The 144,179-nt window shown below is 36.4% G+C and overlaps 1 protein-coding gene across 1 annotated transcript; it reads right to left on the reverse strand.

Moving 5' to 3' along the window:
- Nucleotides 1–24,448: 24,448 nt before the first annotated feature.
- Nucleotides 24,449–26,100, reverse strand: LOC149823492 (transcription factor bHLH61-like). The gene is made up of 4 exons (XM_090020062.1): nt 25,946–26,100; nt 25,131–25,256; nt 24,829–25,002; nt 24,449–24,725 (listed from the first exon to the last, which is right to left on the reverse strand). The coding sequence occupies exons 1-4, from the start codon at nt 26,021–26,023 to the stop codon at nt 24,633–24,635; spliced, it is 471 nt and encodes a 156-aa protein (XP_089876188.1). The 5' UTR covers nt 26,024–26,100; the 3' UTR covers nt 24,449–24,632.
- Between the last annotated feature and the right edge of the window lie 118,079 nt (nt 26,101–144,179).

Below are 144,179 nucleotides of genomic sequence, written 5' to 3' on the forward strand. Positions count from 1 at the left end.
CCTACGTCTATCATTTCGGATCGTGATCCCAGATTCACGTCGCGACTGTGGGGACAGTTGCAGTCAGCTTTGAGAACAAAGTTGAAGTTCAATATAGCTTTTCACCCTCAGACGAATGGCCAGTCAGAAAGAACAATACAGATGTTAAAAGATATGTTGCGAGCTTGTATGCTTGATTGGAAGGGTGAATGGGATTCACACTTGTGTTTGATCGAGTTTGCTTACAACAACAATTATCACGCTAGTATTGGGATGGCTCCGTACAAGGATTTGTACGGGAGACCTTGCCAATCACCGTCATATTGAGACGACATCAACGATAGAGCCAGTGAATCGCTGATTGTTCTTCAGCACTACACTCAGCAGATGCAGAAGATTCGAGAGCATCTGAAGGCAGCTCAAGATAGACAGAAGAGTTACGCCGACAAGAGGCGGCGAGAACTTCATTTTGATGTGAACGACATAGTTTTCATGAAAGTGTCACCGACGAAGAGCGTCTTTCATTTCAGAAAGAAAGGAAAGTTGAGTCCGAGATACGTTGGGCCGTTCAAGATTCTTGAGAGAATCGGTGGAGCAGCCTATCGGATTGAGCTACCGCAGCAATATGCTTAAATTCATAATGTTTTTTACGTGTTGATGTTGAGGAAGTACATTCCTGACCCATCACACGCCATTCAATATGAAGATGTAGAAGTACAAGAAGACTTGACCGTAGTCGAGAAGCCTGTCGAGATTGTTGATCATCGTGATCAATTTTTGCATACTAATACCATTCTATTGGTTAAGGTATGGTGACAACACCATGGCATTGAAGAATGCACATGGGAGCTAGAGGCCAATATGAGGGAGAAATACCCTGATCTTTTTGTGGCCTAGTGTTCATGATTTTGCGGATGAAACCCCTTTTTAGGAGGAAAAGATGTAAGACCCACTGTATTTATGAGAAAATTTTATATGTCATATGCTTTAGTGTTGGTAATTTCTTGCTTTAACGCGAGAATTTCTTGAAATTTGTGCTTATATAGCTATACGAGGTTCTGAATCGCGTAATTTTGCTTTACAAGGCAATTCAGAGCAAACCACGATGAATTGAACCTCAATATTTCTAGGGTATATTTATATTATATCTAATTAGACTCACTTCAAATTTGGAACCTAAACAAAAAAATATCTTGTTATTTTATGTAATTTGACAAAAAGGGTATATCAGTAAAGTACGAGTCGTAACGACGTCCAAATTCATCGAAATTGGGGATCTAAATACATAATATGAGAATTTAGGTCTTAATTCATGAAATATAAGTTGAAAATAAAACATTTGGATTATTTAAAACCTATCTATTTAAATGAGAAGCAAATAGGGTTTTAATTAATTAAATTGTAATTTTTACAAAACCTAAAAGAGTTTTTTCAAAAAGTCTTAAAAAGGGAGTTTATTTTGGGCATATTGAGAGGTGGTTAGCATGGTACCCACCTCAGCCCATGCTAATTTAAATTTAAATAAATGGAAATTTAAAAAAAATGCACTTTTGAAAGGTTTTTTGAAAAACATGAAAAATACAAGACTTGGGGTTGGGTTTTGAGCATTTTAAGAAGTAGTTGGCCCAAACCCAACGTCCTCTTGGGATGGAATGGGCGCCCCTTAGGGGGTATACCCTACACCATTTAATGTCATTCAAAAAAAAAGTTTGAAATTCTAAAAAAAGTATCAATTTTTTCTAAGGGAGGTGGCCTTTGACAAGTCAAAAACCAACTCCCCCTAAATCAATGAGTTTTAGGGGGAGTGGTTGGGGGCCAGCCCCTTGACCACCCTTGACCCCATAGGCCCTAGAGGGGGGGGGGGGGGTGAAGATGGAGAACTCTCCATCTTCCCTCCTCTACTCCCCACCTTCCATCTCACCTTCTCCTCCTTGCCCCCTTATAAAAAGAAAAGAAGGAGAGAAGATCGGCTCCTCTCTCTCCTTCTCCTCTCTTCTTCCCCACCATCTCCCCTCTTCCCTTTCTAGTGTGTGTGTGACTTGTGCTGTAGCTCCCTTCCAGCTGAGAGATATACCTCAACCTCCAACTTCTTCAAGGTGAGTCCCTTCTCTACTTTGTCAATTTTGTTGGAAGGTGTTCGGTTTGGGCATGAGCACCCAACCAAACTTGAACACACCATGTACAAGTGATTTGGGGTGTTTGAAACCACAAACATGCTGAAGGGAAACCGAGTGTTTCCCTCTTTCTTTTCTCATTTTTGCTTCATATAACCTATATCATGCTTCCTTTGTTTTGCTTCCAAGAAAGGCTCAATATTTTTTTTTAATTTTCTTGATAGGAACGCCCCCTTGACGGGGCTGTACTTGTTAGCAACTGGAATGGGCTCCATGGCAGCCAGCCCAGACTTAGTCTTGCTTGTTTGGGCCCCCACGAACCCACTTGGGGGCTGCTGCAACCTCTGCAGGAGGCTCCCGAACTTACCAAGGGCCGGTCAATCCTGGCCCCCTACCATGCGCCTTGTGCAATTTTTAGCATATGACTGCAGCAGCCCCAGTTGGGCTGCTGCAGTCTGCGTGATTTGGCTAGGTGGTCTGGGCCACCACAAACCCAGACCTACCCTGGTGGACCCACTCACGTAGTGGGGCAACCATTGGGGGCCATCCCCCACTCGTCTTGCCCATGGCATGGGAGCCGGGTGCCCACCGCACCCGGGTGGTCACCCCTTGGCGCACCCTTGTAGGGGGTGGTCTGGGCTGTGGATGCCACCCTGGTTCGAATCCCTACCAAGTTCAAACCAGGGAGCTTGCAAAGCCTCCCTCTCCTCCTTTGACATTGGACCCAACAGGGTCTAGACCCATAGGGGTCCAGACCATGCTATGAGGTCTGGCGCTGGGGTGTTAGCCGCACCCCTCCCTTGGGTGCACCCACTTGTGGGCGTAGGCTCTGGTCTGGACCCAATCCCTGGGTCAAACCAGGGGTACAGACCCCAGCCTGCGGCTCTCCTCTTTTGACCCAGCACGGTCTAGACCCACTAGGTCCAGACCAGGCGCTTTGGTCAGCACCACCCAACCGGGTGCTGGACCCCTTGGGCACACCTTGGTGCAAGTGCAGGCCCAACCTGCGCCCAGGTCCGAGCCCTTCTCTGGGTCAGACCAGGGGCACCTACTGGGCACACCCTGGTGTGCCCTTGCACGGTTTGGCCCAGCAAGGTCTGGACCCACAGGGTCCAGACCCTGCTAGTTTGTGACCCACCTCTAAGGGGGAAGGGGGTTCCTTTTTGGTTGTCGCTTCCCCTTTGGGGAGTTGGCTGGGCGCGCTACTCTGGTCCGAACCCCATGGGTTCAGACCAAGGTCACGTTTCGTGACCCAGCTGGGTCTGGTCACTGTCGAACCAGACCCTGCTAAATGGTCTTGGCCCAACCCATTTGGGCCTAACCCTGCTAAGCCCACCATGGGGCTCCCCCTTTTTGCTTAGCCGGGTGCTAGTGCACCCGGGTGAGCGGAGCTTTTGACCATTGGGCCAGTGCTGCATCTCAGTAGCACTTGGTCTGCATGAGAGGCACAAACCAAGGTTAACTTGAAACCAGTGGCCCAGTCAAACAGCAGCCCCCCTACGGGCCTTGAATTCCTCTTTGGCGCAAGATTGGCACCGGGTGCTATGGCACCCGATAACCTTGCTGCCGCTAGTGCGGGTCGGTGTTGGACTGCACCCTTTTCCATGGCCCGTGATCGGTTGCAAGTTGGTGGCCATGACCCCGTTGAGCTTCCCACAGAAGCTCACTGGTGGTGGCAACTGCTCATTCATTGCCGTCAACCTACAAAACGGAGAATTAGTGGTTACGCGAGGAATTTCGCTTGTGAGCAACAAGACTGTTGCAACCTTGGGCATCGGATGCTCGTGCCTCGCTGTCCCATCATGGCAGCGAGGTGGTTTAACTTGTAACGTGTGTCACGCTACACACTTGCACATTTTTTCCGCTTTCATTGGACACTTTCGGCAAATAGCATCATTTGTGCCCCGTTTGTACGGGCAAAGTGCGACCACACACTTGGATATACAAATGTATTTCTCATACGAATGGGATTGAGTTAGATCTCGTTGTCAACACTCGTGAATGTTGACTTCGCGAAGATCCTCCGTAGAAGGCTTCGCTACGCGAGATTTGCTGCGATATGATAGCTGGAATACGCGTATTTAGAAAAATATGTATTCCAGGCTCTGGACACTCGTTGCATATACAATAGCTATTGTATATGCATTTTGAGCCTCGTGCCACACAAATGTAGTGATTTGTGCCATTTTAAATATGTATTGATGTATCGTTACTCATTTCACGATACTTGTGCGAATTTGAGACTTTATGATTTTTCTTGTTTTCGCACGTGCACTTTGGCACATCCTGACACATATGTCACTAGTTTGACTTGTCGAGTATTACTTGTTGGCTCACATTCATATATTGATGGATATACGATGCACCAGAAGCGTGCTTCACACTCGATGTGACATACACTTAGAAACTAAAACACCATGAGGGTATAGCACAATTTTACCTATTGAGGTTTGGGACTCGGTTAGAGTCTTTGGGCAATGGCCCCATGTTCGTGAGCGAGAGTGCTCACGTGTTGTGTTACCCTAGGCATAAAATGGAAATGGTGTTGGAATCATCTTCACAGGCGACGTGCTCTTTTGTGGCCGTGTGAGGCTGAGCATGTGGATGGGTAGACTAAGTCCCCGTTTGCGTACCCCGCAGAGACCACGAGCCACAACTACCTCGAGAGGAGGCATGACTTGATGAATGAGTCTAAATAAGATAAACCTACCGCGCCCCATTCACAAAGATGGTTACCCAAGAAGAGGGTGAATGGTACAACCCTGAGTGACATGTCGTTACTACGACCCATTCTTTGAGGACCTGTAGCATCCTTTAACCTTCAGTCACTTGGAGTTAGGGAGGTTGAGGTTACCCTCTTCAGGGACCTCTACTACTGCAGTAGTACAGATTGCAATCCTTTGCCCCTGCGAAAGGTTTCTCCTAGTTGCGCGCTGTCCGCAGGTGGTTGACTCGGTCTGTAGCATCCCCGGTTATCACAATAGAAATTGAATAACAGACGTTGGGTGCATGTCTCACCGAATGCGAGATTTCTTCGGGTACCCGAATGAGTAATAAGAAGAACATGAATACTAACCAAGCAGACTGACATACTATAGTTGTTTACTTGCTTTAGCGCTGCTCATACTTCTGTTTAGTTGTTGTACTTTGCTGCTTAGTTCGCATTCTGTTGCTGTAGTTGTTGCACTTGTTACTTACTTTATTGTTTTATAGTCTTGTAGCACGTGCACCTACGCACTTGTACTTTTATTTCAAATGTTTCTAACTTTTCCATCATGCTAGTTATAGCTTGTTACTTAGCATAATTGTATTATACTGCTTACTGCATGCTTTTCCATAAAAATGATAATGTATGGATGGTTTATCTCACCAGCTCGCAAGAGTACTCACCCCATTTTATGGGGTTACAGGTGATGAGAAGACTCAAAGGCGATGAGACGGCACACACTAGGAGACATGAGACCCACGATCAACAACAGATCTTGGCTCCTTCTGGTTTTGGGGTTTGAGGGGTTTTGCCTCTCCTTTTAAGAGACAACTTCGCTTTGTTGTACCCAGTCTCATTTTGTAATTTTGTAAACAGTATGGTAATGGAATGTACCCTGTTTTGACTTGTGGTTTGCTTTACTTACTGTGGCTCGCTCAGACTTGAGGCCTTTGCTTTACCCTTGTTTTCCTTCTATACTTTCGCTGGATGTTTTCAAACTATATATCTTTCAAAAAAAAAAATTTGCTCAAAAACCAAAGGTTTTACAAGGTGGGTTTGGGGTGTGACACTCCCGCATACTTGAATAAAACTATATGAATGCATGAATGCACGTAAAGACATAAGGAAGCAAAAGAAAGAAAATATACGATCGTATATAAATGCTGGAGATAAAATATCTTGTGCTGCAAAGCTTCATACTGTTCTATTCATGTAACTCATTACAATATGTATGCATGATCTATCATTCATGCACATGACACAAAAAGCAAAAGAAATAAAGCAATAAAGCAATAAAACAACAAAACTACTAATTTACAACACTAGTGTGGGATGCCTCCCACCAAGCGTTATGTTTTATGTCTTCAGCCATACAGATCTCTGGTTTCCCTCCATCATAGATGAGATCACTGCATGGATGGTCATGCTCAATCTAGAGATCTCAGATAAATTGTTTCATCTTTTGCCCTTTCAACCACATTACCACAAACTGGTCTTAAACTCACTCTGTGGTAGACCTTCTTTTGATTTTCAATAATGTCATCATCTACACCTAATTGTAATTTATTATGTAGTGTGTGTGGATGAGTGGTAGAGCTACGAACCATGAATTTTGTCATGCCATTATCTAGTTGTGAATGTATATGATATCTGTGCTGAATGGCATCAAGCAGAGGAAAGTTTTGAATATCCATTATTTAAGCTAATGCTTAGCTTTATCCTTTAGGGAGAATGAAAAAAGTGTCAATTGCAAAGCGTCATCTCTAAATTTATGGATCCGCATAGTGGAGCAAATTTCTAGAAATTCATTGAGGTGACAATATGGGTCCTCATTATTTAGGGCATAGAAGGATGAAAGCATTTGAATAATACTGACCTTTATTTCAAAATTATTTGCTCCTACATTAGGTCTCATAATGCAAGAGGCGGGAGTGTAAATGTTTGGAATGAAATGCTCCCTAAGGGGATGGTTGAGATGTTGATCTTCAACCATCTGGCTAGATCGATGGGCTGGTCTGATTAAGAACCCGGAGTCCTCTATTGGGAACACAAGTTTGGGATCTTTGGACCTATGCCCTTACATACACCCTGATCGAGACCGATGTAGGCAACCATCCTAAATAGGTTTTCTAACGAAACCTAGTGTGCACACGTGATCAAACCACGCAAACCATGAAGCAAGCAGCTACTTGCAAAACTAAAAAGAAAAAAGTGAATAAACACAAACAAACACACTTGCAATCACGTAATTAAATTTTCAAAAATTAAACTAAGTGCAAGGTACCAATCATGCACAACTCACCTAGAAAGGGTTATCCTATTCGGTGGGTCGTGCATGAAAAGTAAACTTGGCACTATGGATTGCAAACAATGTGGATTGAATCCTAATTGTGAAAACAAACTAATAATCCTAATTAAATGTGCAAAGAATTAAACTAACAATCTTAATTATTTTGCAAAAATTAAACTAACAATCCTAATTAAGCGTAAACAAACAAGAAGGCAATAAATGAATACTCCTTTTTCAATCATCGTTTCCCGGCAACGGTGCCAAAAATTTGGTGTACACTTTGGAATGTATTTTTAAAAGGATATTTTTATGAAAAGTATTTATAAAATTTGGCAACCAAATAATAAAAATCCAACTCTCACAAGTAGTGAGAACCAGGTCGAACTCGAGGAACAGGTTGATAAACTTTGTGTTCCACTCAATTCGAATTATTTATTGCCTTAAAAAAAAATTAAAATAATTACAATGTTCAACAATTAAATATTAAAGTGCTTATTACAACCCATTGAATGAAAATAAAATTAATTACAAATCTTTAATGTGGCAAAAAATGCCCTAATTAACTAAAAAAGGAAAATGCTAAAAAATATAAAAATGAAGCTTTTTCGCCTTTCGCTTCTTCACTTGAACTTCAAACTCAGTTCTCTTCAGTACTATAGAATAAAAAAATAGCATCCTCCTATAAAAATAATCAACAAAAATATGAAAATACAAAATGTACACTAATTAAGGTTAGCATACGAAATTACATTTCTACCATTGACTATTACAAGATTTTCTTTCAAGACAAGGTTCTGTAATTTGGTAGAAACGAATATTAATTAGATTCAGATCCTTCTAAAAATTTTCAGATAAAATCTCAACACATATAGAAAGAGAATCCATGTGAAACTCTAGTTATTAATCGATGAACAACAACTTCAAAAAGCAGGAAATTGATATCAAACTTTCTGACAACTTTTGATATCTGACAGATTTGACATAGTAAAAAAGATTAAAACTGAACAAAAATTTCACAGAAAAAACTAGACTCATTCAGAAGTTCAATCTATTTTACGGATTTGGATTCAGAGTTCGGAAGCTTTAGATCTATAAAAAAAAATGCAGAAAAAACACAGAAAATAAAATTATAGAAAAACAGAGTTGCTAGAATATGTCACCGAAAAAGCTTAGAACGGACTATGAAACATAATCCGATCTTGCTAAATTTTATTAGAGAAAAAAAGGATTCAAGCAAGAATCAAATCCAGTTTACGGATCTTGATTTAGATTTCAAAAACTCTATTTATGCTAAAAATAAAAAGCTACAAAAAATTTGTAAAAAATAAATTTTTAGATTTTCAATTTTCACACTTTGATCTATTGAATTAGATCAAAGAATGAATGATTTGGAATTCATGGAATGAGATCTAATTCCTAAATGATCTAATTTCAAAATAAAAGCAAAGAAACAAAAATTAAAATGCAAGAATTGAATCTAAACTATGAGATAAATTGATCTAACACTACAATTGAATTGAGGCTAATTGAGCATAGATCTACATCTTCTTTTTATATTTTTCTCTAAAATAAGAATGAAAATTCAAATTACAGCTAATTGAATTACAGAAATTCTAAAATTGCAGTATTATCAAATCAAAGCAAAGTAAAGAAAAGAAAAAGAAAAACATGCATTTTCATGCATGAATTGGAGAGTGGGATAAAGAAGACTCACCGAATTTGCAAGATCCGATGAATCCGACGATAGTATTGAAAAAGAATGATCTTCAACAAATTATGGATGTGCCACTTTCTTCTAAATTGGTTTCCATGCAGACCTCCATTGCCGGATGAGAAGAAAAGAAGAAGGAGAAGATGAGGAGATTGGGATCAAAAGAGAAAAGCATGGAATTGAAGAAGGGGAAAAGGGAGAAGAAGGGGCTGTCATGAAAGGGGCTGAAGACCCATTTCACATCCCCCTAGATATTCTATTTATAGTTTGAATTGGGTTAAAAAAATACTAATTTACTACCTAGTTTCTTCTTATTTCTAAAATAAGACCTAACTAAAAAAAATTGCAAGAATAAGGATGGCGCCAATTCAAAGGAGGTTTCTAAATTTTTAAAGATCGGATTTGGGTTTTTGATGGTTGATGATCATGTTTGAATTAGATACATGATCCAATTAAGATGATTTGGGCTGAATCAAGGTCTGAATTGCCTTGGGATTCGCTCTAGAACTGTAAAATAGCCATAACTTTCTTATTTTAACTCTGAATCGTATGAAATTTGAACCATGGATTCTTTAACAATGAAACATCATAAGCATGGAATGAAAACCAATAAAATATACTTAAATACATGATGTATGTATTAAAAATGAATGCATTATCATATGTTATCAAATTCTCCCATGCTTATTGTTTGCTAGTCATCGAGCAAACACTACTCCAGACTACAGAGAAAATAAAATCTCTATAATAAAAAAATTACAAAAACTAAAGTAAAAATTGCTAACTTACTTTTGTAGGAATCACAGTTGCATTTAGCATATCTAACAAGCCCTTTAAACCCCTAGGTTACCCCAATGGATGAGTAGGGTCTCGTGAGGGTTTTCAGTGATGATACCCACAGACATCTGTGTCATGCATAACTTTACACTTTTCTAAAATTATTAGGCAAGTAAAAGTTATTTTTAACAAGTATATTTCAAGTATTTATATTTTTTTTCATTTATTGAATCATCCATGCCTCTACAGTAGAAAAATTTCTTTCTGTTTCTTTAGATTTATGGATTAGTTATATTTTATTTTTAGAAACATTTGTTTACTTATGTCATCCTCTATTTATCCTTACACAAATGCTTTCACACTGTTTTGTAAAAATTTTCAAGCAATGTTTTTATTTTCTTTAAGCTCTTATTATTATTTTTTCTTTCCCTAAGCTCTATGTCAATTTTTAGATTTCATGACCCATGTAACGAGCTTTAGGCCAATAACTCCCAGGCCAGACAATCTTAGGGAAACAGACACAGAGTGTCTCTCAGACTTAGTCACTCGAGTCATTACATCTTGAATTTTTATAGTTACATATAGTTTTTCTCTATACTTTAGTAATGTCTCTACTAAACGGGCTTTCAAATGGATCCATGTAGCGAGCTTTGGGTCGATAGCTCCCAAACTAGATGGCTTTAGGGCGCCAGGTGTAGAGCACCCCTTGGGCTTAATTACTCGAATCCAACAGGCCTCATATGATAATTGCACAAAGAGTTTTGATATTCTAGCTGCCTTATTCACCTGAGTACAAACACTTCAACTCGTGACTGGGCCTAATGATTAGGAATTCAATCACATTAGTGCAAGCACTTCAACTTGTGCATGAACCTTGCTTTTAAATGCACTACAACTAGAAGTGTCAAAATACTATTTGTATGCTCTTTCTTTTCTTTCTTTGCTAACATTGCTTATTTTTGAGAAAATTTAGCACATCTATATTTATGTAATTCATAATAGACTTTAACAATTATAAACAAATATTTTCTTCAAATACCACATAAGTAACTTTGTCATCTAAATTGATTTTGGAAAAAAATTAACATGGGGCTTAAAATTCATCTCAAAATTTAAAAGATAAGCAAAAATCATCATATATTGTTAAATTTTTGCTTTAAAAATACCTAATTTTTATGAGTTTTTCAAAAAAATTTATACATAGACAAATTTTTTTGGTAGATCATACCTTCCCCCATGCTTGAATATCACTTTCCTCAGGGACACTCTCCCATGCTTGAATAAAACTATATGAATACACGTAAAGACACAGGGAAGCAAAAGAAAAAAAATATACGACTGTACATAAATGCTGGAGGTAAAATATCTTGTGCTGCAAAGCTTCAGATTGTTCTATTCCTGTAACTCTTTACAATATGTATGCATGATCTGTCATTCATGTTCACGACACAAAAAGCAAAAGAAATAAAGCAATAAAGCAATAAAACAACAAAGCTACTAATTTACAACACTAGTGTGGGATGCCTCCCACCAAGCGCTAAGTTTTATGTCTTCAGCCAGACGGATCTCTGGTTTCCCTCCATCATCTATGAGATCACTAGATAGATGGTCATGCTGAATCTCGAGGTCTCAGATAAATTGTTTCATCTTTTGCCCTTTCAACCACATTACCCCTAACTGGTCTCAGACTCACCCTGTGGTAGCCCTTCTTTTGATTTTCAATAATGTCACCATCTACACCTAATTGTAATTTATTATGTAGTGTGTGTGGATGAGTGGTAGAGCTACGAACCATGAATTTTGTCATGCCATTATCTAGTTGTGAATCTACATGATATCTGTGCTGAATGGCATCAAGCAGAGGAAAGTTTGTATGAGTATGCTCAAAAGTCTCAAGCATTCTCTGCATTTGAAGTTCTTGCTTGTTGAAAATTCTTGGTTTGTATACGGCCTCAAAAAATGGAACTTTTGGTATGCATGAAGGAGGCCTAGAAAAAAAAGGAATCAACTGTTTTTGGATGTTTTCTTGTGGTTCTACAGTCTTTTCCTGAATGGGTGAGTAAAATTCTTTCCCATTTTCAAGGGTTATCACTGAATTGACCTATTCTTAATGAGTCTCTACCACGTGCAGGTCATTATGCATTGGTTCTTTACCCCTTGGGTTACTCACAGGTTGACTTGGCAGTCTCCCTTTGCTTTGAGTACTCAAGGCTTCAATCAATTGTGTCATTTGTCTTTCAAGTTTTGCTATTGAGTGTGTATGGGAATAAAGGTTTGTCTTTATGTCAGAAAAGGCCTCGAGGAGCTTCTTCTAAAAGGATTAACTCGTTGTGGGCTTATAAGGAGAAGGTAGACTCAACTGAGAAGGCTGTTGGAAAATAGATCTTTGATAACTTTATTGAAAGTTACCTGGTCTGACCTGTGGGTGGGACTTATGGATTTCTCCATGAGAAGTTGGGGTGGTTTCGCCAACCTTGGTTATAAGTGGGTGCATATGGGTCATGTGTAGGACTGGCAAAACCTTGGTCAACATTAACCTTTTCCTGAACAAATTCAGGATAGAGTGGTACTATAAGACAATAAAAAACATAGTGTGCAGGGCTAGAACATAGCTCGCACACCACTTTATTTGAAGTTTGGTTGGCTAGCAATTGATCCAATTTTTTAGCCAACTAGTCCACTTTGATATGCAAATCTTGACTGGATGCAACTGTAAATATTCCTCCCTTTCTCGGTCCACTAAGATCAGAGATGGTCTAATCAAATCTAAAAGATGAAGCATGGTGAATAGAATTGTAACTTAATGTTTTAAAAAGTGACCATGCTTCGTCTTTATTTTTTAGCACAAACGTGCCCCCACACATAACATCTACCATTTGATGGTTCTTTTCAGTAAGGCTGTCATAAAAATATTGCACAAGTTGCCATTTTAGAACTTGGTGGTGAAGACATTTCTTGAGTAGGTCTTTCAACCTATCCCAGGTTTCATGAAATTGTTCTCCCTCTATTTGCAGAAAACTAGTTATGGCCTTTCAATATTGATTCGTTTTGCCAATGGAAAAATATTGTTTTAGAAATTTATTTTGCAATTGTTTCCAAGTAGCAATACAAACTGTATTTAAGTATTTAAGCTAGTGCTTCGCTTTATCCTTTAGGGAGAACATGAAAAGAGTTAACTGCATAGCGTCATCTCCAAAATTATGGATCCGCATAGTAGAGCAGATCTCCAGAAATTGATCGAGGTGACAATATGGGTCATCATTATTTAGGGCATAGAAGGATGGAAGCATTTGAATAATACTGGCCTTTATTTCAAAATTATTTGCTCCTACATCAGGTCTCATAATGCAGGAGGCGGGAGTGTAAATGTTTGGAATGAAATGCTCCCTAAGGGGATGGCTGCGATGTTGATTTTCAGCCATCTGGCTAGATCAATGGGCTTGTCTGATTAAGGACTCGGGGTCCTCTATTGGCAACACAAGTTTGGGATCTTTAGACCTATGCCCTTACAAACACCCTGATCGAGACCGGTGTAGGCAACCATCCTAAATGGCTTTTCTACCAAAACCTAGCATGCACACGTGATCAAACCACACAAACTATGAAGCAAACAACTACTTGCAAAACTAAAAAGCAAAAGGTGAATAAACACAAACAAACACGTACTTGCAATCACATAATTAAATTTTCAAAAATTAAACTAAATGCAAGGTACCAATCATGCACAAGTCACCTAGAAAGGGCTATCCTACTCGGTGGGCCGTGCAAGAAAAGTAAACTTAGCACTATGGATTGCAAATAATATGGATCAAATCCTAATTGTGAAAAAAACTAATAAACCTAATTAGATGTGTAATGAATTAAACAAACAATCTTAATTATTTTGCAAAAATTAAACTAACAATCCTAATTAAGCGTAAACAAACAAGAAGGCAATAAATGAATACTCATTTTTCAATCATCGTTTTCCGGCAATGGTGCCAAAAATTTGGTGTACACTTTGGAATGTAATTTTAAAAGGATATTTTTATGAAAAGTATTTATAAAAGTTGGCCACCAAATAATAAAAATCCAACTCTCACAAGTAGTGAGAACCTGGTCAAACTCGAGGAACGGGTTGATAAACTTTGTATTCCACTCAATTCAAATTATTTATTGCCTTAAAAAGAAAAATTAAAATAATTACAATGTTCAACAATTAAATATTAAAGTGCTTATTACAACCCATTGACTGAAAATAAAATTAATTATAAAATTTTAATGTGGCAAAAAAGGCCCTAATTAACTAGAAAAGGAAAATGTGTAAGATATAAAAATGAAGCTTTTTTGTGTTTTGCCGCTTCACTTAAACTCCAAATTCACTTCTCTTCTGTACTATAGAATCAACAAATAGCGTTCTGTAAAAATAATCAACAAAAACACGAAAATACAAAATCTACACTAATTGAGGTTAACATACGAAATTATAGTTCTACCACTGACTATTAGAGAATTTCCTTTCAAGACAGGGTTCTGTAATTTGGTATAAACGAATATTAGTTAGATTCAGATCCTTCTAAAAATTTTCAGATATGATCTCAACATATATAGAAAGAGAATCCATGTGAAACTCCAGTTATTAATCGATAACAACTTCGAAAAGTAGAAAATTTCTGTCAAACTTTCTGACAGCTTCTGATATCTGACAAATTTGACATAGTAAAAAAGATTAAAACTGAACAAAAAATTCACAAAAGAAACTAGACTCATTTAGAAGTTCAATCTATTTTAGGGATTTGGATTCAGAGTTCGAAAGCTTTAGATCTATAAAAAAAATGTAGAAAAAACATAGGAAATAAAATTATAGAAAAACAAAGTTGCTAGAATGTGTCACCAGAAAAGCTCAGAACGGACTATGAAACAAAATCCGATCTTACTAAATTTTTTCAGAGAGAAAGAAGATTCAAGCAAGAATCAGATCCAGTTTACGGATCTTGATTTGGATTTTGAAAACTCTATTTATGCTAAAAACAAAAGGCTACAAAAAATATGCAAAAAATTAATTTTCAGAATTTCGATTTTCATACTTTGATCTATTGAATTAGATCAAAGAATGAATGATTTGGAATTCATGGAATGAGATCTAATTCCTAAATGATCTAATTGCAAAATAAAAGCAAATAAATAGAAATTAAAATGCAAGATTTGAATCTATACTATGAGATAAATTGATCTAATGCTACAATTGAATTGAGGCCAATTGAGCATAGATCTACATCTTTTTATATTTTTCTCTAAAATAAGAATGAAAATTCATATTACAACTAATTGAATTACATATATTCTAAAATTGCAGTATGATAAAATCAAAGCAAAGTAAAGAAAAAAATAAGAAAAACACACATTTTCATGCCTGAATTGGAGAGTGGGATAAAGAAGACTCACCAAATTTGCAAGATCCGATGAATACGATGATTGGATTGAGAGAGAATGATCTTAAATGAATTATGGATGTGTCACCCTCTTTCGAATTGGTTTCCATGCAGATCTCCATTGCCGTATGAGAAGAAGAAGAAGAAGAAGAAGAAGAAGAGGAGGAGACTGGGATCAAAAGAGAGAAAAACATGGAATTGAAGAAGGGGAAAATGGAGAAGAAGGGGCTGTTGTGAAAGGGGCTGAAGACCCGTTTCACACCCCCTAGGTATTGTATTTATAGTTTGAATTAGGTTAAAAAAATTACTAATTAACTACCAACTTTCTTCTTATTTCTAAAATAAGACCTAACTAAAGAAAAATTGCAACAATAAGGTTGGTGCCAATTCAAAGGAGGTTATTAAATTTTTAAAGATTGGATTTTGGTTTTGGATGCTTGCTGATCATGTTTAAATTGGATACATGATCTAATTAACATGATTTGGGCTGAATCAAGGTTCAAATTGCCTTGGAATTTGCTCCAAAACTGAAAAATGGCCATAACTTTCTCATTTTAACTCTGAATCATATGAAATTCGAACCATGGCTTCTTTAACAATGAAATATCATAATCATGGAATGAAAATCAATAAAATATACTTAAATACATGATGTATCTAGTAAAAATGAATGCATTATCATATATTATCAAATTCTCCCATGCTTATTGTTTGCTAGTCCTCGAGCAAACACTACTCCAGACTATAAAGAAAATAAAAGCTCCATAATAAAAAAAATTGCAAAAACTAAAGTAAAAATTTCTAACTTACTTTTGTAGGAATCACGGTTGCATTGAGCATATCCAACAAGCCGTTTAAACCCCTAGGTTACCCTAGTGGACGAGTAGGGTCTCGTGAGGGTTTCCAGTGATGATACCCACAAACATCTGTGTCATGCATAACTTTACACTTTTCTAAAATTATTAGGCATGTAAAAATTATTTTTGACAAGTATAGTTCAAGTATTCATATTTTTTTTCATTTATTGAATCATCCATGCCTCTACAATAGAAAAATTTCTTTCTATTTCTTTAGATTTCTGGATTAGTTATGTTTTATTTTAGAAACATTTGTTTACTTATGTCATCCTCTATTTATCCTTACAGAAATGCTTTTGCACTGTTTTGTAAAAAATTTCAAGCAATATTTTTCTTTTCTTTAAGCTCTTATTATTAATATTTTTTCTTTCGCTAAGAACTATGTCAATTTTCAGATTTCATGACCCATGTAACGAGCTTTAGGCCAATAACTCCCAAGCCAGACAATCTTAGGGCAACAAACATAGAGTGTCCCTCAGACTTAGTCACTCGAGTCATTACATCTTGAATTTTTATAGTTACATATAGTTTTTCTCTGTACTTTAGTAATGTCTCTAGTAAACAGGCTTTCAAATGGATTCATGTAGCAAGCTTTAGGCCAATAGCTCCCAAACCAGATGGCTTTAGGGCACCATATGTAGAGCACCTCTTGGGTTTAATTACTCGAATTCAAGAGGCCTCATGTGATAATTTCACAAAGAGTTTTGATATTCTAGCTGCCCTATTCACTTGAGTACAAACACTTCAACTCGTGACTGGGCCCAATGATTAGGAATTCAATCACATTAGTGTAAGCACTTCAACTTGTGCCCGAACCTTGCTTTTAAATGCACTACAACTAGAAGTGTCAAAATACTATTTGTATGCTCTTTCTTTTCTTTCTTTGCTAACATTGCTTATTTTTGAAAAAATTCAACACATCTATATTTATGTAATTCATAATAGACTTTAATAATTATAAACAAATATTTTCTTCAAATGCCACATAAGTAACCTTTTTATCTAAATTGATTTTGAAAAAAATTTCACATGGGGCTTAAAATTTATCTCAAAATTTAAAAGATAAGCAAAAATCATCATATATTGTTAAATTTTTGCTTTAAAAATGCCCAATTTTTATGAGTTTTTTTTAAAAAATTATACATGGACAAAATTTTTTTGGTAGATCATACCTTCCCCCATGCTTAAATGTCACTTTCCTCAGTGACACTCCCCCATGCTTGAATAAAACTATATGAATGCACGTAAAGACATAGGGAAGCAAAATAAAGAAAATATATGACCATATATAAATGATGGAGATAAAATATTGTGTGCTGCAAAGATTCATACTCTCCTATTCCTGTAACTTATTACAATATGTATGCATGATCTATCATTCATATTCATGACACAAAAAGCAAAAGAAATAAAGCAATAAAGAAATAAAACAACAAAACTACTAATTTACAACACTAGTGTGGGATGCCTCCCACCAAGTGCTAAGTTTTATGTCTTCAGCCAGACGGATCTCTGGTTTCCCTCCATCATCTATGAGATCACTGGATAGATGGTCATGCTGAATCTAGAGGTCTCAGATAAATTGTTTCATCTTTTGCCCTTTCAACCACATTACCCCTAACTGGTCTCAGACTCACCCTGTGGTAGCCCTTCTTTTGACTTTCAATAATGTCATCATCTACACCTAATTGTAATTTAGTGTGTAGTGTGTGGATGAGTGGTAGAGCTACAAACAATGAATTTTGTCATGCCAATATCTAGTTGTGAATCTACATGATATCTGTGCTGAATGACATCAAGCAGGGGAAAGTTTGTATGAGTATGCTCAAAAGTCTCAAGCATTCTCTGCATTTGAACTTCTTGCTTGTTGAAAATTCTTGGTTTATATATGGCCTCAGGAAATGGAGCTTTTAGTATGCATGAAGAAGGCCTAGAAAAGAAGGAATCAACTATTTTTGGATGTTTTCTTGTGGTTCTATAGTTTTTTCCTGAATGGGTGAGTAATATTTTTTTTCATTTTCAAGAGTTATCACTGAATTGACCTATTCTTGATGAGTCTCTACCATGTGTAGGTCATTATGCATTGGTTCTTTACCCCTTGGGTTACTCACAGGTTGACTTGGCAGTCTCTCTTTGCTTCGCGTACTCATGGCTTCAGTCAACTGTGCCATTTGTGTTTCAAGTTTTGCTATTCAGTGTGTATGGGAACAAAGGTTGGCCTTTATGTCAGAAAAGGCCTCGAGGAGCTTCTTCTGAAAGGATTAACTCGTTGTGGGCTTCTAAGGAGAAGGTAGACTCAACTGAAAAGGCTGTTGGAAAATGGATCTTTGATAACTTTGTTGAAAGTTACCTGGTCTGACCTGTGGGTGGGACTTATGGATTTCTCCATGAGAAGTTGGGGTGGTTTCGCCAACCTTGGTTATAAGTGGGTGCATATGGGTCATGTGTAGAACTGGAAAAACCTTGGTCAACATTAACCTTTTTCTGAACAAATTCAGGATAGAGTGGTACTACAAGACAATAAAAAACATAGTGTGCAGGGCTAGAACATAGCTCGCACATCACTTTATTTGAAGTTTGGTTGGCTAGCAATTGATCCAATTTTTTAGCCAACTAGTCCACTTTGATATGCAAATCTTTACTGGAACCAACTTTAAATATTTCTCCCTTTTTAGGACCACCAAGATCAGAGGTGGTCCTATCGAATCTAGAAGATGAAGCATGGTGTATAGAATTGTCACTTAATGTTTCGAAAAGTGACCATGCTTCATCTTTATTTTTTAGCACAAACGTGCCCCTGCAAGTAGCATCCACCATTTGACGATTCTTTTCAGTAAGACTGTCATAAAAATATTGCACAAGTTGCCATTTTAGAACTTGGTGGTGGGGACATTTCTTGAGTATGTCTTTCAACCTATCCCAAGTTTCATGAAATTGTTCTCCCTCTATTTGCATAAAACTAGTTATGGCCTTTTGATATTGATTTATTTTTCCAATGAGATTTTTTTTTTAAAAATTTCTTTTGCAATTATTTTCAAGTAGCAATACAAACTGTATCTAAGTATTTAAGCTATTTCTTAGCTGTATCCTTTAGGGAGAATGGAAAAAGTGTCAATTGCAAAGCGTCATCTCCAAAATTATGGATCCACATAGTAGAGCAGATCTCCAAAAATTCATTGAGGTGACAATATGGGTCCTCATTATTTAGGGCATAGAAGGATAGAAGTGTTTGAATAATACTGGCCTTTATTTCAAAATTATTTGCTTCTACATCAGGTCTCATAATGCAGAAGGTGGGAGTGTAAATGTTTGCAATGAAATGCTCCATAAGGGGATGGTTGAGATATTGATATTCAGCCATTTGGCTAGATCGATGGGCTTATCTGATTGAGGACTCGGGGTCCTCTATTGGCAACACAAGTTTAGGATCTTTGGACCTATGCCCTTACATACACCTTGATCGAGACCGATGTAGGCAACCATCCTAAATGGGTTTTCTAACGAAACCTAGTGTGCACACGTGATTAAACCACGCAAACCATGAAGCAAGCAGCTACTTGCAAAACTAAAAAGCAAAAAGTGAATAAACACAAACAAACACACTTGCAATCACGCAATTAAATTTTCAATAATTAAACTAAGTGCAAGGTACCAATCATGCACAAGTCACCTAGAAAGGGTTATCCTATTCGGTGGGTCGTGCAATAAAAGTAAACTTGGCCCTATGGATTGCAAACAATGTGGATCAAATCCTAATTGTGAAAACAAACTAATAATCCTAATTAAATGTGCAAAGAATTAAACTAACAATCTTAATTATTTTGCAAAAATTAAACTAACAATCCTAATTAAGCGTAAACAAACAAGAAGGCAATAAATGAATACTCCTTTTTCAATCATCGTTTCCCGGCAACGGTGCCAAAAATTTGGTGTACACTTTGGAATGTATTTTTAAAAGGATATTTTTATGAAAAGTATTTATAAAATTTGGCCACCAAATAATAAAAATCCAACTCTCACAAGTAGTGAGAACCAGGTCGAACTCGAGGAATGGGTTGATAAACTTTGTATTCCACTCAATTCAAATTATTTATTGCCTTAAAAAGAAAAATTAAAATAATTACAATGTTCAACAATTAAATATTAAAGTGCTTATTACAACCCATTTACTGAAAATAAAATTAATTACAAATCTTTAATGTGGCAAAAAAGGCCTTAATTAACTAGAAAAGGAAAATGCTAAAAAATATAAAAGTAAAGCTTTTTCGCCTTTCACTTCTTCACTTAAACTTCAAATTCACTTATCTTCAGTACTATATAATAAAAAAACAGCATCCTTCTGTAAAAATAATAAAAAAAAATATGAAAATACAAAATCTACACTAATTGAGGTTAGCATACGAAATTACATTTCTACAATTGACTATTACAGAATTTTCTTTCAAGACATGGTTCTATAATTTGGTAGAAACAAATATTAATTAGATTCAGATCCTTCTAAAAATTTTCAGATAAAATCTCAACACATATAGAAAGAGAATCCATGTGAAACTCTAGTTATTAATCGATGGACAACAACTTCAAAAAAGTAGAAAATTGCTGTCAAACTTTCTGACAGATTTGACATAGTAAAAAAGATTAAAACTAAACAAAAATTTCATGAAAGAAACTAGACTCATTCAGAAGTTCAATCTATTTTACGGATTTGGATTAAGAGTTCGGAAGCTTTAGATCTATAAAAAAAAATGCAGAAAAAACACAGGAAATAAAATTATAGAAAAACAGAGTTGCTAGAATATGTCATTAGAAAAGCTCAGAACAGACTATGAAACAGAATCCGATCTTGGTAAATTTTTGCACAGAGAAAGAAGATTCAAGCAAGAATCAGATCTAGTTTACGGATCTTGATTTAGATTTCAAAAACTCTTTTTATGCTAAAAATAAAAAGCTACAAAAAAATTGTAAAAAATGAATTTTTAGATTTTCGATTTTCACACTTTGATCTATTGAATTAGATCAAAGAATGAATGATTTGGAATTCATGGAATGAGATCTAATTCCTAAATGATCTAATTGCAAAATAAAAGCAAAGAAACAGAAATTAAAATGCAAGAATTGAATCTAAGCTGTGAGATAAATTGATCTATCACTACAATTGAATTGAGGCCAATTGAGCATAGATCTACATCTTCTTTTTATATTTTTCTCTAAAATAACAATGAAAATTCAAATTACAGCTAATTAAATTACAGAAATTCTAAAATTGAAGTTTGATCAAATCAAAGCTAAGTAAAGAAAAGAAAAAGAAAAACACGCATTTTCATGCATGAATTGGAGAGTGGGATAAAGAAGACTCACCGAATTTGCAAGATCCGATGATAGGATTGAGAGAGAATGATCTTCAACAAATTATGGATGTGCCACCCTCTTTCAAATTGGTTTCCATGCAGATCTCCATTGTCGGATGAGAAGAAAAGAAGAAGGAGAAGAAGAAAAGATTGGGAGCAAAAGAGAGAAAAGCATAGAATTGAAGAAGGGGAAAAGAGAGAAGAAGGGGCTCCCTAGGTGTTCTTTTTATAGTTTGAATTAGATTAAAAAAAAAGAATTACTAATTAACTACCTACTTTTTTCTTATTTTCAAAATAAAACCTAACTAAAGAAAATTTGCAGGAATAAGGTTGGTGCCATATTAAATGAGGTTTCTAAATTTTTAAAGATTGCATTTGGGTTTTGGATATTTGCTGGTCATGTTTGAATTGGATTCATGATCCAATTAACATGATTTGGACTGGATCAAGGTCCAAATTGCCTTGAGATTCACTTCAAAACCGTAAAACAGTCATAACTTTCTTGTTTTTACTTCAAATTGTACGAAATTCAAACCATGGCTTCTTTAACCCTAAAACATCATAAGCATGGAATGAAAACCAATAAAAGATGCTTAAATGCATGATGTATGTATAAAAAATGAATGCATTTTCAGATGCATTGAGTATAAATGTCTAGGAATTCAATGGAGAGTTTGGGTGGAGAAAATACTAAGATCAGCATTAATGGCAGTGACCAATTGCAAAATTGGAGAATTCACCCAAGCGTGGTCTATGAGAGGGGATCCACTCTCACCACTCCTATTTATATTTGCAATGGACTGTCATGCATGTTAGATTCAAGTACCGCCTTGCAACTTTTCTTTGCGGATGATATTTTGATAGTCAGTGAAGCAACAGAATCAAACTTGTGGGCCTCATGGACAATCTTAGAGTGCTTTTCTGAGGTCTTTGGCCTACAAATGAATGGAAAGCAAGTCAGGTGATAATGCTCAATGATGATACAAAGGAGCTTCAAAGTATTGCCACCGCCATCTTCGGATGTGAGGCCGGAGCTCTTCCATTGCACTACTTGGGTTTACCACTTCACTTGTGGGCTTTGTATAAGTCCTCTTCTAGGAATGGATGGAACTCATGCAGTTAATATCCAGTGTAGCTACTCGAGTTGGTGGTGACATGGTAATGTGGAAGTTCACGAACAATGGGGAATTTATGTTGGCCTCTGCATACAGTTCTCTTTGCAAGCCTTCAATGGAATGGCTTACAAAACATTCATTGTGGGGGAGGGGGTACGGGGGAAGGGTGGGGGGTGTGGTTTGCCTCTCAGGGGATTCAGGATGGGTGGGCTTATTTTATTGGACAGAGTGACGATGGAGTCGCGACTAAGGAAGATGGGATATCACTTGGCTACTAGGTGCATCTTGTGTCAGCACGAGGTGGAGACGACACATCACCTATTTTGGGAGTGTGAACTCATACAGAATTTGATGAAAGAGGCTTGGGGGGATCAGCATCTTGATTGTGGGCTTCAGGCTTCTTTTCAGGAGCTTCTCATTGCAAGGCAATTAAATGGGAGAGGAACTAAATGAAAATTCTTATGGAGGTGCTGGTTGCTTATAGCATGGAGAGCAGTTTGGTTTGAAAGAAATAAACGTATCTTCAGAAACAGATCAAACCTCATGGGGATTATTCACTCAAAGATCTGATGAGGACTGAGGTCCAGGGTTGAATTAAAATGGGCGAACTTAGATTCGTCTTGGATTGGGAGGAATAAGACAGGTTAGAATTCACATACTTTTTTCTTCTTATCCCTCTTATGCTTTTCTTACTCCATTGGGCTGACGTCTCATCACCCCTTGTATCTAAGCCTTTCTAACGAATTATTTACTTTCATTCAAAAATAAAAAAACTTAGAGGCATGTGCAAGATGCACACACACAAAACACGATCCCCCATCCCCCCCCCCCACCCCCCACACGAAAAAAAAAAACAAGCACACCCACCCATAAATAAGGTTTATACGTGCACATGCGCACGTGCATGTTTGCATGCTGTGCAACATTGGATGCAATATTAATTCCAATTACAACTACGATATTAGTGAACTATCATCCAAGTATGAAAATTGGAATTGATTTATTTGAATCCATAACTTTGGTTCTTCACCAAATGGTTGTCACCTAGTGCTGAAGGCCTTTGTCATTTAGGATCTCTGACAAAATTTGTTTTCTAAAATGAGTGGACAGAATGAATTATTAGATATTAGAATCACACGCAATTTATGTGAAAACGTACACCCCTACTATTCACAGGAATTGCATATTTAATAATGAAACAAAAGATTGGGCTTTCATTAGGCAAACTCAGAAAATAGTCATCTTTTGGATGCCGTAGTTTATTTATTCATTTACATTGTGTTAGATGCAAAAGGGCATGTGCCTGGACATGCACAGCCGCCAACACCCCCCCCCACCCCCACCCCACCCACACACACACACACACACACACACATATATATTGCGCGTATGTAGATGATTCGTTATCTTGTAATGAATGAAACATGCTTCATTCTCTCAGTTGACAACAATAAAAATCTATGATATTCCAAGAAAATTTAATTTTTTCATTCTCAAATGTAAGATTTCCAGCAATAATACAACTAATAACCATTCCTCTCTCTCTCTCTCTCCCCTTTGTTCTGTTTACTCACGAATGATACTTTTTTTGGGGTGCAAGGTTGATCCACAAGCTCAAACAAAAGAATACTCGTGCGATGCTACTGCCAGCTCTTAAAAGACGATGACACATGAACATTAATTTTGTTGTTTTTTCTAGTGGCCTCGTGAAGCTTTGCAGTTCACAAGCCCTTTAGTTTTGGAGCGCTCGGTACGTCTGCCGTTGGCACCTAGCGAGATGACAACAAGATGGAGTCGAATCGTGGCTTTGGATCCACGATATCAATTTGTTATTCCCTATGTGGATATTACTTATCTAATATTGTACTTCGCCTGTAATCATGTGACTCCCTACCGTATGCCACTAGTAATTCCACTCCCACTTTTTCTTTTGTTCCTTAGTTAAGATACCTTGCCAATATTAACGTGCTGCATGAACCTGCAAGGCCTCTTTTTATTGTAATGGGTGCAGTTCTTTTACTGCCATTTGTGGATTATTTCATCAGAGTTTCCCCACAAGACTACAAACTATCATTGTCCTCTTTGAGCCTTGTTACTATTTACAGATCATAACTTCCAAAATTGATGACACGTTTATCCTTTTCATTAATAGCAAAACCAGGCGATAATTTATTCCCTTTGAAACATAATCCTTAGGCTCTCAACTAAAATTCTTTCTCACCAAACCTTTAAGATCATCCACTCCAACGAAAGAAGGAAAAAGAAAGCAAGCATAAAATAATGGAAACGAAAAACACATCCATCCACACAACCTGCAGTGTTGCTAGTCTTCACTGTTTTCACTGCAGTTCTTGAGAGCTTGGAGCACTGCTTGTTTAACCGCATGGGCGTCAATGTTCTCCACTAGTTCCTGTTTCTGCAAGATGAGCCAAAACAATTACGTTAGCTTAATCCCGTTTGTTTCTCTCGGAACTGATCACGCAAAAAACATGAATGAAAAAAAAGAAGAGAAGGCTTACTTCTCCTCCCACAGCTTCCAATCTGAAGGTGTCCGTACAAGAAACCCTAGCCTGCAACACGTTGAGGCCCAATTCCTCGAAAGCTTCGAGTATGGAAACCAGCAAACCAGGGCAGCTTTTCTCAGAGAAGACAGTGATCAGAAAGCCTTTTTCAAGGGTTTCAACCTTCACCTGCTGAAGTATATAACCCCAAAAAAACAAAGATAACGATAAGATAGCGATACGAGCTAGCTAGGCAGCTTGGTTGGTAGCCAAAGAAATCAAAACTGAAAATTAAAAATTGTCGATCGATCGATACTCACAAAAGGCAAGGCGTCTTGGGCATCTGGCTGTTGCTCATCCGCGATGTCTTGATTCAAACTCTCCACTTTCTCTTTCAGTTCTTCAATATACTTGGAAGCATCCACGACAATTGAGGTTTTGCTTATCTGCCAAGAAGAGACGTAAATATTAAACGGAGAAGAATAAATATGAGAATCCTTTTTTATTTTTTTCTTTTCTTTTGGGATCTTGGGGATTACCCCCATGGGGTTCGAACCCGAGACCCCTCGGTTGTGATAGTGCGAACATGAGATTGTTAGTAAGATGTAGCCTATAATTGCACCATGAACATTTCAACCTTCTTGAAAGATGAAGAAGCTACACGTATGCTATGTCTGATCTCAAAATCTAAAGGCTAGCTACGTGAAAAACAAAAGCAATTTCTCTCAAAGATATATAACCAAATTAACAAAAACTTCAAGCTCTTTGGAGACTCATCGAACTATAAGTGGAAGGAAGCATTCACGTTAATTTTCTAGCAATCCACGCTATATTGGCGAATGAGTTTTTGAGATTAGGAAATAAGAAGAAAAAAAAAAGAATGTACAGCATGAGAATATGGTTATGACTTAAACCATGAGATGGGTTGCGATTATCCTATCTTGCATGGCATAAAGACATTTCCTATGTCATAGGTGGCCCTCGAAAATGAAAAAGAGGCAGGAAATTAATGGAAGTTGAAGGGAAAGAGATGTATGAGACCATGTAGTGCTACGAAAACTTGTGCTTATAATTGAAGAGAAGGTGAACAATAGCGAAAAGAATTAAATAGTCAGCGGGGAAAGAGAATTCATACTGCATGAGAGTTGGTGACCGAGCGAAGGAGCTGAAGTTTCTCATGCAAGGATGCCTTCTTTCTCTCCCTTGGAACCATGGCGGCTCAGATTTTTTTTTTCACCCCCCTCCGAAAATTCCTGCTTTTTATCTTTTTCTGTTTTCTGGTGCGTTTAGTGGCGGAGCACCCAAATCTGTATTATGAGCCTGATTCGGATGGGCATACATTTGCGCGTAACCAATATAATACTCACTAATACAATATTACAGTTGCACCCTTTACCTTGTTCCGACCCTACACCAACTGCCATTATTCAGAAATCATAGAGGTACAACCATGCAATATGCCTCAACTCCCATAATTATTCATAATGATCCGTAGCCCCTGTGGGAGGTCCGTGTGCGTCAGAGAGAGAGAGAGAGAGTGTGTGTAACTGTATCGTTCATTTAACTAAAAGAGTTGAAGTGTGGACAAGAGTTGGCACCGTCTTACTAATTAATGAACAAAAAACATTGGATGTCCCTAACCAATTTGGGTATGGAGCGACAAGAACCATGCACTTGATAGCTGCAGGTCCTTTTCGCTTAATTTGATTGAATAATTAATGTGTACTTGTTTACTAGAAAACATGTTTGGATAAAACTTTTTCGTGATAAAACGTTTGGATCAAACTGGTTCAACAAAAAACCTTTTTTTTTTTCATTGCAAATTTTTGGTTCTATACAGGCCTTCGAATTTTAGTTTCTTTTAGAACTTTTCCTAGCATAAGAAATCCTTCCTTCATTTAATCGATGCATTTTGCTACTTAAACTGCATAGGCTCTATACTCGAATTGACTCCGAATCTAAATGCGGATATAGAGCATAACAAGCAAGGTGAACGAGCATAATATATATATATAAGAGAAACCTGAAGAATCCGTAGGGAGAAAACTTCTCATATAATGCCATTATATTGGCCCATACTATGCCTCATCCACGGCAAAAAGATTATGGAAAGGCTACGAAGAGATGGACAAAATTAAGAGAGATGCAGGCAGACAACAGATCAAGTATAGGAGCTGATGTGTCATACATATATACACGATGTCATTGTTGTAATATAATGGGAAAGTGGGGAAGATACGTGGGAAGCGAGGGCATTTGGGAGGAATCTGCGCGTGATCAGGCACCATCGATAGCAGCGTAGGATGAGTCAAAGGATGTTGTGCATGGGGCCAAAGCCCCTCACGGGGGTCTTGCCTTGTGACTTTTGTCTTGGCCTGCGCTGCCCAACTTTAAGCCCACCGCACTCCCTTGTGCCTTCAAGTAGATACGTTGTTGGCCCTTCCTTCCCACTCCTCGCCCCCACGTCATTCTCTTCCCCACCCTAACTCCATGTACACGCACAACCCCCCCCCCCCCCCCCCCCTCCTCGAACCAAATTTACCTATTTCTCCCCGACGCGTTTAACGTTTACCAGCCCAATTTGCCGTCCACCGTCCTGTGAATAGGTGGTCAATCCATTGATCCTGCGGACCCCTATGCGTCCAGACCCTTCACTTGCCCAATGCTCCCTTCTGACAGGGCTACCCTACGCGGGTTGGGTAGGAAGGATACAAAGCCCACTTGATCCTTAATTGAACCACAACAACCTCTAGACATAGGGACATATATAAAATTAAACGAGAGATACCTACCGATGGGGCTTTAATTCCTTGACATTGCACGCATATACCTTTTTGAGGAAAAGAAAAGAAAAGAAAAGAAAAGAAAAACGGTGATTTACTAGACTAAATTGGATATGGATCTTGACTAACATGTTCCTATTCCTAATGCCCTGAATGTGAAAGTGGCTACATAAGGTCTTGTCCGGTCAAAGACTGGTCCCGTAAGAGAACAACCAACACCTAGGCGGCTAGGCCGGCCCAGTTTGGTCCGACCCATTTTACTCCATAGATAAGTGTCTTAAGAAAGATTTACACCACTGAACGCGATTGGTCGAAACTTAGACGCCGGGCCCACCCAACCTACGTATATGTGCAACTCTTTTTCCTCTAGTCGAGAGCACTAGCTGCACAGGTAACCAAGTAGAGGTGGCTGCTTGCAAATTATGTCGCAGGCCCTTTCATCGTCTAGCTATGGGGAAGAATATGGCGTCTAGCCTATCATGGACAAGGGCAATACTGTCATTTCATTAAAATATATGCGGGAAACTGCTTTTCGGGAATCAGCATTGTAAATTAAGTGAACCCATTGATGCCGAGTATGTTTACGTCTAGCTGAACTAACCTATGTTAAGATCAAGAATGTGGTCAGATCTTCCTTGGAAAAAAATATATATATTAGTGAGTATCTTTATCTTTTGTGTTTACGTAAGCATAAATATCCCGATGGGGGTTCCAAAGGAATTAAGACCCCCCTCAAATTTTACTTTTATCAAAGATATATATATGCCTGTAGAGCGCTAGCTGAACCTAGCTAGCAGCTGCACACTTAAAGCAACATAGACTGCCTACCGAGCCAACGCTAGCTGTTGCAGTTAACAAGGAGCGATATTAATGCTACTCAATAATGCAGTTTTTTTTAACAAACGGGGGCTCTGCTTGTCTGGCATGAGCTGTTAGTGCACGTCACCTTGTGTTGGGACGTTGCAAGTTCTAATCCGAATGGTATATGATTGTATAACTGGTAGGGGTCTGCCTAATCCCAGTTTTCTCTGTCGAAAAGAAAATAAAATAAAATAATGCAGCGACCTATATTGCCCATAATGAAAGATGGGGATGCAGAAAATCTGCAAGAGTAAAATGCCACAGCAAATAACCATTGGTCCAATGTTTTTCCGATTGGCTCCCGGTTTTCATGCAGCCTTTGCCCCTTGGTGCACCATGGAAGCCTACCCATCACCCATCTCTCTCTCTCTCTCTCTCTCTCTCTCTCTCTCTCTCTGCCCCTTGGGAGGGAATTGTCTCCATTGCTCAAGGACAAAGCATGTGGTCATGAACTCTCATCTTGTTCACATGACTGCCCTTAAATCATTAGAACAAAACATCAAACCCATATACATCCAAGCTTCAGCTGCCAGGGTGTTTTGAGGTTGGCAGTCCTGGATTTTTTTGTTCTCTCTCTAGATGTGAAGTTGATTGGTTCACATTTCACAATTTTTTTCGATAAGCCCTTCTCTTCATGCAAATTTTCGCGTTGCCACAGAAAAAGGAAATGGAATTGTTACTGGGGACCTCTCCACCATCACCATCAAGATATTTTCCAACTGGCGCTGGGCAGTTGCTGCAGCTGTCTTTTGAGTGATGAGAACGTGAACGGAAACACTGTCTCACACTCACAATTAGGGGTGGGCATCGGGCAGGCAGCTCCCACGGGATGGCCCGGCCTGACCTGCCACGGTCCAGGCTTGGGCATATAAATTTGTCTCAAGCTTAGCCTATATATATAAAAGTTATTATGTATAAAATATAATTTATATATTATATATAAGATTTATGTTAAGCAGGCCGAAGGCTCATAGGCCTAACAGGCAGGCTGTGGGTCGAGGTTTTCCGAATGAGCTGGCCCAAACCTGGCAGTTGGCCAGGCTCGTCAATTAATGGGTCAAGCTTTGACCAGGTTGGCACGTTGCCCACCCCTAGCTACTCACAAAATGCCCCCGTAAAAGTTCATTTAAAGAATGGCTGAGGAACCATGTACCATAGTGTTATGGTCCAAAATCAGGCCCAATTTATTTTGGTGTTCTTTTGATTTTTGCTAGATTTGACGTTTCTGGTTCTTTCTCTAATGGAGCAAGTGTAGCAGGTCTTTGAATTTGGTTGATAGTATTTGTTTCATTTATTTTTAAAGAAATGGGTCGGGTATGTATGGGTCAATATCCAGTAGATGTTCTTGACCCAAATCCAGTTAGAGTTCTAAACTCAAGGGAGGTCCAGATCCAATGTTGCTAAGCTAGTACCTTATTTCACATGAGGGTTTTTCTTTGAACTCAGTATTGTGAGCGAGAAATCTTGCTAAATGAGGTGAAACGAAGATGAAAGAAGTGTCTTGTCGTTTAAAAATGCATAAAAAATAACTGACAATTAACAAAGACTTATTCTTAAAAAGACAAAGACATATACAAGCTTTTTGGAGCAAAAGCATCAAAAGGACTAATAAGCTTTTGACTTTTTTTTACGGGGTGGAATAGAGTGAAGCAGAATGAAATGGCACCAATTTTTGAAAATACACATTTAAGACAAAGACTGAGTTTAGGATGATTTATGCGCTCATCAGATGGATTATCAGATTGTTCCATAAATCTATGTGACTTCCTAAAGACCATGTCCATGTATCTACATTATGATCCTAAGATAAAATTGGTTAGGTATTTTTTAATAGGATATGGGACAATTGAGTTTCTAAGAGCTATGTCAGCTGCAAAAAAATTTACTAACATGCAAAAATATGCATATGACATAACATGATGGTGCATAATAAAATGCATTGATTTGATCCATTTTGATCAAGGTGATCCTGAAGCAAGTTTTCAAGACAAACTTTTTTTTATACATAAAAGATCAATTTTTTTAGAACATAATGTAGAAGACACTTGGCATTAGCTCGCTTGAAGTTGATATTGCTATCTTTGACGAAAAATAACTATGTTAACAAAATGCATTTTCAGACGTTCCTCACTCCCTGACTTGATGACTATCCATTTAAGGTGGGAGGGTCTTGATGAAGACCAACCATCAGTCTCAAGAAAAAAAAGGAACCTTGTTTCACATGAGGGTCTCCTTAGTGTAATGAATAGCTATGCAAAGTAGGAAGTCTTGCTGATGACCAACCATCGGTCTTAAGACAAAACAAGCAAGATAAAATGCAGTCAGACAAAGACGTTTTTAAAAGATTGACTCAAAATAACACTTCTTGCAAAAGCTATGACAATAATTCATGCATTATGAAAAACCAAATTTGGATAAAATTAACAAAGATTGCAGATTTTTTTTGTCAATATAATCTTATTGCAGGATTAATTTTTAGACCTTTATGGATCAAATGAGATGAAATGAATGAATGACTACAACATAAATTCTATTGATGAGATAATCAAACCATGATGTTAAAAAACTTTATAATAAGCAAATGATAAGAGAAAGATCACATTTATAACTAATAATGGTGCATTATATTGTGCTAACTGCCATGGTGAGACTTGAAGAAATACAATATGCATAATGACCTAAGTCTTAAAATGATGTTTTATTTTTTATTTTTAAAAAAGAACTACCCTTTGTTAAATTTTTTGAAAATGAACATTTTTATCTGACTGGATACTTGCCATGAAAAGTGTTGTAGACATGAGAAGAGTGCAGAAGTGAGTGTGTGCAACTTGCATTACTCAATAGCAGTTTGATTCTTTGCCAATGTAGATCTAGTTTTACTTTTCAAAATTTTCCCCTAATTAAAGTTATCATAAAATAAATAAGTTTGCTCTTCTTCACTAGAATAAATCTTTTGTTTAACTCTCATCTTTTAAAGCAACTAGTCATACCAACGCATGTATAAGCTTATGCTTCAATGGATGCCACTCTAATTTCACAAATATTGAGACTCTAGAAACTTCTAAATGATCAAGACTCCTTGGTCATGTAGGCCTGAAAATATGTGCTTCATGTGCATAAAAGTCTGAGAATTTCTAATTGGGTGCACTTTAACCTCCTCACTTCAAGACTTACATCAAATTGATCCATATTGAATATTTTCAAGTAGCCAATCATTTTTCAAAGACATTAAAGGAATCAAATAGGACACAAATTATTGCACTTTGGGAATGGTAATGACTATTTTTTTATTTTTGTTCAACTTTGGGTTTCACGAGGCTCAAAAGGGTTAACAAAGAAGCTTGAACAAGACATTCTTGTTGGGTTCTTGACTCGAATCAATGGATATAGCAAAAATCTAAAATTTGGCTGAGAATGTTTCATAACTTACCCATCTCTGGAGAGGATGTCTGACTCTATGCGACTTTCTGAGCTGATTTGGTTGAGCAATGTCAGCAGTGACATCCACGTTTTGAGAGAGGGATTCCTCTGGGATAGAAGGATGGCCATCACTGATCATTGGTTCAATTACTATGAGTTGTTTGCATCTATGATAAACCTTGGGATAATATTCAAATGCACCTTTTGTCGACTCTGGATCAACAATTGAATCTTATTTGCATGAAGTATTGTGTTCCTTAATAGTGTCAACCCTCTCTCTCAATAATTTTGGGTTGATCGTGCATTGAAACAACATTATTGGCTGCTAAACTAGATGGCCAAAAGGATGATGGTTGTTTCATGTCTATGCTTCTGTTGGAATCATTGTAGTCATCAAATTCATCCCGATGGAATGTGACATGTCCTGATACAATCAATTTTCCTGTAGTTAGAGTGTAACAACAGTATCCTTATGTGTAAAGAATTAGGTTTAGAAATGCTGTCAAATTCAATGGTTTTGCATGAATTAAATTAACAGTTGCATTGATTTTGTTATTAGCATGATTAATGTAGCGTATTAACACTGTTAAGCCTGTTGTATAATTCTGAAATTTGATTACGTCTTGAAAATTTTGCTGCACACTGAGTGTTTAGTGAAATGCCTATGTGAGACCGAATTCCAGTTTTGGAATGTGGTTTTCTAACAAGGTTTCAAAAATATCTTCAAAAGTCAAACATACATGTTTGAAACTTAGTTTCGAAGTGGGTTTGTATATGTTGTAAATATGCTTTTGATTTTGTAGTTTGCATCATGAACATGCACTTAAGACTCTGTGAATGTGCATAGTTAACCATGTCAACCGTACCCTCTAGTGCAGTCTTCGTGTGTGCACATGCATGGTTTATGTTCGCAAAAAGAATATACTTAAATGTAATTATCAATTTAGTTGTAATAGCATAAATGTTTAGAGTTATATATATTGCATTGTACTAATTGATTTGCAAATATGAAAAATAAAAATATATGATATTTATTGTTAAGTATCGCTTGCGGCTAGAAAAGCCATGTGCATTGAATGCAAGGCATAAAAAAGTAAATTGGGTAAATACCCATGATAAGTATGTGGTGCAAATGTATCACACAATAAATTTATTTTATTGTATGCAATACTTTCATGCTCACACATGCCACTTAGTTGTGGATATCTAGGACTATTGTGACTGTAGTTCAGAGATCATGCTGAGCATGATTTTAATGTATAGGAATAAAAGTGCTTTTCTTGTTATAGTTCGGGAGATCATGCTCATCATGATTTTAGATAGTAGAATATTGAGTGTGTTTGTTGTAGGTGTATGTTTGAGTATACATTATGTGAAATGAATGTTGCATGATTGATGTGATTGACATAGCTATTATAAATGCTTATATGAAATAATAAATTTATAAAGCATGTCATGTATGTAAAGTATATAACATGAGTGTATGCTTTAAAATGAATGAATCATGTATATGAACATGAATACGTTCTAACATGTATCATGTTTGTGTTGAATTATGACATGACATGTATTATGCAGGAGAAATTGAATTATCTATGACACGTATATGCATAAAAACATATATGGTATATGATCATGCATATATTTTAGGGTTATTTCATATAAAAAATATGCATGATTTCATAAAAAATTGATTTAAAAGCCAATTTTATGCTGGTTTTGAGTGAATGAGCTAAAATGAATTAAAAAGAGAAAATGCTTGAAAATTAGTGTTATTTTGCAATTTAATGAATATTTTAATGTTTGTCATTGTGAGTTCCTAAAAAATAAAATAAAAATTAGAGTTGAGAATATAGTTAGTTAGTTTTAAAAAAAAAAAAATTTATTATAAATGAGGTTTAGTGTAAATATTTTTAAGAAGTAGTCTTTAGTTTAGTTGAGTTTTGAGGTTTTTAGCAAATAAAATTCTTTAAAACAGTTTTTAGATTTTTTGAGAATAATAAAACAAACTGGTTTACACGGTTTGAGTGTTTTGAAGAAATTGTTACAAACCGGTTTGTGATTTTGAAAACTAAGAAAAAATCTGTTGCAAACCGGTTGAACCGGTTTGGAGTTTTTTTTAAAATTGAAAAACAAACAGCAACAAACCGGTTCAAACCGGGTTGCTTGCTGTTAAAAACCCAACGGAGGGGAAAATTTTCCCCCGTCTTCACTCATTCACGCCAAAGCTTCTCCCGTTTCCCCTCTTTTCCCTCCACCACTTCTTACCTCCTTCTTCTCCTTCTCCCTACTTCTCTCTTCTCTTTCCGGTGGAGGTGGCTACTCAATCCGGCGACGGCGTTGATGGTGGAGGCCAACTTCTCTAATCCCTCAGGTTCACGGTGAGTGCTGAGTAATCTTCTTCTTCTCCTTCAAATCTTCTTCTTCTTCTTCCTCTTATCCTTCAGTTCTTCTTTTTCTTCAGCCGATATATTTTTTCTTTTTGATTTCATCTTCTTCCGATTTCTGTCGCCACTTTTTCTTTTGATTTCTTCAGTTCCTCTTCTTCTTCATGCTCTGCATCTTCTGCAGCTTCTTCCTCTTCTACTTCTTCAGATCTTCTTCTTCTTCCAATTTCTGCAGTTTCTTCTTCTTCTTCCTCCGATTTTTCTTCATCCGATCCTCTTCTTCTTCTTCTATTTTTTCCTCCTCTTCATTTTATTGTAATTCTTCATCTTCTTCTTCTTCTTTGTTTTTTTTTCTGTTTTCTTTTTCAATCGATCATCTGTGTGTTTATGTTTTGTTTTAGAAAAATAAATAAAAAAAAAATAAGAAAGAAAAATAAAAAAACTGGTAAATAGAACTTTGATCTTAGCATCAGCTCTTCATCCCTGTTTTTAATCTTGTTCAATTTTAGATTCGTTTTGTTTGATTTCCAATTCTGGTTCATCATAATTTTTTCATTCATCATAGGATTTCCTGTTTTAGTTTCATCGTTTTTCAATTGTAATGATAGTTAGTTTGTTTTGTGTTTCTGATTGCTTTCTGAATTAGATTTCAGTTTCATTGTTTTTCAATTGTAATGTTAGTTATTTTTAGCCGATTTCTGATTGTTTTTCTGATTTCATCGATTATTGTGTTTTCTGAAATTTCTCATGTCTTCATTTACATTTAGTTTTTCTTGAATTTTTTTAGTAATTCCTTGTTTTTCATTTCCTGAATTCAATTTTTTTAGGTTTTCTGTCTTTCATTACATGTAATTCCTGTTTTTAAAAATGTTTTTTACCAAATATCTGTTTTTACAATTCCTTTTTATGATATTTTCAGTTTACTAGTCTTCTTGTTTCATATCAAGTTCTTGATTCAATTCCTTAATCGTGTATTTTTCATGTTTTGTTGAGGAAATGTTAGTAGTTGATTGTCTTCACTATTAGTTAATTGAAATAGTTAGATTTCATGTAGTTAAGTATTAGTGAGTTGAAATTTGGTTAAGTGTCAATTATTAAATATAGTTTTAATTGTCATTAGAATTCTTTCATATTTTTAAGCAATTAATTAGTATAATTTGCTTAATATAGTTTTTACTTCTCTTTGTTGTACTGCTCGTGTTCATCTGAATTGTACAGGATAGCACAAGACTGGAGCGGAAGCGATTACGTGACACGAAGTACGAAGAATAAAGTTTTTTTTTTACTTTTTAGTTTAGAATTAGGAATTTGATTGGGTTTGTAAATATTGCACTTTGCGCCCTCTGCGAAGGGTATTCATTTGTTGTAATAGTTAGTGATTTTACATTTCTTGAACATTTTTACATTTCAAATAATTCGGCAATAAAGATTAGTTTAGATTTGTGTGTTTGAATACAACATATTCCCGTTCCCTGAGTTCGACCCGGTCTCATCCACTAGTGAGAACCGGTTTTTATTATTTGATGTCTGGTTTTCACATGTTTTTCATATAAAAATCTTTTCAAAATTTACAACGATTTAAAAGAAGACATCAAATTTTTGGCGCCGTTGCCGGGGAACGGCGTAATATTAGTATTCACTTTATTGCCTAGTGTTGGTGTTGCATTTAGGTTTAGAACCACGTATGTGCATATCTTAGAGACGAGCTTACTTTTCTGCACAACCCACCTATTAGGATCCCCTTAGAGGTGACTGTGTACGATTGGTACCGTACACAGATTTCATATTTCTTATGCATAATCTTTGTTATGTGTAACTGCGTGGTGTTTGTTTAGTTTTTGTTGTTTTTAGTTTACTCGCTTTGTGGTTTGCGTGGTTTGGCCGCTTAGTGCGTTAGTTAGGTAGAAAACCCAAAGTTAGGACGTGAGCTACACCGATCTACTACGAGGTGTATGCAAGGGCGACGCTCACTTGACCCTGAGTTGGTAGAGCCGATTGAGGACCCCGAGTCCCTTATTAGGAGAGCCCAGAGATCTGCAACCATGGCTGAGAATCAGCAGATTACTCGTCCTCTGAGGGAGTATTTCATGCCCAACACTTACACTCCCGCCTCCTGCATCACAAGACGTGATGTAGGAGCAAACCATTTTGAGATAAAGGCCAGTGTGATCCAAATGTTACCCTCGTTTTATGGCCTTAGTAATGAAGACCCATATCGTCATCTAGATGAATTTTTAGAGATTTGCTCGACAGTGCGAATCAACAACTTTGGAGATGACGCGATGAGGTTGACTTTGTTCCCCTTCTCTCTGAAGGACAAAGCGAAGAGTTGGTTAAAATCATTAGATACTGTTCGAATTACCACTTGGGAACATATGCAAAGAGAATTTTTAAAGAAATATTTCCCAATTGGTAAAACGAACCAGTTTCGTAAAGCGATAACCAGTTTTTCCCAAATTGAAGGAGAACAGTTTCATGAGTCATGGGAGAGATTGAAAGATCTACTCCGCAAGTGTCCCCACCACCAGGTGCCTCGCTGGCAATTGGTGCAATATTTCTATGACGGTCTTACTGAAAAGAACCGTCAAATGGTGGATGCCGCGTGTGGGGGCACATTTATGCTCAAAAGTGAGGATGAAGCATGGTCGCTTTTTGAGACATTGAGTGAGAATTCGATGCACCATGCGACAGCCTCACGGTTCGATAGGGCTGCACCTGCACAAGATAACATTAAGAAGACAGGTATTTTCGAGTTAGGGATGAACCTTGAGTTGAGCAACAAGGTAGACCAACTGTCACAAAAATTAGATCAGTTTTTGTTGGGTCCCTCCCCTGCCATGCAGGTGTGCGCGTTGTGTGCGAGTCCTGCACACCATGTCTTCAAGTGCCCAGTTGCGCCACAATATCCTGAGTTTGTCCAAGAGCAAGCTCAGATGGCTCAAAACTTTGCTAGGCCCGTACCTAATCCATTTTCCAACACTTATAACCCGGGCTGGCGAAATCATCCCAATTTCTCATGGCGCAACTCACAGATCCAACCCCCCAACCCTTCCCATAGTCAACCAAGTCAAGGTGGTTATGCACCTGGATTTCAAAGATCCAGTTATCCCCCAGTCCAACCTATTTATACTCAACCCCAGTCTCATGAGCCTTTGCATAGTCAATCTTTTGAGGATAAGATTTTGCAAGCTTTGAGCTCACATACCCAGTCTATTGCAAAATTAGAGACTCAAATGGGGCAGCTTGCCGAAGCACTCAGCAGGCGAAGTGAGGGGACATTACCTAGCCAGCCTATTGTCAACCCTAAGGGAAAGGAACCCATGCGTAGCTTGCATATGACTGATGCACATAAAGAGCAAGCTCAAGCAGTAACCCTTAGGAGTGGGAAGCAGTACCAAGCGAGGGAGATTGCAGAAGAAAGAGAGAACATAAGCGAAAAGCAGTCTGTCCCTAATAACTTACCTCAGGAAAGCGAGAAGGTTCTTCTATCTGAGCCTTCACCATCCTACATTCCCAAAGCCCCCTTTCCTGAGGCGTTAGAAAGGCCGAGAGCATTAGGTAAGTCCGGAGTGAACATGCAAGAGATGCTTGAGATATTCAAGCACGTTCAGATAAACCTCCCCTTACTAGATGCTATTCAACAGGTCCCTGCATATGCAAAGTTCCTCAAAGAACTTTGTACGCAGAAAAGGAAGTCGAAGTCCCATGTGCAGAAAAAGATTTATTTAACCGGGCAGGTGAGCGCAGTATTGCAACATCAAACCCCACCTAAGCTCAAGGACTCAGGGACTCCTATCATCTCTTGCGTCATAGGAAACATCACTGTTGGGCGTGCATTGCTCGACCTTGGGGCAAGTGTTAGCATCTTGCCGGGTTTCTTTTATGACCAATTTGGATTGAAAGAGATGAAACCTACACCTATCACTCTTCAGCTCGCAGATAGATCTATCAAGATCCCAAGAGGGATACTTGAAGATGTTTTAGTCAAGGTGGAGGATTGTTATTTCCCTGTCGACTTCGTGATATTAGATATGGAGGGAATTGATAGTCCACAACAGACTCCTATTATTCTCGGTCGCCCCTTCCTAGCTATCGCCAATGCGTGCATCGATTGCCGCACTGGTGCGATGGATGTGTCATTCAGAAATAGGAAGATACGGCTAAACATTTTTCGTGCTGCTATGGGGCCTACTGTTGAGGAGGCTTCTTTCGAGGTTGATGTCATTCAAAACCTCGTAGAAGCAGAATATGCTTGGTTATTGAGTGATCCACCTCATGATGAGGATAAGGAATCATTAGATGAAGATCATTTAGAATTACGTGAAAATCAGATAGGTGAGTTAAGTTGGATCGAGCACTTTGAGCCATTTAGAGGTAGACAGGACGAGAACATAGTGCGCAGTGTCACTGATGACACTATTTTTCATAGAGAGCCCGATTGAGTCTGACTTCATGTCCATTGATCTCATGGACGATGAAGGATTTTTCCAGGGATCCGTCTGGCTGGGGACGTGAAACTTAGCGCTTTATGGGAGGCAACCCATATTCTGTACAGTTTTACATTTGTTAGGATTTGTAGATTTTATTTGGTTTTATTTTCCATTTTTTTTCATGAGTTTCATGTTTTGTCATGTATACATTGCATTCATTACATATATAGAACGTGTATTTTTAATTCATGTCAGGTTATTCTACTCTTTTCCCTCATTTATTTCCTCTCATGTGCATTCACTTAGTTTCATTCAAGCATGGGGGAGTGCCACTGGGACAGTGCCATTCAAGCATGGGGGAGGGTGTAGAGTGCACACCTTGATATTTCTGTTTACGTTCTTGCACATGTTTACACATATCTCATGAAAAGTAGATTTTTAAAGAAAGAGTTTGAACTTATATGAATGTTATTTCAAATCTGATGTTTTTAGAGGATTTTTTAAGCCCCACGAAACATTTTTCTGACATAAATCTAAAAATTATGGTTGTTTATGCGGATTTCGAGGAAATGATGATAGATACATGTTAAAGTTTATTTTGAATCATAAATATGAATATGCACAGTTGTATTTTTGAAAAACTAAGCAAATTTAACAAAAGCATAAAAATAAGCTCAAAAAGTGAGAAAAAGCATGCGTTAGGTTGTTTGGATAATTCCACAATCCTTAGTAGATGGAACTTAGATGTAAGTTGAAACTTTTAGTTCCATTTCGAAAAAGAGAGTGGAAAACTTCGTGAACCTAAGTAACTGAGAACAGATACAAGTTGAAATATTTGACTCTCATGTTATAAAGGTGAATGAAGGAAGTCACTTTTATGTCTTAGTTGATATCTTTTGGTATGCATTGAAAAAAAGTATAGAAGATATTGACATTGCACAAGGCATAAAAGCAGACCACACGCAAGCTATAAGAGAAAAATAAGTGCGCAAAAAAAAAAAGCGTGAAAAGAAAAAAAAAAGCGGAAAGAGCTTAAAAAGAAAGAAAAGTTCAATGCTTAGAAGTGTGATTGAGAAAACCTGTGTAGAAAACATATGAGTGAGGATAAGTAAATAATAATATGTTTTTATTGGATTTTCTAAGAATAAAACATAAATAACTGTGATATTTAGAAAAGTGAAAGAAATTCTTTTTCTATGGTGGTACATAAAAAACTCTAATTATATTGTGATTTTGAAATAATAGGAAATATTTGTGAAAACAAAGTCTTTGATTACCTACTGATTGTGAGGATGTGTAATATTATGCATACATGACAGAGATGTTTGTGGGTAGCATCACTGCAAACCCTCACGAGACCTTACTCGTCCACTGGGGTAACCCAAGGGTTGAAAGGGCTTGTTGCATGAGCTAAATGCAACCGTGATTCCTACGAAAGTGAGTTAGGTGATAGTTTGATTTCTTGTATTTTTTCTAGTTTGCTTGAGGACTAGCAAAACATAAGCATGGGGGTATTTGATCATGCATATATTTTAGGGTTATTTCATATCAAAAATATGCATGATTTCATAAAAAATTGATTTAAAACCCAATTTTATGCTGGTTTTGAGTGAATGAGCTAAAATGAATTAAAAAGAGAAAATGCTTGAAAATTAGTGTTATTTTGCAATTTAATGAATATTTTAATGTTTGTCATTGTGAGTTCCTAAAAAATAAAATAAAAATTAGAGTTGAGAATATAGTTAGTTAGTTTTAAAAAAAAAAATTTATTATAAATGAGGTTTAGTGTAAATATTTTTAAGAAGTAGTCTTTAGTTTAGTTGAGTTTTGAGGTTTTTAGCAAATAAAATTCTTTAAAACAGTTTTTAGATTTTTTGAGAATAATAAAACAAATTGGTTTACACGGTTTGAGTGTTTTGAAGAAATTGTTACAAACCGGTTTGTGATTTTGAAAACTAAGAAAAAATCTGTTGCAAACCGGTTGAACCGGTTTGGAGTTTTTTTTTAAATTGAAAAACAAACAGCAACAAACCGGTTCAAACCGGGTTGCTTGCTGTTAAAAACCCAACGGAGGGGAAAATTTCCCCCCGTCTTCACTCATTCACGCCAAAGCTTCTCCCGTTTCCCCTCTTTTCCCTCCACCACTTCTTACCTCCTTCTTCTCCTTCTCCCTACTTCTCTCTTCTCTTTCCGGTGGAGGTGGCTACTCAATCCGGCGACGGCGTTGATGGTGGAGGCCAACTTCTCTAATCCCTCAGGTTCACAGTGAGTGCTGAGTAATCTTCTTCTTCTCCTTCAAATCTTCTTCTTCTTCTTCCTCTTATCCTTCAGTTCTTCTTTTTCTTTAGCCGATATATTTTTTCTTTTTGATTTTATCTTCTTCCTATTTCTGTCGCCACTTTTTCTTCCGATTTCTTCAGTTCCTCTTCTTCTTCATGTTCTGCATCTTCTGCAGCTTCTTCCTCTTCTACTTCTTCAGATCTTCTTCTTCTTCCAATTTCTGCAGTTTCTTCTTCTTCTTCCTCCGATTTTTCTTCATCCGATCCTCTTCTTCTTCTTCTATTTCTTCCTCCTCTTCATTTTATTCTAATTCTTCATCTTCTTCTTCTTCTTTGTTTTTTTTTCTGTTTTCTTTTTCAATCGATCATCTGTGTGTTTATGTTTTGTTTTAGAAAAAAAAAAACAAGAAAGAAAAATAAAAAAACTGGTAAATAGAACTTTGATCTTAGCATCAGCTCTTCATCCCTGTTTTTAATCTTGTTCAATTTTAGATTCGTTTTGTTTGATTTCCAATTCTGGTTCATCATAATTTTTTCATTCATCATAGGATTTCCTGTTTTAGTTTCATTGTTTTTCAATTGTAATGATAGTTAGTTTGTTTTGTGTTTCTGATTGCTTTCTGAATTAGATTTCAGTTTCATTGTTTTTCAATTGTAATGTTAGTTATTTTTAGCCGATTTCTGATTGTTTTTCTGATTTCATCGATTATTGTGTTTTCTGAAATTTCTCATGTCTTCATTTACATTTAGTTTTTCTTGAATTTTTTTAGTAATTCCTTGTTTTTCATTTCCTGAATTCAATTTTTTTAGGTTTTCTGTCTTTCATTACATGTAATTCCTGTTTTTAAAAATGTTTTTTACCAAATATCTGTTTTTACAATTCCTTTTTATGATATTTTCAGTTTACTAGTCTTCTTGTTTCATATCAAGTCCTTGATTCAATTCCTTAATCGTGTATTTTTCATGTTTTGTTGAGGAAATGTTAGTAGTTAATTGTCTTCACTATTAGTTAATTGAAATAGTTAGATTTCATGTAGTTAAGTATTAGTGAGTTGAAATTTGGTTAAGTGTCAATTATTAAATATAGTTTTAATTGTCATTAGAATTCTTTCATGTTTTTAAGCAATTAATTAGTATAATTTGCTTAATATAGTTTTTACTTCTCTCTGTTGTACTGCTCGTGTTCATCTGAATTGTACAGGATAGCACAAGACTGGAGCGGAAGCGATTACGTGACACGAAGTACGAAGAATAAAGTTTTTTTTTACTTTTTAGTTTAGAATTAGGAATTTGATTGGGTTTGTAAATATTGCACTTTACGCCCTCTGCGAAGGGTATTCATTTGTTGTAATAGTTAGTGATTTTACATTTCTTGAACATTTTTACATTTCAAATAATTCGGCAATAAAGATTAGTTTAGATTTGTGTGTTTGAATACAACATATTCCCGTTCCTTGAGTTTGACCCGGTCTCATCCACTAGTGAGAACCGGTTTTTATTATTTGATGTCTGGTTTTCACATGTTTTTTATATAAAAATCTTTTCAAAATTTACAACGATTTAAAAGAAGACATCAGTATAATCATGCATAAGGTATATAGTAATTGAATCATACATGAAAGCATGTTGTAAATGGATCCTGCATGAAAGCAAGTGTAAATGAATCATGTCATGATAGGATCATACATGAAAGCGAATATTAGCATGTCATGTAGTATGCATGAAGGTATGGTTACAAGATGACATATAGCATGCATAAGAGCATGTAAGTTTAAGTCATGCATATGATATAGACTATTTAGTCATGCGTGAGGGCATGAATAATTGATATAATATATGAGGAAATGAGAGAGTTATCTTGTGAAATAATGATACTCGACTGTGACCTATGACTTAATAATAAAGATAACCCTGAACCATCGGTCCATTTGAGGCACTGGTGAAGCTAGACTTTCTAAGATGGATGGGTCTATCTTGATCTCTTTGTCCTTTCGAGAGAGGGAAGAAAAGTATAAGCCTCGTGGGATATAGAGTTTTTGAGGGTTGAAGGTGCCTCTTGTCCCCATCCCACAGAGGTTATGTATCAGGTCTACCAATGAGTCCTAGGTGGTAGTACCACAACTCTGCACGGTTGCATGACCAATTTTTCACAGAAAATTTTGGTTTGGCATACGCCCAAACTTGGGACCATGAGACTGTTCTCCCAACCACTGCATTGCAGGGTTGAATCGCTCGTGAAAGAACTAGTTAACTGATAGGAGAACAAATAAAATACATAAAATAATAAATACTCTTATGATTATTTTTGGATATTTATACCCACTTTTGTACCAAATATGTCAGAATAACAAGAGAAATAATGAATTAGATTTTTAGAATCATTGCTATCATATGCATAAACATATAGATGTAAACATGTAGGGACTACTAAGGTTTGCATATGTCATTGCATATGAATTTCACATGTGAAGGAAAATGACATGTTTAAGGTCATGTGATTGACCTATTGATACAAGTCATAAACTTGTTTGTTGCACGTGAAGTGCTTGTGTATGAGATACACAGGAAAGGTCGAAGTAAGGCTTGTTCCTTATATATCTTAATACAAGGGTGCATTAATGTTCTAAGAATGAATATGAGAATTTGATAACTTAATGAATGCATATCATAGTCATGAGTTGAACATGAGTATGCTCTTTTGAGAAAAAAGAATATGAAATTTTACATTTTTATAGACTGTTATGTTTTATTGCACTTGAAAGCATGCACGTATCAAGTACGCTGAGATGGTTGAATGAGATTTTGACCTATTGGTTATATGCATTCTTTTAGAAGAATATGCTATGTTTGTGAGGGACTCTGATGTCCTGAATTGTTTGTAAAGCATGTGCGTGTGTTTCATGCTGGACACGATTAAATGAGATTTGACCTATTATGTTTATGCAAATGTTTATGCAAATGTTTATGAATTACGTATTATCATTTATTTATGCGAATACCTGTCCTGGATATGAAAGAATGCAATGTTTATTTTCATTAATGAGAATGAATGTTATTTTGAATGTTATGGATGCAACTTACACAATTATGAATGCCATGAAATGAATAGTTATAAATGTGATTAAATGTTATGAGAATGTTTGGATGTGGATTCTCTTAACCCTCATTTTTTATAAAATGATGAAAATTACACTCTGATTGTACTATTGCAAACTTGATATGTGTTCTTCAAGTTTAGTTTTGGGTTTCCTACGGGCAAGTGGTTGATACCCTACAACATTACAGATAACTTCGCGGAGGACTAAAGTGAAGTGCGGGTTGTTGTGCAGCTGAAGGCTCAACTCTTACCTATTATGATCTCTGAAGAATCCATACAGTTTTGATGGTTATAAACTTGTAACAATTTAACTCTGTTATTTCTACATCTTTATGTTTAAAGACATGTAATATTTTAGAAAAATAATATTTGTAAATTTTGTCTTTCTATTTATGCAATGGTTGTACGTATGATTTTTAAAATTTAAATCTTTCCGTAACTCTTCAATTATCTTAAACCTTAAAGAAATTTTGTCTTCCATATTTTCCTACGTGTGAGGATCCTTAAAGTAATAACCTCAATCAAGTTTTATTTATGAATGGTTCTGTATTGAATTTGATATTGGGCGGTGTTATCATACAAAATTTTACTTTTGCAAGTCAACTGACCTTTTGAAAAAGTTTTAGAAAAACTCGCCTCTATTTTAAAAAATATGAGAAAATTTGAGAGAATGAGACTCGCCTGTCGGTATGAGGTTTAATTGTTCCTGGTGCCATTACCGGGGGTAATCGAACCAAGGATTGAATGATATGCCTTGTTTTGTTTAAATGTCTAAGATATTATTCTGAATCCTAGAATATAGAAATAAGGAAATTAACACCCATACAACATGATTTGGAAAAGTGGTTTGTGGAAAACATGATGCATGTCTGAAATTCTTAGAATTGCTTTGAAAATGCTTTGAAAGGAGATATTTTGAGAAAATTGATTTTTGAAGAAGAAAAATCCAGATAATTTGGCGTGTAGCCCTATAATGCCTCCTTATTCTAAGAGATGCATGAATGCAATTTATCAAAATTCTTTTTGAAAAAAGATTTGAGAGAAATCATTGAGAAATCCCCTTTGTTTTAGAAATTTGTTTTGTGCAAAAAAGAGAAAGGGTTTTTTTTTGTGCCTTATAGATTCGAACAAGATAAATTCACCACATATACCTGACTATGACCACAAATATGTATTGAATATAACCCCATTGAATCATAACAGAAGGGTTTTGAAATATGGAAAATCGTTGGAAATATGCAATGATTTCTGAAGATGACCTAAGAGTGTAGGCCATTTGTAACTTAAAAAAAATTAATAAATCTGTGTTTCATTTGTATTCTGACTATGGCCACAAATATGAACTCCACTAAGTTTATCGACTTCTTAGAAGAAGGTGCATGTGCCATTCGTGTTGACCATTGTAGAATTTAAAATATGCATATGCATGACAAACCATAGCAATTAATATTAAAAATAAACTATATACAAATGCAACCCTCAGAAAAAGAAATTTCCACTATTTTTGATATTTGATTACAATTTACATTGAATAATTGCATAATGAAATAAGGAAAGAAAAAAAGGAAAAATAAAGAAAATACAATCTTGAGCTTTCCTGCAAAATCAACAAACAAGTCAGTAAAAAAGTGTAGGCTTTTCGGGATTTATCCAATAATATCTAGAAATTGAGAGATATTTGTCAATAATAAGTCTTTTTCCCATGTATTCAATAAAATAGAAATTCTAAATAAAAGAAAGGATGATGTATGGCTCAGTAAGATATGAAACAAAACTAATTATCAAATTGGAAATTCAGAATTGAGGGTAAAATGACCAAAATACCCCTACAAATTGATATTAATTACAAATCAGGGTTAAAAATCAGGGTTTTCAGAAAACAATTTTGAAATATGCTTAATCCAAAGACCAAACGAATTTGAATCGATGTCAAATCGGGTGGAGAGCACCTTGACATGATCTAGAAAATAATCAGAATATAAAAATATAAAACTTTTCATGAAAGAGATGAAATAATAGAAAAATATCAATTTTTGCTCGTATTTTCGCAAAAAAGGGTTGCTGCGGGAATCAGTTTTTGCAAAACTGTAAGATGGAATATCAAATGAACTTAAAAAGTCATGGAAATTGACATGGACACTGTTGATAACCTCAAAAACAACGTATAATCAAAAAATAAATTTTATGAATATGCTGAAACAAATATTAAATTGAAAAAGCAACAAATAGGCTGAATAATAGGCTATTTGGTACCTATCACAATGTCAGACCAAAATAAAATATCAAGCAGAGATGGAAATTTATGAATTTTTATAAATATAAACTAGACATAATGATAAAGAGACTCTATTTTATGGATCAGAAAAATCATCTCTGATTAGGGAGATATGATTTTGGCAAAATGCACTTGATTTTGACCAATGTCTGATGATTCAAGAAAAGTAGATTCTAGTTTTGGGTTAAAAGAAAATAGCAAACGACTGTCAAAAATCACTAAAATCACACGATAGAAAGTAGACATACAAACATAGAGATTACTTTTTACAGATCAGAGAGACCATCTTTGGTTAGAGAGATATCTCTCTAGCAAGATAAACCTGGGTCTGAACTGTGCCTGACAATTCAAGAAAACCAGACTCTAATCTTGGAATAAAATAAAATAGTAAAAGACCATCAAAAATCACAAAAATCATAGAGAATAAACAAGATATATAGACAAAGACACTAATTTTTATTAATATAAAATACGATCTTTGGTTAGGGTGATATGACTCTAGCAAGTTGCTCCACATTATGCATAACGTTTTGATGATGCAGAAAATAGGTTTCGGTTCTTGAATTTATAAACGGGTCATCAGATGCCCAAAAATCATAAAATTTTGCCAGATTCATGCAAACGTATAGATAAAACCCTCATAAAAATTCAAATAAAAATGATGAAAAAAATACACATGAAATAACGCTGCTAATGCGAGGTCATAATCAAGATTCATGTAGGATTGTCAAACAAGATTCAAGAACTTGATCTAACATGCATAAAATGAAAAGGAAACTATAGATGCAATATTTATTCATTTTTATGGATGAAATAATGTAAATTTAAATCTACTATGCTCATAAAATAAAATAAAATACAGAAAACAAAAACAACATGGGATTTTGCTTTGATGTAGCCGATCAAAAGAGGGATTCGATCTATGGAAGATCGAATCTCCTTTTTATTGTGGCTGTAAAGAAAGATAATATGCAAAAAATAATCAATAAAAGTAGTAAAGAAAATAAAATAAAAGAGAGAAGAAAATATACATGCGGTGTCCTTCACTGCAACTGAAAAGGAAGAAGAAAGGCTAGAGAAGAAGGGGGCGATAGCTAGGGAAGAGGAAGAAGGGAGGAAAGAAGAAAGAAGTTTAAGAAGAAGGGCTGAGAGTGCTGCTGGGCATTAGATGGCTGGAATAGATGGATGCTCAGGTGAACTAAAAAGACACTGACTCAACTAGATTCTTAGACCAGGTGATCGAAAACAAACATAATTCTCAGTGAAATGATGAGAATTTCACTATAGAGTGAAGTGAGTGACGAGAATGTACTAAGTTTGAACTAAAATGACACTCAACTATACTAAGATAAACTAAATCTGGAGCTTAAACACTGTCTAGGTTGACTGGGGTTAGCTCAATTTTAGTTGAAATGAGTTGAAATCGACTTCAACAATGTGAAAAACAACTTTAAACTGGAACTGAACCACTCAAACTCCTGATGAGCTCAAGTTAGATACATGAGAATATGATCTACTAGAATTGACTGACCCTGAGACAATTGGATAGACTTCGAGCAAGAAATGAGCTCATTTCTCATGAAATGAACCAAATTTAGCTGAAATGAAATGACACTACTCATCGTGAGCTCAAGTGAGCTAGAAATGATTGACATTCTAATTCTTCTGAACTTAAAATGAGCTTGGTTGTGCCTAACTGAAAAGGGTATAAGGTGACCTAGGGGTAAAATGGTAATTTTTTGACAAAATGGGGGTAAAATGACATCTAAACTGAAATGAACTTGAGGGTTAGACTCCTACACTGTACTACAGGGGGTCAACATCTTTAAAAGAGGTGTCCATGGATAAACCTGAAAAATGTGCGGTGTTTACAGATGCCCCTCTTTGCTACTAAGCCAGTTGAATGCTAAGCTTAGTGGCAAAGAAAAACACACCAAATTTTGAAAACAAAATGCCTCAGTTAGAAGATCTGAACTGAGTATGAAAGAATTGATTTTTTAAAAGCCCTGATAAATGAGGTTCAAGTTTAATCCGTTAACCTGAACGGGAAGAAAAGTTACCTCATGGAATAAGGCTTAGGCTTAACCCTCAACCTAAAGGGGAAAAAGATTCACCTCATGGAATGAGGCAGGCTTAACCCTTAACCTGAATGGGAAGAAGATTCACCTAATGAAATGAGGCGCATGCTTAACCCTTAACCTAAACAGGAAGAAGATTCACCTCATAGAATGAGGCTCAGGCTTAACCCTTAACCTGAATGGGAAGAAGATTCAACTCATGGAATGAGGCCCAGGCTTAACCCTTAACCTGAATGGGAAGAAGATTCACCTCATAGAATGAAGCTCATGCTTAACCCTTAACCTGAACAGGAAGAAGATTCACCTAATGGAATGAGGCTCAAGCTTAACCCTTAACCTGAACGGAAAGAAGATTTACCTCATAGAATGAGGCTCAGGCTTAACCCTTAACCTGAACGGGAAGAAGATTCACCTCATAAAATGAGGCTCATGCTTAACCCTTTAACCTGAATGAGAAGAAGATTCACCTCATAGGATGAGACTCAGGCTTAACCCTTAACTTGAATGAGAAGAATTTTCACCTCATAGAATGAGGCTTAGGCTTAACCCTTAACTTGAACGGGAAGAAGATATGGAATCCTTGAATGAAGAAACCATGATAGAACCTCCGGATTTCGCACCAAATCCGAAAGGAGTTGCAAAATGTGAGAAAAAATGGGGTCCCTAAAGCTTTGAAAAGAAAAGTTTGTAAAAAGGGTCTCATGACTAAGATAAAATAAGCTTTTAAAATAACCTTTTGCGGAGATTCAGGTCAACCTTAACCTGAGCAGGAACTGTCTATGACAGAACAATGCAGAAAAATAGGGAAGTGTGCGGATCTGAGAACCCAGGCACTCAAATCAAAAAAGAAGGGAAGGATCTTGAAAACCCAAGTTATTAAGTCCTAAAAAGGGATAAGGCACCAGGATACATCAAAAGACATCAAGTTCTTACTTCATGTTAGAATAGCCAGAAGATGTTGCCAGTAAGATAGAAATTATAATTAATCAAAATGATTGGAAATGTGCACGCACATGCGAAAGATATTCCATCTTCTACCTAGAGTATTTCCTCTAATAAGGTTAACTCCATAGAATCAAGGATCAAATTCAAGTTATTGTTGTTGGATTTCTTCAAGGAAGCTATCAATTTCCTTGGTATGAAAAGAGAGGAAACATTCTCAGATTCATTAAAGCAAGCAGATGAAAAAATATTAACAAAAAAATTTCACATTGGTAAAGATGATTCCTGGAAATTTGGCAGTTTGATATTAGGGGTTTACCCATCATGATCTCTTTGTACTCTTTGACATATAAAATTGAGCTCTTTTGGGGTTTGGTAGGAAGTCCATCACATCAGCCTTCAACTTGGAGATGTTCTGATATTCCCTAAAAGAACATGTCACATCCTCCTTCAACTCAGAGATGATCGAGGTCTTCTTTGTCCCCAGGGATTAAATTCTTGTCATGAAATTGTATCTTTAGTTGAAAATCTTTTTCTGATAGCATCAAGTAAATACCTTTAGGGTTTGTCGAGAAATTCGACACATCAACCTTCAACTTGGTGATGATCTGAACTTTCCCTAGAAGCATACGTCACATCTTCCTTCAACTTGGAGATGATCCGAGTCTTCTTTGTCCCCAGATATCTAAACTCGCCTATCAACCTTCAACTTGGTGATAATTGAGAGATCTCTTTGCGGGTAATACATTGAGCTTGAATAATTGAGGAAATTGAGTGGATTCTTTATCATGTGGGATATTTTCACTGCCTTATTGCTAGAAGAATTGCCTTTAAGAATGTGCCATTGCTATAATAAATATCAATTCACTTCTGGCTTATCATCACTATTGAATTTTCCTCTGCCAGTCATACCGCAGAGTTTTCCTTCATCCTTTTGGTTGACCAACAGAAAAAGCCATGAATTTTCTTCCTTTCTCATAAAAGCTTCACCCTTTTGGGATGAATACTGGAGGTAGTTTGAAGTGAACACTTACACATAATTTTTTTGAAATCAATGAATAATTCTAGTAGCAAATTGGCAAAATCCTATAATCCTTTATGAAAGAATTGCTTGACATCGAATTGATGGAATCCTTGGCTGAAAATTCACCTCTCTCTTCTCCGAGAGAGGCTCAGGCTTAACCCTTACCTGGTCTGGTTTGAAAAAATACTCCTCTCTTCCCTAAAGAGAAGGTGTTTGCAAAATAGAACTTTCGAAGAGAAATTAAGTTGTCATTAAAACTCTCTAATCTTAGGCTTCTCTTATTGAAAGGCGGCCAAAAGTAAAAGGTCGGAAGATATCATAGAGAAGCGAGTCCATCACACTCTCCCTGTAAAAAAAAAGGTCCTCTATGATGGGGGAATCCAAAGAAATTGGGTCACAAAGAAAGCAAGCTTCCGTCAAAACTCTCCCTGTAAGAAAGGGTTCTTTGTGTAAGGCAAGGTTGTTTTGCAAATGGCTTCGCAAAGAAACGAGTCCCTTCAAACTCTCCTTATAAAAAAAAAAGTTCTTGCGAAAAAGAAAATTTGGTTGCAAAAGAAACGAAGTTCCTCAAACTCTCCCTGTAAGAAAGGGTCCTTTGCAAAAGAAATCGATAATTGAGATATTGGGCCAATTTGAAAATTGGTTCAACCTGAAGGTTGGATCTTGAAGAGACTGTCATTGACAAAAATTGCAACCCGAAGGTTTGATTGTAAAATAAAAAATGGCATTTAGCAAACTTATAATCCGAAGATTGGATTTGGTAAAAGGATCAACTCGAGAGTTGGATTTTGATTGATTGAGCAGTACGATCACTGGATTTTGAAAGAAGACCAGTACATGCACTATATTTTGAAAGAAGACCGATGGGAAAACCCATTTTTTGATAAAATACTCAACCCGAGGGTTGTATTTGGAAAAAACTAATTTTGATAAAAAGAGAATAAACCCGAAGGTTGAATTTAAAAAAGACCGATTTTGATATAAGAGGATAAACCCAAGGGTCGAATTTGAAAAAGACCAATTTTGATAAAAAATGAGGACTGATTTGAAAAGACCGACACAAAGCTAGTTTTGACAAGAGAATCTCGACCCAAAGGTCAAATTTTGAAAAAGAGGCTGGTGAAAACTAGTTTTTGAAAAAGAAAGCTCACCCTGTAGGTTGGTTTTAGAAAAGGCCGATAAAACTATTTGATAAAAAAAAGTTCAACCCTGAAGGTCAAATTTGAAGAAGGACCAATTCAAACTAATTTTGATAAAAGACTGAACCCGAGGGTTGATTTTAAAAAAGACCGATGAAACTAGTTTTTAATGAAAATAAACTTAACCTGAGGGTTGATTTTGAAAAGACCGTTGCAAACTAGTTTTTGTAAAAAAAAGAAAGTTCAACCTGAGAGTTGAAATGGACAAGACTAGTTTTTTAAATGAAAGGTCAACCCGAGGGTTGATTTTGAAAAAGACCGGTACTGACTAGTCTTTGATAAAAAGAAAGAGGCTCAACCCGAAGGTTGGTTTTGAAAGAGACCGGCTAAGAACTGGTTTTTTATAACAAGAAGCTCGACTCAAAGGTTAATTTTGAAAAGACTGGTATTTTGAAAGTTCTCGATGATCATGATGGGGATTTTGTAAAAATTTTCAAAAAGGTTCATGATTTTGGACAAACCCCTATAGGTAGTCCTATCGTTCCTATGGATAGTCTCAGGATTGTCCCTTATCCTAAATGGGTAGAAAAAGAGGAATTGATCAAGACATGATGCTGCCTCGAGAGTTGATGATAAAAAAATCTTTCGATCCTGCCACGTACACAAGATGTTCTGGGTGAAAATAAAGTTTCATAATAAAATATGCCCTAGTGTAGTAGCGGAAAGGAATGTTGGACCAAAGAAAGAAGGATAAGTAGTCATCGCCAAGAAAACCTTTTGAAAATTTTTGAAGGAAAAACAATGAATAAGAGTTTAGACAATGTTCACATAGACAAAACAGAGAGACAAATAACAAAAGTCAGGTTGACAATTAGAAAAGATATCTCATTACCAGAGACTGGGTCATTACTGAAGTTGTAACAATTGCGTTATTACTCCTATGAAGGAAGTAAACAACTAAAAGATGCCTTGTTACCCAGGCAAGGTCATCAACCATGATGGAAATGTCATTGTTCTCTGGATTATAACAAAAAGGGATGGTTAAACAAATGGAAGTTTTGAATTTTTTTTTACAGAAAAGACAATGAATAGGTAAGAAAATAGAAGGACAATGAACAAGAGTCGGGTTGACAATTAAAAGGATATCCCATTACCAGGGACTGGGTTGCCACTGAAATTGTGACAATTGCGTCGTTATTCCGTGAGAGAAAGTAAACAACTAAAGGATGCCTTATTACCTAGACGAGGTCGTCAACCACAGAGTGAAGATGCCACATGGATAGAATGGAGGAACGAAGAAACAATTGACAAAAATTAGGTTGGCAATTAAGCAAGGGTGTTCCATTACCAAGATTTGGGTCGTCACTGAAATTGTGACAATTCCGTTGTTATTCTGTGAGAGGAAATAAACAACTAAAGGATGCCTTGTTACCTAGGTGAGGTCGTCAACCATGATGAAAATGTCAAAGTTTTGAAAAGGGAATGCCTTTTGACAAACGCTCTATATGAGAAAATAAGAAAACTTTATTGAATATCACAGACAAAAGGAAGGTGGGCAGACAATTTTCCACCACTCTAGATAGTCAGAAGACACATTGGGTCCAAGAAATATAGAAGAAATGACAAAAAAGCTCCATTTATTGAAGATAAAATATGGTAGGATCGATATTTGATTGAAGAATCGAGATCCAAGATAAAAGGAGGAAAAAATACACACCTATAGTTTTTGGAAAATAGAGGAAAATTTTAGAAAGACCTCTAGGGTTTGAGAAAATTATTCTGAAAGAATGCAAGAAAATATGGAAAATAAGTAAGAAACTGTACAAACAAGGATGTGCATACAACACTCCCTAAAGGCTGACTCTATCATGCAAAATTTTTGAAAAAGGTTCATAGGACCCTAACCTGACTCTAAGGGTTTAGATCATCTGTGTCCAATCATGTTATGCCTATATACTCGAGCCGAGGCTCAATTTACGTGGCATAAAAATATCTCCAGGGTTCTAAGGGTATGACTCTTCCAACATCCTTGAGCGTCTGCCATTATACTTTGGACTATGGTCCTCGGTACGTGACACAGGGGTATTAGCCCAGATAAGTGTCCAAGTTGTGAGGCTTTGTCTTAAACTATGGTTCAGGAAAAAAGCCCAACAACGTGGTGGCTGGGACAACATAGGTAAGGGATGTTTTGTAAATATGATTTAATCATGCACAAAATTAGAGGACTCTAATGCAATTTGATCTAAGATGGAGGTTTAAATAATAAAAGAGTATACACTTTCATACAAGGTTTGCATTCAACACCTAGATTGAGGAGGGTTGCATTTGACCTAGGTCTAAGTGAGCATGAATAAATCTCCTCAATCAGTCCTACCAAACCATGCCTAAGCCTACATGCACCATGTCAGTTGGGTTAGATTCCAGGCTCCTATGTTCACAAATAAAGGCTGACATTGTAGAATAATAACTTAGAGAATTAAACAAGACAAGGCATAAGTTCAATCGTTTGAAGGAAGACAGGTCCTATCTCGGTCACCAAACTTGTTATCAGACATAATTTTACTTTCGCAAGTCAACTGACCTTTTGAAAAAGTTTCAGAAAAACTCACATCCGTTTTGAAAAACATGAAAAAATTTGAGAGAATGAGACTGGCCTGTCAGTACGAGGTTCAACTGTTCCTGGTGCCTTTACTAGAGGTAATTAAACCAAGGATTGAACAATATGCCTTATTTTGTTTAAATGTCTAAGATATTATTCTGAATCCTAGAATATAGAAATAAGGAAATAAACACCCATATGACATGATTTGGAAAAGTGGGTTGTGAAAAACATGATGCATGCCTGGAATTCTTGGAATTGCTTTGAAAATGCTTTGAAAGGAGATATTTTGAGAAAATCAATTTTTGAAGAAGGAAAATCCAGATAATTGGGTATGTGGCCCTATGATGCCTCCTTATTCTAAGAGATGCATGAATGCAATTTATCAAAATTCTTTTTGAAAAAAAGATTTGAGAGAAATCATTGAGAAATCCCCTTTGTTTTAGAAATTTGTTTTATGCAAAAAAGAGAAAGGTTTTTTTTGTGCCTTATAGAATTCGAACAAGAGAAATTCACCACATATACCTGACTATGACCACAAATATGTATTGAATATACCCGATTGAATCATAATAGGAGGGTTTTGAAATATGGAAAATCATTGGAAATATACACTGATTTCTGAAGATGACCTAAGAGTGTAGGTCGTTTGTAACTTAAAAGAAATTAATAAATCTGAGTTTCATTCGTATTCTAACTATGGCCACAAATATGAAATCCACTGAGTTTATTGACTTCTTAGAAGAAGGTGCACATGCCATTCGTGTTGACCATTATAGAATTTAAAATATGCAAATACATGACAAACCATAGCAATTAATATTGAAAATAAACTATATACAAATGCAACCCTAATCTATGTAGAAAAGGAAATTTCTACTATTTTAAATATTTGATTATAATTTACATTGAATAATTATATAATAAAATAAGGAAAAATAAAGGAAAAATAAAGAAAATACAATCTTGAGCTTTCCTGCAAAATCAACAAACAAGTCAGTAAAAAAGTGTAGGCTTTTCAGGATTTATCCAATAATATCTAGAAATTGAGGGATATTTGTCAGTAATAAGTCCTTTTCCCATGCATTCAATAAAATAGAAATTCTAAATAAAAGAAAGGATGATGTATGACTTAGTAAGATATGACACAAAACTGATTATCAAATTAGAAATTCAGAATTGAGGGCAAAATGACCAAAATACCCATAAAATTTGATATTAATTGTAAAACAGGGTTAAAAATTAGGGTTGTCAAAAAAAGGTTTTGAAATATGCTTAATCCAAAGACCAAACAAATTCGAATCGATGTCAAATCGGGTGGAGAGCACCCTCACATGATCAAGAAAATAATCAGAATATAAAAATATACAACTTTTCATGAAAGAGATGAAATAATAGAAAAATATCAATTTTTGCCCATATTTCCGCAAAAAAGCGTTGCTACGGGAATCAATTTCTGCAAAACCGTAAGATGGAATATCAAATGAACTTAAAAATCATGAAAATCGACATGGAAACTGTTGACAACTTCAGAAATAGCATTTAATTGAAAAATAAATTTTATGAATATGCTGAAACAAATATTAAATTAAAAAAAGTAAAAAATAGGCTGAATAACAGGCTATTCGTTACCTATCACAATGTCAGACCAGAATAAAATATCAAATAGATATAAAAATTTATTAATTTTGATAAAGATAAACTAGACATAACGACAGAGAGACTCCTTTTTATGAATAAAAAAAATCATCTTCGGTTAGGGAGATATGATTCTAGCAAGATGCACTTGATTATGACCAATACTTGATGATTCAAGAAAAGTAGATTCTAGTTTTAGGTTAAACAAAAATAGCAAATGATGGTAAAAAATCACCAAAATCGCATGATAGAAAGTAGACATATGGACAAAGAGATCACTTTTTACGGATCAGAGAGATCATCTCCAGTTAGAGAGATAGCACTCCGGAAAGATGAACCTGAGTCTGAACCGTGCCTGACAATTCAAGAAACACAGACTTTGATTTCAGGATAAAATAAAATAGTAAACAACTGTAAAAAATCACACAAAATAAATTTGATATGCAGACAAAAATGCTACTTTTTATAGATTTGAAATACGATCTTCGGTTAGGGAGATATGACTCCGACAAGTTGCTTCTGATTTTGCACAACATTTTGATGGTGTAAAAAATAGCTTTTGGACTTTGAATTTATAAATGGGTCATCAAATGCCCAAAAATCATATAAGTTTTCCAGATTCATGCAAACATATAGATATAACCCTCATAAAAAATTCAGATCAAAACGATGAAAAAACACACATGAAATAATGCTCCTAATGCAAGGTCAGAATCAAGATTCATGTAGGATTGTCAAACAAGATTCAAGAATTTGATATAACATGCATAAAACAAAAAGGAAACTATAGATGCAATATTTTTTTATTTTTTATGGATAAAATAATATAAATTTACATCTACTTTGCTCATAAAATAAAATAAAATAAAATACAGAAAACAAAAACAACATGGGATTTTTCTTTGATGTAGCCGATCAAAAGTGGGATTCGATCTATGAAAGATCTAATCTCCTTTTCATGGTGGCTGTAAAGAAAGATAATATGCAACGAATAATCAATAAAAGCAGTAAAGAAAATAAAATAAAAGATAGAAGAAAATATATCTACGGTGTCCTTCGCTGCAACCGAAAAGGAAGAAGAAAGGTTAGAGAAGAAGGGGGCGACAACTAAGTAAGAGGAAGAAGGGAGGAAAGAAGAAAGAAGTTTAAGAAGAAGAAGGGTTGAGAGGGCTGCTGGGCATTAGATGGCTGGAATAGATGGATGCTCAGATGAACTAAAAAGACACTGACTCAACTAGATTCCTAGACCAGGTGATAAAAAATAGACATAATTCTTAGTGAAATGATGAGAATTTTACTGTAGAGTGAAGTGAGTGACGAGAATGTACTAACTTTGAACTAAAATGACACTCAACTATATTAAGGTGAACTAAATCTAGAGCTTAAACACTAGCTAGGTTGACGAAGGTTAGCTCAATTTTAGCTGAAATGAGCTGAAATAGACTCCAACAATGTGAAAAACAACTTTGAACTGAAACCAAACTACTCAAACTACTGATGAGCTCAAGTTAGATACATGGGAATAGAATCTACTGGAATTTATTGACTCTGAGACAATTGGCTAGACTTCGAGCTAGAAATGAGCTCATTTCTCATGAAATGAACCAAATTTAGCTGAAATGAAATGACACTACTCATCGTGAGCTCAGGCGAGCTAGAAATGATTGTCATTCTAATTCTTCTGAACTTAAAGTGAGCTTGATTGAGCCTAACTGACAAGGGTCTAAGGTGACCTAGGGGTAAAATGGTATTTTTTTTGACAAAAATGGGGGTGAAATGACATCTAAACTAAAATGGACCTGAGGGTTAGACTCCTACACTGTACTATAGAGGGTTGGCATCTCTGAAAGGGGGTGTCCAGGGATGAACCTGAAAAATTTAAGGTGTTTACAGGAGGCTAATATATACTCATGCTTATGCTCAAGTATGTCGTCCAATATTTGGAATGGTTGAAATATGGTCATAGATGAACTCGTTGACATATTACTTTTGTGAATCATACAAAACTTTATAACAAATAAAAAAGTTTTAAAATTTTCTTAAAATTTTGGGTTTGGAAAGTTTTAAAAAGGTTGGACTTTTTAAGGACGTTATAATATGTGTACAAACTATCTTCATAGTGCAAATCAACCATGAGACATAAGAAACGCATGTCCTTGTTCAATCAAAACAAACCCTGGACAAGTACAATTGTTCTTATTCTTGGCAGAACATGTATTCTATTTATGCTGGACAAGTATCCTATCCAAGCTTTGACAAGCAATCAAATAGACCCTTAGAAACCCAAATTATAATTTTTTTTATTAAATTCAATTTTTAGCACATAAACAGTAAGTCTAGAGCCCAGCAAGAGCTAAAAAAAATTACAAAAAACTTCATTAAATAATACCACTTGCATATTGAGTTAATCATTCAGGCATTTAAAACAAGTACCCTGCAATAACAATTTTCAAATAAGATAGAATAAGTATGAATGCATGAACTAATGCAGAACAGTAAAGATGCATGATTCAATGCATATGCATGAATAACTTATTAAGTTATTATCAGAGTTTCTTTTGTATGCATGTCACTATTAAATACACACAATTTAAGTTTCACTTCTAATTAAACATGCAGATACTTCAAACAGGCACAACAAATCTCAAAATCCAAGTTAGGTTCTCAGTTGTAGCTTAACACATAATTTATAATTTATTACTGGGTTTCACACTTGTTCCTCAATATATATATATCAGGAATCACCACCATCCACCGAAACATTAGAAATCAATATCTAATGTTGGGACATCAGAGAAATCAGCATCTACTAACACCACTTTCTTGGTATACCAATAACAATAGTTGTGTCAACAACAACACCCCCAGGCAAAGTGATTGAAATCTCCCTAAAATCATGGTCGAGAGATGAACAACCACATCGGGTTCAAAGGCACAATCACACAGAGTTTTAGTATCCTCACAGTTTTTCTAAAACTGCCATCCAAGATTCCCACACTATAGAACGAACATCGATGAAGAAAAGTAATTACACTATTTGTCTATTTTATCTTTTTAAAAAAATTCAAGTTCTTAATACAAGAACCATTTTGCAAATCAACATGCAAAATCCAACTCGAACCCTGACTCACTACCATTTTTAATAGTGCAATTAAATTGGAAAGCCAATAATTCTAGAATGAATTTTGCAATGAATAAGAACAAATTTTGGATCAACATATGTTTTAGGCCCATATGGTCAGTAGTGGTTCACATCTGACCACAAAAGCATTTCAAGTGATATATACATCTTATGCAAAATTCTCAATGAATATGCACATACTTGATCAAAACATGTCCATAATGCACATTCAATAACATGCAACAAGAATACACATAAAATAATTTGCATACCCATGCAACAAATGCTTGCAACATACATTAACATGATCCAATTTTATGCATAAGCTCTCAAACATGCATATGATCATATTTATGCAAACATCAAAATAAATTTTTGAATTTTCAATATGTATGACATGAGCACTTGCAACATGATAATTAAATGGATAACATACACAATTAATATTCAAAATATGTGAACACATTTTATGTCATCCAGCACCATGACATGCGATCGACCGCATGTCGTTGTTGTGCTAAGGCAAGCAACAACATGCTGCCCGCAACATATTGTGATGCCAAATTGCACATCAAGGTGTTGTGAACAACACTATGTGTCTACACACAGGGTGCAACATTGTTGTCCCTAACTGCTTGCCAAAAGCAATTGAAAACAGGTCACATCCAACAACATAAACAAAATAGATTTTTGGGTATGCATAATATCAAAACAGTTAATATGCAAAATTTGTAAAATAGTTGATAAGCGTAACAACCAAACTTTATGATATGCAATATATAAAACATATTTGCTATAACTAACAGCAAAACCAATTTTTTCATGCATGACAACAATTTGATAATAAAAAATAGTCAAACAGTATAATGTGAAATCTTCCAAAACAGATTTGTTATATATAGCAGCAAAATTGTTTGCATGCAATCTGCAAAAACAAATTTTCTATGCATCCTAGCAAACCTGTTTTGCTTTGCATAACAACACAAAAGATTTTTATAAAGGCAAAAAAAATTTAAATACATAACATCAGTAAAACAATTTAACAAGCAAACAACATATCAACTCTTGATATACATAACAACAAAAAATGTTTTTAATATACATAATCAGTAAAAGATTTACATCTACCACATAATGCTAATCGGATTAGCATAGTGGCATGTCACATTTTTGTCATGACAATCATATAATATTGTCAAAACCGAGTTTCATAAAGTAAGGCTCAGTTGATGATAGTCGGCCAAACTAAATCAATTTAATAACAGTCCATGATATGGTTAACCAAATCTGAATTTCAGACTAGAAAATTAACCTTCATGATAGTCTATATATAGGTGTTAAAAAAAATTTTATAACCAGAAATCATATTGATAACAGTCGTCCAACCATCGGCCACAAACATGACCAAAAGAAATATGCTCATGCATTTTAAATGCTCAATACAGTCCATGGCAAGGCATGTAAAAATCTAATTATCAGTCCAACCTTAATGAATTTAATGGCAGTCCAACAAGTAGCATGTTAAAATCTGATTTTCTTTTTTAGTTCATCAAATTGAACTCAATAACAACCCATAAAACAATATGTTAAATCTGATCACCAATCCTTCAGATTGAACTCGATGACAGTCCATAAAACAATATGTTAAATATGATCACCAATCCATAAGATTGAACTCATTAATAATCAATAAAACATGCTAATTCTGATTACCAGTTAGAAAAGAAAGAATGTGTGTACTTTAACAGTCCACCTGAAAATCGACAAGGCATCTCATATATATATATATATATATATATATATATATATAATGTATACGAAGCAATGAATACACTCGGTAATGACTGATTTAATACATATCTACATGAATATAAACAAAATATCAAAAGGTATATCTACATGCTTCCTTTATTAAAAATTTCAAATGAAACAAATTAAAATCATGAGTGTCGACAAATCTGAAAATATATTTACATATATTTCCATATTTGTGAACATAGAGAAATCGATTCATATATGAAAAATGATACGAATACATTAATTTTCTAAAATTGACAATACATATACCTAAATATATGTTGTTTCACAACCAGATTTTTCCTTTTCTCACAAACCCATACATGAATAAGATTTTTACCTATTCCTTCCAGTAAAAACTTAGAGATAAACCTATACCTTGGTCTGGAAACAAAAATAGATCGGAAAATTGTCGGATATAGGGTGAAGATAATAGATCAATTTCTCCTTCCTCTTCTTCTTCTTCTTCTTCTTCGTTCCTCTCTTTCTTTTCCTTTTTTCCTTCTCTCTCTAGAAAATGAGATCTGGAGAGAAAGACGAGTTAGACCCTTATAATTTTTTTTTCTTATCTCTAAAAGGCTCTTCTAGAGGGTAATGTCCTCGCTAAATAGGAGGATAGAGTTCTACCAAATATAGAACTCTATCTCTCTCTAACCTCTCCTTATTAGCTTATCTTTTTTTATTAGAGTTTTATCTAGACGATGATGCCCCCTCTAGAAGATCTATCTAAGTACAATTCTACTCCATGTAGAACTCCAACTTTTACAATAAATAAAATTTCAAAATTTAATTAATTAATAATTTTTATTAATTATTAATTATTAATTATTTAATTATTAAATAATTAATTTTTAGAATATTCCAGAGGGTGTTTGCCCCCTCTGAAAGTCCTCTCATAGCATAATTCTTACTCAAATCAACCTTTAAATTGATTTTAAAGTTTTAAATTGGTTATATTTGGATGTCGGGTCTGGATCTAGATTCAAGATCCAAATCCATATTAAAAAATCCATATAGATCCCAATCTGGACTAGATCCTAGTGAATATGGGTCTTGGACTAGGTCCAGATCCATATCAACTTGGATCAAATGGATCAAATTTGATCTAATCCAATCTAGAAAATAGTAAAAATAGAGGTAGGTCATTTTTGAAAAACGCAATTTTTGAGCCAACCATAACCCAATTTCAGAAAAACAAAATATCAATGTTCTCAAAATTCTGAGACGCATCTAACAGTGTACTTACCTAATTTTTGCCTCTAAATTTTGCCGAAATTTTACTTAATTTTTTCTTGATTTTAAAGGTTAAAAATAAAAAAAATCTTAAATATTATTCATCTCATTTTAGTCTTGTCAGTGGGCCCTGAGGCATGCCCAGACCCAACTGATGTAATCTATATTAGAGGATATTTTCCATGATTTTAATTATATTCAGCAAAGTACTTTGCCAAAATTTTAGAATTTTAAAATTTAAAACTCAGAGAAAATCACACGATATTATATCCCTACCCCCTTAAAAGAATTTTGTCTGCAAAATTAAAATGTACCAAATAAATGTAGGTAGTGGTCACGCATATCAGCCTCGGGCTCCCAAGTGCACTAATCCAGTCTGTGATACTGACAACGCATCTTCACGAATGAGATCGTCCTACTACGCAATGTTCTCTCTCGACGATCCATAATCTCTATCAGTCTCTCCTCTGTCATTAGGTCAGGTTGTACCTCAATCGCCTCATAGTGGATTACATGTGAGGGGTCAGGCACATATTTTCTCAATATTGAGACATGAAAGATGTGAATCTAGGAAAATTGAGGAGGAAGGGCCATACAGTAAGTTGACTCGCCAACATGCTCAAGGATCTCAAAAGGTCCAACATACCGAGGGCTCAACTTTTGCTTCTTCTCGAGCTGGAACACACTCTTCGTAGGCGATATCCAAAAGAAAACATGATCGCTCATGGCAAAACTGAGCTTCCTATGCTGCTGATCGGTGTAGCTCTTCTATCTGCTGTGCACCGCAAACAACCTCTGTCGGATCAACCGCACCTGGTCCGAGTAGTGCTGGATGGCCTCTGGATACTTCACTGCTCGCACTCCAACCTCATCCCAGCATAACAGAGATCCGTATGGTCTGCCTTACAGAGCTTTGTATGGTTCTATACCAATACTAGCATGGTAGCTTCACATGCCTATCCCACTCTCCTGCCCAATCCAACGCGCATGCTCTAAGCATATTCTCAAGCGTTTGCATCGTGTGCTTCATCTACCCGTCAATCTGTGGGTGAAACATCGTGCTGAACTTTAATGTGGACCCAAGGGCCTTTTGCAACTAGCACTAGAAACAAGATGTAAAGCTAGGGTCTCTATCTGACATGATCGAACATGACACCCCATGAAGTCGGACAATCTCATCCACATACAGATCTACTAAGTTCTCTAAACTCTGACTGACCCTGATCTACAAAAAATGGACACTCTTCATCAACTGTCTACAACCACCCAGATGACATTGTGCTGACGATGGGTCCTTAATAAACCCATGATAACATCCATTAAAATGTTGTCGCATTTCCACTCTAGAATGTTCAATGGTTGAAGAAGTCCATTCGGTCTCTGATGCTCGATCTTCACCTCCTGGCAGGTAAGACATCGAGACACAAACTCTACAATATCCTGCTTTATCCCGTTCCACCATGTTATCCCTGCAAAATTTTCCCTTAGAGAGGGATCCTTTCACATTTCAAACATTTTCTCTTTTTGAAAATTAACTCGCCTCTATTTTTGAAAAAAGATGGAAAATAAGGACTCGCTCGTTGGTACGAGGTTCAACCGTTCCAGGCACCTTTAGCAGGGGTAATTGAACCAATGATCAAATTCATGCCTTTTGCTTTGCCTAAATTTGTCTAAGGGATTATTCTAAAATCCTAAATGCACATGGAATCATGCTTGTGCTGTGATATATGTTTTTGAAAATATTTCAGAAATCTGGGTTTTCCAAGTGATTTTGAAATAGGTTTGAAAATATCTCAGTGATCCGGAAATTGAACTTGATTTGGAAATTTGAATTTTTGAATCTAAACTTTGAAATTTGAACTTGTAATTGAAATGGACTTTTGAGATCAGAAAATGAAATCAGGAATTTAAGAGAAAAGAATTGAAATTGCAACTGGAATAGAAATGTTGAGATTTTAAGGATTTGGAAATTCAAAATCTGAATAAAAAATAAAATTTTGAAATTTAAAAAAAGAATGATATTGGAAATCAAAAGACTGAGTTTGGAATTTTGAGATTGATAAATAAAGTTTGTTTCTAAAATGAATTTTGAAATCGAATCGAGATTTGAAATTGAGACTCTGAAGTAATTCTAAAATTTGATTTGATGTTTAAAATCAGAATTGAATTTAGAAATGGAATTGGGAATTTGAAATGAATTTCAGAATTTGATTTAGAATTTAAATGGAAAATTGAAATAAAATTTAGAATCTTTGAAATTAAACTTGAAGTGAAAATAGAATTCGAAGTTGGGAATTTTGAAGAGGACTAAAGAATTTTGAACTTAATATCTGAAATTGAAATGGAATTCCAAGTTAAATATAAGAAATTCAAAATGGAAAGTTTTAGAAATAAGAATCGAAATTGGAATTTGAAACAAGGTTTAAATTTGAAGGAAATTGAAAATGAAATAAAAAGAAAATGAAGAAAAATCTGAATTTATAAATGAAAATAAAAAATGGCTTTTGAATTTAAAAGTGAAGATTATTTTTGTTTTTGAAAGTTTATTTCGAAAATCACTTGGAATTTCTGGAAATAATTTTGAAATAACTTGAAAAAGCTGAAAAACAATGATGTAATTCTATACAAAAGGTTTTATTTGAATTTGGAATTTAAGAGCGAATTTCATTCTTTAATAGAATTAAAATAAAATTAAATTGTAATACATTCAAGACTATGGTCACAAACATATTCTAATCTAATTTTTATTTGAATTCTAACAAAGAATAAATAAATTTTTTTGCCTTTATAGGGTATAAAACAAAATTAATTTTTAATATATTCATGACTATGGCCATAAATACATCTCAAATAAATTTATATCTTAAATTCTGATAGAGGAAGAAAAAAAAATTTGTTTTAGAAAAATATGATGATTTTCAAAAGGGACCTAAAGTGGAGGTCAAATTTTATTCCATAAAAGATAAAAATCCTAAGTATTGTTCGCATTTAGACTATGGCCATAAATGCGAATCATTTACTTAGGGTTATTTATATCTTATTAGAATGGTGCACGTGCCATTCGTGTTATACCATAGTGCTCTTTGAAGAATAAAATAAAATGAAATGCCACAATAAATTATGAGAACTTACAGTGCAACTATATGCTCATACATTCTAATCCAAACAGAAAAGTAGAATTTCTCATTAATATGAAATTATTATAATCTCAAATTGAAACTGAATATTGAAATTCCCTAATCCAGGAAAAGAAATTAGGGTCTTCCAGGCTTCCATGCAAATATGAGATAGCACAAGGCTCCCTGCAATTATGAGATAGCACATGGCAACTAATCATGCATATATTTTACATTTTATTAATTATTATTTATGCATGATCCATGGTAAAATTGCCTTAAAAACCCATTTTTATTGTTAGTTTTGAGAAACTACATTGAATTGAATTTTATCAGAAAATCATGTTTTTCAAAGCCTTCCCTGCATTTTTAGTGCTTTTATTAGATTTAGAATTTCTTAATTGTAGTTTAGTTAGCTTAGGTTTGTATTAGCTAATTTTGAATTAATTTAAGAAGTTTGATTTTCAGAAAATAAAACATGTTTTTCTAAATAGGGTTTTTTTGGAAATTATTGAAAACTTTTGGACTTGTTTTGAAAAATCTGTTTTAACCTAATATTATATTATAAACAGTATAGTCAGCAAAGAGGAGACATTTTTTCAGCCTAGGAAAACATGCCCCTTCTATCTTTCCTCTTTCCTCTCTCTCTCTTGCTCTCACTCTCTTAAAGATGATTTCTCCTTCTTCTCCCTCCTTTTCATCAAGCTTCGGATCCTCTCTTCATCGGCAGCCTCTTCTTCTTCATCGGGATCATGTGCACGTAGCTGGAATCACCACCCTCTTGTTTCCAATCCCTCCATCAGAAGCAAATCACGGTTTGTCTCTTTTTCTCTCTCCATCGTAGCTAGATTGCATTGCATTCCATCATCATATTTTTTTTGCAACTCGCATATTGCATCTGGATCTGCATGTTAGATTAGTTTTATCATCTGAAAATGAATTTTTTTTTAGAGAAAATAAAAAAAAGAGAAAAAAAGATATGTTGTTTTGATAGTTTAGCCGATTAGCAAGTTGAATAGCGTCTTCTCATTTTTATTGCTTTATTGATTGTAGAACAACGTTTTAATTTCTTTTTATTAGTCCAGTTTAGATTCAACATAGTATAGATGATTCATGTTTTATTAGTCAATGTTCGTTTTAGATTAATTTAAGAAATAGTTTTTAGCCGATGTGCCTGCATTGATCTCATTATCATTTTTTTTCTAGAATAACCTAGATTTCATTCTGTGTAGTTTCTGTTATCAGTCACATAGTTAATTTCTTTTGTTCAAATTTTTTTCCGTCAGTAGATTAAACGATAGGCATATTATTTCTAGAATTAGTTGTTTGCGCTTAGTTCAAATCGTTGAGTCATTTTTTTTTGTTTTCAGCATACGTCTTTTTCATTCACTGCATTCTAAATTTTGTTTAGTCGGTTGACCTTTAGCCAAGCTACGTGTTATTCTCTATATCCGTTTTCCTTCCAGTTGGTTCATCCTGTTTCTTTTTAATCTTTAGTGATAGTGACATGTAGTTCTATTCGGTTCTTAATACATTAGCGTTATTTGATTCTGTTGCTGGGTATACATTAGTTGGGTTGTTTTTGTTTATTGTATTAACGTAGCTGCATTAATTAGTCATTGTTTAAATGTTGCATCAGTTGTTTAGTAGATTCATTATATTGATTCAACATCCAATTAGCTCCTTAGTAGTTAATGGCATTAGTATTTATTAGTTACATTGCTTCATCCTATTGTATTAGACGTTAATGTGATCAGTTACTAGCTATTTCGTTTATTTCATTAGACATTTAGTTATTTTATTAGTTGCTGATTGTCTTAGTTGTTTATTTCATTAATTATAAGCTTGAGTTATTTTAGTTCATTAGTCATAAGCCATATGAGGTAGTTTAATTTAGAATAGTCACATAGCCTACGTAGTGTATGCACATCTTTTCTTAATTACCATTAGATTACTTGTAAATTTAGTATTAGTATTTTATAGTTAGTTTATGCCTTTATTTCAATATGTTGTGTTTTTCTTCATATTTTTGTTAATTTTCTTGTAGATTTCTTGTTTTTGCTGCGTGTTTTGTGACGCCCCAGAATTCCCGACTTGGAAAATCCTTTAGATTTTCAGGGTAATTTTTTTTCTTTTGAAAATATTGTGCGAAGCGGAAAAAAACCGAAAGGGAAAAACAAGTGGAAACTCTGAGCGGGTTACAGAGAACAACAGGATGAAACATTTTATTAATATTGTTTACAAAATGATACAATCCTTCCCTTTACAAAAACACTGCCAAGATCTTCGACGTTCTAGAAGTGTGGGTTCATGTCTTCCGCCGTGCATCAAGCTCCATCGCACCACGAGAAGTCAAAACACCTGTATCCCCATAAAATGAGATCAGTACTCTTGCGAGCAGGCGAGAAATGAACCACGACAATCCATTATGCAGTTAATAGCATTTATAATAGGATATGCATCACAGAACATAAACAACCAATGTAACAACTCAAGAGAATATATCATGCAGAACAAATAAATTACTGTGAATTGTGCATAGATACAAATGGACATATATGTGCATGTTGTGACAAGTATGAGAACTAGTAATGAACAATACAGAACAATGTGCATAAGGATGAGACAGTTAGAAACATTTCGCCAAGGTAAAACAACTCAAACAGTGTATGCATACATGTATATGCATTGCAATGATACAATTTAGTTTATTTAAAGAGAGTAACCAAGCATAACTGTGATAGCCTTTAACAGCAATAAGGAGCACTTCGTCAACTGATCATCTAAGGCAAGCCCCTCTCTAGAACATACATCGTACGAGGTGCACTTAGCAAGAAATGTGTGAATAACATCACGTTGTTATCTCTAGTGAGCTTGTCTCACTGGGTGGGTCTATTGCCCAAACCGAACTCGCCATGGAGTTCTATGACATGGTTACATAAATTATTGACTTATCTAACACATACTCAATCATAGTCACATGCTTTTCCCCCAAAGCTATCTTTCAAATTCGAGAATCATCATAAATCACGCAATCCAAAGATGTGTGTCGAGAAACGTGCAAGTGATAAGTAGCATGGATACTTATTGAGAAACATAATGCTCAGCTTATTGAACCAAAGCCTTCAAATAAATCCACTTAAGTACGAAAGCATTAGACACGTGATTTGCTTGTTTTTCCTTGAGTCATAACATTGCATATTCTATCAGTTTACTTTATGTATTTCACAAAACCCTTTATTGCTTAAAGAGCTAACTCTATGCACGTAAATAACCTAAGTGAAATGTCACCATACATATGTATATATATATCTATACATATACATGTTCGTTACCTCGGTGCCAAAAGGAACTCTTGCCAAAAGGTGTTATGGCATCGATCATCATGCTTTTAAGAGGTACGGCTAACCCAAACGGCCATCGAAGCTGTGATATGTGGAAAACCACGAAAAAGCGAGAATGGGGCCCAACAACAAGCTGCCCCTATCTGCTACAACAAACTCATATACGAGGTTGCACCAAGGTCTTGCTACGGTCGCGAAATCGTCACACGCTGCTGTCAAACCGCTGCAGCCGCACAACTCGAGAGCGATGCTTCCCAACCCACTAGCGTAGGGTGCTGCCGACACGCGGAGCTAAGCAGCCCACTAGTCTGGACAGAAGTCCAGACCCACGCAGCTGGACCATGGGGTCCCTGAAAACTCGGTGGCAAGTCTGGACATTCGGTCCAAACTTGCCCAAACTGGCATTCGCAACGCTCCAACCGAAGTCACCATTCACTAACCACGCTGGGTACTGCTGCCCTGCAGGCCACGCAGCCCACTAGTCTGGACAGAGGTCCAGACCCACGCCATTGGACCAGGTGGTCCCCAGAAAGCCGACAACAAGTCTGGACATTCGGTCTAGACTTGCCTGCAACTAACACATGGAAAGCGCCACATGAACCGGGCTCGGTTCGTGTGCAGCAACACTTGCCCCAGGTCTGGTATAGACCGGAGCCTTCGCTCGGGCCCTAAGCACGGGTCTGGATCGTGATGTTCAGACCAGCGAAGGTGCAGGTCACACCAAACGAACAAGGGGCAGGACGCTGCAACCAGCGCCTGTCACAAGGTGCCGACATCACATGGCCAACCGAGTGCATGCCTAGCACTCAGTTCTGGCCACAACACTAAGAAGGCCACTCTGTTCTCAGTCTGAGCCGTGCACTCAGACCAAGGTACCCCTGGTCCAGTCTAAACCATACTCGGTTCAGACCAAGATAGGTCGGGAGAGGCCAAAGCAAAGCAAGGCTGAAAGAGGGGTGTCGGGTTTGGGCTATGTGCGAGCCCAAACCGTCACACAAACATGCCAAATGGAGAAAGAAAAGGGTCGGGTTGCTGCCAGCACTTCCACCATGAGGGGTGGCTGCAACCCAGCAAACCACACCCATGGCGCCAAACCCTCGACGGGAAAAAGAAGAATATGAAACTCCAAAACGCAGCAACCGAAATAAAATGAGCATGTCACCCACACATGCAAAGGATAAACCGAGTTCATCAAGGGCTACCGAGAACCCCCTTGCACTCCACGAGATGGAGGAAGGTAGTTCGATGCTCAAGCTTATAAAACCCATCAACACACCCATACCCAAAAAGGAACGGTGAAAGTAAGCATGAGAAAGCATTGCCAAATTCTAAAACAAATATGCAATATCTAATCCATCGAAAACCTCTATGCATATCATATAATGCATAATAGGGAATTCAGTTTCATGCCATTATGAGGGAAAGAACAACATATACATCTTTTTAAAGGAAAACAAAAAGGTATGCAAATGGAAAATAGTTGAAACCTCACCTCCAAAGGCTTTCAAATAATGAAGAGGAGCTTCCACGGGAATGGTGCCTAGCACCCACACCTCTCACGGTTGGGAGATTAGAGAGAAGAGAGTGAAGAGAGGAGAGGCAGAGACTCCAAGAAAATCGCCCAAAATGGGTTTCTCTCTCTTTCTTGAAGGTATAAATACCTAGGTTAAACAAATGGGTGGCTAGGATTAGCCTAGAGAAGATGGAGGGCTAGGGTGTTCCACGCCCCCCATAGCCGCCCACTCCTCCTATCGAAATCCATTATTCAAAACTTTAAAAAGGGTCTTTCAAAAATGCCACTCCTTGAGGATTTAAAATGCCATTAAAACTTTTGAGAAATTACAGGGGATATCCTAGGGTTGCCGCCCCCTACAACCAATGCATGTGCACCCTTTTGGCTGCACTAAAATCTTTTCAAAACTGCCATGGGTTGCCGCCCACTTGGCCAACCCATGGCTGGGATTCAAAAGGAAGTTGGGGTTTTTACACCCCTGCCACCGCCCAGCTGGTTAGCCATTGACCAGCTGGTCCTCATGGCCATAAACGTCTACCTATAGGGGCGCAAAAAGAGTCTGGGTCGTCCATGGATCTGAGCCATCTCCAGATCCAAAAACGATAATTAATTATTATAAACGAAAATGCTCATTTAATGCTTTTAAAATGAAATTTGACTTCATCATAATATATATTCATTTCCAAATTCCCAAACACCATATAATTTTAAAAGCTTTATAGAGAATTTTTCCATCGTTTGCGAGAAATGCTCTTGTTATGACTCACGTACTATCGATAAGTAAATTCAGTAATTCACATGCACTGACGAAGTTTTTTCGTCGTTTAGGTCCTGAATTCGAGGATAAACTAAATACATATATTATGAACTTACCCTTAAATTTTTAGAAGTTAATTCGTCCGGAATTGTGCTCTTCTAACTCATATATTGTACTTACGCGATTTCGGGTCTCGCTCATTATGAGCCAAAATACAAAGCATAATCAAATTATATTTAATTACGTGCTACAACCTCATAAACATACGAAAGTATACACCTCAACTCTATGCAAACAGTGAATTCTTCAGAAAAATTTGTGGGTCTTACATGTTTTGTTTTTGTGTTTTGCAGGGAAGCGTTTGGATGTGCCGGAGAACCCTTTTCATGCTCTCAAAGTACCCCTTGAAGTCCCCTTAAGCCCTCAGAAGTACCCTCAGGGAGCCCTCAGAGGGATCACAAAGTGATACGCAAATAAGAAAAGCAGAAGAGGGGAACACACGGGAACAAGGACTCAAGCACTGAAGACACCTTTCTTTTAGTTTTAGATTAGGTTTTCATTTTTAATTCAATTCAATTATTGGGTCTGTAATAAAACCATTTAATTATTATGTTTAAGCCCTCTGCATAGGGCCCTACTCCCTTAGTTAGTTAATTATTGAATTAATTCTTTTTATTTTGGCAATAAAGAGTAGTTTAGCTTGTGTGTTTGAATACAAGTCTTTCCCGTTCCCTAAGATTGACCCGGACTCCACCACTCGTGCGAGCCGGTTTTTATTATTTGGTGTCTGACTTTCACTTAGTTTTCATTAAAAATATTGGTTTAAAAATTATTTTTTAAAACTTACACCAAATTTTGGCGCCATTGCCGAGGAACGGCGAAATACGAGTATTCACTTTATTGCCAAGTGTTTGCTTTTCACATTTAGGTTTAGAACCACGTGTGTGCATACCGTAGAGACGAGCTTACTTTTCTGCACAGCCCACCCAGTAGGATCCCCTTAGAGGTGACTGTGTACGATTGGTACCGTGCACATAGATTTCATTTTTTTTGCATAATCCCTGTTGTGTGCAACTACGTGGTGTTTGTCTATTTCTCATTTTTTTGTTTACTCATTTTGTGGTTTGCGTGGTTTGGCCGCTAGCACGTTAGTTTGGTAGAAAAAGCCAAATTTAGGATGTGTACTGCACCGGTCTACGTCGAGGAGCATGCAAGGGCGACACTCGTTTGACCCCGAGCTGGTAGAGCCGATTGAGGATCCAGAGTCCCTTATTAGGAGAGCCCAAAGATCTGCAACTATGGCTGAGTAGCAGCATATGCTTCATCCTCTTAGGGAGTACTTCATGCCCAACACCTATACTCCTGCCTCTTGCATCGCAAGACCTGATGTAGGAGCAAACCATTTTAAGATAAAGGCCAGTGTAATCCAGATGCTACCTTCGTTTTATGGCCTTAGCAAAGAAGACCCATATCGTCATCTCGACAAATTCCTTGAGATTTGCTCGACAGTGCAAATCAACAATTTTGGAGACGACGCTATGAGGTTAACCTTGTTTCCCTTCTCTCTGAAGGATAAATCCAAGTATTGGCTGAAGGTGTTAGACACAGTTCGAATTACCACATGGGAACATATGCAAAGGGAGTTTTTAAAAAAATATTTCCCAATTGGTAAGACGAACCAATATCGAAAGGCCATCACTAGCTTTTCACAAATAGAGGGGGAAATGTTTCACGAGACTTGGGAGAGGATGAAGGATCTTCTCCGCAAGTGTCCCCACTACCAGGTGCCTCGCTGGCAATTGGTGCAATATTTCTATGACGATCTTACTAAGAAGAACCGTCAAATGGTTGTTTCATTGTGTGGGGGCACTTTCATGCTCAAGAGTGAGGATGAGGCTTGGTCTTTATTTGAGACCTTGAGTGTAACGCCCCGGATTTCCAAAACAAAGCTAAGTTAAATTTTTCATGATTTTTTTTTTCTTTGCAGCGGAACTTAGAAAAACTTTTAGCAGCGGAATAAGACGATAATGAGTCGTCGGTTTTAGAAAACTCCGAGCACGTTGCAGGTATGTGGCCAAGCAACTCATTGACCACCAAAGTATTCCATTTTATCAAAAACCACATGTTTATTACAACACTACTGCCTAGAAAAGCAGTGTAGGTTCAATAAAAGGAACCAGTACAACTCTGTCTAGAGAAACTCTGAAACTCGATGCCGCCTTGCTCCACATATCGCCACGCAGGTCCAACACCTGAAATCCCCATTAAACGGGGTCAGAACCACTGATGGTCTGGTAAGCATGCAGTCATACATCCATTCAACTCAAATACAATAATGACCACTCAGGGTCGCAATGCGCAATAACGACGCTCAAGCCTTCAAGACTTAGCGTATATCGCAAGAGCCTCCTCAGGGCTATGAGTTGAGCATCCGCTCAAGTCCTCATGACTTAGAGCAAGCCTTTTCAGGGCTGTGATTTGAATAACCGCTTAAGTCTCCACGACTTAGCCATGACCTCTTTCGGGTCTCAAAGTGATGTTACTCAAGTCTTCATACTTGGCACATCCGTATCCCACGCATCTAAGGACAACTCCTCGAGCTTCGCTTAGTCGTGCGGATACAACACGGGTCTTTGCCCAGTCGGTCCAGTAGTATACCGAACATGACACCTTCACAAAGGTTATGCAGGACTGACTCAACAACGGCCATCCACGCATACATTCAAGCATCGCTGAACCTAAGCTAATGCATTGTTTCGATAATTAACCGCTCCCGCCTTTGGTACGCAGGTAGAGCTATTGTCCGGGCATCAACGTGACGTTCTGAGGGTTGATTATTCTATGTATTTTAGATACCCCAGAGGCTTGTTGACCCTATCCATAGTAGGGCAGTGTGTTTCAACTGGGAGAATCCTACTAGGCCCATATTTGGATGCATCCTCTACTTGCAGTAGTTGAGTTCAATCCTTAGATCTTAAGGATAACCACGACCCCAAAACCCATGAGTGACTGAGGCCATCGTGGACTCTATCCGGTCCAAAGTAAAATACGTGTCACTCAAGGCTGTACCATCACTGTCATTCCACAGTGAGCATAATTCCTGAAGGGGTCTGCCAGTCTTACAATTACTTGGACAAAATCTGCATGCCATTTAGGCAGCCCGTGCTTTCAGCACTATGGGAGTATGTACCCGACCCCATTCAGTCCGCCCCAACACAGTCATTACTGAGGGGGTACCCCTAACACGATTTTCAACCGCGGGGTATGTGCGACCTTAAGTCTTATTCATATGCATGCAGAACACCGCTCTTGGCACTTCGGCCACCGCGAGCATCACACCTCTTTGGGTGGAAACAACACACTCTGGCTCTTCGGCCCTTACGAGTCTGGTTGCGTAACCGTTCTCAATGAGCATGCATATGACTCGATCTAAATAGATCGGCTACTCGGCGTATTTTTACGCAACGAGTCCAAACCTAGCCAAGGCGCAACATCTACTCCGGCTCAGCGGCCCTTACGAGCAAGGTGCCCTTGCAGGCACAAGGATACGAGCCGATCTAGCATCGTTCCATCAACGGACATCATTATGTCGTTCCATTGGTTTCGGCAGCTCTTCTGCCGACCATTTCGTCAGCACCTTCCCTGCTCTACTGGCAGTGGTGCGACGAACCCTTCTACGTTGTAGAGGGCAAACCATGAACTGGGTAGCACTCTGCTATATGTCAGAGTATCCTGCTATGTTCTTTCTGAGCTATTCTTAGCTTCTTCAGAAATTTCAGCAGTACTTCCTCTCTTTTACGGAGAAAGCGTGTGTTTCTTTTATCCATTTCAACGGCATCTCCCCTCTTTGATAGGAAATCACCACGCTTAATTCGGGAAATGGATGCGCACCGTTGTGCGTACTTTGCATCCATCAAGGTTGCAGGAACCCTTGGCCATAGCCAGGCCATACGTAATTGAATTAGTCTTTACGTAAAGAGCATTTTGCCAAAAAGCGAAGCCTTTCCAATAGGGGCTTCATTCGTCAAGCAGAATCTTGAACGAGGAGCGGTCAGGGAATCGCATGGGCGATTTGGAGTTTGATCTCCATTTGAACGCTCATTTACGCGCTATATATGTAGTATAAGCAGAAGCCTGTGCTTTATACAGCGGCGGCGTAAAGAAATGCATATACTATTGTTCAGGGTGTGTAACTGAACGAAATATTCTACATATATAACAAAACAGAAGCCTTGGCATCGTTCGACGCGACGGCGTAAGTAAATACATTGCATAATCGGAAGTGCAATAATCGGAAATGCAGAAAACAGGGAGCCTTGGCATCATACGACGCGACGGCAAAGGTAAATTACATAACCTGTGCGATATAAGACGCGTCGGCAGAATCAACAGATATACACCTAGATCTGTATCCAACGATAGTTACGAGGCGAGCGAGTGAACACCAAAGTGTCCTAGAGGGCTCAACCAGGAACTAGGGCGAGATACTATTTTTGAAGAACGCATATACTGCGCATTCAAACATATATATCCGATGATAGTTACGAGGCGAGCGCGTGAACACCGAAGCGTCCTAGAGGGCTCAACCAAGAACTAAAGCAAGATACTACTTCAGAAAGTATATGCTATATACAAACAATCAAATACTTGAGAGAGATGGTTTAATGAAGCGAACTTACTTCAATTTGAGGAAGAAACGACTCTGATTGCTTCAAACGCTTCGAACGAGGCTCGATTTGGAAAAAGGATCAACTTCGAACTTCGGACGAAAAAGGACTTGGACCTTGACTTTGAACCAAACCAGGTTCAAGTCAAGTCAACTGGGTTCAAACTTAGGTCAAGTAGGTTCAGACCTAGGTCAGGTGGGTTAGGACCAGGTCAGGCAGACTCAGACCAGGTCAAGTAGGCTCAGGCTAAGTCAGGCAGGCTCAGGCTAAGTCAGGCAGACTCAGACCAGGTCAGGTGGGCTCAGGTGGGCTAGGCTAGGTAGGGGAGGTTTGGAAAAGGAGGAGAGAGAGAGGGGTTGGCGATTTTCTAAAGGAGGGGGGGTCCTCTATTTATAGGTTCTGAAACTTGGGCCCCAAGTTTCAGAATCCCCTCTTTACCCTTGGGCTTTTCTGAGAATCCCTTCCATGGAAGGTGCTGGATCATGCTGGAAGGCTCTAGAAGGTGCTGGAATATTCTAGAATATTCTAAAATATTTTCTGAGAAATATTTCAGTGGGTCCCACCAATATTTTCGTGGGTCCCGCAAGAATTTCGGGTTTTCGGCGATTTTTTTCCGAAAAATTTTGAGTACGCCATTCCCTTCGTATTGACGTAACTAAGAAAGTTGGCTCCTAGGAATCCTTTGATTTCGTTCAGGTAGGAAGTTATGGCTTCCAGAGTGTTTGAGCATATATTCGCGATTCAACGAATATCCTAAGTATAACTGGCTCGCAGGAATTGATTCGTTTCGCATTCTGAGAAAAAATGCTATTTTTACTGGTAAATGCCTCATGAATTTTATTCAGATATTTTCTGAAAAATTGCGGGTCTTACATTGAGTGAGAACAAGATGCATCATGCTTTGTCTTCATGGCTCGATAGGACTACATTTGTGCCTAGTGGTCCTAGGAAAGTTGAGATTTTTGAAGTAAGGTCTGAGTTAGATTTGCAAACCAAGGTCAACCTATTGACTATAAAATTAGATCAATTCCTAACAAATTCTTCACGAAGTCCAGTAGAAAGAGTGTGCGAGCTATGTGCTAGCCCTGCACACTGTGTTTATGAGTGCCCGACAGCACCGCTATATCCTGAATTTGTTCAGGAGTAGGTGAATGCTGCCCAAGGTTTCGCTAGGCCTGTGCACGATTCATTTGCACCCACTTATAACCCGGGATGGCGAAACCACCCCCTCAGTCCACCCCATCAGCCCTCCCAGACACAACATAGACAAAGTAACTTTTTACAAAGTTACTCGCGTCCCATTCTTTCACAAATCCACCCCCAGTATAGTCTGCCTTCTCCTCAGGAACCCACACTGCGCATATCAATTCAGAAGAAGATGTTAGAAGCCTTTTCTGACATCAAGACCACTCTTTGTTTCCACACACAGTCAATAGCCAAGCTAGAGACTCAAATTGGACAGTTGGCTGAGATCTTCAGCAGGCAAAGTGAGAGAAGCCTATCTAGTCATTTTGTTGTCATCCCCAAGGGAGCAAATTATTTGACATTTGGCCTGCACCCCACAGATTCACACTCTACGCAGATCAAATCTGTTACATCCCTTCAGAATGGGAAGGCGTGTCACCCCATTCAGGAATCGACTCAGGAGCCCATTGTCATACCTATTGACCAGTCGATCTCCTTCACTGAGCCCCAAGATAAGGGGCAAGGCCCACAACTTGTATCTTCATCATATATTTCTCGAGCCCCTGTTTTCCAGGACTTAGGGCAACTGATTGCTTTTAGCAAGCAAGAGACACACATTCACAAGATGCTTGACCTAGTCAAGCAGGATCACATCCATCCCTTACTTGATGTTTCATGCATTAATAGTCGATCGGTTCTTGACTCTCCATTTGACCAAAGTCTCCTCAAGGAGACAAACCCCTTACCTTCCAGTGTAGAGAGTCATGATATCACTTTTAGGGGTAGAGTGGGCAGAAATATAGTACGCAGTGTCACAGATGACACTCTTTTTCTCAAAGAGCTCGATTGAGCATGACTTCACGTCCATTGATCTCATAGACGATGAAGGGTTTCAAGAGATCCGTCTGGCTGAGGACGTAAAACTTAGCGCTTTATGGGAGGCAACCCATATTTGTGATGTACCATTAATAGCTTTAGTATTTTTTTGTTTTTAGGTAGTTTTTCTTCATAAGCGTCAAACCTAGATCATGTATGCATTGCATTCTTTTGCATATTTCTATGAGTTGTAAGATGTGAGATAGGTGAAACCTATGCAGAGCCATTCACATGTCGTATCAGGTAAGGTTCCACAGTGTGGATCAGGTGATCTCTACCCTTTTCTCTTATTCATTTCGTTCTCATATGCATTTACTTAGTTTCATGCAAGCATGGGAGAGTGCCACTAAGGACATTGTCATTCAAGCATGGGGGAGGGTGTAGTTGGTAGACCCATTTTTTTTCTGTTTTAGTACTTGCACTTTTGATGATAACTCATAAAAAATGGGCTTTTAAGGAACGAGTTTGAACTTATATGACTGCTTTGCAAAATCTAATGTTTTTAGAGAATTTTTAAGCCTCACGAAAAAAAATTCTGACACGGATCTAGAAAACCATGGTTGTTTATGTAGATTTCAAAGAAATGATGATAGATGCATGCTAGAGTTTATTTTGAATCACAAGTATGAATATACACGATTTTATTTTTGTAAAACTAAGCAAATGAACAATATTGCATTTATAAGCTCAAAAGGGGAAAAAAAGCATACGTTTAGTTGTTTGATATCTTCATACTCTCTAGTAGCTGGGCTTAGACACAAGTTGAAGTGTTTGAGTTCCATGTTGAAAAAGATAATGAAGGAAGTCAATTCTTTGTCTACGTTGATATTTGTGGCCTAATTTGTTCGAGCAAGTAAAGCCTGAGGGGTGTTTACACCTGGTGCCCTAAAGCCATCTGGTTTGGAAGCCACCGGCCCGAAAGCCCGTAACATGAACTTTATAGAGAGCCTAATAGATATTGACATTGCATATGATAGAGAAATAGACTATACGTAAACTATAAAAAATTGAAGGTCTAGTGACTCAAGCAATTAAGTCTGAGGGATACTTTGTATCTGGTGCCCTAAGGTCGTCTGGCTTGGGAGTCACCAACCCAAAGCTCGCTACACGGGTCATGAAAACTGAAAATTTGGTATAGTGCTCAATAAAAAAGAAAGAAAGAAAAAAATGTGTGAAAAATTAAAAATCAAGAAAAATAAAAAGAAAAGAGCAAAAAAAAGGGTTCACTGCTTCGAAGCTAATATTGAGAAAACCTGTGCAAAAAATATATGAGTGAGGAAACATAAATAATAACATGCATATATTCGATTTTCTGAGAATAAAACATAAATGATTATGCTATTTAGAAAAGTTTAAGAAAATGTTTTATTCTGTGGTGGCAGGTAGAAGACTGTAATCATATTTTGATAATGCAAAGGCATAAAATATTTGTGAAAACAAACTCCTTAATTGTCTAATGCTTTGTGTTTAAATTTTTTTATGCATACATGACAGAGATGTTTGTAGGTAGCATCACTGCAAACCCTCACGAGACCTTACTCGTCCACTGGGGTAACCCAATGGTTGAAAGGGCTTGTTGCATACGCTAAATGCAATCGTGATTCCTACGAAAGTGAGTTACGTTTTTATTGTGTCTAGTTTAGAATTTTTGTTTTTGCTTCAGTTTGCTCGAGGACTAGCAAACGATAAGCACAAAGGTATTTGATCATGCATATATTTTACATTTTATTAATCATTATTTATGCATGATCCATGGTAAAATTGTCTTAAAAACTCATTTTTATCATTAGTTTTGAGAAACTGCATTGAATTGAATTTTATCAGAAAATCATGTTTTTTAAAGCTTTCCCAGCATTTTTAGTGTTTTTATTAGATTTAGAATTTCTTAATTGTAGTGTAGTTAGCTTAGGTTTGTATTAGCTATTTTTTAATTAGTTTAGGAAGTTTGATTTTCAGAAAATAAAACATGTTTTTCTAAATAGGTTTTTTTTGGAAATTATTGAAAACTTTTGGACTTATTTTGAAAAAATTGTTTTAACCTAATATTATATTATAAACAGTATAGTCAGCAAAGAGGAGACATTTTTCCAGCCTAGGAAAACATGCCCCCTCCATCTTGCCTCTCTTTTCTCTCTCTCTCTCTCATGCCCTCACTCTCTGAAAGTCGATTTCTCCTTCTCATTTCTTCTTCTTCTTCTTCTCCCTCTCTTCATTGGCAACCTCTTCTTCTTCATCGGGATCGTGTGCACGTAGCTGGAATCACCACCCTCTTGTTCCCAATCCCTCCATTGAAAGCAAATCACGGTTTGACTCTTTTTCTCTTCTTCTCTCCATCGTAGCTAGATTGCAATGCATTCCATCATCATATTTATTTTGCAACTCGCATATTGCATCTGGATCTGCATGTTAGATTAGTTTTATCATCTGAAAATGAAAAAAAATTAGAGAAAATAAAAAAAAATTAGAGAAAATAAAAAAAAAGAGAAAAAAAGATATGTTGTTTTGATAGTTTAGCCGATTAACAAGTTGAATAGCGTCTTCTCGTTTTTATTGCTTTATTGATTGTAGAACAACGTTTTAATTTCTTTTTATTAGTCCAGTTTAGATTCGGCATAGTATAGATGATTCATGTTTTATTAGTCAATGTTCATTTTAGATTAATTTAAGAAATAGTTTTTAGCCGATGTGCCTGCATTGATCTCATTATCATTTTTTTTCTAGAATAATCTTGATTTCATTCTGGGTAGTTTCTGTTATCAGTCACATAGTTAATTTCTTTTGTTCAAAATTTTTTCCGTCAGTAGATTAAACGATAGGCATATTATTTCTAGAATTAGTTGTTTGCGCTTAATTCAAATCGTTGAGTCATTTTTTTTTCTGTTTTCAGCATACAACGTCTTTTTCATTCACTGCATTCTAAATTTTGTTTAGTCGGTTGACCTTTAGCCAAGCTGCGTGTTATTCTCTGTCTTCAACAATCCTTGGAAGTTTGATCATGTTCTTCGTGAGTATATATCCAAGAATTTCCTCGATCGACTGACCTAAAGGAGTAAACTCGCGATCATAACCCCAACCATCATGCTTTATCTTATTCAGATTGCTTGATTTCTGTTGAGTGCTGACTTCTTTCTGGGAACTGGACTGAGCCTGCTTGGTTAGGGCTATTGGATGTTCTTCTTCTCTGTCTTCAACAAAGAGGTTCTTATCAATGTAGTCTTGCACAATGTTTTTGAAGACGAAACAATGATCAGTGTCATGCCCCATTGCTCGATGAAATTTGCAGAACTGGTTCATGAATCTTCCCATGATGGTGGGAGGATCCGTGGCTTTTGGGAGCCTGACTAATCCCTTGATCAACATGTATTCAAGAACTTTGTCAAGTGACTCGTCTGAAGGAGTGAAATCTCGACGATTGCTCCAGTTTTCGCGCTGTGGTTTTTCTTGATTTTTTTCCTATTGCTGAGGGCTGGATTGAAAAGGTCTATCCTGGATTTTGGAATACTTTCCTTTCCGACCCTTAGACTCTTATAAATTGCTGCTTCGATTGCCTCTGTTTTTGTTGTTGCGAGGTTTATAACTTTTTGCGCTGCTGTGGTAGCCAATGATGCTCATAGGGATGGTGATAGATGCCTCTTCTTTAACAGGAACTTTTCTGAAATTGGCCTCAGCTTGCTCAAATAATATCTCGATCATCATTTTTTTGAACAACCGATATATAGCGGGATCGATCTCATCCTTGCTGGTCTGAGCTCCCTCTTTGGCAGACTTTATGGAATCCATTTCTCACTCACTGTTTGTGACTAATATGTTGGAGTGGCGTGGTCTTTGATCTCGTCTGGATCACACAACCATGCCAATGCCCTTTGCATGACAAAATGGGATGTTTAGCATGATGGAGAAAGAATTTTGAAGGCAACAATCTTGAGAGAGAAAAAAATGATGAGATCATGTTGACAACCTTGTAAGGAGATGACAAACTAAATTTTTGAATAAAATTTTGGAAGATATGCTAGAAGATATGAAAAAGTTTTTGAAGATAGACGACAAAATTTGAAATTTCAATTTTTTGTAAAAAAAATAAAAAAATGAAAATTAAAGAGAAGAATTTATAAATTTGGGCCACATCAGGGTGGGCCCTGCATGGAATCAAAATTGAATAAGAAAAGGAAAATCAAGTGTGATGCCACCTCAGGGTGGGTCCCACATCATTTCTTTATAGCAAAACCATAGTAAAAATATAAATAAATAAAACTCTTTTTGGATTTTTTTTTTAAGACTAGACTAATTAGAAAAAATCAAAATTTGGTTTAATTGCAAAAATTTAGAAGAAAGATGGCCCCTTAGGGCAAAGTAGTAAAAATGTAGAGATTTTGTAAGAAAATTTAAAGTCTTTCTGCAAAAGTTGAAATAAAATCTCTAAATTTAAAGCTTCGTCCCCTTCTTTCCAACTGACTGTAAACACCCCAAATTTTCATCCTCATCCAGTGCTTATATTTCATGTGTCATTGCATATCATTGCATGCATTTGGCATACCATTTCATTGCATTGAATGGCATTGCATGTCATTACATCTCATTTTTGAGATTAAACACTCTTGTTTTCAAAATATTTAATCCAGATTTGGGTTTTAAAACTTTTCTTTCAAAATCAATGTTAAAACCAGGGTTTTTAATCAGCATTTTGTCATTTGCCAACCCCCCAGGACCATATATTTTGAAGTATTTTCTCAAAAAACAATCTAGATTCATTTCAAACTCAATTTCAATTGATTTCAATTCTCAGATGAGGCCCATTTAGGTGGTGTCGCTTCTGGATTCCTTTATTTATCAAAAATCTCAAAACTTTTAGAGTCCTAGTTGGATCAGGACTCTGTATTTTCATCTTTTTTGAACCTCTTAAAAGAACACCATTCATATCCCTTTTCCATTTCCTCCATTTTGGACAAAATCTTAGAGTCCTAGTTGGATCAGGATTCTTTTTCCAAAGTCCTAGTCGGATCAAAACTCTACTTTTCACTACCTTTTTACCTGTTTTTGGAGAAAACCTTTCAAAATCTTCTCTTTTGGCCAAAATTTCAGAGTCTTAGTTGGATCAGGACTCTTCTTCAAGAGTCCAGTCGGATTAGGACTCTTCTTTAGAGTTTTAATCGGATTAGGACTCTAATCTTTTACAACTATTTTATCTATTTTCAATCAAATCTTTCAAAATCTTTCAAAATGAGTCAGAAACTCAGAGTTTTAGTCAAAACAAGACTCTGTTCAGAGTTTTAGTCAAAACAGGAATCTTTCAAAAATATTTCCATCCATCAAAATTGTTACACTTTTATCAAAGAATTTCAAAATTCTGAGGTTTTATCCCAGAGTCCAGATCAAATCAGGACTCTACCCCAGAGTCCTGATCGAATCAGGACTCTATCCAAAGTTGGTTTTCATACTTCATTTTCACTGGTTTTCAAAAGCTTTGCTTAAATTTCATCATTTACTTATTAGAAAACCAAAAACTCTTAGAGTTCTGATCGAATTAGGACTCTTTCTCAGAGTCCTAATCAGGTCAGGACTCTGAACCAAAACTTCAATTTTATCCTGTTTTTCAAAATTCTCTGATTTGTTTTCTCAGAAAATCCAAAAATCTGAGAGTCCTAGTTCAATTAGGACTCTGTCCTCAGAGTCTCAGTTGAATCAGAATTCTGTTTTATTTCAATATTTGTTATTGTTTTCACTATTTTCACAAGTTCTTTCATCTGTTTTTCAAAAAAATACCAAAAAATCTAGAGTTTTAGTCTGATCAGGACTCTATCCTAGAGTCCTATTCTAGTCAGGAGTCTATTTTGAAGTCTGTTGTTACTTCCATTTTCATTTATTTTCATTTGTTTTCAAAAAATTAGGTCATTTTGTAGAGTCCAGTAGATCCAGGACTCTATTTCAGAGTTCTGATTGAGTTAGTAGTCTAACCCTGACTGTATTTTCTGACTCGTTTCACCATTTCTGATAAAATCTTTTCAAAAACTCCTTCATTTGGCCTTTAAAACCCAAAATCTCAGAGTCCTCAAAATCCAGGACTCTAACCCAGAGTTTCAATTTGCTTGAGACTCTAGTTTCAAAATTCTGAATTTCAATTACTGATTTTAACCTCTTTTCAAGGCTATTTTCAAAGTTTATTTTAGATTTTTCAAAACCTGATGTGGGCCCACTCAGTTGGTGCCATATCCAGAGAAGTTCTGACCCAGTTGGAACTCTATGCCATTTCAAAACTTTTAATTTCAAGTTTACTTTTGAAAATCTTTTGAAAATTCTCTCAATTTCAAGCTTTAAAATCGTTTTTGAAAACTCAAGTGGGGTCCACTCGAGGTGGTGCCACATTTGAGAAAGTCATAGCTAGACTAGGGTTAGTCAATGTCTTGGTTAGTTTTGGAAGTTTAAAAGAGTCAAAATCCATTTTGAAAACCCATTTTGAAAGTTGTTTTTTAAACTATTGTTTTTAAAAGTTTTAGTTAAAACTTTAAAAACCCAATGTGGGAAAACACCAAGTGGCGCCACATTTGGGGATTTTTTAGGTTTAGCTAGGGGCTAATTAAGACTTAATTAGGATAATCTAGGCTAGGGGTAATTAGGTAACTCCACCCAAAAATCGCCCCCCCTTAGAGAGTCCAAAATTTTCAAAAGTGTTAATTTTAAAACCTAATTTTTTATTATAAATAGAGGCATAAAGAGGGTCGATTTTTACATCTCTCTCCTATTGGATTATTGGAGCTTCTATCTCCTCTCCAGCCCTTCCTCCATTGCTGCAACTCCAAGGTAATTATTTTTTAATTTCTTTAGTTTATTTAATGCTTTTATTGATTTAAAACATCAATTTAGCCATTGGCGCCTACCCTTGCATGGATTAAACCATGGATTCAAGTTCAAGAACCTTAAGAACGGTTCAAGAAAGTGATCCAACTCTGTTTCATTGTGTTTACAGGGATTCTAATCTGTTAGAATCGAGTATTGCATCGATTTTCATGTTATTAACCAATAAAACATGAGATTTACCCTTTTAATGTGTTAAATCCATGGTTTTAAAGGTAAAATCGAATTCCAGCCAGTGATTCCCTGTGTTTATTTATTTTTTTTACTTATTTATGTTTATTACATGTGTTTTAGCATAGAAATTAATTTGTTTTACTGTTTAGTAATTTTTATTATTATTTTCATTAGTTAAAGCATGATTTATTAGGTTTTATCAAATTTCTGTGTGTTTTAAGCTTGAATCAACAAAGAACATGTTATTTAGTATTAAAGTACTCACTGTAAATTTCTGATTTTTTAATATGTGATACATGGATATGTCAGTAAACTACTGTAAACATTTAGGATGTTTTGGGATTCAGGAATCCTATCAAAAAAATAAAAGATTAAACCGTGATTTTCAGTCGTTTAGAATCGATATTGAAATTCATCGGTAACTTGCATTTGTTATATTTCTCTCATCTGATATCCGATTCAAGATCCGTAACATGCAGTGGATTTATATTGATGTGAACTATTTACTGTGAAATTTTGATGATTTTTAGTATCAATTTAGTATTTTTACTCTGTCATAAAATCAGATTTAAAATTTAAAACTCGTTAGGGTTTACCAAAACCCTAATCTGACTTGTGTTGATCATAGATCTCAGACCGTAGATCCGATCCAGGATCTGTAAAAAAGGAAGTTCATTATGGTTTTGTCTACTGTTCAATTCTAAAATTTCAAAGATTTTTGATTAAGTTTGCTATTTATTTATGTGTTTTTAACCCGAAGTATCTGTTTTAGCCCCTGTTAGATTCGTTGTATTTTAGCTCAGATTGCCGGAAGGATTTCTCCCTAACCAGAGATGATTTTTCCGATTTGTAAAATAGGAAGTTTCTGTTTTTCTATATAGTTTACCTCTGTGAAATTTCAGAAATTTTCATGGTGATTTGGCCCCTGATTCTGGTCTAACATTGGAACTGATCTACGAATATAGGTAAAAATAGCTTATTTTAGAGTTTTTATGCATTGTTTGAATTAAAATAATGTCAAAATATGTTTTTATGATTCCAACCTGATTTTAGGGTGATAATAAGTGTAGGTGTCGATTTTTAGTAAATTTGAAATTCATTTGATGCCAAAATAGATCAAATTGCAAAACAGGGTCCCTGAAAGATAAAAAAAACACTGCCAAAATTGTGATATTGGTGATATTTCTTAATTTTCGTGTATAATTTCATGTTTTTAGGGTTTGTTCATGTTTAGAATCATGCTAGGATGTTTCATGTTTGATTTTTTGTTTATTTCCATCATAAATCCCAAGTTTTTACCAAAATTTATTTCAGAAAACCCTGATTTCAAGGCCATAGTCTTGCTATCAGGGGTAATTTGGTCATTTGACCTAAATTTCGAAATTCTGAACCCTAATTTTCACATTTTTAATCATGTCATATCATATTTGAGTTAATTTATCATTATTTGTATTTCAAAACTTGCATTTTTACAAAATATCTTTCTAAAAACCCTGATTTCAAAGCCATAGTCTTGCTATCAGGGGTATTTTAGTCATTTTGATCCCAATTTCGAAATTCCAAATTCCATTTTCATATTTATTCCATCTTATTTCATATTTTATTAAGTTTATATAAGGGAATCATATGGAAAATGGCTTATATCTAGCAAAATCCAGTAATTTCCAGATATTATTGGATAAATCTAGAAAAGCCAACATATCTTCACTAACCAGTTTTCTAGTTTTGCAAGAAAATTGAAGACTTTAATTTTTAGTCATTTAAATTCAATTAGTGATGTAAGTTGTAATTAATTTTGGAATAAGAATTTCAATTCCTGCATAGAATAGGATGTATTGCATATAGTTTTAAATTTTGATATATAACTGCCATGTATGTCAATTCATGCACATTTTTTTATAAATCCACTATGGTCTACACGAATGGCACATGCACTAGCTCTTATGGAGTTGAAAAACTTGGTGGAATTTGTATTTATGGCCATAGGCAAAATACGAATGAGACCCAGATTTGTAATCTTTGTATTAGCCACATTCAACCTACACTCTTAGGCTAACTTCAAAAATGCACTGCATTTCTCAAAAATACAAAAAGGATTTCCTCAATTCCTCAAAATCAAGTCTTTAAAATCCATATTTATTCATTTCATTCATTTACAAATTCCAATTCCAACCCAGAGAAATCAATTTTCTCAAAATTTCTAAGTCTTATTCTAAAATCGTTTTCTTAAAAATCTGAGTTTTCAAATGATATTTCAAGTATTTTTCAAAGTTCAAAATTCAATTTTCCAAGTTATAGCTTCAATTTCCAAGTTCTAATTCAAAGAAATCAAGTTTTTTAAAGATATTTGAAATTTCTCAGAAATCGATTTTCACAAAACCTCTAAATTCCTCAGAAATCGATTTTCATTTTCCTCAAAAATATTCTCTCACCATGGTTCACGATTTTCCAAGTGTTATCTTTTCCAAAAATTTCCAAGTATTTCAAATCTCAAGGCAAACATCATGGTTTCAATATGCATTTTCAGAAAGCCATAACACATACCTGATTCTTTGTGCATTTAGGAAATAGAACATGATTTAGGCAAGTTGAGCAAAGCTAAGCACATAATTGATCCTTGGTTTAATTACCCCTGGTAAAGGCGTTAGGAACAGTTGAACCTCATACCGACAAGCGAGTCCCATTCTTCGAAATTATCTCACATTTTAAAACAGAGGCGAGTTATTTTCAAAATCTTTTTCAAAGGTCAGTTTGACTTGCAAAAGTAAAATTTTGCGATGATAACAAGTTTGGCGACCGTGATGGGACCTGTCTTCGCCTGATCAATTGTGTGCTTAACTTAGTTCAAATTGTCAAAATCGTGTTCCATGGAATGTCAGCTTTTATTTCATGATATCATGTGAACCTAGGAGCCTAGACTTGAACCCAGCTGACATGGATTGCATGTAAACTAGGCATGGTTTGATAGGACCATATTAAGGAGAATTATTCATGCTCACATAGACTTAGGTCTAATACAACACTCCTCAATCTAGGATTTGTATGAAAACAATGTTTACTTCTTCAAATATTTCAAAATTCTATCTCTTTAGGTTTTAGAGCCTTCTGTTTGCTTGCATATGCTCATGTTTTAAAAAACCACCCCACCTATCTTTACCCGGTCTTCACGTTGCTAGGCTTTTTTCCAGAACCATAGTTCGGGACAAAGCCTCACAACTGGGCCACCTATTTGGGTGAAAACCCCCCTGTCACGTACCAAGGGCCATAGTCCAACGTATATCGGCAGGTGCTCAAGGATGTTGGAAAACTTGAACCTAGAACCAGAGAAATTGATTTTATGCCACATACATCGAGCCTCGGCTTGAGTATATAGGCATAGCATGATTGGACACAGATGATTTGAACCTTAGAGTTACGATTAAGGTCCTACAGCTATTTCAAAACTTGTGCATCTAGAGTCAGCTTTTAGAGAATGTTGTATGCGCATACTTATTTATACAAGATGTGATTAAATGTCAGTTTCTTTTATTACATTTTTCTAAAATACTGAAAGATTTTAAAAAATCTCTAATTTTTCCATCTGTTTCCATATACTATCTAAAGATCCTGTTTTATTCAAACCCTGGACGATTTTTCAAATCCTCCTTTATTTTCCTCAAAACTCCAGGTGATTTTCCATCCTTTCGTTCTTTTGGATCTCGAATGTCCTGCTTCATTTTTATCCTGCCTGCATTATTTTCAAAATTCCTGTATTTTCCCAAGCCTTATTCCAAAATTTCTATGTTTTTCAGTCTAATGGCATCCAGTTAACTTGATTCAGTCTTTCCTGAGGGTCACATCTCCTACGAGGTGCGACAAGGTCTCCATGAACATCGAGTCCTCAGCACCAGATCCTTCCTTCCCCGGTGGTATTATTCATGGCTCAAGAACTTTTCTCATATGTTTCCGGACCATTTGGACGATTGTGGATTGGAACTGGCATCCGTAATGGGAAAGCAGACAGTTAACGACAATTTGATCCACGCACTGGCAGAACGGTGGAATCCGAGCACTAGTACCTTCTGGTTCCCATAGGGGAAAATGACTTTGTTGATAGACGAATTCTCAGAGATTATGGGATTTCCCGAGCCAGTTGGTCAGCCTGAAGATCCATTGGAGAAACCGTTTTTGATCAATGTCAAAGGTCTGGATCCCCGAGATGCTTTAGCCCGCATGACAGGATGCAAGTCTTGGCCATTGATCGAGGAGGATGGAAACAAATATGTGAACCTGCTTGAAATCTACAAACAGTATGGGGCATTTGTGGAAGTCAGTTCTTTATCTCGAACAACTCGAGAAAGAATTCAACATACGATGGTCTTATGCATTGTGGGATTAGCTCTCTTTCCCGATGGACAGAATTACATGGATATCATGATAGTTCAACTTCTGCGAAGGTGGGGAAGTCGACAGACCAGACGCCTCTCCATAGCCATGGCTGCACTTGCTTTTCTATATTGAGGGTTGACCCGTTTCACACTCGGAGAATCAATTCTAGTCAAAGGGTGCACCTACGCATTACAATCTTGGTTCCTCCAGCATGTGCCTGCCCGAGCCAGTTCATTCAGATACAATGGTGAAAAGCTTCTCCCAGTTGCGCGATACTGGTTCTTGATCGATAACCTTCAAGAGGAAGAGATTGTGTGAGACTACTTTGATCGTCAGGAATCAACCCCAGATATACTTATGCATATGGCAAGCGATTCAGGCTACTTGGCCCATTCTTCTGCGCATACTACCATCCAGAGCGGTGTGTCAGGCAGTTCTCTCAGAGACAGAACCGCATAGAAATTCGCCCACTATCAGGGATCTTGCCAGAATTCGATCTCACATCAGATCAGTGGTCCAGAGCATACCATTCTGCTAGACATGGCTAAGATTCTTTTGTTACTCTCACTACTTTTTTTGGTCCTCGAGTGTCCTCTGATTATCAGGAGTGGTGGAAAATTGTTCGACCCCTCCCCTTTGTCAAGTTTATTATTAATAAAATCATGTTTTTCCTTCAATAAAATTCCTTTAAATTTTCATCCTATCTTGGTTTGATGACCTCGCCTAGGTAACAAGGCACGTTTTTCAGTTGTTTATTTTTGCAAAAGAATGACAACGCAATTGTCGTAATCCCAGCGATGACTCAATCCCTAGTAATGGGATACTCTTTCAATTGTCTACCAAAATTCACAGTAAATATTTTCCTCCAATCAAAATTTCTTTCAAAAGCCTAACCATCAATTCTGCCCTGCAGAGAGCGTTAGCAACCTCCAGAGAGTTTTCGTGGCATTCAATGGTTCAAACAAGGTCCGGAAAGAAAACCGCACCAGTCGAAGGCATGACACATTCAACAACTTAAGAAGAAGAGATGGGTTCCCCGCATTCCAGCAGAAATCAAGGGCAGCAGGTTGAGGATGACATTGATCCTCAAATGTATGCCATGTTCAAGAAAATGATGACTAAAATGCTGGCAGAGCAAGCTGAAGCCAGTGCAGAGCAGATCCAAGTTAAGCAAAAGGCAAAAGGTCGGGCAATGAAGGAGGTCTCGAAGGCAGCCAAGAAGTCCATTCAGTATGCTGATTCGACCGATGAAGAAGAATCAGCGAAAGATTCAGATGAAGAGTTCGAGACTCATCAGACATGCTGCAAAACTACACAGAGGCAGGGGTCAGCCCATAGATTCAAAGATCAGTCTATTAGTGACTCTGACCAGCAACAATTCAAAGATGTGGTCAGAATAGTTCGAGATCTGCAGGCCCGCGACAAAGGGAAGAAGGTCTTCACTAGCGAAGACTTCTACAACGATTTGGAGGGAGACGACAATCTGGATAATTTCCCTAAGAAGTTCATCAAATTCGATGGTTCTGGTGATCCCAAGGCACACCTCGCCATGTTATTCGCTGAATGCTCCAGATTCAAGCGAGACAATTGGGCACTTTTTCTTTGTTTCCTTGCAGTCTGGAGGGAACAACAACTAAATGGTACTCGAAGCATGTTAACCCAATTGAACTAAAAGAATTTGATAAGGTGGTAAACATGTTCATTGAGCGTTTTCTCTTTAATGCTGAGGCGCTTCCCACCCTCAGTCATCTCTGTGGCCTCAAGCAGAGAGAAAATGAAAAGGCTAGAGATTTCATTCATCGCTGGAGGTCAGCTTGCAATAAGATGAGAGACCCCATATCAGAGGGGCATGCTTTGTCCTTGATTCTAAGTAATTTCTCACAACCTTTAAAAGGCCTCATCTCCACCGCACCATCCAGAACATTTATTGAGTTAACAAAGCGAGCCGAATGACTCAAGTTAAGTATGGAAAACGGTTTCTATGAAGGCTTCACTTTCACTAAGAACAGCAGCCAGAACGAGCAGAAGAAGAAGACTCATTTCACTCACTCTGCCAGAAATGATAAATGGAATCATCGCAAGGGGCAGAACGGAGATTTTTATTATGGGGCCGTAAGTTCAAACAAGAATGAGCAGAAAGGGAAGTCGATCTCGTAATTCAACAAGCCACTTCAGTTAGAACAGGGACCGAAACCCTGGGAAAAAGTAAAACATGAAGGATGGAGCTATGATAGGAAGTTCACTCCACTGAATCAATCACTCGAGACTGTTCTCGTGTACATGTTGACCAAAGAAATGGTCAAATTGCCTAGACTGGTCGATCCCCCTGTGCCCATGGGAAAATTCAAGGATCAATTTTGCAAATTTCACAGAACAGTGGGGCATAATACTGAGAACTGCTTCGTTCTCAAAAATATTGTTCAGGATTTCATTGACAAGAATCTTCTGGTAGAGGGTGCCGAAGATGAAAATATGAATATTCTGAAGAGACCATTTCCCCATCATTCTACAACAATCATCTCTGAACAAGCTTTTCAACCGAAGGAGCATATCAGGCCATGCTCTAAAAAGGATATGCAAGCTCAACATCAGGTCCTTGTACTGCAGCAGGCTCAGTCCAAAGCTTAGAAGATGGATCTTATCTCAGCCTTTGGAAAAATAAAAATATCTGTCAAGCCCGCTGGGGTATCTCCCGAGGTAGCTAAAAGAATGTCGTGGTTCCCCAAACATTTTATTAAGCCCGCCTCAGAAGAAAACGAGACATCTGCTCCAAAACCAATTACAACATTATCTAATGTCTCAATTTTGGATTTAGCCCAAGCTTACGCCAAGCATCAACAAGTATTAGATGATCTGTTGCGAAAAATCAAAGTGAAACCGAGCACAACTCCTGAGAACATGGCCCAGATAGTCAATCAGGCCATGACGAATGCTCCAATTACTTTTTCAGATGAGGATCTCCCAAAGCCGCATGTATTTCACAACAATGCTTTGTATGTTGTGATTCGAACCAGAGGGATGACAGTTCCTCATGTGCTGATAGATGGAGGTAGTAGCCTCAATATATGCCCGGAAATGACGGCTAAAGCTTTGGGCATCAAAGAAGAGGAATACATCCCAGACCCGATCACCATCTACGGGTTCGATAATCATGGCCAAACAGCGAAAGAAAAAATCTTCCTAGAGATTTTCATTGATTACTCAGTCCATTCAGTTCTCTTTCATGTGGTCAATGTGCCGCCTACCTATAATCTGCTTCTCGGGAGACTATGGATTCACAATACGAACGCTGTACCGTCTACTCTTCATCAGTGTGTCAAGTGGTCAAAAGGCGGAATGCTCACAACAGTCTTGGGCGAAGATCCAGAGCAGAGGCTAGCACAACCTATGGTTCCTAGACCCACTTTTACTACTGATATCCCTAGCATTAGGGGTATTGATGAGGTCAGCATCGAAAAAGATTCAGGAATACTGCAGACTGCAGAACATCCAGAGCATATGGTGGCTATGACTCGATGGAGAGGCCCGCAATTCTTTAAAATTGGAGGACGAATTGACTATAGTACATTCAAAGATCATCCTTTGTTCTCTCAGTTTATGAAGGCCAAAAGAGGATTTGATCTATTAATAAAGCATGGTTATCAGCCTTTTCAAGGCCTAGGCAAAAATGGAGATGGTCGTCTCGAGCATGTAGTTCCTCAGCACTATCCTAAGGGAGCCAGATTGGGTTTCACTGGCAGAAGATCTCAAAAGAGCACTATTTTTGTCAAGGGGACACATTAAAAGGATCCGCTTGTCTTTTCATTTCTATTCTTTTGTTGGGATGATATCCCATTTCATTTTCATCATTGTCATTTGATCAATTCAATCTTTCAATAAAGTTGCAAATTTCCTTCATCTGTCTGGATGCCTTTTGTCTCTATACTTCTTATTATCAAATCTTTGCAAAATTACCATTATTTTGCTCTTTTATCTTTCCAATTATTTTTTCAAAAACAATTTGTTTCATGATGGGCGATTTCCCTAAATTAATTTATTCTCCAATTTTCAGAATGTCTTCCCGATCTATCAAGAAGCTCGTTCTTAACCCAAATGCCTTTTCGAAGCCAGCAGTGATTCGTCAGATTAAAATAAGAGCAGAAAGTAGTCAGAATACAAAGCAGTCAGAAGAACCCGTAGAGTTTGATTCAACTCTTCAAGAACTACCGAAATTTGCAGCAATTCAGAAACAAGATGCGCCATCATCCTTAGTTCAAGATCCGACTGAGGATATCAATATCGGATCAGAAGATGATCCTAAGGTTCTCAAGATTGGTAGTAGCTTGAGTCTAGAAGAGAAAAAAAGACTCACCAATTTCCTCAAGCAACATAAAGAAGTGTTTGCATGGATGTATGAAGATATGCCAGGTCTGGATACCAAATTGGTTGAGCATCGCCTCGTCCTAAAACCAGATGTCAAGCCAGTTAAGCAGAAGCTGAGAAAGATGGATCCCCGAGTGGAACAACAAGTTAAGGAAGGTCTGGAAGACCTACTCAAAGCAGGGTTCATTCGAACCATTGACTATCCAGATTGGCTAGCAAATATTGTCGTTGTTCCCAAGAAGAATGGCAAAGTTCGAATTTGCATCGACTTCAGAGATCTCAATAAAGCGACTCCTAAGGATGATTATCCGCTTTCTAATATTGATATTTTGATTGACAGCACGGCGGGCCATGCCATGTTCTCTTTTATGGACGGATATTCTGGATATAATCAGATTAAGTTGGCCGCTCGCGATCAGTCCAAGACATCTTTCACTACTCCTTAGGGCACTTTTGTTATACAGTCATGCCATTTGGGCTTAAAAATGCTGGAGCCACCTATCAGCGTGCTATGACTGTTATTTTCCATGATCAGATGCACAAAATCATGGACGCATATGTCGATGATATTATGGTAAAGTCCAAAGAAGAGGAAGATCACATCGAAGCTCTCAATCAAGTTTTCAAGCAGCTCATTCTTTACAAGCTAAGACTCAATCCACAGAAATGTGTTTTTGGAGTCGAATCTGGCAAGTTGTTAGGCTTTCTAGTCAGCAAAAAGTGGATAGAAGTGGATCCTGCTAAGGCAAAGGCCATCATTGATATGTTATCTTCAACCACTCTTAAAGAATTGCGTAGTCTTCAGAGACGTATGCAATCAATTCAGAGATTCATATCCAATCTCGCCATGAGATGTGAGTCCTTCAATCATTTACTCAAAAAAGGAGTGAAGTTTGAATGGGGACCAAAATGCCAGCAATCGTTTGATCGTATCAAGAAATATCTTCTTAACCCACCCGTTCTGAAGCCACCAGAATTGGGAAAGCCTCTTTTGCTGTATGTTTCAGTTAACCAGGTCGCTTGTGGTGGATTCTTGGCACAATATGAAGAAGGCAGTCTGATAGAGCATGCCATTTACTATGTAAGCAAGACTTTTATTGACTACGAGAAGAAGTACTCTCAGATAGAGAAGACATGTCTAGCACTAGTTTGGATGTGTCAGAAGTTGAGGCATTACTTGTTAGCATCAGAAGTCAAGATTCTCTCAAAACTTAATCATCTTAAGTACATTCTCGAACAACCATTCCTCAGTGGACGGATTGCCAAATGATAAGTCCTATTAATGCAATACGACTTCAAATATGTCTCTCAGCAATCTATCAAAGGCCAAGCAATTGCAGATCAATTGGCAGATTTTCCTCTAGCAGAGGATGTTAAAGCCGAGGATGATTTCCCCGATGAGCGGATCTGCAATATTCAACAATCCCTAATTTGGAATTTATTTTTCGACGGTTCCAAGAATATGGCAGGCATAGGAATTGAGATTCTGCTAATCACACCAGAGAAGGAGATGATCCCCATTTCTCTCAAACTGGATTTTCAGTGCACTCACAATATGTCCGAGTATAAAGCTTTGATACAGGGTCTGAAAATTCTACAGGACTTCAATGTCAAAAGAGTGCATGCTTATGGTGATTCTTTGCTCATCGTAAATCAAGTCCTAGCCGAATGGCAAGTGAAGGATCAGAAATCACTCCCTTATCAGAAGATCGTCTCAGCTTTTGCCAAAAAATTCGAAGAATTCCAACTTTTCCATATCAAGAGAGACTTCAATCAAGTTGCAGACAGTTTAGCTAATCTGGGATCCATCATGTCTTTCAAAAGCGGAGAATCTTGTCGCTCCTTTGAAATTGGTAGACTTGATCAACCTGCTTTCGTCCCAGTAGAGCAAATAAACCAGGCTGAGCAAAAGAAGAAGCCCTGGTACCATGACATCAAGAATTTCATTAAAACTGGCGAATTTCCTCTAGAACTCTCAAAGAAAGAGCAACGAGCAATTCAACGCATGTCTGCTCGATATTTTATTCTTGCCTACATCCTCTATCGTCATGGATTCAGTTCTGAATATTCCAGATGTTTGGACGATGAAGAAGCCAAAGAAGTTGTACAGGAAGCACATGAAGGCATTTGCGGTGGTCATGCTGGCTACCAAACTCTTGTCAAACAAATCATCCGAGGAGGATATTACTGGAGGACCATGCAACAAGATTGCTATCGTTTTGTGAAGAAGTGTGTTCAATGCCAGATGCACACACCTTCTATTCATGCTCCGACAGCATATTTACAATTTGTCGTCTCTCCATGGCCGTTCTCTATGTGGGCCTTCGATGTCGTAGGTCCCATCACTCCATCTGCCTCAAATGGTCACAAGTATTTTCTTACCGCAACAGAATATTTTACTAAATGGGTAGAAGCAGTCACTCTACGCACAATAGAAGGTCGACACGTAGTCTCATTCATCCACAAGAATATCTTATGTCATTTCGGCATACCGCATGATATTGTATCAGATAATGAAAATCATTTCAAGAATGAGAGAATGAGGACATTCTGCTCAAAGTTCAGAATCCATCATCATTTTTTCGCTCCTTATTATCCTCAAGGGAATGGTCAAGCATAGGCCACCAATAAGATTCTGATTCGAATCCTGGAGCGAACCTTGGAAACAGGTCGTGACTGGCATGAAAAGATTCATGATGCGTTGTGGGCGTATAGAACCACCATTCGAACTCCAACTAACTCTACTCCGTTAGAACTTGTCTACGGAACTAAAGTAGTACTGCCTCTACATGTTCAGAAACCTGCCCTAAAATTTGCATCACTTCTAGAATTACCTCTTGATCAGTATCAGCAACAACGGCTAGTACAACTTGATTTGCTAGATGAAAGAAGACTCAGAGTAGCAAAGCACGCTCAATCATATCGCCAAAGGATAGCCAGACAATATGCTAAATCTGTCATTGAAAGAAAGTTTCGAGTCAATGATCTAGTGCTCAGATCAACGACTTATCTCAAACACCGCCCGAGTGGCAAGTGGTCACCCAATTGGGAAGGTCCCTATGTTGTCAAAGAGGCATTACCTCGTAACTCATATCGGCTCATCAATGTCGACGGAGTGAAATCATCAGATCCCATCAATGCTCGACATTTGAAAAAATTCTATACTTAAATCATGTCTTATTCTTTGTAATTCCTCCAAAATTTTCTTCGAATAATGATCAAATTCTCTTTTCCCAGTTATACTAGGGCATTTTAAAATTTTGTTTTTATCTATAAATACCCTGTATGCAGGCAGGATAAACAAATCTCCTATTTTACATGCATGTGCACTCATGTTATATCATTTTCATATCCGCAAACATCTGCATTCATCGGCGTCGGTATTCATTGGCAGACTTTTGCATCAAATTCAATACCCATTCAGGATAAGGGATAATCCTGAGGCCCCGACCAACATTCTCATTATAATTCCCAAATACTTTAAGAGCATAGGTCTCTTTCAAAATTTCAAGTATCAATTTAAAAACAAGGTATGTTTTCAAAATTCAGAGCTCGAGCTGGTATATCTTTCAAAACCCAGTGCTCGAACCAGTATATTTTCAAAATCCAGTGTTTACACATTTTAAAAAAAAACCCAGTATTCATACTGGTATTCTTTCAAAATTGAGCACTTGTGTTAATGTCTCACTGGTTGGCCGTGTCAGTCGACCTCTTGGGTTCAGTTTTCGTACTGATCATTCATCAAAATTCAAAGTTCCAATTACCAATTTCGGCCTTCGGGCCATCCAATTTTCAATTGCGACCTTCGGGTCAATCAAGTTCCAATTTCCAGTTTCAAATTTCAAAATTCAGATTTCAAATTTCAAATTTCTAAATTCAAAATTCCAATTTCCAATTTTCCAATTTCCAATTTTAAATTTCAAATTTCAAATTTCAAATTTCAAATTTCAAATTTCAAATTTCAAATTTCAAATTTCAAATTTCAAATTTTCAATTTCCAATTTCGACCCTTTTTGGTTACTCAATACCAATTTCAATCATTTCTGTTGTGAGAGACCCTTTCCACAAGGAGAGTTCGAGGGAGCTCGTTCTTTTTGCATGCTATCCTTTGTTCACTTAGCTCCTTTTTAGGGAGAGTTTGAAGGGACTCGTGTCTTTGTGAACCGTTTGCAAAACAAAATTCCAATTTCATAGAAGGAACTCTTAATTAAGGGAGAGCTTCGACGGAAGTTCGCTTTCCTTATGATCACAATTTCATACTAAGCCATTTCATCATGAAGGACCCTCCTTTCAGAGAGAGTGTGATGGACTCGTTCCTTCATGACCAATTCACAGACCTCACCATTACCAGCCCCCTTTCCATAAGAGAAGCCCAATGTTAGGAAGTTTTGACGAAAGCTTAATTTCTCTTCGAAAGTTCGTTTTGCAAACACCTCCTCTTTAGGAAAGAGAGGAGTAATTTCTATTTCCAATTTCTGAATCTTCTCCTTTGGGGAAAGGAGAAGAAATTTTCTGTCATAGATGCGTTGCGTTGTGCTTCAAATGCTCGCTTTCACAAAGGATTTCAAGAAAAAATTGCCAATTTGTCATTAAATATTTATTGATTTAAAAATTATTTATTGCACAAAAACATTACTTCGGAACAGCTCCAGTATTACTTCCGAAAGGACAAAGCTTTCGCGAAGAAGGATTCAAAACTCAAGATCTTTCAATTGGCCAACCAAAAGGATGAAAAATAAATCCTCGATATGGCCAGCAAAGGAAATTCAATATTGTTGCAAAGCCATAAGTAATCGATATTGATCACAGTCAATGACACATTTTTAAAGATCAATCTTAGAAAATAAAAGCAGTCGAAATATCCTGGGTGCCACAGAAAAATCCATACAATCTCCATATCTCCTCAATCACCTAAGCTGTAATTAAATATCTGCAAAAAGGATCTCTCAACTGTCGTCAAGATGAAGGCGAATTAGGCGAGTAGACCCCCGGGGCCAAAGAAGATTTGAATCATCTCCAAGATGATAGAGTTTGTGACGGATCCTTCCAGGGAAAGTTTAGAGCACCGTCAAGATGAAGGCGACTGCGATGAGCCTCCTAACAAACCTTAAAAGATATTTAATTTCTGCTATCACCAAAAGATTTCCAACCCATGAGCCAATAACCGTCAACATAATCCCTGAGTGAAAAGAAGGATCTGAACATCTCTGAGATGAAGGAGTTTGTGACGTACCCTTCCAAAAAAAAAGAGAGAAAAGTCAGAACATCTCTAAAATGAAGGACAATGTAATCCCCAAAGATTCAAGAGAGCTCCAATTTTACCAAGAAAAGAAAAGAAAAAGAGTGCAAAAAGATTATCACGAGAAAAGAATCCCAGGATATCAGACTGCCAAATATGCCAAGAATCTTCTTTAATTTTGTGAAATTCTATTATCAATATTTTTTCACCAATGATTTTCGCAATATCAAGAATACTTTCTTTTCTGCTCATATCAAGGAAATTGATAGCTTCCTTGAAAGAAAGCCAATTGCAAGCAATTCGAATTCGAATCCTGATTCTACGAAGTTAAGCCTAGTCGAGGTAATACTTTACGTAGAAAAGAGGGAATATTTTCAAAACAATGTGCATCATTTTCAATTATTTCGAATCAACAATAATTTTCAACATTTTGACAATATTTTCTAGCTATCCTAGCGTGAAGCGAGAGCTTGAGGTTCATCTTCGGCGCATCCAAACATCAGTTGTTATCCCTTTTAGGACTTGATAACGAGAGTTTTCAAGATTCTTTCCCTTCTTTGGTATAATCTGAGCGCCTGGGCTCTCAAATTTGCACTCTTCTCTGTGTCCCCACTGTCCCACCATAGACAGTCTAATTTCGGCTTGAGGTTAAGCCACCAATCATTTTCTCGCAAAAGGTCACCAATTTTAAAAGTTATTTAGTCTCAGTAATGAGACGCCCAAAATCAAACCCCTTTTCAAGTTTTAGGGACCCCAATTTCATCCTTTTGCAAAACTCCTGTCGGATTTATTGTGCAAAATCTGAAGGTTCCATCATGGTCTCTTCTTTCGAGGATTCCGTTCATTTTCCGCCCAATCAGGTTAAGGGTATAAACTTGAGCCTCATTTGATGAGGTATTTCATTTCCGCCCAATCAGGTTAAGGGTATAAACTTGAGCCTCATTTGATGAGGTATTTCATTTCCGCCCAATCAGGTTAAGGGTACAAGTCTGAGCCTCATTTTGATGAGGTACTTCATTTCTCGGTCAGGTTAAGGGTCAAACCTGAGCTTTGTTTCTACACGAGGTATTTCCCATTCCATCCAAGATAAAGGCAAAATTTGAACTCCAATCTCACAGAATGAATCTTTCTTCTTTATTCTCTATTCCATATCTACCATCATCTGAATTAATTCTTCCACACCCAGCCAGATTTTTCTAACTGGGGCATTTTTATAGTCCAAATTTGGTGTGTTTTCTTTGCCACTAAGCTCGGCTTACAACCGACTTAGTAGCAAAGAGGGCATCTGTAAACACCCCAAATTTTTATCCTCATCCAGTGCTTATATTTCATGTGTCATTGCATGCATTCGACATACCATTTCATTAAATTGCATGGCATTGCATGTCATTGCATGGCATTGCATGTCATTGCATGGCATTGCATGGCATTACATCTCATTTTCAAGATCCAACACTCTTGTTTTCAAAATATTTAATCCAGATTCAGGTTTTAAAACTTTTCTTTCAAAATCAATGTTAAAACCTGGGTTTTTAATTAGCATTCTGTCATTTGCCAACCCCCCAAGACCTTATATTTTAAAGTATTTTCTCAGAAAACAATCTGGATTCATTTCAAACTCAATTTTAATTCTCAGATGAGGCCCATTTAGGTGGTGTTGCTTCTGGATTCCTTTATTTATCAAAAATCTCAAAAATTTTAGAGTCTTAGTTGGATCAGGACTCTGTATTTTCATCTTTTTGAACCTCTTAAAAAAACACCATTCTGATTTTAAACCAGTTTTGGTCATATTCCTTTTCCATTTCCTCCATTTTGGACAAAATCTTAGAGTCCTAGTTGGATCAAGACTCTTTTTCCAGAGTCCTAGTCGGATCAAAACTCTACTTTTCACTACCTTTTTACCTGTTTTTGGAGAAAACCTTTCAAAATCTTCTGTTTTGGCCAAAATTTCAGAGTCTTAGTTGAATCAGGACTCTTCTTCAAGAGTCCAGTCGCATCATGACTCTTTTTCAGAGTTTTAATCGGATTAAGACTCTAATCTTTTACAGCTATTTTATCTATTTTCAATCAAATCTTTCAAAATGGTTCAAAAACTTAGAGTTTTAGTCAAAACAGGACTCTGTTCAGAGAGTCCTAGTTGGATCAGGACTTTGATCCTGATTTCAATTTTGAAGGAATCTTTCAAAAATCTTTCCATTTATCAAAATTGTTACACTTTTATCAAAGAATTTCACAATTCTGAGGTTTTATCCCAGAGTCCTGATCGAATCAGGACTCTATCCAAAGTTGGTTTTCATACTTCATTTTCACTGGTTTTCAAAAGCTTTGCTTAAATTTCATCATTTACTTATTAGAAAACCAAAAACTCTTAGAGTTCTGATCGAATCAGGACTCTTTCTCAGAGTCCTAATCAGGTCAGGACTCTGAACCAAAACTTCAATTTTATCCTATTTTTCAAATTTCTCTCATTTGTTTTCTCAAGAAATCCAAAAATCTGAGAGTCCTAGTTCAATTAGGACTCTGTCCCCAGAGTCTCAGTTGAATCAGAATTCTATTTTATTTCAATATTTGTTATTGTTTTCACTATTTTCACAAGTTCTTTCTTCTGTTTTTCAAAAAAATACCAAAAAATCTAGAGTTTTAGTCCGATCAGGACTCTGTCCTGGAGTCCTAGTCCAGTCAGGAGTCTGTTTTGAAGTCTGTTGTTACTTCCATTTTCATTTATTTTCATTTGTTTTAAAAAAATTAGGTCATTTTGTAGAGTCCAGTTGATCCAGGACTCTATTTCAGAGTTCTGATTGAGTTAGTAGTCTAACCCTGACTGTATTTTCTGACTCGTTTCACCATTTCTGATAAAATCTTTTCAAAAACTCCTTCATTTGGCCTTTAAAACCCAAAATCTCAGAGTCCTCAAAATCCAGGACTCTAACCCAGAGTTTCAGTTCGCTTAAGACTCTAGTTTCAAAATTCTGAATTTCAATTACTGATTTTAACCTCTTTTCAAGGCTATTTTCAAAGTTTATTTTAGATTTTTCAAAACCTGATGTGGGCCCACTTAGTTGGTGCCATATCCAGAGAAGTTTTGACCCAGTTGGAACCCTATGCCATTTCAAAACTTTTAATTTCAAGTTTACTTTTGAAAATCTTTTGAAAATTCTCTCAATTTCAAGCTTTAAAATCGTTTTTGAAAACTCAAGTGGGGTCCACTCGAGGTGGTGCCACATTTGAGAAAGTCAGGGCTAGACTAGGGTTAGTCAATGTCTTGGTTAGTTTTGGAAGTTTAAAAGAGTCAAAATCCATTTTGAAAACCCATTTTGAAAGTTGTTTTTTAAACTATTGTTTTTAAAAGTTTTAGTTAAAACTTTAAAAACCCAATGTGGGAAAACACCAAGTGGCGCCACATTTGGGGATTTTTTAGGTTTAGCTAGGGGCTAATTAAGACTTAATTAGGATAATCTAGGCTAGGGGTAATTAGGTAACTCCACCCAAAAATCGCCCCCCCTTAGAGAGTCCAAAATTTTCAAAAGTGTTAATTTTAAAACCTAATTTTTTATTATAAATAGAGGCATAAAAAGGGTCGATTTTTACATCTCTCTCCTATTGGATTATTGGAGCTTCTATCTCCTCTCCAGCCCTTCCTCCATTGCTGCAACTCCAAGGTAATTATTTTTTAATTTCTTTAGTTTATTTAATGCTTTTATTGATTTAAAACATCAATTTAGCCATTGGCGCCTACCCTTGCATGGATTAAACCATGGATTCAAGTTCAAGAACCTCAAGAACGGTTCAAGAAAGTGATCTAACTCTGTTTCATTGTGTTTACAGGGATTCTAATCTGTTAGAATCGAGTATTGCATCGATTTTCATGTTATTAACCAATAAAACATGAGATTTGCCGTTTTAATGGGTTAAATCCATGGTTTTAAAGATAAAATCGAATTCCAGCCAATGATTCCCTGTGTTTATTTTTTTTTTACTGATTTATGTTTATTACATGTGTTTTAGCATAGAAAGTAATTTTGTTTTACTGTTTAGTAATTTTTTTTATTATTTTCATTAGTTAAAGCATGATTTATTAGGTTTTATCAAATTTCTGTGTGTTTTAAGCTTGAATCAGCAAAGAACATGTTATTTCGTATTGAAGTACTCACTGTAACTTTTTGATTTTTTAATATGTGATACATGAATATGTCAGAGAACTACTGTAAAAATGTCGAATGTTTTGGGATTCGGGAACTCTGTCAAAAAAATAAAAGATTAAACCGTAATTTTCAGTCATTTAGAATCGATATTGAAATTCATAGGTAACTTGCAGTTGTGATATTTCTCTCATATGATATCCGATTTGAGATCCATAAAATGCAGTGAATTTTTATTGATGTGAACTATTTACTGTGATTTTTTTATGATTTTTAGCCTCTGTTTAGTATTTTTACTCTGTCAGAAAATCAGATTTAAAATTTAAAACGCGTTAGGGTTTACCAAAACCCTAATCTGACTTGTGTTGATCATAGATCTCAGACCGTAGATCCGATCCAGAATTTGTAAAAAAAGAAGTTCATTATTTTTTTGTATACTGTTCAATTATGAAATTTCATAAATTTTTATTTAAGTTTGTTATTTATTTCTGTATTTTTAACCCGAAGTATCTGTTTTAGACCCTGTTAAATTTGTTGTATTTTAGCTCAGATTTCCGGAAAGGTTTCTCCCTAACCAGAGATGTTTTTTCCAATCTGTAAATAAGGAAGTTTTTGTTTTTCTGTCTTTTTTACCTTTGTGAAATTTTAGAAATTTTCATGGTGATTTGACCCCTGATTCGGGTCTAACATTGAAACTGGTTTGTGAACATAGATAAAAATAGCTTATTTTAGGGTTTTTATGCAATGTTTGAATTAAAATAATGTCAAAAATATGTTTTTATGATTCCAACCTGATTTTAGAGTGATAATAAGTGTAGGTGTTGATTTTTAATAAATTTGGAATTCATTTGATGCCAGAATAGATCAAATTGCAAAATAGGGTCCCTGAAAGATCCAAAAACACTGCCAAAATTGTGATATTGGTGATATTTCTTGATTTTCGTGTATAATTTCATGTTTTTAGGGTTTTTTCATGTTTAGAATCATGTTAGGATGTTTCATGTTTGATTTTATGTTTATTTCCATCATAAATCCCAAGTTTTTACCAAAATTTATTTCAGAAACCGTGATTTCAAGGCCATAGTCTTGCTATCAGGGGTAATTTGGTCATTTTGACCTACATTTCGAAATTCTAAACCCTAATTTTCACATTTTTAATCATGTCATATCATATTTGAGTTAATTTATCATTATTTGTATTTCAAAACTTGCATTTTTATAAAATATCTTTCTAAAAACCCTGATTTCAAGGCCATAGTCTTACTATCAGGGGTATTTTAGTCATTTTGACCCCAATTTCAAAATTCCAAATTTCATTTTCATATTTATTCCATCTTATTTTATATTTTATCAAGTTTATATAAGGAAATCATATGGAAAATGACTTATATCTAGCAAAATCCAGTAATTTCTAGATATTACTGGATAAATCTAGAAAAACCAACATATCTTCACTAACCAGTTTTCTAGTTTTGCAAGAACATTGAAGACTTTAATTTTCAGTCATTTAAATTCAATTACTGATGTAAATTGTAATTAATTTTGGAATAAGAATTTCAATTCCTGCATAGAATAGGATGCATTGCATATAGATTTAAATTTTGATATATAACTGCCATGTATGCCAATTCATGCATATTTTTTTATAAATTGACTATGGTCTACACGAATGGCACGTGTACTAGCTCTTATGGAGTTGACAAACTTGGTGGAATTTGTATTTATGGCCATAGTCAGAATACGAATAAGACCCAGATTTGTAATATTCGTATTAGCCATATTCATCCTACACTCTTAGGCTAACTTAAAAAATGCATTGCATTTCTCAAAAATACAAAAAGGATTTCCTCAATTCCTCAAAATCAAGTTTTTCAAATCCATATTCATTCATTTCATTCATTTACAAATTCCAATTCCAACCCAGAGAAATCAATTTTCTCAAAATTTCTAAGTCTTATTCTAAAATCAATTTTCTCAAAACTCTGAGTTTTCAAATGATATTTTAAGTATTTTTCAAAGTTCAAAATTCGATTTTCCATGTTATAGCTTCAATTTCTAAGTTCTAATTCAAAGAAATCAAGTTTTGTAAAGATATTTGAAATTTCTCAGAAATCAATTTTCTCAAAACCTCTAAATTCCTCAGAAATCGATTTTCATTTTCCTCAGAAATATTCTCTGACCATGGTTCACGATTTTCCAAGTGTTATCTTTTCCAAAAATTTCCAAGTATTTCAAATCTCAAAGCAAACATCATGTTTTCAATCTGCATTTTCAGAAAGCCATAGCACATACCTGATTCTTTGTGCATTTAGGAAATAGAACATGATTTAGGCAAGTTGAGCAAAGCTAAGAACATAATTGATCCTTGGTTTAATTACCTCTGGCAAAGGCATCAGGAACGGTTGAACATCGTACCGACAGGCGAGTCCCATTCTTCGGAATTATCCCGCATTTTAAAACGGAGGCGAGTTATTTTCAAAATGTTTTTCAAAGGTCAGTTTGACTTGCAAAAGTAAAATTTTGCGATGAAAACACTGACGACATTTTAAAAAATCAATATTAAAAACTATCCAGATTGTTTTCCTGAGAAAACTTTTGTAATTCGGGGTCTTGGGGGTTAAAATGAGAGAAATTGACAAATTTGAAAACCCAGGGATTTGAAATCAATTTTGAAAGAGTTTAAATTTGAATCTGGATTGATAGTTTTGAAAATCAAGAGTTCTAGATCTCGAAATGACATCCTATGCCGTGAAGTGATATGAAATACTCATGCGATGATATGCAAAGACATGTCTTAGGCACTGCAATTCTGAACCAGGAATTGGAGAGTCCAGTCCCCTATCAAGAGTAAGGCTTTAAATATTTGGGATTTGAAGATGTTCCTGAGCCTAAATGGAGAAATTTTGAGAATTGAGAATGAATTTAGGACTTTCTGCAAGGTCCATTCTCAGGAAATGACCATTTTTTCCTCCAGTGATCTCGAAGAACCCATTGTAATGATTGATGGAAGTGCTAGGGAGGTGAGTGAAAATTTGGGGTGTTTACAGATGCCCGTCTTTGCTACTAAGCTGGCTTGTGGCCGAGCTTAGTGGCAAAAAAAAACACACCAAATTTGGGCTATATAAAATGCTCCAGTTAGAAGGATCTGACCGGGTATGAAAAAACTGGCCCTTTTGAAGATGGTAGTTATGAAATAGAGAATGAGGAAGAAAGATTCACTTTGCGAGAGTGAAGTTCAGGTTTTGCCCTTATTCTGGATGGGACGAAAATACCTCGTATGGAACGAAGTTGAGGTTTTAACCCTTGACCTGATTGGGGAATGAAATACCTCATTAAAATGAGGCCCAGGTTTATACCCTTAACATAATCGGGCGGAAATGAAATACCTTATCAGAATGAGGCTCATGTTTGTACCCTTAACCTGATTGGGTGAAAATGAAATACCTCATCAGAATGAGGCTTAGGTTTGTACCCTTAACCTGATCGGGCAGAAATGAAATACCTCATCAGAATAAGGCTCAGGTTTGTACCCTTAACCTTATTGGGCGGAAAATGAATGGAATCCTCGAAAGAAGAGACCATGATGGAACCTTCGGATTTCGCACAATAAATTCGACAGGGGTTTTTGCAAAAGGAAGGAAAATGGGGTCCCTAAAGCTTGAAAAGGGATTGATCTTGAGCATCTCATTTCTGAGACTAAATCAACTTTTGAAATTGCCTTTTGCGATAAAATGATTGGGGGTTCGACTTCAAACCGAAATTGAACTGTTTATGGTGGGACAGTGGGGACACAAGGAAGGGTGAAAATCTGAGAACCCAGGCACTCAGATTATAAAAAGAAGGACAGGAAAGAAAGGATTAATATTATGAAAGAAATTGGTGAAAGAGTATTGCTAATAGAATTTCACAAAATCAAAGAAGATTCTTGGCAGATTCGGCAGTTTGATATCCTGGGATGTTTCTCTCATGATGATCTTTCTGCACTTTTTTGAACTCTCTTGGGTTTCGGGGGAGTTTATTACATCATCCTTTATTTTGGAGATGTCCTGACTTTTCTCTCTTTATTTTTCCTCTCTCTCTTTTTTTTTGAAAGGGTACGTCACAAACTCCTTCAACTTGGAGATGTTTCGATCCTTCTTTGCCTTAGGGATTATATTGACGATATTGGCTCATTGGTTGAAGATCTCTGGATGATAGCAGAAATTAAATATCTTTTAGAGATTGTCAGGAGGTTCATCGCATTTACCTTCATCTTGACGATGCTTTGGACTTTCCCTAGAAGGATCCGTCAGAAACCCCTTCATCTCAAAGATGATCCCAATCTTCTTTGGCCCCGGGGATCTAACTCGCCTAATTCGTCTTCATCTTGATGACAATTGAGAGATCCCTTTTGCAGATATTTAATTGCAGCTTAGGTGATTTCATGAGACATAGATTGGGTGAATTCTCTCTTTTACTAGCGCTCACGATATTTCCACTGCCTCATTTTTACAAGAATGGTCTTTAAAGACGTGCCACAACTATGACCAATATTAATTGCTCATGGCTTTGCAATAATATTGAATCTTCTTTGCAGGCCATATCGAGGATTTATCCTTCATCCTTTTGGTTGGCCAATAGAAAGAATTTGAATTTTGAATCCTTCTTCGCAAAAGCTTCGCTCTTTTGGAAGTAATGCTGAAGGTAAATCGAGATAAAGATTTGTGCAATAAAGATTTTGAAATCAACAAGTAATTGATTGACAAATTGGCAAAATGTTCTGGAAATCCTTGGTGACAGAGAAAATTTGAAGTCCGGCTTAATGCGTCCGTGACAAAAATTATCTTCTCCTTTCCCCAAAGGAGAAGACTCAGGCTTAGCCCTTACTCGAATGGCAAATGAGGAAATCGCGATGGGACTTTAGATGAATATCCCAAAATGGTGAAAATAGGAATTTTGATCAGGTCTCATGGCCGAGACAAGATAAGCTCTTTGGGATGATTTGGGTTTAGCCCTTAACCTGAATGGGACGAAGATATCTCAAGATGAATTTTCAGATTTTACCCTTACCTAAATATGGAAGGAATACATGAAGACCTGATGTGACATTTTTGAAAAACGCCTCATAGGACGAGGCTCATGTACAATCCTTAACTGAATGGAAATTATGGAGATTTAGATTTTTGGAAATCTCGACCAGTAAAACTGGATTTTGAAAGACTGACCAACGAAAGCTGGAACTTTTAATTTACTGACCAGTGAAGAAAATTGGAACCTTTTATTTAATGACCAATGAAAGTTGAGACTTTTGATTTGATGACCAGTGAAAACTGAGACTTTTGATTTACTGACCAGTGAAGAAAATTGAAACCTTTTATTTAATGACCAACGAAAGTTGGGACTTTTGATTTGATGACCAGTGAAAATTGGGACTTTTGATTTAATGACCAGCGAGAAGGCTGGAACCTTTGATTTAATGACAATTGACAAACTGGAACCTTTTGACTTGCTGACTAGTGACAAACTCGAACCTTTGATTTAACGACTAGTGACAAACTGGGACCTTTGATTTAACGACCAGCGACAAACTGGAACCATTGATTTACCGACCAGAGAAAGCTGGAACCTTTGATTTACCGACCAATGACAAATTGGAACCTTTGATTTAACGACCAATAACAAACTGGGACCTTTGATTTATCGACCAGCGAAAGCTGAAACTTTTGATTTATCGACCAGTGACAAACTGGAACCTTTGATTTACCAACCAGTGACAAACTAGATCCTTTGATTGAACTTGGGAAGGAATAATATGAAAATTAGATTTTGAAAATTCTGACTAGTTATAAGAAACTGGATTTTGAAATCCCTATCATGATGGGACTGGAAGAAATACCTTGTCAGAACGAGGCGACTCCCTTTGAAAATGTAAACAATGCTAGGTTGTATCAAAAATAGATATTGAATATTTATTTCATTCTTAGATAACCAGAAATTTTTGCCAATAAGATGAAATTTGTAGTTGATTCAAATGCTTGAAAATGTGCACGTATGTGCAAAAGATATTCTCTCTTTTACCTAGAGTATTTTCTCTAATGAGGTTAACTCCCCAGATTCCACAGTCAAATTCAAATTTTAATGCTGTTGAGTTTCTTCAAGGAAGCTATCCATTTCCTTGATATGAACAGAGAAAAAATATTCTTAATTTCATAAAAGCAAGTAATGAAAAAATATTGATAAAAGAATTTTGCATAAGAAAAGATGATTTCTGGCAATTTTAGCAGTTTGATATTTGGGGGTTTTCCCATGATGATCATTTTGCACTCTTTTTAAGACATTGACCTTTCTAGGGTTTTTGGCGAGAAGTTTATTATATCATCCTTCATTTTGGAGAAGTCCTGACTTTTCTTTTTTTTTGAGAAGGATACGTCACAAACTCCTTCAACTTAGAGATGCTCTGATTCTTCTTTGTCTCAGGAATTATACTGACAATATTGTCTCTTTGGTTGGAAATCTCTTGATCATAGCAGAAATCAAATATCTTTTAGGGTTTGTTGGGACGTTCGTCACATCTGCCTTCAACTTGGCAGTGATCTGAACTTTCCTCGGAAGGATCCGTTACAAACTCCTTCATCTCGGAGATTATCCAAATCTTCTTTGACCCCGAGGACCTAACTCATCCACCAGTCTTCAACTTGACGATGATTGAGAGATCCCTTTGCAGATATTTAATTACAGCTTAAATGAATGAGGAGATATGGACCGAGTAGATTCTTTTTATCGCTCAGGATATTTCCATTGCCTGATTGCCAGAAAATCATCTTTAAACATGCGCCATAACTATGATGAACATCAATTTGCTTCTAGCTTTTCAACATCATTGAATATTTCTTTCGCTAATCATACCAAGGATATTTCTTACGTTCTTTTGTTGGAACAACAGAAAAAAGATTTGAATTTTATCCTTTTTCGTAAAAAGCATCACCTTTTTGGAAAGAATACTAGAGGTAATTTGAGGTGATTCGTTTGTGCAGTAAAATGTTGAAATAAAAAAATGTTTTTAAGCAAATTAGCAAAGTTTTCGAGAATCCTTTGTGAAATAATCAATTTTGATAGGACCTTGGGTTGAAACATAGATTTTGGAAATCTCGACCAGTAAAGCTGGATTTTGAAAGACTGGCCAGCGAAAGCTGAAACTTTTGATTTACTGACCAGTGAAAAATTGGAACCTTTTATTTAACGGCCAGAGAAAACTAGAACCTTTGACTTAAGGACCAGTGATAAACTGAACCCTTTAATTTAACGACCAGTGACAAAATGGAACCTTTGATTCAACGACCAGTGACAAACTGGAACCTTTGATTTAACGACCAGCGAAGGAGTTGGCACCTTTGATTTAATGACCAGTGAAAAACTGAAACCTTTGATTTAACGACCAGTGACAAACTGAAACCTTTGATTTAAAGACCAATGACAAACTGAAAACTTTAATTTAACGACCAGTGACAAACTGGAACCTTTGATTTAATGACTAACAAAATTTAGAACCTTTAATTTACTGACCAACGAAAGAGCTGGGACCTTTGATTTAACGATCAGTGACAAACTGAAACCTTTGATTTAACGACCAGTGACAAACTGGGACCTTTGATTTAACGACCAGTGAAAAACTGAAATCTTTGATTTAACGACCAGTGACAAACCGGAACCCTTGATTTATTGACCAGTGTAGGAGCTGGGACCTTTGATTTAACGACTAGTGAAAAAATGAAACCTTTGATTTAACGACCAGTGACAAACTGAAACCCTTGACTTAACGACCAGTGACAAACAAAAACATTTGACTTAATGACCAGTGACAAACATGAACATTTGATTTAACGACCAGTGACAAATTGGAACCTTTGATTTAACGACCAGTGACAAACTGAAACCTTTGATTTAATGACTAGTGACAAACTAGAACCTCTGATTTAACGACCAGTGACAAACTAGAAGCATTGACTTAAGGACTAGTGACAAACTGGAACCTTTGATTTAACGACCAATGACAAACTGAAACCTTTGATTTAACGACGAGTGACAAACTGGACCCTTTGATTTAATGACCAGTGACAAACTGGAACCTTTGATTTAAAGACCAGGGACAAAGTGAAACCTTTGATTTAACGACCAACGACAAACTGAAAACTTTGATTTAAAGACCAGTGACAAATTGGAAGCTTTGATTTAACGACCAGTGAAAGCTGAAACCTTTGATTTAACGACCAGAGAAAACTGGAACCTTTGATTTAACAACCAGGGACAAACTGGAACCGTTGATTTAACAACCAGTGACAATCTGGAACCTTTGATTTAACGATTAGTGACAAACTGGAAACTTTGATTTAACGACTAATGACAAACTGAAACCTTTGATTTAAGGACCAGTGACAAACTGGAACCTTTGATATAACAACTCGTGAAAACTGAAACCTTTTAATTAACGACCAGAGAAAATTGAACCTTTGATTTAACGACCAATGACAAGCTGTAAACTTTGATTTAACGAGTAGTGACAAACTAGAACCTTTGATTTAACGACCAATGACAAACTAGAATCTTTGATTTAAAGACCAGTGACAAACTGGAACCTTTGATTTAACGACCACTAACAAACTGGAACCTTTGATTTAACGACCAGTGACAAACTGGAAGCTTTGATTTGACGACTAACAACAAACTGAAACCTTTGATTTAAGGACTAGTGATAAACTCGAACCTCTGATTTAACGACCAATGACAAACTCAAACCTTTCATTTAACGACCAGTGAAAATTGGAACCTTTGATTTAACAACCAGAGACAAACTGGAACCATTGATTCAACAACCAGTGACAATCTAGAACCTTTGATTTAACGATTAGTGACAAACCAGAATCTTCGATTTAACGACTAGTGAAAAACTAGAACCTTTGATTTAAGGACCAGTGACAAACTAGAACCTTTGATATAACAACTCATGAAAACTGAAACCTTTTAATTAACGAACAGTGAAAATTGGAACGTTTGATTTAACGACTAGTGACAAACTAGAACCTTTGATTTAACGACCAGTGATAAACTAGAACCTTTCATTTAACGACCAGTGACAAACTAGAACCTGTGATTTAACGTCCAATGACAAACTGGAACCTTTGATTTGACAACTATCAACAAACTCAAACCTTTGATTTAAGGACTAGTGATAAGCTGGAACCTTTGATTTAACGACCAGTGACAAACTGAAACCTTTGATTTAACGACCAACAAAAACTGGAACCTTTGATTTAACGATCAGGGAAAACAGAAACCTTTGATTTAACGACCATTGTGAAACTTGAACCTTTGATATAACGACCAGTGACAAACTGAAACCTTTGATTCAACGACCAGTGAAAACTAGAACCATTGATTTAACGACTAGTGAAAACAGGAACCTTTGATTTAACGACCAGTGACAAACTGGAACCTTTGATTTAACGACCAGAGACAAACAATAACCTTTTATTTAACGACCAGTGACAAACTGGAACCTTTGATTTAACGACGAGTGACAAACTGGAACCTTTGTATTAACAACCAATGACAAACTCAAACCTTTGATTTAATGACCAGTGACAAACTGGAACCTTTGGTTTAATTACTAGTGACAAACTGAAACCTTTGATTTAACAACACGTGAAACCTTGAACCATTGATTTAATGACCAGTGAAAAACTGGAACCTTTGATTTAACGACCAATGACCAACTCAAACCTTTGATTTAACAACAAGTGACAAACTAGAGCGTTTGATATAATGACCAGTGATGGAGCTGGGACCCTTGATTTAACGACTAGTGAAAAACTAGAACCTTCGATTTAACGACCATTGACAAACTGGAACCTTTGATTTAATGACCAGTGACAAACTTGAACCTTTGATTTAATGACCAGTGACAAACTAGAAACTTTGATTTAACCACCAGCGACAAACTTGAACCGTTGATTTAAGGACGAGTGAAAAACTGAAATGTTTGATTTAACGACTAGTGACCAACTGGAACTTTGATTTAACGACTAGTGACAAACTGAAACTTTGATTTAACGACCAGTGACAAACTGAAAACTTTGATTTAACGACTAGTGACAAACTGGAACTTTGATTTAACGATTAATGACAAACAGAAACTTTGATTTAACGACTAGTGACAAACTGGAACCTTTGTTTTAACGACCAGTGACAAACTGGAACCTCTGATTTAACGACCAGGGAAAACTGAAACCTTTGATTTAACAACCAGTGACAAACTGGAACCTTTGATTTAACGACCAGTGACAAACTGGAACCTCTGATTTAACGACCAATAATAAACTGGAACCTTTGATTAATAGACCAGTGACAAACTGAAACCTTTGATTTGACGACCCGTGAAAACTGAAACCTTTGATTTAACCATCAGTGAAATCGGGAACGTTTGATTTAACGACCAGTGAAAAATGGAACCTTTGATTTAACGACCAGTGACAAAGTAGAACCTTTGATTTAACAAACATTGACAAACCGGAACCTTTGATTTAACGATGAGTGACAAACTGGAACCTTTGATTTAACAACCAACGACAAACTGGAACCTTTGATTTAACGACCAGTGATAAACTGAAACCTTTGATTTTACGACGAATGACAAACTGGAACCTTTGATTTAACGACCAGTGAAACCTGGAACCTTTGATTTAATGACCAGTGAAAACTGGAACCTTTGATTTAACAACCAGTGACAAACTTTAACCTTGGATTTAACAACCTGTGACAAACTAGAGCCTTTGATTTAATCACCAGTGAAGGAGTTGGGACCTTTGATTTAACGACTAGTGGCAAACTAGAACCTTTGATTTAATGACCTGTGACAAATTGGAACATTTGATTTTACGACCAGTGACAAACTGGAACATTTGATTTAACGATCAGTGACAAACTGGAACCTTTGATTTAAAAAAAAGTGACAAATTGGAACCTTTGATTTAACGATCAGTGACAAGCATGAACCTTTGATTTAACGACCATTGAAAACTGAAACCTTTGATTTAACGACCAATGACAAACTGAAACCATTGATTTAACAACCAGTGACAATCTGGAACCTTTGATTTACCGATCAGTGAGAAACTGGTACCTTCAATTTAACAACTTGTGAGAAACTGGAACCTTTGATTTAAGGACCAGTGACAAACTGGAACCTTTGATATAACAACTCTTGAAAATTGAAACCTTTTATTTAACGACCCGTGAAAACTGGAACCTTTGATTTAACGACCAATGATAAACTCGAACCTTTGATTTAGCGACTAGTGACAAACTGGAACCTTTGATTTAATGACCAATGACAAACTGAAACCTTTGAATTAAGGACCAGTGACAAACTGGAACCTTTGATTTAACGACCAGAGACAAACTGTAACCTTTGATATAACGACCATTCACAAACTGTAACCTTTGATTTAACGACTAGCAACAAACTAAAACCCTTGATTTGAGGACTAGTGATAAACTGGAACCTTTGATTTAATGACCAGTGACAAACTGGAACCTTTGATTTAACGACCAGTGAAACTTGGAACCTTTGATTTAATGACGAGTAAAAAACTCCAACCTTTGATTTAACGACCAATGACAAACTCAAACCTTTGATTTAAGAAACAAGTGACAAGCTAGCACCTTTGATTTAATGACCAGTGAAGGAGCTGGGACCTTTGATTTAACGACTAGTGAAAAACTAGAACCTTTGATTTAACGACCAGTGACAAACTTGAACCTTTGATTTAACGACCATTGACAAACTTGAACTTTTGATTTAATGACCAATGCCAAACTAGAAACTTTGATTTAACCACCAGTGACAAACTGGAACCGTTGATTTAAGAACCAGTGAAAAACTTGAACCTTTGATTTAACAACTAGTGAAAAATTGAAAGCTTTGATTTAACGACCAGTGACAAACAAGAACCTTTAAATTAATGACCAGGGAAAAACTGGAACCTTTGATTTAAAAACCAGTGACAAACTGAAACCATTGATTTAACGACCAACGATAAACTAGAACCTTTGATTTAACGACTAGTGACAAACTGAAACTTTGATTTAACGACCAGTGACAAACTGGAACCTTTGATTTAACCACCAGTGACAAACTGGAACCTTTGATTTTACGACCAGAGAAAACGGAAACTTTTGATTTAACAACCAGTGACAAGCTGGAACATCTCATTTAACGACCAGTGACAAACTAGAACCTTTGATTTAACGACCAATGATAAAGTGGAACCTTTGATTTGAGGACCAACGACAAACTGAAGCCTTTGATTTGAGGACCCGTGAAAGCTGAAACCTTTGATTTAACCACCAGTGAAAACTGGAACGTTTGATTTTACGATCAGTGAAAAATGGAATCTTTGATTTAACGACCTGCGACAAACTAGAACCTTTGATTTAACGACTAGTGACAAACGGGAACCTTTGATTGAACGATGAGTGACAAACTAGAACCTTTGATTTAACAACCGACGACAAACTGGAAACTTTGATTTAACGACCAATGCTAAACTTGAACCTTTGATTCAATGACCAGTGAAAAACCGAAACCTTTGATTTAACGACCAATGACAAACTGTAACCTTTGATTTAACAACCTGTGACAAACTAGAGTTTTTGATTAAATGACCAGTGAAGGAGTTGGGAGGTTTGATTTAGCGACTAGTGACAAACTAGAACCTTTGATTTAATGACTAGTGACAAATTGGAACATTTGATTTAACGACTAGTGACAAACAAAAACCTTTGATTTAACGACCAGTGATAAATTGGAACATTTGATTTAATGACCAGTGACAAGCAGAAACCTTTGATTTAATGACAAGTGAAAGCTGAAACCTTTGATTTAACGACCATTGAAAACTGGAACCTTTGATTTAACGACATGTGACAAACTGGAACCATTGATTTAACAACCAGTGACAATCTGGAACCTTTGATTTAACGACCAATGACAAACTGAAACCTTTTATTTAATGACCACTGACAAACTGAAACCTTTGATTTGATGACCGGTGACAAACTGAAACCTTTGATTTTACGATGAGTGACAAACTGAAACCTTTGATTTAACAACCAACGACAAACTAGAACGTTTGATTTAACGTCCAGTGATAAACTAAAACCTTTGATTTAACGACCAGTGACAAACTGAAACCTTTGATTTAACGACCAATGACAAACTGGAACCTTTGATTTAACGACCAGTGAAACCTGCAACCTTTAATTTAATGACCAATGAAAAACTGGAACCTTTGATTTAACGACCAGTGACAAACTCGAACCCTTGATTTAATAACAAGTAACAAACTGGAGTCTTTGATTTAATGACCAGTGAAGGAGCTGGGACCTTTGATTTAATGACTAGTGACAAACAAGAACCTTTGATTTAACGACCAGTGACAAACTGGAACATTTGATTTAACGACCAGTGACAAACTGGAACCTTTGATTTAACGACTAGTGTCAAACTTGAACCTTTGATTTAATGACCAGTGACAAACAGGAACCTTTGATTTAATGACTGGTGACAAATTGAAACTTTTGATTTAACTATCAGTGACAAACTGGAATCTTCAATTTAACGACTAGTGACAAACTCAAACCTTTGATTGAAAAACCAGTGACAAACTGGAGCCTTTGATATAACAACTCATGAAAACTGAAACCTTTTATTTAACGACCAGTGAAAACTGAAACCTTTGATTTAACGACCAAAGACAAACTGAAACCTTTGATTTAACGACTAGTGACAAACTGAAACCTTTGATTTAATGACCAATGACACACTGGAACCTTTGATTTAACGACCAGTGACAAACTGTAACCTTTGATTTAACGACCACTGACAAACTGTAACCTTTGATTTAACGACTAGCAACAAACTGAAACCTTTGATTTAAGGACTAGTGATAAACCGGAACCTTTGATTTAACGACCAGTGAAAACTAGAACCTTTGAATTAACGACCAGTGACAAACTGAAACCTTTGATTTAATGACCAGTGACAAACCAAAACCTTTTATTTAACGACCAGTAAAAAACTGGAACCTTTGATTTAACGATGAGTGACAAACTAGAACCTTTGATTGAACAACCAACGACAAACTAGAACCTTTGATTTAACGACCAGTGATAAACTCGAACCTTTGATTTAATGACCAGTGAAAAACTGGAACCTTTGATTTAACGACCAGTGACAAACTGTAACCTTTGATTTAAGAACCTGTGACAAACTAGAGCCTTTGATTTAATGACCAGTGAAGGAGTTGGGACCTTTGATTTAACGACTAGTGACAGACTGGAACCTTTCAATTAATGACCTGTGACAAATTGGAACATTTGATTTAACGACCAGTGACAAACTGGAACATTTGATTTAACGACCAGTGACAAACTCGAAGCTTTGATTTAACAACAAGTGACAAATTGGAAGCTTTTATTTAATGACCAGTGACAAGCAGGAACCTTTGATATAACGACTAGTGAAAGCTGAAACCTTTGATTTAACGACCATTGAACACTGAAACCTTTGATTTAACGACCAGTGACAAACTAGAACCGTTGATTTAACAACCAGTGATAATCTAGAACCTTTGATTTATCGATCAGTGACAAACAAGAACCTTCAATTTAACGACTAGTGACAAACTGGAACCTTTGATTTAAGGACCAATGACAAACTAGAACCTTTGATATAACAACTCGTGAAAACTGAAACATTTTATTTAACGACCAGTGAAAACTGGAACCTTTGATTTAACGACTAGTGACAAACCGGAACCTTTGATTTAATTATTAATGACAAACTGGAATGATTGATTTAACGACCAGTGACAAACTGGAACCTTTGATTTAACGACCAGTGACAAACTGTAACCTTTGATTTAACGACCAGTGACAAACTGGAACCTTTGATTTAACGACCAGTGACAAACTGTAACCTTTGATTTAACGACCAGTGACAAACTGTAACCTTTGATTTAACGACTAGCAACAAACTGAAACCCTTGATTTAAGGACTAGTGATAAACTGGAACCTTTGATTTAACGACCAGCGAAACCTGGAACCTTTGATTTTGTGACCAGTGAAAAACTAAAACTTTGATTCAATGACCAATGACAAACTCGAACCTTTGATTTAACAAGTGACAAACTAGACCCATTGATTTAATGACCAGTGAAGGAGCTGGGACCTTTGATTTAACAAGTGAAAAACTAGAACCTTTAATTTAACGACCAGTGACAAACTTGAACCATTGATTTAACGACCAGTGACAAACTTGAACCATTGATTTAACGACCAGTGACAAACTTGAACCTTTGATTTAATGACCAATGACAAACTAGAAACTTTGATTTTACCACCAGTGACAAACTAGAAACTTTGATTTTACCACCAGTGACAAACTGGAACCGTTGATTTAAGAACCAGTGAAAAACTTGAACCTTTGATTTAACGACTAGTGAAAAAGTGGAAGCTTTGATTTATCTACCAGTGACAAACAAGAACCTTTGAATTAATAACCAGTGACAAACTGGAACCGTTGATTTACCGACCAATGAAAAACTGGAACCATTGATTTAACGACTAGTGACCTACTAGAACTTTGATTTAAAGACCAGTGACAAACTAGAACCATTGATTTAACGACCAATGACAAACTGAAACCTTTGATTTTACGACCATGGAAAACTGAAACCTTTGATTTAACAACCAGCGACAAGCTGGAACCTTTGATTTAACGACTAGTGACAAATTTCAACCTTTGATTTAACGACCAATGAGAAACTGGAACCTTTGATTTAAGGACCGGTGACAAAATAGAACCTTTGATTTGAGGACCCGTGAAAACTGAAACCTTTGATTTAACCACCAGCGAAAGCTGGAATGTTTGATTTCGCGACCAGTGAAAAATGAAACCTTTGATTTAACGACCAATGACAAACTAGAACCTTTCATTTAATGACTAGTGCAAACGGGAACCTTTGATTGAACGATGAGTGACAAACTGGAATGTTTGATTTAACAACCAATGACAAACTGAAACCTTTGATTTAACAACCTCTGACAAACTTGAGCCTTTGATTTAATGACCAGTGAAGGAGTTTGGACCTTTGATTTAACGACTAGTGGCAAACTAAAACCTTTGATTTAATGACTAGTGACAAATTGGAACATTTGATTTAACGACCAGTGACAAACTGGAACATTTGATTTAAGGACCAGTGACAAACTGGAACCTTTGATTTAACAACCAGTGACAAATTGGAACCTTTGATTTAATCACCGACGACAAGCAGAAACCTTTGATTTAACGACCAGTGAAAGCTGAAACCTTTGATTTAACGACCATTGAAAACTGAAACCTTTGATTTAACGACCAATGACAAACTGAAACCATTGATTTAACAACCAGTGACAATCTGGAACCTTTGATTTAGCGATCAGTGATTAACTGAAACCTTCAATTTAACGACTAGTGACAAACTGGAAGCTTTGATTTAAGGACCGGTGAGAAACTGGAACCTTTGATATAACAACTCGTGACAAACTGGAGCCTTTGATTTAACTACTAGTGACAAACTGGAACCTTTGATTTAAGGACCGGTGAGAAACTGGAACCTTTGATATAACAACTCGTGACAAACTGGAACCTTTGATTTAACAACTAGTGACAAACTAGAACCTTTGATTTAACAACTAGTGACAAACTAGAACCTTTAATTTAAGGACCGGTGAGAAACTAGAACCTTTGATATAACAACTCGTGAAAACTTAAACCTTTTTTTTAACGACCCGTGTAAACTGGAACCTTTGATTTAGCGACCAATGATAAACTGGAACCTTTGATTTAATGACTAGTGACAAACTGAAACCTTTGATTTAATGACCAATGGCAAACTGGAACCTTTGATTTAAGGAACAGTGACAAACTGTAACCTTTGATTTAATGACCAGTGACAAACTGTAACCTTTGATTTAACGACTAGCAACAAACTGAAACCCTTGATTCAAGGACTAGTGATAAACTGGAACCTTTGATTTAATGACCAGTGACAAACTGGAAAATTTGATTTAACGACCAGTGAAACCTGAAACCTTTTATTTAATGACCAGTGAAAAACTGCAACCTTTTATTCAATGACCAATGACAAACTCGAACCTATGATTTAACAATAAGTGACAAGCTAAAGCCTTTTATTTAATGACCAGTGAAGGAATTGGGACCTTTGATTTAACGACCAATGACAAACTTGAACCTTTGATTTAATGACCAGTGACAAACTTGAACCTTTGATTTAATGACCAATGACAAACTAGAAACTTTGATTTAACCACCTGTGACAAACTGGAACCGTTGATTTAAGAACCAGTGAAAAACTTGAACCTTTGATTTAACGAGTAGTGAAAAACTGGAAGCTTTGATTTAACGACCTGTGACAAACAGGAACCTTTGAATTAATGACGAGGGACAAACTCGAACCTTTGATTTAAAACCAGTGACAAACTGGAATCGTTGATTTAACGACCAACGACAAACTGGAACCTTTGATTTAACGACTAGTGACAAACTAGAACTTTGATTTAACGACTAGTGACAAACTGGAACCTTTGATTTAATGACCAATGACAAACTGAAACCTTTGATTTTACGACCAGGGAAAATTGAAACCTTTGATTTAACAACCGGTGACAAGCTGGAACCTTTGATTTAACGACCAGTGACAACCGGAACCTTTGATTTAACGACCAATGATAAACTGGAACCTTTGCTTTAATTACCAGTGACAAACTGAAACCTTTAATTTGAGGACCTGTGAAAACTGAAACCTTTGATTAACCACCAGTGAAAACTGGAACGTTTGATTTTAGGACCAGTGAAAAATGGAACCTTTGATTTAACGACCAGTGACAAACTAGAACCTTTGATTTAACGACCAGTGACAAACGGGAACCTTTGATTTAACAACCAGTGACAAACTGTGACCTTTGATTTAACAACCTGTGACAAACTAGAGCCTTTGATTAAATGACCAGTGAAGGAGTTGGGAGCTTTTATTTAACGACTAGTGACAAACTAGAACCTTTGATTTAATGACCAGTGACAAATTGGAACATTTGATTTAACGACCAGTGACAAACTGAAACATTGGATTTAACGACCAGTGACAAACTGGAACCTTTGATTTAACGCCCAGTGACAAATTGGAACATTTGATTTAATGACCAGTGACAAGCAGGAACCTTTGATTTAATGACCAGTGAAAGCTGAAACCTTTGATTTAACAACCATTGAAAACTTGAACCGTTGATTTAACGACCAGTGACAAACTGGAACCATTGATTTAACAACCTGTGACAATCTGGAACCTTTGATTTAACGACCAGTGACAAACCGAAACCATTTATTTAATGACCAGTGACAAACTCAAACCTTTGATTTGATGACCGGTGACAAACTGAAACCTTTGATTTAACGACGAGTGACAAATTGAAACCTTTGATTTAACAACCAACGACAAACTAGAACCTTTGATTTAACGACCAGTGATAAACTAAAACCTTTGATTTAACGACCAGTGACAAACTGAAACCTTTGATTTAACGACCAATGACAAACTGAAACCTTTGATTTAACGACCAGTGAAACCTGCAACCGTTGATTTAAAGACCAGTGAAAAACTGGAACCTTTGATTTAACGACCAGTGACAAACTCGAACCCTTGATTTAATAAAAGTAACAAACTGGAGTCTTTGATTTAATGACCAATGTAGGAGCTGGGACCTTTGATTTAACTACTAGTGACGAACAAGAACCCTTGATTTAACGACCTGTGACAAACTGAAACATTTGATTTAACGACCAGTGACAAACTGGAACCTTTGATTTAACGACCAGTGACAAACTTGAACCTTTGATTTAATGACCAGTGACAAACAGGAACCTTTGACTTAATGACTGGTGACAAATTGAAACTTTTGATTTAACTATCAGTGACAAACTGGAACCTTCAATTTAACGACTAGTGACAAACTCGAACCTTTGATTTAAGAACCAGTGAAAAACTGGAGCCTTTGATATAACAACTCGTGAAAACTGAAACCTTTTATTTAACGACCAGGGAAAACTGAAACCTTTGATTTAACGACCAATGACAAACTCAAACCTTTGATTTAATGACTAGTGAGAAACCGAAACCTTTGATTTAATGACCAATGACAAACTAGTACCTTTGATTTAACGACTAGTGACAAACTGGAACCTTTGATTTAACGACCAGTGACAAACTATAACCTTTGATTTAACGACCAGTGACAAACTGTAACCTTTGATTTAACGACTAGCAACAAACTGAAACCCTTGATTCAAGGACTAGTGATAAACTGGAACCTTTGATTTAATGACCAGTGACAAACTGGAAAATTTGATTTAACGACCAGTGAAACCTGAAACCTTTTATTTAATGACCAGTGAAAAACTGCAACCTTTTATTCAATGACCAATGACAAACTCGAACCTATGATTTAACAATAAGTGACAAGCTAAAGCCTTTTATTTAATGACCAGTGAAGGAATTGGGACCTTTGATTTAACGACCAATGACAAACTTGAACCTTTGATTTAATGACCAGTGACAAACTTGAACCTTTGATTTAATGACCAATGACAAACTAGAAACTTTGATTTAACCACCTGTGACAAACTGGAACCGTTGATTTAAGAACCAGTGAAAAACTTGAACCTTTGATTTAACGAGTAGTGAAAAACTGGAAGCTTTGATTTAACGACCTGTGACAAACAGGAACCTTTGAATTAATGACGAGGGACAAACTCGAACCTTTGATTTAAAACCAGTGACAAACTGGAATCGTTGATTTAACGACCAACGACAAACTGGAACCTTTGATTTAACGACTAGTGACAAACTAGAACTTTGATTTAACGACTAGTGACAAACTGGAACCTTTGATTTAATGACCAATGACAAACTGAAACCTTTGATTTTACGACCAGGGAAAATTGAAACCTTTGATTTAACAACCGGTGACAAGCTGGAACTTTTGATTTAACGACCAGTGACAACCGGAACCTTTGATTTAACGACCAATGATAAACTGGAACCTTTGCTTTAATTACCAGTGACAAACTGAAACCTTTGATTTGAGGACCTGTGAAAACTGAAACCTTTGATTAACCACCAGTGAAAACTGGAACGTTTGATTTTAGGACCAGTGAAAAATGGAACCTTTGATTTAACGACCAGTGACAAACTAGAACCTTTGATTTAACGACCAGTGACAAACGGGAACCTTTGATTTAACAACCAGTGACAAACTGTGACCTTTGATTTAACAACCTGTGACAAACTAGAGCCTTTGATTAAATGACCAGTGAAGGAGTTGGGAGCTTTTATTTAACGACTAGTGACAAACTAGAACCTTTGATTTAATGACCAGTGACAAATTGGAACATTTGATTTAACGACGAGTGACAAACTGAAACATTGGATTTAACGACCAGTGACAAACTGGAACCTTTGATTTAACGCCCAGTGACAAATTGGAACATTTGATTTAATGACCAGTGACAAGCAGGAACCTTTGATTTAATGACCAGTGAAAGCTGAAACCTTTGATTTAACGACCATTGAAAACTGGAACCTTTGATTTAACGACCAGTGACAAACTGGAACCACTGATTTAACAACCTGTGACAATCTGGAACCTTTGATTTAACGACCAGTGACAAACCGAAACCATTTATTTAATGACCAGTGACAAACTCAAACCTTTGATTTGATGACCGGTGACAAACTGAAACCTTTGATTTAACGACGAGTGACAAATTGAAACCTTTGATTTAACAACCAACGACAAACTAGAACCTTTGATTTAACGACCAGTGATAAACTAAAACCTTTGATTTAACGACCAGTAACTAACTGAAACCTTTGATTTAACGACCAATGACAAACTGAAACCTTTGATTTAACGACCAGTGAAACCTGCAACCGTTGATTTAAAGACCAGTGAAAAACTGGAACCTTTGATTTAACGACCAGTGACAAACTCGAACCCTTGATTTAATAAAAGTAACAAACTGGAGTCTTTGATTTAATGACCAGTGTAGGAGCTGGGACCTTTGATTTAACTACTAGTGACGAACAAGAACCCTTGATTTAACGACCTGTGACAAACTGAAACATTTGATTTAACGACCAGTGACAAACTGGAACCTTTGATTTAACGACCAGTGACAAACTTGAACCTTTGATTTAATGACCAGTGACAAACAGGAACCTTTGACTTAATGACTGGTGACAAATTGAAACTTTTGATTTAACTATCAGTGACAAACTGGAACCTTCAATTTAACGACTAGTGACAAACTCGAACCTTTGATTTAAGAACCAGTGAAAAACTGGAGGCTTTGATATAACAACTCGTGAAAACTGAAACCTTTTATTTAACGACCAGGGAAAACTGAAACCTTTGATTTAACGACCAATGACAAACTCAAACATTTGATTTAATGACTAGTGAGAAACCGAAACCTTTGATTTAATGACCAATGACAAACTAGTACCTTTGATTTAACGACTAGTGACAAACTGGAACCTTTGATTTAACGACCAGTGACAAACTATAACCTTTGATTTAACGACCAGTGACAAACTGTAACCTTTGATTTAACGACTAGCAACAAACTGAAACCTTTGATTTAAGGACTAGTGATAAACTGGAACCTTTGATTTAACGACCAGTGACAAACTGAAACCTTTGATTTAAAGACCAGTGACAAACTAAAACCTTTGATTTAACGAACAGTGAAAACTGGCACCTTTGATTTAACGACCAGGGAAACTGGATCCTTTGATTTAATGACCATTGTCAAACTGGAACCTTTGATTTAATAACCAGTGACAAACTGGAACCTTTGATTTAACGACCTGTGAAAACTGAAACCTTTGATTTAACGACCAGTGAAAAATGGAACCTTTGATTTAATGACCGGTGACAAACTGAAACCTTTGATTTAATGACCAGTGAAAAACCAAAACCTTTTATTTAACGACCAGTGAAAAACTGGAACCTTTGATTTAACGACGAGTGACAAACTAGAACCTTTGATTGAACAACCACTGACAAAATAGAACATTTGATTTAACGACCAGTGATAAACTGGAACCTTTGATTTAATGACCAATGAAAAACTGTAACCTTTGATTTAACGACCAGAGACAAACTGTAACCTTTGAATTAAGAACCTGTGACAAACTAGAGCCTTTGATTTAATGACCAGTGAAGGAGATGGGACCTTTGATTTGACGACTAGTGACAAACTAGAACCTTTGATTTATTGACCTGTTACAAATTGGAACATTTGATTTAACGACCAGTGACAAACTAGAACATTTGATTTAACGACAAGTGACAAACTCGAACCATTGATTTAACAACAAGTGACAAATTGGAAGCTTTTATTTAATGACCAGTGACAAACTGGAACCTTTGATTTAACGACCATTGAAAACTGAAACCTTTGATTTAACAACCAGTGACAAACTGGAACCGTTGATTTAACAACCAGTGATAATCTGGAACCTTTGATTTACCGATCAGAGAGAAACTGAAACCTTCAATTTAACGACTAGTGACAAACTGGAACCTTTGATTTAAGGACCAGTGACAAACTGGAAGCTTTGATATAACAACTCGTGAAAACTGAAACCTTTTATTCTACGACCAGTGAAAACTGAAACCTTTGATTTAACGACCAATGATAATATGGAAACTTTGATTTAACGACTAGTGACAAACTGGAACCTTTGATTTAATGATTAATGACAAACTGGAACCATTGATTTAACGACCAGTGACAAACTGTAACCTTTGATTTAACGAACAGTGACAAACTGTAACCTTTGATTTAACGACTAGCAACAAACTGAAACCCTTGATTTAAGGACTAGTGATAAACTGGAACCTTTGATTTAATGACCAGTGAAACCTGAAACCTTTGATTTTATGACCAGTGAAAAACTGAAACCTTTGATTTAACGACCAATGACAAACTCGAACCTTTGATTTAACAACAAGTGACAAACTAGAGCCTTTGATTTAAAGACCAGTGAAGGAGCTGGGACCTTTGATTTAACGGCAAGTGAAAAACTAGAACCTTTGATTTAACGACCAGTGACAAACTTGAACCTTTGATTTAACGACGAGTGACGAACATGAACCTTTGATTTAATGACCAATGACAAACTAGAAACTTTGATTTAACCACCAGTGACAAACTGGAACCGTTGATTTAAGAACCAGTGAAAAACTTGAACCTTTGATTTAACGACTAGTGAAAAACTGGAAGCTTTGATTTAACAACCAGTGACAAAAAAGAACCTTTGAATTAATGACCAGTGACAAACTGGAACCGTTAATTTAATGACCAACAACAAACTGGAACCATTGATTTAACGACTAGTGACAAACTAGAACTTTGATTTAACGACCAGTGACAAACTGGAACCTTTGATTTAATGACCAATGACAAACTGAAACCTTTGGTTTTACGACCAGAAAAAACTGAAACCTTTTATTTAACAACCAGCGACAAGCTGGAACCTTTGATTTAACGACCAGTGACAAACTTAAACCTTTGATTTAACGACTGATGAGAAACTGGAACCTTTGATTTAAGGACCAGTGAGAAACTAGAACCTTTGATTTGAGGACCCGTGAAAACTGAAACCTTTGATTTAACCACCAGTGAAAGCTGGAATGTTTGATTTAACGACCAGTGAATAATGAAACCTTTGATTTAACGACCAATGACAAACTAGAACCTTTGATTTAACGACTAGTGCAAACGGGAACCTTTGATTGAACAATGAGTGACAAACTGGAATGTTTGATTTAACAACCAATGAAAAACTTAAACCTTTGATTTAACAACCTCTAACAAACTAGAGCCTTTGATTTAATGACCAGTGAAGGAGCTTGGACCTTTGATTTAACGACTAGTGGCAAAATAAAACCTTTGATTTAATGACCTTTGACACATTGGAACATTTGATTTAACGACCAGTGACAAACTGTAACATTTGATTTAAGGACCAGTGACAAACTGGAACCTTTGATTTAACAACAAGTGACAAATTGGAACTTTGATTTAATGACCAGTGACAAGCAGAAACCTTTTATTTAACGACCAGTGAAAGTTGAAACCTTTGATTTAACGACCATTGAAAACTGGAACCTTAGATTTAACGATCAATGACAAACTGAAACCATTGATTTAACAACCAGTGACAATCTGAAACCTTTGATTTACCGATCAGTGAGAAACTGGAACCTTCAATTTAACGACCAGTGACAAACTGGAACCTTTGATATAACAACTCGTGAAAACTGAAACCTTTTTTTTAACGACCCGTGAAAACTGGAACCTTTGATTTAACGACCAATGATAAACTGGAACCTTTGATTTAACCACTAGTGACAAACTGGAACCTTTGATTTAATGACCAATGACAAACTGGAACCTTTGATTTAAGGATCAGTGACGAACTGGAACCTTTGATTTAACGACCAGTGACAAACTGTAACCTTTGATTTAACGACCAGTGACAAACTGTAACCTTTGATTTAACGACTAGCAACAAACTGAAACCCTTGATTTAAGGACTAGTGATAAACTTGAACCTTTAATTTAATGACCAGTGACAAACTGGAACCTTTGATTTAACGACCGGTGAAACCTGGAACCTTTGATTTAATCACCAGTGAAAAACTACAACCTTTGATTCAACGACCAATGACAAACTCGAACCTATGATTTAACAACAAGTGACAAGCTAGAGCCTTTTATTTAATGACGAGTGAAGGAGCTGGGACCTTTGATTTAACGACTAGTGAAAAACTAGAACCTTTGATTGAACCACCATTGACAAACTTGAACCTTTGATTTAATGACCAGTGATAAAATTGAACCTTTGATTTAATGACCAATGAAAAACTAGAAACTTTGATTTAACCACCAGTGACAAACTGGAACCGTTGATTTAAGAACCAGTGAAAAACTTGAACCTTTGATTTAACAAGTAGTGAAAAACTGGAAGCATTGATTTAACGACCAGTGCCAAACAGGAACCTTTCAATTAATGACCAGGGACAAGCTGAAACCATTGATTTAAAAACCAGTGACAAACTGGAACCGTTGATTTAACGACCAACGACAAACTTGAACCTTTGATTTAACGACTAGTGACAAACTGGAACTTTGTTTTAACGACCAGTGACAAACTGGAACCTTTGATTTAATGACCAGTGACAAACTGGAACCTTTGATTTTACGACCAGGGAAAACTGAAACCTTTGATTTAACTACCAGTGACAAGCTGGAACCTTTGATTTAACGACCAATGATAAACTGAAACCTTTGATTTAATTACCAGTGACAAACTGAAACCTTTGATTTGAGAACCCGTGAAAACTGAAACCTTTGATTAACCACCAGTGAAAACTGGAACGTTTGATTTTAGGACCAGTGAAAAATGGAACCTTTGATTTAACGACCAGTGACAAACGGGAACCTTTGATTGAACGATGAGTGACAAACTGGAACCATTGATTTAACAACCAACGACAAACTGGATCCTTTGATTTAACGACGAGTGATAAACTTGAACCTTTGATTTAACGACCACTGACAAATTGAAACCTTTGATTTAACGACCAGTGAAACGTGGAACCTTTGATTTAATGACGAGTGAAAAACTCGAACCTTTTATTTAATGACCAGTGACAAATTGTAACCTTTGATTTAACAACCTGTGACAAACTAGAGCCTTTGATTAAATGACCAGTGAAGGAGTTGGGACCTTTGATTTAACGACTAGTGACAAACTAGAACCTTTGATTTTATGACCAGTGACAAATTGGAACATTTGATTTAACGACCAGTGACAAACTGAAACATTGGATTTAACGACCAGTGGCAAACTGGAACCTTTGATTTAACGACCATTGAAAAATTGAAACCCTTGATTTAATGACGAGTGACAAGCAGGAACCTTTGATTTAATGACCAGAGAAAGCTGAAACCTTTGATTTAACGACCATTGAAAACTGGAACCTTTGATTTAACGACCAGTGACAAACTGGAACCATTGATTTAACAACCAGTGACAATCTGAAACCTTTGATTTAACGACCAGTGACAAACCGAAACCTTTTATTTAATGACCAGTGACAAACTGGAACCTTTGATTTGACAACCCGTGACAAAGTGAAACCTTTGATTTAACGACGAGTGACAAACTGAAACGTTTGATTAAACAACGAACGACAAACTAAAACCTTTGATTTAACGACCAGTGATAAACTGAAACCTTTGATTTAACGACCAGTGACAAACTCAAACCTTTGATTTAACGACGAGTGACAAACTAGAACCTTTGATTTAACGACCAGTGATAAACTGGAACCATTGATTTAATAACCAGTGAAAAACTGGAACCTTTGATTTAATGACCAGTGACAAACTCGAACCCTTGATTTAATAACAAGTAACAAACTGGAGTCTTTGATTTAATAACCAGTGAAGGAACTGGGACCTTTGATTTAATGACTAGTGACAAACAAGAACCTTTGATTTAACGACCAGCGACAAACTGGAACATTTGATTTAACGACCAGTGACAAACTGGAACCTTTGATTTTACGACCAGTGACAAACTCGAGCCTTTTATTTAACAACAAGTGACAAATTGGAACCTTTGATTTAGTGACCAGTGACAAGCAGGAACCTTTGATTTAACGACCAGTGACAAACTTGAACCTTTGATTTAACGACCATTGAAAACTGAAACCTTTGATTTAACGACCAGTGACAAACTGGAACCGTTGATTTAACAACCAATGATAATCTGGTACCTTTGATTTATTAATCTGTGAGAAACTGGAACCTTCAATTTAACGACTAGTGACAAACTGGAACCTTTTATTTAAGAACCAGTGACAAACTGGAACCTTTGATATAACAACTCGTGAAAACTAAAACCTTTTATTTAATGACCAGTGAAAATTGGAACCTTTGATTTAATGACCAGTCATAAACTAGAACCTTTGATTTAACGATCAGTGAAAAACTGGAACCTTTGATTTAATGATCAGTGACAATCTGGAACCTTTGATTTAACGACCAGTGACAAACTGGAACCTTTGATTTAACGACCAGTGACAAACTGTAACCATTGATTTAACGACCAGTGACAAACTGTAACCTTTGATTTAACGACTAGCAACAAACTGAAACCCTTGATTTAAGGACTAGTGATAAACTGGAACATTTGATTTAATGACCAGTGACAAACTAGAACATTTGATTTAACGACCAGTGACAAACTCGAACCCTTGATTTAATAACAAGTAACAAACTGGAGTCTTTGATTTAATGACCAGTGAAGGAGCTGGGACCTTTGATTTAATGACTAGTGACAAACAAGAACCTTTGATTTAACGACCAGTGACAAACTGGAACATTTGATTTAACGACCAGTGACAAACTAGAACCTTTGATTTAACGACTAGTGACAAACTTGAACCTTTGATTTAATGACCAGTGACAATCAGTAATTTTTGATTTAATGACCAGTGACAAACTGAAACCTTTGATTTAACTATCAGTGACAAACTGGAACCTTCAATTTAACGACTAGTGACAAACTCAAACCTTTGATTTAAAAACCAGTGACAAACTGGAGCCTTTGATATAACAACTCATGAAAACTGAAACCTTTTATTTAACGACCAGTGAAAACTGAAACCTTTGATTTAACGACCAATGAAAAACTGAAACCTTTGATTTAACGACTAGTGACAAACTGAAACCTTTGATTTAATGACCAATGACACACTGGAACCTTTGATTTAACGACCAGTGACAAACTGGAACCTTTGATTTAACGACCAGTGACAAACTGTAACCTTTGATTTAACGACCACTGACAAACTGTGACCTTTGATTTAACGACTAGCAACAAACTGAAACCTTTGATTTAAGGACTAGTGATAAACTGGAACCTTTGATTTAACGAACAGTGACAAACTGAAACCTTTGATTTAAAGACCAGTGACAAACTGAAACCTTTGATTTAACGACCAGTGAAAACTGGCACCTTTGATTTAACGACCAGGAAAAGCTGGAACCTTTGATTTAATGACCAGTGTCAAACTGGAACCTTTGATTTAACGACCAGTAACAAACTGGAACCTTTGATTTAACGACCTGTGAAAACTGAAAACTTTGATTTAACGACCAGTGAAAACTAGAACCTTTGAATTAACGACCAGTGACAAACTGAAACCTTTGATTTAATGACCAGTGACAAACCAAAACCTTTTATTTAACGACTAGAAAAAACTGGAACCTTTGATTTAACGATGAGTGACAAACTAGAACCTTTGATTGAACAACCAACGACAAACTAGAAACTTTGATTTAACGACCAGTGATAAACTGGAACCTTTGATTTAATGACCAGTGAAAAACTGGAACCTTTGATTTAACGACCAGTGACAAACTGTAACCTTTGATTTAAGAACCTGTGACAAACTAGAGCCTTTGATTTAATGACCAGTGAAGGAGTTGGGACCTTTGATTTAACGACTAGTGACAAACTGGAACCTTTCAATTAATGACCTGTGACAAATTGGAACATTTGATTTAACGACCAGTGACAAACTGGAACATTTGATTTAACCACCAGTGACAAACTGGAACCGTTGATTTAAGAACCAGTGAAAAACTTGAACCTTTGATTTAACGACTAGTGAAAAAGTGGAAGCTTTGATTTATCTACCAGTGACAAACAAGAACCTTTGAATTAATAACCAGTGACAAATTGGAACCGTTGATTTAACGACCAATGAAAAACTGGAACCATTGATTTAACGACTAGTGACCTACTAGAACTTTGATTTAAAGACCAGTGACAAACTAGAACCATTGATTTAAAGACCAATGACAAACTGAAACCTTTGATTTTACGACCATGGAAAACTGAAACCTTAGATTTAACAACCAGCGACAAGCTGGAACCTTTGATTTAACGACTAGTGACAAACTTAAACCTTTGAATTAACGACCAATGAGAAACTGGAACCTTTGATTTAAGGACCAGTGACAAACTAGAACCTTTGATTTGAGGACCCGTGAAAACTGAAACCTTTGATTTAACCACCAGCGAAAGCTGGAATGTTTGATTTCGCGACCAGTGAAAAATGAAACCTTTGATTTAACGACAAATGACAAACTAGAACCTTTCATTTAATGACTAGTGCAAACGGGAACCTTTGATTGAACGATGAGTGACAAACTGGAATGTTTGATTTAACAACCAATGACAAACTGAAACCTTTGATTTAACAACCTCTGACAAACTTGAGCCTTTGATTTAATGACCAGTGAAGGAGTTTGGACCTTTGATTTAACGACTAGTGGCAAACTAAAACCTTTGATTTAATGACTAGTGACAAATTGGAACATTTGATTTAACGACCAGTGACAAACTGGAACATTTGATTTAAGGACCAGTGACAAACTGAAACCTTTGATTTAACAACCAATGACAAATTGGAACCTTTGATTTAATCACCGACGACAAGCAGAAACCTTTGATTTAACGACCAGTGAAAGCTGAAACCTTTGATTTAACGACCATTGAAAACTGAAACCTTTGATTTAACGACCAATGACAAACTGAAACCATTGATTTAACAACCAGTGACAATCTGGAACCTTTGATTTAGCGATCAGTGATTAACTGAAACCTTCAATTTAACGACTAGTGACAAACTGGAAGCTTTGATTTAAGGACCGGTGAGAAACTGGAACCTTTGATATAACAACTCGTGACAAACTGGAGCCTTTGATTTAACTACTAGTGACAAACTGGAACCTTTGATTTAAGGACCGGTGAGAAACTGGAACCTTTGATATAACAACTCGTGACAAACTGGAACCTTTGATTTAACAACTAGTGACAAACTGGAACCTTTGATTTAACAACTAGTGACAAACTGGAACCTTTGATTTAGAGACCGGTGAGAAACTGGAACCTTTGATATAACAACTCGTGAAAACTTAAACCTTTTTTTTAACGACCCATGTAAACTGGAACCTTTGATTTAGCGACCAATGATAAACAAGAACCTTTGATTTAATGACTAGTGACAAACTGAAACCTTTGATTTAATGACCAATGACAAACTGGAACCTTTGATTTAAGGAACAGTGACAAACTGTAACCTTTGATTTAATGACCAGTGACAAACTGTAACCTTTGATTTAACGACTAGCAACAAACTGAAACCCTTGATTCAAGGACTACTGATAAACTGGAACCTTTGATTTAATGACCAGTGACAAACTGGAAAATTTGATTTAACGACCAGTGAAACCTGAAACCTTTTATTTAATGACCAGTGAAAAACTGCAACCTTTGATTCAATGACCAATGACAAACTCGAACCTATGATTTAACAATAAGTGACAAGCTAAAGCCTTTTATTTAATGACCAGTGAAGGAATTGGGACCTTTGATTTAACGACCAATGACAAACTTGAACCTTTGATTTAATGACCAGTGACAAACTTGAACCTTTGATTTAATGACCAATGACAAACTAGAAACTTTGATTTAACCACCTGTGACAAACTGAAACCGTTGATTTAAGAACCAGTGAAAAACTTGAACCTTTGATTTAACGACTAGTGAAAAACTTGAAGCTTTGATTTAACGACCTGTGACAAACAGGAACCTTTGAATTAATGATGAGCGACAAACTCGAACCTTTGATTTAAAACCAGTGACAAACTGGAATCGTTGATTTAACGACCAACGACAAACTGGAACCTTTGATTTAACGACTAGTGACAAACTAGAACTTTGATTTAACGAGTAGTGACAAACTGGAACCTTTGATTTAATGACCAATGACAAACTGAAACCTTTGATTTTACGACCAGGGAAAATTGAAACCTTTGATTTAACAACCGGTGACAAGCTGGAACCTTTGATTTAACGACCAGTGACAACTGGAACCTTTTATTTAACGACCAATGATAAACTGGAACCTTTGCTTTAATTACCAGTGACAAACTGAAACCTTTGATTTGAGGACCCGTGAAAACTGAAACCTTTGATTAACCACCAGTGAAAACTGGAACATTTGATTTTAGGACCAGTGAAAAATGGAACCTTTGATTTAACGACCAGTGACAAACTAGAACCTTTGATTTAACGACCAGTGACAAACGGGAACCTTTGATTTAACAACCAGTGACAAACTGTAATCTTTGATTTAACAACCTGTGACAAACTAGAGCCTTTGATTAAATGACCAGTGAAGGAGTTGGGAGCTTTGATTTAACGACTAGTGACAAACTAGAACCTTTGATTTAATGACCAGTGACAAATTGGAACATTTAATTTAACGACCAGTGACAAACTGAAACATTGGATTTAACGACCAGTGACAAACTGGAACCTTTGATTTAACGCCCAGTGACAAATTGGAACATTTGATTTAATGACCAGTGACAAGCAGGAACCTTTGATTTAATGACCAGTGAAAGCTGAAACCTTTGATTTAACGACCATTGAAAACTGGAACCTTTGATTTAATGACCAGTGACAAACTGGAACCATTGATTTAACAACCTGTGACAATCTGGAACCTTTGATTTAACGACCAGTGACAAACCGAAACCATTTATTTAATGACCAGTGACAAACTCAAACCTTTGATTTGATGACCGGTGACAAACTGAAACCTTTGATTTAACGAGGAGTGACAAATTGAAACCTTTGATTTAACAACCAACGACAAACTAGAACCTTTGATTTAACGACCAGTGATAAACTGAAACCTTTGATTTAACGACCAGTGACAAACTGAAACCTTTGATTTAACGACCAATGACAAACTGGAACCTTTGATTTAACGACCAGTGAAACCTGCAACCGTTGATTTATTGACCAGTGAAAAACTGGAACCTTTGATTTAACGACCAGTGACAAACTCGAACCCTTGATTTAATAAAAGTAACAAACTGGAGTCTTTGATTTAATGACCAGTGTAGGAGCTGGGACCTTTGATTTAATGACTAGTGACGAACAAGAACCCTTGATTTAACGACCTGTGACAAACTGAAACATTTGATTTAACGACCAGTGACAAACTGGAACCTTTGATTTAACGACCAGTGACAAACTTGAACCTTTGATTTAATGACCAGCGACAAACAGGAACCTTTGATTTAATGACCGGTGACAAATTGAAACTTTTGATTTATCTATCAGTGACAAACTGGAACCTTCAATTTAACGACTAGTGACAAACTCGAACCTTTGATTTAAGAACCAGTGAAAAACTGGAGCCTTTGATATAACAACTCGCGAAAACTGAAACCTTTTATTTAACGACCAGGGAAAACTGAAACCTTTGATTTAACGACCAATGACAAACTCAAACCTTTGATTTAACGACTAGTGAGAAACCGAAACCTTTGATTTAATGACCAATGACAAACTAGTACCTTTGATTTAACGACTAGTGACAAACTGGAACCTTTGATTTAACGACCAGTGACAAACTATAACCTTTGATTTAACGACCAGTGACAAACTGTAACCTTTGATTTAACGACTAGCAACAAACTGAAACCCTTGATTTAAGGACTAGTGATAAACTGGAACCTTTGATTTAACGACCAGTGACAAACTGAAACCTTTGATTTAAAGACTAGTGACAAACTAAAACCTTTGATTTAACGAACAGTGAAAACTAGCACCTTTGATTTAACGACCAGGGAAAGCTGGATCCTTTGATTTAATGACCATTGTCAAACTGGAACCTTTGATTTAATGACCTATGACAAACTGGAACCTTTGATTTAACGACCTGTGAAAACTGAAACCTTTGATTTAACGACCAGTGAAAAATGGAACCTTTCATTTAACGACCGGTGACAAACTGAAACCTTTGATTTAATGACCAGTGAAAAACCAAAACCTTTTATTTAACGACCAGTGAAAAACTGGAACCTTTGATTTAACGACGAGTGACAAACTCGAACCTTTGATTGAACAACCACCGACAAAATAGAACATTTGATTTAACGACCAGTGATAAACTGGAACCTTTGATTTAATGACCAGTGAAAAACTGTAACCTTTGATTTAACGACCAGAGACAAACTGTAACCTTTGAATTAAGAACCTGTGACAAACTAGAGCCTTTGATTTAATGACCAGTGAAGGAGATGGGACCTTTGATTTGACGACTAGTGACAAACTAGAACCTTTGATTTATTGACCTGTTACAAATTGGAACATTTGATTTAACGACCAGTGACAAACTAGAACATTTGATTTAACGATAAGTGACAAACTCGAACCTTTGATTTAACAACAAGTGACAAATTGGAAGCTTTTATTTAATGACCAGTGACAAGCAGGAACCTTTGATTTAACGACCAGTGAAAGCTGAAACCTTTGATTTAACGACCATTGAAAACTGAAACCTTTGATTTAACAACCAGTGACAAACTAGAACCGTTGATTTAACAACCAGTGATAATCTGGAACCTTTGATTTACCGATCAGAGAGAAACTGGAACCTTCAATTTAACGACTAGTGACAAACTGGAACCTTTGATTTAAGGACCAGTGACAAACTGGAAGCTTTGATATAACAACTCGTGAAAACTGAAACCTTTTATTTAACGACCAGTGAAAACTGGAACCTTTGATTTAACGACCAATGATAATATGGAAACTTTGATTTAACGACTAGTGACAAACTGGAACCTTTGATTTAATGATTAATGACAAACTAGAACCATTGATTTAACGACCAGTGACAAACTGTAACCTTTGATTTAACGACCAGTGACAAACTGTAACCTTTGATTTAACGACTAGCAACAAATAGAAACCCTTGATTTAAGGACTAGTGATAAACTGGAACCTTTGATTTAATGACCAGTGAAACCTGAAACGTTTGATTTTATGACCAGTGAAAAACTGAAACCTTTGATTTAACGACCAATGACAAACTCGAACCTTTGATTTAACAACAAGTGACAAACTAGAGCCTTTGATTTAATGAATAGTGAAGGAGCTGGGACCTTTGATTTAACGGCAAGTGAAAAACTAGAACCTTTGATTTAACGACCAGTGACAAACTTGAACCTTTGATTTAACGACGAGTGACAAACATGAACCTATGATTTAATGACGAATGACAAACTAGAAACTTTGATTTAACCACCAGTGACAAACTGGAACCGTTGATTTAAGAACCAGTGAAAAACTTGAACCTTTGATTTAACGACTAGTGAAAAACTGGAAGGTTTGATTTAACAACCAGTGACAAAAAAGAACCTTTGAATTAATTACTAGTGACAAACTGGAACTGTTAATTTAATGACCAACAACAAACTGGAACCATTGATTTAACGACTAGTGACAAACTAGAACTTTGATTTAACGACCAGTGACAAACTGGAACCTTTGATTTAATGACCAATGACAAACTGAAACCTTTGGTTTTACGACCAGAAAAAACTGAAACCTTTGATTTAACAACCAGCGACAAGCTGGAACCTTTGATTTAACGACCAGTGACAAACTTAAACCTTTGATTTAACGACCAATGAGAAACTGGAACCTTTGATTTAAGGACCAGTGAGAAACTAGAACCTTTGATTTGAGGACCCGTGAAAACTGAAACCTTTGATTTAACCACCAGTGAAAGCTGGAATGTTTGATTTAACGACCAGTGAATAATGAAACCTTTGATTTAACGACCAATGACAAACTAGAACCTTTAATTTAACGACTAGTGCAAACGGGAACCTTTGACTGAACAATGAGTGACAAACTGGAACGTTTGATTTAACAACCAATGAAAAACTTAAACCTTTGATTTAACAACCACTAACAAACTAGAGCCTTTGATTTAATGACCAGTGAAGGAGCTTGGACCTTTGATTTAACGACTAGTGGCAAACTAAAACCTTTGATTTAATGACATGTGACACATTGGAACATTTGATTTAACGACCAGTGACAAACTGTAACATTTGATTTAAGGACCAGTGACAAACTGGAACCTTTGATTTAACAACAAGTGACAAATTGGAACTTTGATTTAATGACCAGTGACAAGCAGAAACCTTTGATTTAACGACCAGTGAAAGCTGAAACCTTTGATTTAACGACCATTGAAAACTAGAACCTTAGATTTAACGACCAATGACAAACTGGAACCATTGATTTAACAACCAGTGACAATCTGAAACCTTTGATTTACCGATCAGTGAGAAACTGGAACCTTTAATTTAACGACCAGTGACAAACTGGAACCTTTGATATAACAACTCGTGAAAACTGAAACCTTTTTTTTAACGACCCGTGAAAACTGGAACCTTTGATTTAACGACCAATGGTAAACTGGAACCTTTGATTTAACCACTAGTGACAAACTGGAACCTTTGATTTAATGACCAATGACAAACTGAAACCTTTGATTTAAGGATCAGTGACAAACTGGAACCTTTGATTTAACGACCAGTGACAAACTGTAACCTTTGATTTAACGACCAGTGACAAACTGTAACCTTTGATTTAACGACTAGCAACAAACTGAAACCCTTGATTTAAGGACTAGTGATAAACTCGAACCTTTAATTTAATGACCAGTGACAAACTGGAACCTTTGATTTAACGACCAGTGAAACCTGGAACCTTTGATTTAATGACCAGTGAAAAACTACAACCTCTTATTCAACGACCAATGACAAACTCGAACCTATGATTTAACAACAAGTGACAAGCTAGAGCCTTTTATTTAATGACGAGTGAAGGAGCTGGGACCTTTGATTTAACGACTAGTGAAAAACTAGAACCTTTGATTGAACAACCAATGACAAACTTGAACCTTTGATTTAATGACCAGTGATAAAATTGAACCTTTGATTTAATGACCAATGAAAAACTAGAAACTTTGATTTAACGACCAGTGACAAACTGGAACCGTTGATTTAAGAACCAGTGAAAAACTTGAACCTTTGATTTAACAATTAGTGAAAAACTGGAAGCTTTGATTTAACGACCAGTGACAAACAGGAACCTTTCAATTAATGACCAGGGACAAGCTGGAACCTTTGATTTAAAAACCTGTGACAAACTGGAACCTTTGATTTAACGACCAACGATAAACTGGAACCTTTGATTTAACGACTAGTGACAAACTGAAACTTTGATTTAACGACCAGTGACAAACTGGAACATTTGATTTAAGGACCAGTGACAAACTGAAACCTTTTATTTTACGACAAAGGAAAACTGAAACCTTTGATTTAACAACCAGTGACAAGCTGGAACCTTTGATTTAACGACCAGTGACAAACTGGAACCTTTGATTTAACGACCAATGATAAACTGAAACCTTTGATTTAAGGACCAGTGACAAACTAGAAACTTTGATTTGAGGACCCGTGAAAACTGAAACCATTGATTTTACGACCAGTGAAAAATGGAACCTTTGATTTAACGACCAATGACAAACTAGAACCTTTGATTTAATGACTAGTGACAAACGGGAACCTTTGATTGAACGATGAATGACAAACAGGAACCTTTGACTTAACAACCAATGACAAACTGAAACCTTTGATTTAACGACCAGTGATAAACTTGAACCTTTGATTTAACGACCACTGACAAACCGGAACCTTTGATTTAACGACCAGTGAAACATAGAACCTTTGAATTAATGACCAGTAAAAAACTGGAACCTTTGATTTAACGACCAGTGACAAACTCAAACCTTTGATTTAACAAGTGACAAACTAGAGCCTTTGATTTAATGATCAGTGAAGGAGCGGAGACCTTTGATATAACGACTAGTGACTAACAAGAACCGTTGATTTAACGACCAGTGACAAACTGAAACATTTGATTTAACGACCAGTGACAAACTCGAATATTTGATTTAACGACCAGTGACAAACTGGAACCTTTGATTTAACGACCAATGACAAACTCAAACCTTTGATTTAACTACAAGTGACAAACTGGAGCCTTTGATTTAATGACGAGTGAAGGAGCAGGGACCTTTGATTCAACGACCAGTGACAAACAAGAACCTTTGATTTAACGACCAGTGACAAAGTAAAACATTTGACTTAACGACAAGTGACAAACTGGAACCTTTGATTTAACAACCAGTGACAAACTTGAATCTTTGATTTAATGACCAGTGACAAACTGGAACCTTTGATTTAATGACCAGTGACAAACTCGAACCCTTGATTTAATAACAAGTAACAAACTGGAGTCTTTGATTTAATAACCAGTGAAGGAACTGGGACCTTTGATTTAATGACTAGTGACAAACAAGAACCATTGATTTAACGACCAGTGACAAAATGGAACATTTGATTTAACGACCAGTGACAAACTGGAACCTTTGATTTTACGACCAGTGACAAACTCGAGCCTTTTATTTAACAACAAGTGCAAATTGGAACCTTTGATTTAGTGACCAGTGAAAGTTGAAACCTTTGATTTAACGACCATTGAAAACTGGAACCTTTGATTTAACGACCATTGACAAACTAGAACCGTTGATTTAACAACCAATGATATACTGGTACCTTTGATTTATTGATCAGTGAGAAACTGGAACCTTCAATTTAACGACTAGTGACAAACTGGAACCTTTGATTTAAGAACCAGTGACAAACTGGAACCTTTGATATAACAACTCGTGAAAACTAAAACCTTTTATTTAATGACCAGTGAAAACTGGAACCTTTGATTTAACGACCAATGATAAACTAGAACCTTTGATTTAACGATTAGGGAAAAACTGGAACCTTTGATTTAATGACCAATGACAAACTGAAACCTTTGATTTAACGACCAGTGACAAACTGGAACCTTTGATTTAACGACCAGTGACAAACTGTAACCTTTGATTTAACGACCAGTGACAAACTGTAACCTTTGATTTAACGACTAGCAACAAACTGAAACCCTTGATTTAAGCACTAGTGATAAACTGGTACCTTTGATTTAATGACCAGTGACAAACTGGAACCTTTGATTTAACGACCAGTGAAACCTGGAACCTTTGATTTTATGACCAGTGAAAAACTGCAACCTTTGATTCAACGACCAATGACAAACTCGAACCTATGATTTAACAAGTGACAAGCTAGAGCCTTTTATTTAATGACCAGTGAAGGAGCTGGGACCTCTGATTTAACAACTAGTGAAAAACTAGAACCTTTGATTTAACGACCAATGACAAACTTGAACCTTTCATTTAATGACCAGTGATAAAATTGAACCTTTGATTTAACGACCAATGACAAACTCGAACCTTTGATTTAACAACAAGTGACAAACTAGAGCCTTTGATTTAATGACCAGTGAAGGAGCTGGGACCTTTGATTTAACGACAAGTGAAAAACTAGAACCTTTGATTTAACGACCAGTGACAAACTTGAACCTTTGATTTAACGACCAGTGACAAACTTAAACCTTTGATTTAATGACCAATGACAAACTAGAAACTTTGATTTAACCACCAGTGACAAACTAGAACTGTTGATTTAAGGGCCAGTGAAAAACTTGAACCTTTGATTTAATGACTAGTGAAAAACTGGAAGCTTTGATTTAACGACCAGTGACAAACAAGAACCTTTGAATTAATGATCAGGGACAAACTGGAACGTTTGATTTAAAAACCTGTGACAAACTGAAACCTTTGATTTAACGACCAACGACAAATTGGAACCTTTGATTTAACGACTAGTGACAAACTGGAACTTTGATTTAACGACTAGTGACAAACTGGAACCTTTGATTTAAGGACCAGTGACAAACTGAAACCTTTTATTTTACGACAAAGGAAAACTGAAACCTTTGATTTAACAACCAGTGACAAGCTGGAACCTTTGATTTAACGACCAGTGACAAACTGGAACATTTGATTTAATGACCAATGATAAAGTGGAACCTTTGATTTAAGGACCAGTGACAAACTAGAAACTTTGATTTGAGGACCCGTGAAAACTGAAACCATTTATTTTACGACCAGTGAAAAATGGAACCTTTTATTTAACGACCAATGACAAACTAGAACCTTTGATTTAATGACTAGTGACAAACGGGAACCTTTGATTGAACGATGAATGACAAACAGGAACCTTTGATTTAACAACCAATGACAAACTGAAACCTTTGATTTAACGACCAGTGATAAACTTGAACCTTTGATTTAACGACCGCTTACAAACCGGAACCTTTGATTTAACGACCAGTGAAACCTAGAACCTTTGAATTAATGACCAGTGAAAAACTGGAACCTTTGATTTAACGACCAGTGACAAACTCAAACCTTTGATTTAACAACAAGTGACAAACTGGAGCCTTTGCTTTAATGATCTGTGAAGGAGCGGAGACCTCTGATATAACGACTAGTGACTAACAAGAACCTGTGATTTAACGACCAGAGACAAACTGGAACATTTGATTTAACGACCAGTGACAAACTGGAATATTTGATTTAACGACCAGTGAGAAACACAAACCTTTGATTTAACTACAAGTGACAAACTGGAGCCTTTGATTTAATGACGAGTGAAGGAGCTGGGACCTTTGATTCAACGACCAGTGACAAACAAGAACCTTTGATTTAACGACCAGTGACAAACTAGAACATTTGACTTAACGACTAGTGACAAACTGAAACCTTTGATTTAACAACCAGTGACAAACTTGAATCTTTGATTTAATGACCAGGGACAAACTAGAACCTTTGATTTAATGACCAGTGACAAACTGGAATTGTTGATTTAAGGACCGGTGAAAAACTGGAACCTTTGATTAAACGACCAGTGACAAAGAGGAACATTTGATTTAACGACGAGAGACAAACTGGAACCTTTGATTTAACGGCCAACAACAAACTGGAACTTTTGATTTAACGACTAGTGACAAACTGTAACTTTGATTTAACGACCAGTGACAAACTGAAACCTTTGATTTAACGACCAATGACGAACTCAAACCTTTGATTTTACAACCTGTGACAAACTGGAACCTTTGATTTAACAACCAATGACAAATTGGAACCGGTTATTTAACGACCAACGATAAACTAGAACCTTAGATTTAAGGACCAGTTACAAACTGGAACCTTTGATTTGAGAACCCGTGAAAACTGAAACCTTTGATTTAACCACCATTTAAAACTAGAACGTTTGACTTAACGACCAGTGAAAAATGAAGCCTTTGATTTAACGACCAGTGACAAACTAAAAACCTTTGATTTACGACCAGTGAAAAATTGGAAACTTTGATTTAACGATAAGTGACAAACTGAAACCTTTGATTAAACAACCAACGACAAACTTAAACCTTTGATTTAACGACTAGTGATAAACTGTAACCTTTGATATAACAGCCACTGACAAACTGGAACCTTTGATTTAACGACCAGGGAAACATGGAACCTTTGATTTAATGACCAGGGAAAACCTGGAACCTTTGATTTAATGACCAGTGACAAACTGCAACCTTTGATTTAATGTGTGACAAACTAGATCCTTTGATTTAATGTCCAGTGAAGGAGCCGGGACCTTTGATTTAACAACTAGTGACAAACTAGAACCTTTGATTTAACGACCAGTGACAAATTGGAACATTTGATTTCACAACCAGTGACAAACTGAAGCATTTGATTTAGCGACAAACTACAACCTTTGATTTAACGAGCAGTGACAAACTTGAACCTTTGATTTAATGACCAGTGACAAACTGGAACCTTGGATTTAATGACCAGTGACAAACTGGAACCTTTGATTTGACGACCAGTGACAAACATGAACCATTGAATTAACGACCAGTGACAAACTAGAACCCTTGATTTAACGACCAACGAAAAACTGCAACCTTTGATTTAACGACCAACGAAAAACTGCAACCTTTGATTTCATGACTAGTGACAAACTGGAACGTTGATTTAACCACCAGTGACAAACTGGAACCTTTGATTTAAGGACCAATGACAAACTGGAACCTTTGATTTAACAACTAGTGACAAACTGGAACCTTTGATTTAACGACCAGTGACAAACTGGAACCTTTGATTTAACGACCAATGATAAACTGGAACCTTTGATTTAAAGACTAGTGACAATCTTGAACCTTTGATTTGATGACCCATGAAAACTGAAACCTTTGATTTGACTACCAGTGAAAACATCAACCTTTGATTTAACGACGAGTGAAAAATAGAACCTTTGAATTAACGACCATTGACAAACTAGAACCTTTGATTTAACGACCAGTGACAAACTGTAACCTTTGATTTAACGATGATTGACAAACTGAAAACTTTGATTTAACAACGAACGACAAACTGAAACCTTTAATTTAACGACCAATGAAAGCTGGAACATTTAATTTAACGATCGCTCACAAACTAGAACGTTTGATTTAACGACCAGTGAAA

This window comes from Nuphar pumila, chromosome 10 (assembly GCF_984573655.1).
Source record: "Nuphar pumila chromosome 10, dmNupPumi1.hap1.1, whole genome shotgun sequence".
Lineage (NCBI taxonomy): Eukaryota > Viridiplantae > Streptophyta > Magnoliopsida > Nymphaeales > Nymphaeaceae > Nuphar > Nuphar pumila.

Excerpts from the sequence above, each read along its gene's own strand:
- LOC149823492 (XM_090020062.1), bottom strand. The coding sequence starts at position 26,023 with ATGGTTCCAAGGGAGAGAAAGAAGGCATCCTTGCATGAGAAACTTCAG. Across the intron at positions 25,257-25,945 it reads CGGTCACCAACTCTCATGCA|ATAAGCAAAACCTCAATTGT; the intron begins GTATGAATTCTC and ends TCTTCTTGGCAG. Across the intron at positions 25,003-25,130 it reads CCCAAGACGCCTTGCCTTTT|CAGGTGAAGGTTGAAACCCT; the intron begins GTGAGTATCGAT and ends TATATACTTCAG.